Here is a 140,001-nt window from a genome sequence, read left to right on the forward strand (position 1 = left end):
ATTTTTTTAAAGTAATTTTTACTTTGTGTTTTGCTTGCAGGTGTTTTGCCGATATATGTGTCTAAGTGCATGTCTGATGCCCTCAGGGAGCAGAAGAGAGGTGGGTCCCCGGCAACTGGAGTTACAGATGATTGTGAGCCACCATGTGGGCTATCAATGGACTGCAGGTCCTCTGAACGAGCAACAAGTGCTCTTGACCACTGAACCACCATCTCTCCAGCCCCAATACAGAAGTTTCTAAAATGGTACAAAAAGAGAGGAGTTCCAAGGCCACAGATTCTAGAAATTGTTGACTACATTTTGACAGATTGACACCAATAGAAAAATGGGGAGTGACCTAGGTAGTGGAGAAAGATGAAACCTACCGCCCTTTAGAAATAGCAGCCTGATTTGTGCACACACTGAAAAGAGTTTCAGTTGGCACTGTCAGAGCTGCTGGCCTGAGCTATCAATAGGACATATTGTTCCAGTCTTTTCTTATTGTTTATATTTTGTTATGTGGCCTCTGACTTAGCTTCTCCTGTCCTAGAGACTAGAAATCCTCCTGTCATAGTCTGAGTTCTGGGAGGACAGGCATGGACCACCAGACTCAACTTCCATGTCTGTATAAGGAGCACATTGCTCTTTCCCAACCTATAAAACCAGGAAAATGGGCCTTGAAGTCATGGTAGGCAATGGACATGTATCTCTATGGATGAATCTACAGATAGGTGTGAGCCTTAAAGCTAGCAGGCATGCAGGGATCTAGAAGGAGAGCCCTTAATGAAATAAGGGACTAAAAATCAAAATCTGAATGAATGGCAAGAATAGTCCCTAATTATCCAGTCCCTAATTATCTTCTAGAAAGCTGTTTGCCTAAGGTCTAATCATCTCTATGAAAGAACTGGAGGACTTGTATAGAGGGAAGCTCATAAATTAAAGCCAAAAGGTACCCACCCACTGCTACCCACTGGGCCACACCTTAAGGACTGCAGGAACAATCTGGCTGACAAGTCTGATAGGCCCATCTTGCCTTTATCTTAAACAAAATTGACAGCCAAAAACTACTAGATATTTGATAAAAGATCCTGAAATAATCTAAAGCAATGCAACAATGTAACATTGATGGAAATGGAGGTCTAAAGATGAGTTTAAATTGTAGCAACAAGTTTTAAATTTTTCTTGGGGAGAAGAAAAGTAATACTTCCTTCAAACAAGAATAATATGCTATTAGAAAAAGGGGGATTCACAGGGTTAAGTGTTGACCCATTCCAACATTCACCCCATCTGTGACCTGCTGGAGCACAGTTAGGGTAGGATAGTTCTACAGACCCAGGGCTACAGGATCTCCACAACACAGGGCAGTAATGGGATGTCCAGGAAGAGTCCCAGTGAGGGCCCAATGTCAATAGTGCAGCAGAGACCAGGGTCCTCTAATGAAAGCAATCATTCTTTGCAATGACTGCATGCCTGTAAAGATGTGTGGATAAAGGGGTTTACTGTATGACTCACTGTGTCACACTGCAACTTCCACAATGAGATTTTCCCTTTCTTCCCCCTTTCTCCACTATTTTCCTTTTTTATCTTAAATTTTATTTTGTTTTATTGGGGAGTAGTTCAGGGCAGAGGGCAGATACAAGGGGATGGCAGATGGGTGGGATAGGGATGTATGATGTGAAAGATACAAAGAATAATTTTTAAAAAGTTATTTTTAAAAAGGAAGAAAAGGGGGGTTCAGAGAGTACAGAGATCTTGGAACTTAAAAACATAAATGCAGAAGCCTTAAAAATTGATGGACCTGAAAAATGGAAATCTACAAAAAAAAATAAAATAAAAATCAGGATAAGTATATGGAAGAGAAAATGATCGTTTAAACTGAAGATCAATTCAAAATGGCTGATGTTTCACACAAAATTTTAAGACAGAATGGGTGTACTGTGGTGATATATTGTGTCCCCCAATATATTATGTACCCAAATAAAAAGCTTATCTGAAGATCAGAGGGAAAAGCCAGCCACTATATTAAACATAGAAGTCAGACACTGGTAGCAAATGCCTTTATCCTAGCATTTGGGAGGCAGAGATCCATCCGGATCTCTGTGAGTTCAAGGCCACACTGGGAACAGAGCCAGGCATGGTGGCACACATTTTTAATCCCAGCACTAACCATAGAGGTCTGGAGGTCTATACAGACAGACAGGAAGTGATGTAGCTGGGCAGAGAGAAGAAGTGAGAAGGCAGGGACAGAAAGGCATATAGGCATGGGTATACAGGAAATAGGTCTCTTTGGAGGCTGAGGATTGGTCAGGTGAGGTTGGCTGTGGTTTGTCCTATTCCTCTGATCTCTAAGTTTTAACCGCAATATCTGGCTCTGGGTTTTTTTTTTTTATTAATAAGACCATTTAGCAATTCATCTTACATCTGGCGCCCTAATGTTTGTGGCACGAATTCACTAAAAAGCTGCTTGCCTGGCACTCAGACCCAAGCTGCACACAGCTGGATGAAAAAGCTGCCTGTGGCCTTACAGGGCCCTTGGCACAGGCCAGAGCTGCAGGTGGCCAGAGTCTCCACCCCACATGGGCTGGAGTCTCTTTGGCTTCTCTCTTGGTGGGTGGTGGGCTCTCTCTCTCTCTTTAGATCCCCATCTCGATTGCTACCACACCAGGTAAGCTGCCTTGAAACTCCCTTGGACTTCTACTGTTCTATGCAGTTGGCAGACTTGGTGAATCAACTAAGATAACTTAAAGGAAGGAATTAGTTAAAAGAGAATTTTTTTCTCACATTAAAAAATGGGAAACATTTTTACAATAGAGGATATTTGGTCTCTGTTTAATAACACATTAGGCAGTCTGAAAATGGAACAATTAAATGAGAGGATAATTAATGTTGATGGGATTTACATAACATCAATTATGAATATTATTTGTTTTATTGTTTTTATTTTAGCATTAAAAAGGTTGGTTAATTTGAGTGCCAAGATAAAAGTTTTAGAAAAACTTGTTACAACAAATTATAGAGAAATTCAGACCCCGACAGAAGAATTTAAAGGTGAACCTATCTCAGCATTAAATTATACGGTTACAGAGAAACAGCCTGTTTTCAAACAACGAACCTTAATCTATCTGATAACATTATAAGAACTGTCAAATGTTCAAGGCTGTGGGCAACCTAACTGGACTCCAGTGGAAATGTTATATTTGAGGAGATTTAAAGAAGCTGTAGTCTCATATGGTATGTGTTTTCCATTTGTAAAGCAGATGTTAAACTTGTGGTCAACTTGTGATAGAATTATCCCTCAGGATTGAAAAGATTTGGTTATAGCAGTCCTAGAAGCTGGGCCACAGTTACAATGGAGAACCTGGTGGAAAGAGGTGGCTAAGACTATAGAACAACAATGTAGGCCTAGAGGTATGAAAATTTCCAAGGACAAACTTCTTGGAGAAGGCAATTACACTGATACACAATGACAATCTTTATATGATGACCACACCCTAATTCTATGCTGGATGGCAGCCATGAATACATGGGACATAATTGAAGAAGCAAGGAAGAAAATTGAGTCATTTACAGAAGTTATACAGGGCCCAAAAGAAACCTTTATGGATTTCTTACAAAGGCTATCTTTAGCAGTAAATAGATGATATCAAATTCAGAAGCTAGACAGATAATAATTGAATCTCTGGCTTTTGAGAATGCCAATGCAGCATGCAAATGGGTAATTAGGCCATTAAGGCAAGATCAGCGCCCTTGGAGTAATGGATCTGAGATACAATTAATATTGAATCTCATGACCATGATGATATGTGGATAGGAGAGGTGATTTCAAGAGGTTTGAAGAAAAATAGTAATGTCAGATGCTTTCATTGCAGTAAACAAGACCACCTAAAAGGGGACTATAAACAGAGCATTCCTAGAAACAATGTTTCTTCAAGGAACAATTATAACAGAACACCCCTCCCTTCTGGATTATGCAGAAGGTATGGTAAAGGCAAACATTGGACTAACGAATGAAGATCAACAAGGGACAGACAATGTAATCCTTTGCCTTTGCTGTTGGGAAACTCCCTGAAGGGCCTCTCATAGGCACCCATGGCAAATTCAGTTCAGTCTTTCCCTGCCATTATAGAACCCCATCTCAGAGCAATTAAATAACCTAATGCCTATTGTAAAAATCCAGGGTGATAGAACAGCTATAGCAGAGAGAACAAAAAATTCAGGAAAAAACATAAAGCAAAATTTTGGCCAAAATTCTATAAATGAACAAAGACCAAAATTAAAAATATGGATAAATGTCGTTCTCATGGAGGGTCTTGTAGACATAAGTGCGGATGTAACAAAAATTGCACCAGAATCTTTGCATCCAAATTGGCTTCTTCAGGAGGTAAATGTTCAGCTTTTAGGGATTGGAACATTCTCTCAAGTGAAACAGAGTGCAAGATGGGTCAAATGTATAGGGCTAGAAGGACAGAGAGGAAAATTAAAGCCATATGTGGCTAATATAGCCATGAATTTATGGGGCCATGATCTATTACAACAATGGAATATCCAGATTAACATTCCTCCAACCTCAGAAACAAACCATAAACTAACACATGTTTCTGAGAGAAATATTTGAAGGTATTATTCTAATAAGTGGTCACCAGCCATCCAGATTGTACAAGAACAGGACACAACAGCTGCTGATCTTTCAAAGACACCAACAGCTCTACCTTTAAAATGGTTAACAGACAAGCCTGTATGGGTTCATCAATGACCTTTAACAACAGAGAAACTCCAGGCTTTAGAAGAGCTGGTAGAAGAAAAGTTAAATGCTCAGTATATTGAAGAATCAACCAGCCCTTGGAATTCTCTTGTATTTGTTATTAAAAAGAAATCTGGTAAGTGGAGAATGGTAACAGACCTAAGAGCAATTAACAAGGTAATTCAGGCAATGAGTTCTCTACACTCCGGAATTCCTTTGCTTACTCTGTTACCTAAAGGATGGCCTCTTATAGTTATCAATTTAAAAGACTGTTTCTCCTCAATACCCTTACAAGAAAAAGACAGAGAAAGATTCGCCTTCATTGTGCCTACTTATTATAATTCTCAGCCTGTTAAGAGATAATGATGGAAGATTCTCACACAGGGAATGTTAAATAACCCAATCCTGTGCTAATATTTTGTACGACAGACATTGGAAGTAATACATAAACAATTTCCTCAATCTATAGTTTACCATTACATGGATGACATTTTAATAGCTGATTCAAATGTGGATACTTTAGAAATAATGTTTGAAGAAGTAAAGAAAATTTTGCCTTGTTGGAGATTACAAATTGCTCCTGAAAAGATACAAAGAGGATATTTTATTAATTATTTAGGATATAAAATAAATCTACAAAAAATTAGACCCCAAAAAGTGCAAATTAAGAGAGATCAATTATGGACTCTTAATGACTTTCAAAGATTATTCAGAGACATTTCCTGTCTATGGACTGTTGTTGGGGTAAAAAATAATGAACTGAGTAATTTGTTCAAAACGTTAGAAGGTGACAAGGACTTAAATAGTTCAAGAGATTATCAGCTGAAGCTGAGAGAGAATTGGCCTTGGTAGAAAAGAAAATACAGGATGCACATGTGGATAGTGTGGCTCCAAAGATTGATTGCATTTTGGTTATTTTGCCCTCTAAGCATTCTCCTACTGCAATTTTAAAGCACAGAGAAGATATTTTATTGGAATGGATATTTCTACCAAATAAACAGAGTAAAAAATTGAAAACTTATGTGGAAAAGATCTCTGAGTTGATTTTAAAAGGAAAATTGAGACTTTGTCAATTAGCAGGAATAGACCCAGCAGAAATTGTCGTACCTTTAACTAAGGAGGACATTGAAAAATTATGGGCAAAAAGTGAACCTTGGCAAAGAGCTTGTACTAATTTTTTGGGAGAGATTAACAGCAAATATCCCAAAAGTAATAGAATGAAACTTATAAAGAGAGCTGATTGGATTTTGCCTCATATTGTACAGGAAACACCTATATCTGGAGCTTGTACATTTTATACAGATGAAAAAAACAAGGAAAGGCAGGTTAAAAATCAGAAAATTTAAATAAAGTGGTTCAAAGTCCTTACAATTCAGTTCAAAAATCAGAACTGTATGCTATGCTGTTGGTATTAATGGATTTTTCGGGACCTCTCAACATAATTACTGACTCTCAGTATTCTGAAAGAGTGGTATTATATATTGAGACTGCAGAATTTTCCCTGATGCATCAGAATTAACTTCACCAATTATTCAGTTACAAGATATAATCAGAAATAGGAAGCATTTCTTATATGTAACTCACATCTGATCCCATATGGGTCTGTCAGGCCCTCTAGCATGAGGTAATGTTGAGATTGATAAATTATTGATAGGAAATGTGCTGGAAGCCTCAGAATTTCATAAAAAACATGTCAATAGTAAAAGTTTAAAAAAGTGTTTTTCCATTACCTGGCAACAAGCCAAGGAAATGTCCTACTTGTTCCTTTTACAATCAGATGCCATTACCAGCAGGATGTAACCAAAGGGTACTCAGAGGAATGAAATCTGGCAGATGGGTATGTTTCACTTTGCAGAATTTAGAAATTCAAAATATGTACACCATACCATTGATACTTATTTAGGATTTCAATGGGCAACTGCTTTGAGTACTGAAAAAGCTGATTCTGTAATCACACATTTACTAGACGTTATGGCCATCATGGGTATACCTGCACAAATTAAAACTGACAATGCCAGCATATGTCTCTGTTAAAATGAAACAGTTTTTTGCTTATTACAATATAAAGCATTTTACAGGTATACCACATACTCCTACAGGCCAAGCAGTTATAGAAAGATCAAACAGAACTCTAAAGGATATGCTAAATAAACAGAAAAGGGTAACAACCCCCCCAGAAATAGATTACATAATGCTCTAATAACTTTGAATTTTCTCAATGCTAATGAGAAAGGAACAACAGCTGCGGAGAGTCATTGGATAATAGAAAAAAATTACAGAATTAAATCAGCGTATATACTTTAAGGATGTGCTGACCTCAGAATGGAAACCAGGATATGTGTTACGTTGGGGACAAGGTTCTGCTTTTGTTTCTACAGGAGAAGATAAGCTTTTTGGATATCATCAAAATTGATAAAGGTTCAATTTGAACAAGAGCACTCTTAATTAGAAGAGGTGATAGTTCATCAACCAGCATGACCATCCAATTTAACAAATGCTTTTCATTTAATCAGATATAACTTGCCAAAAGGGAACTTCCCCAAAGTTAGGATTAGGTAAAGGGTTTTTGTTTTTGTCTTTCAGGAGAATGAAGGCTTCGGAATCTGAAGAACACTGGACAAATGAGACATCTGAAGAAAAAGGACAAATCATCCAGAAAAAAAAACATGTCCCAAGAAAAAAGAGTAAATTGGCCTATTGGTATATCACATATAAAAGTTCATAAGTCTTCCTGAATATTTGTTTCTTCCCTTCTCTACAGACACTTAACACAAATGGTTTTTATGTAGTCCCAGTTCAATTAAAAATTAAAGCTGGCTTTGGAGTTGGAGAATGGCTCTCTCCTTCTCTAAACCAAAGCATGCTCATTAAAAGGAAATCCAAAATATCTGTATCATGTCAGAAGAGCCACCTGATATAGGACAGAAGAAAAAACAAAATTAAGGGACTATTCTATTGCCACTAATCTCATAATTCTTTGGTTCTATTTTGATTCTTTAAAACTTTTATTAAGATATGAATTTTATATCAAAATTTGTAAGATTAATATATATTTAAAACTTTTGTCATGATATTAATGGTCATATAGAGTACTAAATAATTCTAGAAAAAAGGCTCCATCTAGCTGCCTGTACATGGTTTAATGTTTAAGTCTCTATCATTTTTCTGCAGAGAACCATGACCACACCTAACAGCAACTTTGAAGTCTCCAAAGAGATGATGGGGCCCCACAATGACTTATTCTTTTACACTCTGATTAATACTGTGCTATACTCCTGCACATATAAACATATAGACATAAACAAACACACATATACACATACATATATACACAAAGATACACATATACACCTACATACACAATCATGGGCATACATACATGCATATACATAGACACACATAAGTACACATACACAAGCACACGTACATATACACATACGCACATACACATAAAAATACAAGCACACACACAGAGACACATACACAGACAGAAGCAAAACATATACATACCTGTACACAAATACAGACACAAGCATACACATGTATATACATCCATATGCATATGCATACACACACACACACACACTGTCATCTACACAAGGTGTCTGTAGTTTGGTTCAAGTTAATAATAAAAACTAACCATTATAATAGTTTATCAGGATGCTCTACAAATAAAGAAAATCTAACTCAAATAGGCTAAAATATTAATTAAAAGAAACTCATTGGCTCTGTCCAGTTAAAGATAGCATTCCAGCATTTCAGCAAGGCTTGATCAGCCCTCTGCCTCTGCTTCTCCATCACAAATGTGCGACAAGACTGTCACTCTCTACTGAAATTATTCCAGTGCATTGCCAGTTACTACAGTCTCTAAGGCAGATGCTATGCCAAGGATGGCACACCTTATTTATCATGTCCTATTGGTGCACGTGTTCATTTTTCCAGGGAAAATTGTGCATGAAATGTTAGCATTCCTGGAAACCTGTTCAACCATCACTTTCCAGTAATTTCACATTTTTTAACATAATTCTTTATTGATTCTTTGGTAATGTCACAACATGCACCACTATCCCACTCACCTCCCAATCCCTCTATATCCACCTTTCACCCCTGCAGTGTTGCCCCCCAAAAGAAATCTCCACAAAAATTTAAAAACAAAACAAAAAACCCATCTCACTCTCCCATCTTCCTGCCTCTCCAACACCTCTTCATTTGTTCTAGTGGCTTCGGGACCTGTGGTGTGGCACACACTATACCCTTTTGTTCAATCAGCCCCATTGGCAAATGTTCATTGCAATGAGTCATTTGTCTGGACCAATTAAAGTAATCTTTTTTTTTATTGCCACTACAGTGCAGCAGCTAGAGAAACATGACCACCACTCTGGAGACCTTGTTTTCTCTAGTTATGGTTAGAAAATACTTACAGCCTGGTTACATTGTCTGTTCTATTAAAAAATACTATGTATTTCAATCTTTGGGTTGGGAAACATCACTGTAATTATTCTAAAAGTGGGAAAGACCTCCATTCTCTGCTTTTGATGATATATTCATTTATTTATTTAGTTTGCTTGAATTTTTTTGAGAATTTCATACATGAGTACTATGTTTACATCACTTACACCCTTCTCTCTCTTCCTTTGAATTCCTTCTGTATCCCCCTTCAACCTCCTCTCAATTTTATGAACTCTTCTTCTATAATTAGTGGTGTATGTGATGTGATGTGATGTGATGTGATGTGATGTGATGTGATGTGTGTGTGTGTGTGTGTGTGTGTGTGTGTGTGTGTGTAAACTGAATAGTTTACTGTTGCTCATATGTACATATGTTTAGGGTTGGCCACTTGAGGTTGTATAACCTATCAAGGCTCATCATGGAGAAGACTTTTTCTCTCTCTCTCTCTCTCTCAGCACCCATTGATTACTTATAATTCTTCATCTAAAGGTGAAGCCTTGACTGATTTACCCATCCACAATTGCACGTCACCTGGTATCCTTATTGCTCAGGTGTTGGTTGGACAGCCATATTGTTAAGATTTCACAGATGCAGCTTCCCTGTCATATATAGAAAACACTACCTCACAAAAGACACCTTTGTCCTCTAACTTTTACCAATTTTCTGCCGCTGGTTTCCACAATGTTGCTTGAGACTTGGATGTAGGGGTTGCATTGCAGATGCAGCAATTGGGGTTGGGCACTCAGTAGTCATTTGTTGTAGTACAAATAATGTAGAAGATAGAGCGAAGTTATAAACTCTCTAGATGTTGACTGACAGCTGGGAGATTTCAGTAATGTTGGATAACTTCTTTCAGGGAAGGTAGCACATGTCAGTATGTGATGAGAGAGAGAGAGAGAGAGAGAGAGAGAGAGAGAGAGAGAGAGAGAGAGAGAGAGACTCAATAGCCCAGGACAGAAAAAGAATGAGATCATTACAGGGTCCAAAGGGAGAGAAAGACACACCCTAATACCAGCACATCTTCTTTGTAATTTAATCTTTTTATTCATCTGTGAAGCACCAGAGCACCAAGCACGGTAGCACACACTTTTAACCCCAGGCCTCAGCAGACAGAAGCAGGTGGATCTCTGTGAGTTCAAATCCAGCCTGGTCTACATACTGAGTTCCTGGCCAGTCAAGGCTACATAGTGTGACCTTATCTAAAAAAAAAAAAAAAGAAAGAAAGAAAATAGAAAAAGAAAGAAAGAAGGTCAAGAAATATCATAAAGCCATGATAAACCCTGCCTTAGCTTTTTTAATAATGGGAATGTATTTTTTATATGTATATAGTTTGTACCTCTTTTTTAATCTTACTTTCCACGAGTCAATCCTTATGTGACTATAACTTTTCCTCTAAGGAAATGCTTTGTAGGGTTTCAAAGAGACCAATGATTTCAAACTTCTTTTGGGATGTGTCAGCAGACTCTGTGGAGAATGATGACTGAGGAACTCAAACATGGAAGCTATTTCCTGGCATCGAACATAATTGCTATTCTTATTATTTCTGCTAAGTGGTTTCTGTTTGCTTTAAAACACAGGCTATTCCAGGCCCAGGGGCATAGTCTGAAGTATGTTAATTTTCTCTTGAGTATAGAAAGAATAAGATATCTAATTCTTTTTTTTTTTTGTTTTGTTTTGTTTTTTGTTTGTTTGTTTTTCGAGACAGGGTTTCTCTGTGTAGCTTAGTGCCTTTCCTGGATATCACTCTGTAAACCAGGCTGGCCTTGAACTCCCAAAATTCTGCCTGCCTCTGCCTCCCAAGTGCTGAGATTAAAGGCGTGCGCCAGCGCCATCGCTTCTCAGCCTTTTGGCTAGCATCAAGTGTATGTAGTATCTGTTCTTATAAATTTAATATCTAATTCTTTTAATCATAAATATAGATTTGGGTCACACAAAAGGGTACGTTTTACATGTGATTATATGCATACATTTTTCATGATTAAAATATATAGCCGGATGGTGGTTGATAGACCCACCACACACCCCACGGTTGTGCGTGTCCAGCAGACCTAGACACTTCGGCCTAGCCAGTTCCGGGTCAAAATAGCCATTTCCGGGCCAAGGCATGACCAGGACCCCATGGCTTTGCATGGTTGCCTAAGAGCGTGCAACACAACCATGTGATCTGTGCATTCGCGGAGTAGCCACATCGACCTGTTTACGCATGCGCCACCCAGCCTTTATAAGCTGGCGCCATATTCCTGGCTTCCTTCTTCTTCTTCTCCACACGTGTCTTTTCCGCAGACCTGAGCACTCGTCTGTCTCTCTCATCTTAATGAAACTCTTGTTAGTGGATTCTGTTGTGTTTCATGACATGTCCTCGCTCTGTAAGAGCGCCACTAATAACTAACAGTGGTGGCGCATGCTGTTAATCCCAGCACTTTAATCCCAAAGAAAAACAAATATACATATATATAGCTAAGGCAAGAATACATATTCTTAGAGATTTATTTTCACTTATATGTATGTGTTTATACCTGTGTATATATATTCAAGTACACGCAGATGCCTGTAGAGTTGGAAGATGGTGTCAGATACCCTGGAACTGGATTTACAGGTGGTTGGTTTTGAGTTGCCTAATGTAAGTGCTGGAAATTGAACTCTGGTCCTCTGGAAGAACAGCAAGAAGTCCACTGAGCCATCTCCCTAGCCCCAGGAATGTGTATTTATTTAACATTTCCTGTTTATATATTTTTACTTACGCAGATGACAGAGAAATTGAAAAAGATTTTATATTAGGCCACTAAACACAATAGCATAGTTGTGCTCTGCACATGGAACCCAAAATGAATTATTTCTTCTGTTTCTGTCACTCAAGAAATTGTATAATGATAATTTATTTTAAAAGTCTCTGAGGATAACACTGCAAAGTAAAATTAAATAAAGCTGAACTCAAAACTGTCCACTTAAAAACCCTTGATAAGAAAAGAGTCAAGCTGAATCCTGGAGCTTACTTAGCCTAAACCTGAAAGACGTGTGGGGTTATTACAGTGAACATTTACTTAAGCATCCAGAGGCAAATAAAGCCGCACTACCAGAAAGCATTGAAATGTATTTCTTTCTTTGAGAATATGCACTTTATGCTTTGCTCACTGAACTCATGAGTTTACTGTGACCAAGCAAAGGGTGAAGCCAAAGTAGGGCTAAATGTCTACAAAAAACAAAATGATCCACTTGAGATACTTGGAAGAACTGAAAATTTTGCCTTGTGATAACAACACCCCTAGGCACAGTTTATGTATAACTTTCAATATGATGCCAAACATGACACCTATAATATATATATATATACACACACACATATATAAACTTGCCTCAGCTGGGGCTCCACCCAGACTTCTTGAATGATTCCTCTATTTTAACAGACCTCTGACTATGGTGAAGTGTCTCAACCCCTTTTGTTCCCTCATCCTCATTACCAGGTACACAGTTCACTGCAATGTATAAATGTGTATACAGTGATATGGGAGGAAACACAACTTACAAGAGCATAACAATTTAATCTATTGTGCAGTCATATTTTAAGCCATCCCCCTGTGTAAGATTAGCTGACATTTCTAAACCTTAGTACAGTGAAATTTCCTTTGTGTTCAAGTGAGAGATTTTCAAGCAATCAACTTGTCTGTAGCAGAAATTTAGTAATTAGTTTGACATTGCAAACACATTGCCCACAAGAGAGATTCTACACTTTTAGTTGTAAATTTAATTTTAACAGATACTAACAGAGAAAAGTGTAAGAAAGGAAGAAAGAAAAGAAAAAAAGAAACAGTAGTGTAAATTACATAATTAAGGGTTACGATTGTTTTTAATGTGTTAACATATCCTTCCACCAGAGGGCAACATTTGCAAGGCAGTTAAATAATCCTTCCAAGTATTTCCTCACGTAAACAAATGTAAACCTGCCTCATTGCTGTGGGTAATCCCTTATGTAAATATCAAGGTATCCATGCATACAGTTATTTGAACAATCACATATGAATTGCCTATCGAGTCACAGACAAGCAGCAAATCTATATAAGAAAACAGAATTTTCAAAAAGAAACCTGCTTTTAAGGACTTTTTTTTTTTTTTGCTACCCTCTCCTTATTTTATTATTAACATTAAACTTAAATATTGAAACACCTTAGTACAGGGGGAAATAAAAGAATTCCCATCAATGAAAAAATAGAAACTATGTGATTTTTGGAAAAGGAAGACATGCTAGAGATAACCTACTGTAAACCTTTCTTTGTACCAATGAGGAAATGGAAATTTATTATGTAAAGTCATTGAGCCTCTTATGGCAGCAATACAATTTAAGCCAACCCCAAACCAGCTGCACCCTCCAGGCTGCCTGTGTTCAAAGTGTGATCTGGAGAGAGATGTGTCCTGGAAAGTTGGTAAACTTGTCTCATCTGGGGCTCCACCCAGACTTCTTGAATGGTTTCTCTATTTTAACAGACCTCTGACTATGGTGAAGTGTCTCAACCCCTTCTGTTCCCTCATCCTCATTACCAGGTACACAGTTCACTGCAATGTGTAGACATCATTCTTCTCCTCTAGAAAATGGAAATAGAAACCATCTCAGTTCAGAGAAATGCCAGGGATGAATGAGGTCACCTGAGTGTGAATCATTCATAAACTGTAATCTGTTATGCACATGAGTTATGTGAATGAAACCCTGTAGGGAAAGGGTGCTTGCTCTCAGAAGGAAAGCTGATGGTGGAATAGAGGAGATGGTTAAAGTTAGATAGACTATTTATTTACAGGGAAAAGGAGAGTGCCCACAGAAATGAAGGCTTTTAAAACTATATATAAGTCATATTCATAAGTATTACCATATATTTGCCCAATGAATCTAATGAATTCACTAGGGCCCAAGGAGTTCATGGTCATTGTTTGGGGTTTTGGAGCACATAAAGAGGCTGAAGAAAATCTGTTGGGTTGGTACCTAGGTGTGCTATGGTGGGACCAGCTACTCATGTGAGCAGAGCCTGAGGACGCCACTACAGTCTCTGGAGACGGAGAAGCAATTCTCATAAATTTTTGTGTTCTGTACTTCCTCTTATTCACGACTATGTTTTGTCTTGCTACTGATGGGAATCTTTTCCAAGTATCACCAGTTCTCTTTGTACAACCTCACTGGTGACTGGGCTGTCATCATTTTCTAGGTTTAAATTTCCTCTAAACTTTAAAGACAGACAAGGGTGCCTTGCCTCCTGAAATGCTTCCTGTATATCTTTACACAGAGATTGAGCTTTTTTATTGTGTCTAATTTTATCTTTAATTATTTCTAAGGACATTTATGTGTATCTGCCATGTGGCTTGTGAAATCTTTCAAGGGATGTTTCCAGGCATAGTGCAATTCTCAGCTTTCAACAAATGTTTTTAGAATGAGTAAATCAATATTAGCTCTTATTTCAATTCAGACACTCAGACTGTTGCTGGGAAAAAGAGGAAAAACTAGGTAGTATTTCTCAATGCCAATGAATGCAGTTATTTATTCTAGAAGCAGTATCTTCATGCCAGAGTACTATTGCTTAGAATAAATATGAATGATGCAGCCATCTTGACTTTTGGTGGTTTTGACTTCTAGTCAACTGGGATGAAACTTAAGAAATGCTGAGGAGAATCATATTTGTGTCATCACTATCTCATCCTCACAGGTATTTAATGTGACTTCAGTTTTTACAGAAACTTCCACAATGAAAAAATCATGGATATTCCTAAATTCAGTAGCTAAAGATTTGTGAAACCTGTATTCTGAAAGATGACTGTGTGATATAAGTCCTGAGGGGCATGAAATTTTGTTTGTGATGAGACAATTTGATAGGTTTTTTTCTTTATATCCATTTTTTAAGATGAATGACTTCACAGTTCTTAAAATATATATTTAATATAACATATAATACATTTACATAATGCATATGTACCAAAATAACAGAAATATGCTGCTGGTATCCTTTTTCAACCATACTTCCTAGTGCAATATAATTTTACCAGCATTGGATTTAACAACTGCATAAGTGTTTTAGCTATTTGTGATTTTTTTCCATCTCTATCTTTGGGAAATACATTTTCCACATATCATTTGAAATAGTTAGAAAATAGTCGTATGTGATTCTGCATGTACAACTATACCTCTGGGATGCAATCCAATTGTCCCTATATAAAACCCGACACCCCTGTTGGTTTAAATAGCATCCAAGGTTTGACCTTGGGGATGTAGCTCAAGGCCAGTCTGTTTCATAAGCACTTGCCTGAACTGCATCTAGGAGGACTATAACCCATGTGAACAGCATGAATAATTCACATTTATTCATCACTATTTAATTGTTTTTGCTTAATGAAATAAGCTTACTGATGATATACATATGCAACCAAGATGGAAAACCTTGTGTGACCATCTCCCAAAACAAACAAACAGCAATAGCAAAAAAAAAAAAAACCAAAAAACTTCCCCTTGGTGTCATAAAGCAGAAAAAAATAAGATTTCAATGGGGTGTAAGCATAGTGAAGTAAATTTTAAAACATTATCAATTACTGTTTGCTGACAAGTATAGGCATAAACTTTACCTGTATGGAGATAATTCAGTAGTGTGCTGTGTGTTAGTTAATTTAAAACTGCTTAGAATTCTGAAGAGTTCATATTAAACTGCCTGTCTTTGACTGAACAGAGTGCTCTAAGATTACAGCTGTCATTTTCCTTCTGCTTAAACTCCTCCTCTCTCTCACCTCTTCTTGGTCTCTGTCCATTCCTTTCTCTCTACATCCTTCCTTGTTTGCCTTAGGGGTTGAATCAAACACACAAACAATATTATTATGCAACCTATAAACATATGCTTTATATCCGAGGGAGACCAGGTGTTCACCTGGATACCACACACCTAAGTAGAAGATTCTGCAGTGTTGTGTCCCCACCATGCTGTCAGAGTTGGTGTGGACAAGCTGGCCAAGCAGAGTAGCTTGTCAGTGCTTAATAAAGCCCTCCTCCTCTCTTGCATAGCCAAACGCAGCCTTCCTCCTGAGAACTCTGCAGACGGTGACATCTCCCCACTTGGTTTCCATAGCATCCGTTCCTGAAGAGCCCTAGAAAGGCCCTCGGTCAGGGCAATCCGCCCAGCTCCCCTAGGAAGTTGGCGAGCAGGCTAGCCAAAAGCAGCAGTCTGGGTTCCTGAACTTCCTCTGTCCGTGGTGCTGAAATGCTCAGCGGCGACACGCGCACCGACGGGCGCGGTCAGCTTTTTTGGAAAGTCTCCCCTGATGCTGCCTAAATCACAGCTGTGTGTCTGTTATTCACTCGCGTTCGCAAAAAGCAGCTAACCTCAGTCTTAATTCGACTCTGCCACTCTGCCGCAGAGCACAGTTACGCCGGCGCGATGGGAGGAGACGACGCTGAGGCAGGAAGCTAACAGCAGCATCGCTCACCTGAGGCCTGGGAAGCTCCCAGGGGTTCTGAGAGCTATGAGCTCTGATCAGCAAAGTCACCATTTTAGACAGTAGGATTCTTTTGCTTTTTCCCTAGTACAAGGGTTCGATGACGTTTCTGGTCCCTCTGATTAAAAGCCAGCGGATTCGATTGCAATAAGCCTTCAAAACCGGGAATTTACGTTGTTTTTCGGTGAGTTGACTTCCAGAACAGGGACTCATCAGCACCCGCCCAAATACCACGGCACTGCGCGCGCCCTCGGCCACCGGATCCTCCCCTTCCAATGAGACTTTGTGACTCTGTGTACCAATTCTCCTATTAGGAAACCCGTGGGCTGCATGCAGATCTTCTGTTGTACTCCTCTCTCTCTCTTGCTCTCTCTCCTCTCTCCAACTCACAGCCTTGCTGGAAAGCACACCTCTGTTTGCTGAGAAGAAAAAGCCCTACCTTAACCGACTAAGACTATGCGCAGAACTCGCCTTTCATAGCCATCACAGTGTAAATCTGGCAAGATTGGACACCAGTCTTTACAAGAATGGAGTCGGTAAAACAAAGGATTTTGGCCCCGGGAAAAGAGGGGATAAAGAATTTTGCTGGAAAATCCCTCGGCCAGATCTACAGGTAAGAGAAAGCAACCCCATGCTCACCTGGGGCTCACTATGACAGAATCTGCAAGGCCATTTCTGTAAAGCTTGGTTATTTAGCGAGACTGTAACATGGTGGGAAATTCTTTTTGTTGCTCATTGCTGAATCAAGGCTCCACTGGAAACCTGCTTATGAATGCAGGAATGTGCCACTAAATGAACCTGCCCTGTGTGTGTGTGTGTGTGTGTGTGTGTGTGTGTGTGAGAGAGAGAGAGAGAGAGAGAGAGAGAGAGAGAGAGAGAGAGAGAGATTTTGTTTCATTACCTGGAGAGTCTCATGTCTTCCAATCCAGCTCTTAATCTTCCTTTACAATCCTGAAATGTTCATTCAGCACCTGTTCAGAATGCCTGTCATTTTTGCTTATAAATTTCCCAAATTAAATTCTTTTGACCCAGACAAGTGAATAACAAAAGCCAAACTCCTTTAAAAAAATAAATGTCAAGGACTAATGACAAAAAAAAAAAAAGAATCTAGATCTCAGCTGCAAAAACATAGTGAAGACTTTCTCATGGGAAATTCTGTGCTGAATGAAACAGGATCAAAATATATCAATAGTTGATCATTGATTGATGTTTCTGTCTTGTATCTAAAATGCTGTGTATGCAATTTTATTTGTTTGCTATATATTTTTAGGAATCTATCTCTTGTGTGTGAAATGTCATAGTAATTTAAGAACAAACAGAATCGTAAACTGCAAAATTATTTTGAAAGTAATAGAAAAATGTTTAAATGCCATCCTTTATGTAATCACTACACTAAGCATACTGTAGTTTACATGAATTCAGGTCCTTCCAAATGTGTTATATCTTCTATGAATACTATTTTTGTTAATGATATAAGCAAATAAACAAGACAGCAGACACAGTAGAAAAATAGATTTTGAGAAGCATTTATTTTCACATTTGGAAACTGAAGCCTTGGTCAACCATGAGAGTTGTAACCAAGATAACCAATGTACATCTCTATTTGTCAAGTGGCTTGGTTCCGGTGGGCTTCGGTAGACACCATCACGCACCTCTGCGGCAGTAGATGCCGCAAGCACCCTGCAGTCCTGCAGCTGTTCAGAGACCATTGTGAGGTGGGAAATTCAAGTGCAGAGCTCAACTTTGCAAATGCTGGTGTAATAAGCCAAGGCCAAAATGACCAAATCCCTTAAATGTCTTCCTTGCAGAAAGAAATTCAGTGTTTCTGGTACTTGGGTTGCACGTCTTTGATAAACACCCACAAAGGCTAGCCACAGATACCTTAATGACCTATTCTGAAGTGGAATTTGAAAAAATTTGCAAGATAACTTCAAATTTCTTGGCAGCCATATTCCAAGCTATACATGCCAGGAATGAATTGATGTTAATGTTAAAATTCCATAGGCTTCACGTGTGTGTGTGTGTGTGTGTGTGTGTGTGTGTGTGTGTGTGTGTGTGTGTGTAGGTAATGGTGTGCCATTTAATGGTGGATACAGGATTAAAAGTAACTACAAATGAATTGAGAAAATGTTTGCCAATTGTAAGTGTTTAAATATCAAAAACACCAATCTCAGTGAGAAATAGCTATTCCTTTCTACCCTGCTCTTTTATAAAGACAGAAATTTTATGGATGTGGTAAGTCTGAGAACAGCACCACCCCCCCATCCCCACCCCACCCTTCCCACCTCCCCTGTCCTAGCCTTCCAGTTCTCTTCCTTCCCCACTCCTTCAAGGATCAGAATTGATTGAGAAGAGTCAAATCCTGTGAAATAAAATAAGATTCCCTCTTAGTGGTACAGAAGGTGGTGTGGGCGCCCCTTGGTAAATCCGGGAATCTCATTTTCTGCATCTGGAAATGGGCCCGTGATATTTTTCAGTGTGTTGTAACTGAGATAGTAATGACGCAAGATTGTGAATGATTAATTATTCATGTTGTAGGAAGGAAGCTGAGGTGTCGGGCATATGCTGCAGAGGCCTTTGTTTCTAACTGGAGTAAAGAGAGGAGAGAGGGAGGACAGAGAGAGAGAGACAGAGAGGGGGGAGAGAGGGAGAGAGGGAGAGAGGGAGAGAGAGAGAGAGAGAGAGAGAGAGAGAGAGAGTAAAGGGGAGGGAGTGGTGAAATGGTAACCAGGGTAGAAGATTGGGAAGTGTTTGACAGGGTACTAGCATTGTACCCTGGGTTGGTCCAGTGAGGGAAACATTGAGGAGGTGGGTGAGAAGGTGGTCCTCAAGCAGCTGCACCTGAATAGAATTGCCTCTGGTCCTATCAAGCCCCTGAGTTGTTGGAAAGGACCCACAGTGGCCTGGATTAAAGCACCTAGGAGCCCCGATAGCATCCTGCGGAAGGCATTCCTTTCCCAACCCTCTCCCTTTCACCCTGATGACCTCCAAAGTTAGGTCCAGGGGGGCTGTATGTGAATGGAGACACAGAAAGGTGACAGACCTGGGGTTCACTGAGTTGGGCCTGAGAGTATTAAGGTGTAGATGTTGTTGCCCAGGGAGGAGGGCGGAAGAGGGCGTAGAATTTCACAGAACTGAAGAGATCCGAGGCTCTGTACTGCCCGCATTCTAACTCGTCAGCAGGGAAGAGGTCAGAGCCCAACTCCCCAGCTTCTGAGGGTTGAGGAAATCGAATGCGGGAGCTTAGGACATCTTTGTCCCCTACACTATCTGGGGGAGGTGCCTAACCATAGGCCTCCTTGCTTCTTAATCTGACGTGCAGGGTGCTGGAGAAGAAGCAAGACACCCGGGAGACCATCGAGCTGACAGAAGATGGCAAGCCCCTGGAGGTGCCTGAGAAGAAGGCTCCTCTGTGCGACTGCACCTGCTTCGGCCTGCCGCGCCGCTACATCATAGCCATCATGAGTGGCCTCGGCTTCTGCATCTCCTTTGGCATCCGCTGCAACCTGGGTGTGGCCATCGTGGACATGGTCAACAACAGCACCATCCACCGCGGAGGCAAAGTTATTAAGGAGGTGGGCATTGCCCAAGCCCCAGAGGGGGCTCCCTCCGCTGGCCACTCACCTGTCTAAGATTGTTTTCCCCACCGAAAGCGGAAGGTTTGCATACTGTCTAAACCTTCCCTCTGTCCCGCCATTCTAGAAAGGACCACTAGAGTGATATTATCTCCCTTTTCCGCTCGGATCCCGGCCTTTCCTCCCTTACTTGCAAGGCGTAAAATAGTGTCTAGCTCACTGGATTTTGTGTAAAGAACGACCAGCTGAGAGCTAGTAATGTCTGCTAAATTTAAAAAGAAACATTTTTCTTTTACTGGAAAGTGTAACACTATACGGCATTCCCCTGGCGTCATTCAGATGACCCTCCTCCCTGGAAAAGCAAGCAAACAAACAAAAAACAAAAAAAACCGTACTTAGTTATCAAACTAAAACAGTAAGTCCTGCAGTCAAATCAGCATTTGTATATCAGGTTTGACTAACAGGCCTTTGGGAAGGCACAGGATTCCCACTGAGAGAGAAGCTGCTGGGTCCCGGAACCTCGCTTTCACTAGAGTGCACGCTGCGGTAATCTTAAAGTGTGTATTCCACAGCGATATCTGAGGGCGAGGATGAGCTGAAGGTCACAGAAATCTTTCTGGGGAAAGCAGTATAAAGCTGCTTGGTTTGGTCGCAGAACTTGGAAACACTCTGAGGAGCCGAATTAGAGTCCTTGGGCCCCCTGGAACCCAGGATACCCAGAAAATTTCCATTGCAACAAAGGAAAATGGCATTCCCAGTTTTCCGGGCAAGGCAAAAGCTTGGACTTTTACAGTAACTTGCGGATATTTGGCTCCAGTTTCTTGAGAGGCTCATCTTGTGCTATGGACCAGTGTGGTCTGGGCGGAGTCAGGACTTGACATTCACACTGCTCTGAAACAGAACCTTAAACAGTGCCCTCACCGCCACCACATAACTTCTCCAAATTCCCTGGGAGACTGTCCCCAAACCTTTTTGTCCTGCTCACCCAGATGTGGTGGGCGGGGGAACCTTTCCAACCCCTTCTAGCCTTCTTTCCCTGGCGTGCGTTGCGGGTTGTATTACCTTCTGGGAGTCAGTCCACTACTGCATTCTTACTGGCTGGCAACAGCCTAAAGGACCTTAACCAATATTTTTTTGGGAGAGTCTGACTGCCTTAGGGCTTCTAAGATTCCTCCACCAACTGAGGAGGTCCCAGGTTCACTGACAGCAGTCCAGTCCGCAAGGAAGCCTGGTAGCCCGTACTTCATTGTGAGTCACAACACCTTTTTAAAAGGAGTCCCTCTTGTCAGAAGCAATTTTGTTACAAAACGAAAATTAAGCCCCTGACCTAAGTATCGCAGAAAATGCCCTACATGTTTAAAGGTTCATGGCACACAAACCACCGGAAGGGAATTATGTGCACTGACTCTGCCTTGCCCCCCCCCTGACCTGTTGTTTCTTTGTGGTTCTCCTCTGTTCCTACAGAAAGCCAAATTCAACTGGGACCCTGAAACCGTGGGGATGATTCATGGCTCGTTCTTCTGGGGGTACATCATCACCCAGATTCCGGGTGGATATATCGCATCGCGGCTGGCTGCCAACCGGTAATGCTATGAGACTCTTTGGTTGGGTCTCCCCGCTCGTGTTAGCGCCGGTTCTAGACCTCTCTAGGGAATTTGAAAACTCCCCGGGGGCGTCCCCTAGTCTCTGGACACGCCTTCTAGGCCGTAGCGCTGGAGGCTGCGCCCTCCAGAGCTGAAAGGGCTCAGGTTCTTCGTGACCTTCGCACCAGAGTAGGCCACTGTAGGCCACTCCAAACAGGTTTGTTAGAGAAGCAGCCCCAGTGTCTTAGAGTAGGGTGCACGCGTGGAGGTGGGGAGGGTTGGGGGTGGTGTGGTGTCTGTGTTGGATACTGCAAAAATGAGGCAATGCTCTAAGGAGCACAGGTGGGAGAGAAGGGGAGTGCCCAGATAGCTGACCCGGTGGTGCAGACCTCCCGCAGGGCGCATGAAAGGCTAGCCCCTGACCCAACCCATATGGTAGTGTGATCCGGAAGGATTTGTTTCTATGGAGGCAGGCGGGATCCAGGGCTCTCTGGGTACGATTCCACCTGTTAATGAGCTTTGTGCTTAGGGGCGGGAGTGAGCTGAGCGGCTCAGCTGTGTCCCGTGGCCTCCGGCCTTCAAGCTTGCAGCGGTGGCAGGAGCCGAGGTCCTAGTGCCAGCTTTCAGGGAGCACCCCTCCCCCAAGATCTACCTCCAGAGACGTCGGCTGCATAAAGACATGTGGGTGGCGATACCAAGGAGCAGGGGGCATGACTACCGGAGGACGAGAGATATTTCTGCTTGCTTTACCGAGTGTATTTTAATGAAAAATAAAACCAACAAAACTAAACCTCCCTCTTTGGGTCTGAACCCAGGCTAAGCACTGTTTCCTCCTGGGCTCTGCAGCTTGTTGATCCCAAATAAAGATTTGGGGCCTTTCTTCAGAGCTCTGGCGTGTAACATCTCCCCTCCTCCCCCACCCCAGTAAATGTTTGGGAACTGGAAAGTGACGGGCACTTGCAAGTCCGTTCCTAGGGTTCTTTCCATCCTGTCTTCTCCCCAGCACTCCCCTGCATCCCCAGGCCCCATTCCCGTGCTTAGCCTCCAGTCCAGCCGGAAGAGGCTGACAAGTCTCCAGGCCTCTAGTAGAATTCTTGGAATTTTATTTTAGGCGTTTAGATCGTAAAGTGAAGATCTCAGGGCGGCTTATTAAAATGCCAAAGGGAGAGCGCGATAGATTAGTTAGAATGTCTTTTGAACATCTTCTACAAGGGGTGAGGACACCCAGCACTCCGACCCAGAAAGTGGCTTTCTTTCGGTAAAATGAAACAAGATTAAAAGATTAGCTATGTAAAAAGCCCAGTTTTATGCACTTGATAAGGAAAAATTTAGTATTAGGAAGAAAATTTTAAAGAAAATATTAAGTTCGTTGACGCTTAGTGGTTAAGAACACCTAGCAACATTCCGGGTTTCCCCAAATCTCTAATAAATGGTTTCTTAATTTCCCCCCCCAAATTATTGCTTAAAAAGATATATTTTCCCGAAAGATACTCTAAATATGTACATATGAAATATTTTTAAACCAGGAAAAAATCAACAGGGAATTCACCAACAAATGAATAAACAAATAATTCCAATTGATATCGAAAATCTCAACTCGATGTCATAATTACGATAGCCTTGCCTGTAAGAGTTGTGATGGTCTGAGTTCCCCGCTTGCCAAAAGCGAAGGGCTGACATGTTCCTGCCAGGAAGGAACACCAAGGATTCCAGTCTTCCCCCTTTGTGAGAGCGGAAAGACAGGTTTTCCTGATTTCTTTTTCTTTTTCTTTTTCTTTTTTTAAAAGCATACTTATTGCTTAAAATGACGAGCCGCTGACTAGGTAGCTGTGATGCTTTCCTCAAAGGAAAACCTTAGAAGCTTTAGAAGTCTAATTTGGGTCGAATTCTTGTTACCTTTAGATGTATTTTCAAAAGAGAGAGACTCAATACCTCCAAACATGATATTTTAACCCTTCCAGCCTGAAAAAAATTGATAAATGTAGTAAAGTAACATGGAGACACAGATTTCAAGAGACCCGCTGAGTTTCGACACACTCACTTCAGTTTTATAGAGTAACAAACCTAAGCCTGGGTAAGCTTCCTGTGAAAATGGTCAAAGTGCGTGGACATTTTTTTTCTGCTGATAAAAGCTTCATTTGCTCAATAAGAGAAAGCAAAAAACCTATCTTAAGAGAAGATGACCAAAATCATAAATAATGCAGCCACCTAGATGCGGCTGTTTTAAATATGTTTAGAGTGTTCAGCTGGCGTTAGAAATTGTAAGTAGGATTTTTGTCCCAGAAGGCTTTCTACACAAGAATACATGAGACTCTTGTAGAATTGATTGGGAAAAAATGAGTATCTCCTGTTATTTTCTCTTTCCAGAAATAGCAAAACACCACGGGGCAGGTCTCCGCGCCTAGAGACTTGCCAGCCTGTTCATTCACGCGGCTCCTCCTAGTAGGCTGAGATTCCCCTGGGGCTCCCCAGCGGCTTCTTTTCCCTTTCTCTGCAAAGAGGCTCTTTGGAATGTGTTTGCTGTTGCTGTTAGGGGGGAAGGAGGTGTGTAGAGACAGCTCCTGGAGGTGGGAGGGTGTGGGGAGGTGGAGAAGGACTCCTAACTATGCTCTCTGCTCATTTCTCAACGGAAAATAAACAGCCCATTGGCCTTCTCCATTTTGTCGATAAGTGACAAGCTTTGCTCTTGGTCGGGATTCAGATGCTGGGTCATTTTGTTGATCAAATTCTAAGTATTTTTCTTTCCTGTTGATTAAGAGGAGTTGCTGAGGGAGTCAGGAGGGAAGGCATTCGGTTCAATGGAGTACTTCTTACACTTCTCTCTCTGTTTTTCCTTGAGTCACCACCATGGAAGACTTTAGTTACCTCCATGGAGGGCCTTAATGTTGAATTTCAATAGATTCCTTTTAAAAATCTGCAACGTTTTAAGATGAGAACATAATTAAAACAGGGATAAAAATGTTGGGGCAAATTGATTTTCTTCTAAATAGTACAGGACACGTGAGACTCAGCGTTATTTAGATGCTTACATATATGGCACTGCCCAGGACTGTATTTGTCCTGTATCTAGGGACAAATACAGGGACATAACGGGTTTTTGTTTGTTTGGCTGGTTGGGTTTTTTTTTTTGGGGGGGGGGGAGGGGGAGTGATTGTTTTTCTGTTTGTTTTGCAAGACATAACTAAAGAAGACCAAAGAAATTTGGTGGATATGTTTCAATGTGTAACAATGTAATTGTACCTGTCAATATTATTGAAACACTTTTTTAAAGTTTCCCTACCTGTTCTATCTTTTCTATCTCTCACCACACTATACCCACCAGCAGGAGCACAGGCTATCTATCTTCTTTTTCTCTTTTTCCCCAATAGGTGTTAGCTACATCTTTGCAGAGTCTTATCTGTGCTTCCTTTTTGTTTGTCTTTTATGCTGACCTTGCTACCATCTTGAAGGTTACATGACCATCGTGCATATTTGGCTAGAGAAATCCATCAAGATTCATTCTCCAAAGCCAAACCTTATGACTTCAAAATCCTGAACATGTTACTTAATAACTTTGGGACACAAAAGTCTTCCCTCTTTTGTCTTGAGAGGGTGCAACAGTATGTAATTGTTGGCTGCTGCCATTTGTTACTGACACAACCCTAAATTAAAAAAAAAAAAAATGAAGGAAGGAAATGCTCTCTGATCATTGATCTTATAGGTCTCAAAATTCACTTTGGCTATTTCTACTGTGGTAGCAACATCCATATTCATGTGTTGCGTTTCTGCTTTAAGAATCCATTCTCCCAAACTGATTATTTAGAATTAAATGATTGTTCACTAAAATTATACAAATTTCATTTGAAAGATTAAAAATAGCTATTTTTTAAAATGGAAGTTTTAGTCAAACATGTAGAGAGTGCTGGGAACTCTGTGCATTTTGTCTTTGAGTTCTAGTCTGGTATACACACATCTAGAGAAAGTCATTGAAGTTGGAGGTCAGACTTCTGCTTGGAAAACTGAAGTCATTTCCCTCTTCTGTCCTCGAAGAAAGATCACTCCACAGTGCATCATTTTGTCTTTGGCAGGCATTTCTTGTCTTTATAACTTGACTTTTGCTGCAGAAAAAAGTTTTAATTTTTAAAATGTTCATTTGGCTAAGCGACAGTGAGCTATACTTCCTTGCAGCATGGTCTTCTGATGGGAGATCCTGTTAAAGCTGGACAGAGTTCATCAGGCCCAGCTCTCCCATCTTACAGAATTGAGCATGAAATACAAAGTCAGCAAGGTGGTGATTTTTTTCTAGGTTGCAAAGGAACCCCATCTAGAGCTCAGGCTCCTGCAGTGCAGCACTACAAGCTAATTCTAAGGGGAGTGTAGTATCTCTGCTTACCAGGGAGTGTAGTATCTCTGCTTACCACGGTGTGCTCCATTGTGAAGTTCCCTTGCAGCAGCAGGCTGAGCCATCTGCTCCTTGAATGAAGGACTCCAATCTGTCATGCCTCAAATCCAGGGGATAAATTCATGAATTAGGGATCACAAGCCCAAGAGATGCTTAGATTTGTCTTTTGTTGTTGTTGTTATTTTTGTTTTTGTTTTTGTTTGTTTTCTTTTTGAGTAGAAGAAGCACACACACTGTGGTGTATGTGTGGTGTGTGTATTTCTCTCTGTATATATGTGTCTGTGTCTTTCTCTGTGTCTCTAGTGTGGCTCTGTGTGTGTGTGTGTGTGTGTGTGTGTGTGTGTGTGTGTGTGTGTGGTGTCTGTCTGTCTGTCTGTCTCTGTGTGTGTGTGTGTGTGTCTGTGTGTGTGTGTGCTGTGTCTCTCTATGTGTCTCTAGTCTCTCTCTCTCTCTCTCTCTCTCTCTCTCTCTCTCTCTCTCTCTCTCTCTCTCGTGTGTGTGTGTGTGTGTGTGTGTGTGTGTGTGTGTGTGGTGTCTGTGTGTGTGTGTGTGTGTGTGTGTGTGTATGTGTGCGTGTCTGGGTATCTTGGTGTCTAAACTCCTTTGCCACAGTGTGAATCTGTTCTTTTCTCTGAAGAGCTGGACTTGACAACGGCTCAGAGGAGTGGTTGAAGTTCTACCGAAGCACAGAGGCATTTTGTTCTTTTGCTCTCCACTTACTTATCCCTTTGCCCAGCTGGGCTCCTGGAAAATTGCAGCATGGCTGGAAGAAATTTAAACTCTTTATATGCAAAAAAGAAAAGATCCTCCCTTGGGATGATGACTAATATAACTCCATTCATTTTCTTAATATAAAAGAGACAGGAATATATAGCAAAAAGATGAAAATACCAAATGCATGCTTTAGAATTCTTTACCAATGTGCATTTTCTTTTATAAAAATAAAATACTTTAGGTAGATTTTTCCGGCTTCCCTGATTCTAAAAAAATGTTTTGTTAGTTTGATTTTTAGAAAGAGAATAATGACATTTTTAGCATTAACAACTTCACATTGCCTCGGATCTAGATTTTTGCTAGTTCTTTCTCCTAAGAAATCAAGCATCAAAGGTGCATTCAACTAATAAATATATCAGAATGAGCTCTGGGAATGAGTTCCTACAATCTGACATCAAACATACATAGTCACTCTAACCCATATCTCTATCTATGTATGCATCTACTGGTATCTGCTTTCTTTTTTATCATCTATTTCTATCTTTCATTCATCTATCTATTACCTGCCATCTATATCTAACATTGGTCTGTCTCTCTCTTCCTGTATGTCTACTTACCCTTTTATTGTAATGTCAACCTCCAGATGCGGTTTCTTAGCCCTCCATGAGAAATATTTTCAATCTCTTCTGCATGAGAAAATCGTTCAGGCTTCAAGTGTAAAGCTTGCTGCAGGGGTCCACCATCCTCAGTGGTGGAAGTGGTTTCTAGGTACCCAGTCTTTTGGGGCCAAAGGTTAGCTTTTCTGTCTCACTCACCTAGTAGCCTATCACATGCCTAGCTGCTTTGCCATTGTGGGCCCAATAGGTTAGGTACCTGGGGTAATGGAACCTTTTATTATTTTTTTCTAACAAAAGAAAATACCCTTTACCACGAGATGAATGATGAAAAAGATAGGCTGGAGGGGGAGGAGTCTCCAAGGACTTGCACATGCTTTGCTGACAGAGGCTTTTCTTTCTCTCCATTCTGCAAAGCCCTCCCCCCTCCCAGCTCTGGCTTCTACATTGCACCATTCTGCGCTGCACTGCAGCTCCTGGGGGGGGGGGTAGCGGGGAGGGTTTTATAGGAAAGTCAGGTAGGCAGCTGGTAGCATAATTCTCCCGCTGCCTTATGCCACCATTGGGCGGTCTAATTTCTCTGTCGTGAGTGATGAAGTCATTTTTACAACTTAATGATGTACCAAGGGACCCAGAGGGCTGCCTCCAGCCTGTGCAATCCTTTTTTTTTTTTTTTAATATGGAGACAGGCGTCAGATGTGACAAAGGGAGGTGCCCAGGCCCTGATTTGATTAGATTAAATAGATTAAAACTGCCTGAATCCGTCTATTCTTGCAAACTCTGCAGGAGGGAATTAGTCCCACACCTGGGGTGAGAACAGGAGTCTCCTCTTAAGTGACAAGCCTTACCCAATTGGCAACGAGTTGATTGACTTAGGGAAGATGGATGTCCTCTGCATGGGTGACAAGCCACCAGCTTTCCTGTCTGCAGGGCAAATCTTTCTGGGGTGCAAGTGATTCTCCAGGGTGTTGGGGGCAGGAGATCACAGAAATGTGTACAACTGAGAAATTTACATCTCCCTCCTGGCAGCCGTGGTGCATGTCAATCACGCATGGGTCATCTATGATATAGGTATTATTTGCATCTCCAAAGTTTCCATTCTCCTGAGGGGCACAGAGTCTCCTCTCATTACTCATAAGTGAGTCCTGCACATGACTGTAGAATGTGTGACCATTTCATGCATAAGAAAAAAATGGAATGTGGAGGAGGGGCTGGGAGGAGTTGGGGAAGGGAAGGAATATGATCAAAATGTTTTGGATAAAATTCTCAAAATTTTAACAAGTTTTATAGAAAAGAGAAAAAACAATAGTGTGTCTGTATGCCTGTGTGTATGTGTGCCTGTGCCTGTGTGTGTGCCTGTGTGTGTGTGTGCCTGTGTGTGTGTTCCTGTGTGTGCCTGTGTGTGTGTTCCTGTGTGTGCCTGTGTGTGTGCCTGTGCCTGTGCCTGTGTGTATGTGTGCCTGTGTGTGTGCCTGTGTGTGTGTGCCTGTGCCTGTGTGTGTGTGTGCCTGTGTGTGTGCCTGTGCCTGTGTGTGTGTGCCTGTGTGTGTGTGTGCCTGTGTGTGTGCCTGTGTGTGTGTGTGCCTGTGTGTGTGTGCCTGTGTGTGTGTGTGCCTGTGTGTGTGCCTGTGTGTGTGTGTGCCTGTGTGTGTGCGTGCCTGTGTGTGTGTGCCTTTGCCTGTGTGTGTGTGTGCCTGGGTGTTCACATGTGTGATATGGAAGTGAAACCCAATAGAAATTAGCCCTGCACTTGAAAGGACTCAAAGAATTCATTTCCTCCGCGTTATTTGAGCTAAAGAAACAATAAGAAAACCAAATTTAAGTTGTTTTTATATAATTTATCATTTTGAAAAACAACTTCAATAAGCAAATACCCTTGTTTATGTCATAGATTCTCATACTGTTCTTTGAAAAATTAAGAGCACCCATAAGTTTCTAATGCTTTTGTAGAGCAGTAAAAATAATAGATTACACATTAGTTGATAAATTTCATTCCATTTTGTTCCAATTCAATTTCTAACAGCCATTATCTGACTCACAACCACACCATGTGTGGGTTCCTGTCTTAGGAGTTGGCTGTGGGCTATCAAAAAGAAGTTGAGACAACACAAAATGTCTGTCTACTTTAGATCCATCTCGCTACTTCCTATTTCAGAAATTTATTTAGTAAAGAAAGTGCTTTGGTTCATTGTTGAAATGTGTACTTTATTGGAAGCTTTTATTTACAGTTTAGAGATTCCAGTATATATTTAAATATGTGATAGTAACATAACACATTTTTACATGCTATGGAGAAATGACCTTTACAATTCAAAAACTAAAAATGAACCAAATTGACAAGCATTCATTTCAGATAAATTTTCTTATTTTAGAAAATACTTTTAATATGAAGTTGAATATTTCTTTTTCTGCTCATTCTTCACCCTCACATAGAGAAAAAATAGTCAACCTTAAGTTAATTTCTTTATTAAAAAGGACTACTAAGCAAACAAGAAGGAGTACTAAACCCTTGAATATATATCCAAATTCAAAGATTAATTTATAAATATGCAATTGGTGAGTCATATTACCTTAAAATTCTTCTGTGACACAAATTCATTAAAATGTTCTTAGATAACTATCTTGTTTCACGTTGTGAAATGCATTCGGTCTATGGAAAAACACTGAAAGCACACCTTAGAAGAACTTAGAAACACCAGGATTGTGAAAGTCAGTCGGCAAGCACTAAAAACCTGCACATGGGTCTGAGGAGGCCTGACAGTGACGTCACTTAATGTAAACAACGAAGAAGGAAAGAGACTTCACAGCTGAATCAAATAGAACAAGAGTCTAGCTTTTCAGGAGCTGGAGAGGTAGATGGCTCGGAAGTATGAGCACCTCTGTTCCTGCAAAGCACATGGGTTCGGCTCCCAGCATCAACACTTAGCACATCAAGATGGTCAGTAATTCCAGCTTCCGGTCATCTGCCTGCCTCTAAGGGCTTCTGCACTTATGCCCTGCACAGAAACTCCTGTAGGCACACACACTTAAAAACAGTCCCTAAATTCCTCTTTTAAAAGAATCTAGCTTTTAGACAAAAGCAAGGAAAAGGGACGTCAGCCCCTCTGAGTTGAAGCACAGGAGCTCTGGCAAGCAGAAGAGAGTGAGTGTGGCCCAGGAACTTTCCAGGCCTGTGACTGGTTACTTAGCAGCAGGATTTACCTCCTTCTACACAGTGTGAAAGACTTTAGGAGGATAGGAAGGGAAAGGAATTTGGTTTACAAACCATGTTCCTAGTTGTTATGCCCCCCCCCCCCAGAGGAACACATGGACTTAGAGGCAAACACAACTGTCCACATCACTTTGTGTTCTTGTCTTCCTTCCTCACAATGGCCCTGTCTGATGAGAATCTGGACACTTCATTTGCTCATGAAGGAAACAAGCATAGAGTTAGCTGAGTTACTTTCCACAACACCACCAAAGAGTAAGAGAAGGAGCAAGTGTGACCCTAGGAGGTCTGATTTCAAAATGATGCTTTTTGCTAAGCATACTGCTCCGATTAACTTAATTGTGTGGTCTGTTTTTGCTGTTGTGATTGTTTTGAAACAGAGTCTCAGTATGTAGATCAGGCTGGCCTTGAACTCACAGTGGTCCTTCTGCTTCTGCTGCCTGAGTGTGGGATTAAGGGCTTGTGTCACCATTCCCAGTTTATATAGACTTCTTTGAAATGTATGTCCTGTGTGTGTGCGTGTGCGTGTGCGTGTGCGTGTGCGTGTGCGTGTGCGTGTGTGTGTGTGTGTGTGTGTGTGTGTGTGTGTGTGTGCGCGTGTTCTTGAGTGAAGATGCATATATACCGCAGTGTGGGCATCATCAGAGGACAGCCTTGGGAGTCAGTCCTCACACTCTACATCATTTGGAATAGGATCTCTTGGTTGTTACGTCTGTTCATTAGCTATGAGGCATTCTCTTGTCTCAACTTCTTGACTCACAACAGGCAAGATGACATTTCTGAGTCCCACTGCTTGGTTTTCCGGGTTCAGGAGATTGGAACTCAGGCATTCATGTTTGCACTTTAACTCAGCAACTACACCAAGCAAAGTCTTTTTTCACCAGGAATACCCTAGATTCCAATCCAGGCCTGGCAACCTGAAGTCACCTAGGGAAAGTAGTTCAGCCTCCTAGAATTGACAGGACATTAGAACAACAGCCTGCTACTTTAAAAGTTAAAAAATAGGCCGGGCAGTGGTGATGCACGCCTTTAATCCCAACACTTGGGAGGCAGAGCCGGGCGGATCTCTGTGAGTTCAAGACCAGCCTGGTCTACAGAGTGAAACCCAGAACAAGCACCAAAACTACACAGAGAAACCCTGTCTTGAAAAACCAAAAAAAAAAAAAAAAGAGTTAAACAGAAAAATAAACAACAGGTTAGAAGGCCTTGAGGCAGAGAAGACTCAAAGAGCAAAGATTTGTTATTGCTTACACACCAGGTCATTGGTACATGTTTGTTAGGGTCTTTGCACAAATGTATTAATTGCTCATTTCATAAAAACATATCCTCTATCCAAAACATTCTACTGTACCACACACATAGCTTGAACAAGCACATACCCTGGCTGCATTCTCCCAGACACAAATGTGGGAGGGGATGGAGATAAAAAGAACTGATTGGTTAAGTCTTATATAAAAAAAAAAAAAATGTTGTTAAGCACTTTAGGAACATCTGTCAAAGAAGACCAACTCGAAATCAAAGTGTGTGTGTGTGTGTGTGTGTGAGCGTGTGTGTGTGTGTGTGTGTGTGTGTGTGTGTGTGAGCATGTGTGTGTGTGTGTGTGTGTGTGTGTGAAAGAGAGAGAGAGAGAGAATTAAAGAATAAATGAATTAAGACAGTAAGACAGGTGGAGGGTTACAGAGCACTATCCACTTTCAAATATCATTATTTATTTCCTGTCATGTATGTTTGAGGGACTGTTGGGCATAGATTAAGAGACTAATGGATCTCAATCAATGCAGTGTTACTTAATGGGAAATAGTATTCCCACTACATTTGTCCCATGCACTTAAGCATCTAGAACTTCAGTATGACATGAAATCACTGTGCATTTTGCAGTCATTGAAAATAACATTACCCAATTAGGGTAAAGTTGTTATGGAAAGAACAGGTTGAGGAATGATAATTTTCTGAACAGCATTGTCCTCTTCTGTAACATGGTCATTTAATCTTCATGGTACTCCCTGGCCTGGAACGTTAATGTTTGCATTTACAGGTACAAAAAGTGAGGCCTAGAAATGTCAGTGATGACCACCCACCCAAGGGCGTCCTCTGTAGGAAACTAGTTTGCATTTGAATTCCTTCACTGTAACTACTGAATTGATGTTCTTCTAAAAAAGATTTATTTATCTCTGTTTATTTACCTACGTGGGCTAGAAATGGTGTCAGATCCCCTGAAACCGGAGTTACCGTGTTTGTCAGCACCAACGTGGATGCTGGGTACTGAACTCAGACGCTCTGGAAGAACAGCAAGTGCTCTTGTGTTCTCCACTGACTTGTGTCTCCAGCTCCATATTTAATTGGCACAATGTCAGGTCGTATAAATGTCTCAAGCAAAGCATGCTTGCTGTTTGGCCATTCTGACTAGCAGCATAGGCAAAATCAGGCTGAAAATTTTGGTTCTTGGTTCTCTTTTACTCTAGGTTAGTTTTGTATCTTGAAGACTGCTCAGTCAGTAAAGAGCTTGCTGCTTGCAACAGGACCTGTGTTTGATCCCCAGAACCCATGTAAAAATGCTAGGTGTGGTGGTAGGCTCTTGTAAACCCAGCACCGGAGAGGCAGAGACAGGTGGATTCCTAAAGCCTGCTTGTTGGCCATCTGGCTAGCCTACACAATGAGTTCTAGGCTGTTGCTGTCTCATGAAACAGGGATAGCTCCTGCAGAATGACACCCCAGGTTGTTCTCTGGCTTCATATCAATGTACATCTGCATGCACAGGCACTCACAGGCACACAAACACACACAGACATGACATCTTTCATTCCAGCGTGTGTTTCTGTTTTCCCTTGTTTCTGCCCTCTGTGAAGAAAGAAAGGCCCATACTGTGGGCCTTCCTTCCATACATGGACCCCCCTTTTGTGGTGACTGGGGTTACTCAATACTGTTAAACCAGTGACTCTCAGGGCAGGACTAGCAAGATCACTGGGATTCTGAGAAATGCAGTTCTCAGGTCCAAACATTCCCACGGCACCTGAAACTGAGCCTCAGAATTTACTTTAGCAAGTCCTTCCCCCATCATCACGCTGGCCAGCGTGTAGACGCCACCGTGCTAAACTGTTCTTGGCATGGAACTTCTTTTCCCAGTCAGCTCTACACCTGCCATTTCTTTACAGAAATCTAGACTTTCTTTACAAAAATCAGTCAACTGCATTCATAATGATCTGCTCTGACTGATAGTGACGTCAAGATGTCCTTAGAACTTCATCAGGGACAGCTCTGTATGCGTGTGTGTGGTGGTGGTGGTGGTGGTGGTGGGAATATGCTAGACTTCGATTCTCACTCCCCTCTGCTGCTACCACCTACCTCTCAATAAGGCTGTTGTTTGTCAAAGGCTTTGTTAACTTCTTCTCTGCTTCTGGCACTTGGGGTATTAGCACATCACTGCTGCTCTGATGATAGAATTGAGTTTAGTGACAGGATGTCTGGATTCTACAAACAGACCCAGCAAGTATAAGTCATCATTCTCAGCTTTCTGTCATTATGACCTGGGGAGCTGCTAAGGCTCTCTGTGTGCTAGCTGTACCGTTTGTGCCAGAGGGCCAGCAGTAGCAGCTTCCTTTTAAAAAAAAAAAATCCTGTTTATTTGCGGAGGAGTGTGCCACGGTGCACATGTGAAAATCAGAGCACAACTTGGGGAAGTTAGTTCTCTCTTCCTAACATGTGAGTCTCAGGAGTCAAAAGACAGGTCATCAGTCTTGGCAGCAAGTGCCTTTACCCTCTGACCTGTCTCTATGGCCCCAGGAGTAGCTTTTGAATGCCACTGTCAATGGGTTAAAGTGAGAATCGAGAGCTGATTCACATATTTCTTTCCATAATTGACTGGCTCACGTTGGTGGATACATTTTTGTGCGCCAGACACCTGACGTTCATTTTGAACAACCTTACATCAGCACACGTAGTTCCATGCTTGCCTTCTACAAGCTAATACTCCTCAAGTGCTTAGGATGCACTCAATACCCTTCTGTGTGCACTGCGTATAGTCACAAATCTACAGCACTGAGCCTGTTAACACTCATGTTTTGAAGACAGTGAATGAATCACAGAACCTTGCACAAGCTGCTTTAGGTCTCTCTCTTGCTGACAATGCAAAGGTGACTTTTGAACCCAGACCCTGTTGGGTTGTTAACCATGGCACGGTGCTGATCTTTTTATTTTAATCACCAAATGGTTCCTTTTTATCTATTAACCTGTGATTGTTGAGTACATATTAATTTCATATACACATGGTTATTGCTATGAATCTCCACACAAGCATCCAATGTGCTTTGATGATCTTCGGAGTGCCTTTTACCTCTGCCTTCCGCTGCTCTTCCTCCTCACAGTTCTTGTTATACTACTGACTCTTCTGTACCTTTTATTTGGTCATAGTTGTTTGAGGATTTTGTACAGTGTACTTTGATCATATTGTCCTCTTCCCCTAACTTCTTCCCAGATCCATTTTCTCTTCCACACCTAAAGACACACCAGAAGAGAACCAGCTTTGTGTTCTTTTTCTCCCAAACCATCAAGTCTAACTTGTACTGCCCATACACTCATAGGTATTTCCTTCCACCGGGAGTGTGGTCAACCCAGCAGGGGATCCATCTTTAAAGAAAACTGACTCTCCCTGTCCAGCAGCTACTAAGTGCCAATAGTTCCTCAGTTAAGGGTGGGACTTCACGCCCAACCCTACCTCCCATACTAGGATTTTGTCTGTCTTGAGCTTGCAAAGGTTTTGTGCATGTTGTCCCAATGGCTATGTGCAACTACCCTGTTGTTTTTTGTTTTTGAAAAACATGGTTTCCTTGTAGTCATCCACTATAACAAATCTTCTAAAATTTTGTTTCCACATAGTTGAAAACCTGTAGAAGTTGCTTGCTTCTCCATGTCTGCCTTATTTCTCTTAATGTCTTCTATTTTCATCCAATTTCCTACAAGTGAGATGATTTTGCTTTTCCTAGGGCTGAGTCACAGTCCATTGTGCACATACCGTCTTTTCTTTGACCTTGCTTTTGTCAGTGGGCATGTGGACTAATTCTGAAGCTCGGCTATCTTGCATAGTTATGATAAACACATAAATAAGTGTTTGCAGGTGTAGCTTAAGTTTTCCTGCCTGGCCCACATTCAGGACAAATCTCTCTCACCTGCCACTCCCACAGCTGCTCAGACCCGACCAAGTAAACACAGAGACATATTGCTTACAAACTGTATGGCCATGGTAGGCTTCTTTCTAACTGTTCTTACAGCTTAAATTAATCCATTTCTATTAATCTATACCTTGCCACATAGCTCGTGGCTTACCAGCATCTTCACATGCTGTTTCTCATCATGGCAGCTGGCAGTGTCTCTCTGACTCAGCCTTTCACTTCCAAGCTTTATTCTCCTCCTTGCCCCGCCTATACTTCCTGCCTAGCCAACGGCCAATCAGTGTTTTATTGATTAATTAGCAACACATTTGCCATACATCCCACAGCACTTCCCCCCCCCTTTTTTTTTTTTTCCAAAAAGGAATGTTTTAACCTTAACAAAGTAAAATTACATATCATTTGGGAATTTGGGTGTAGCTTCTCTTACTACTTCCTGCTGGAGGGGGGCGCTGTATCTTATGGGGATACAAAGAAAATTTTAGAATTATGGAATAGTCCATGAGGCTGTATCTTCTGAGCCAGATGCCTTCAAACCATTCTGGATGTTGGATCATCTGGGCCATGGTGTCATCGGAGATCTTTCAGGGGGTCTTGGCTGGTCAAACCTGATGTATCTTAATCTTGAACAAATCCATAGCCTCTGGCTTTCTGTGGAAACAAAAGAGACTCTTTTCCAAAGCAACATATCCTTACATCCAAATTTTGAAGTCAAGGTATCTTTAAAATATACATTTTGCCATAACTCAACAGCTTTTACAATCAAATGTTTTTCTGCAGTTAAAAATCCCAAAGACAACACAATCCAGATTCTCTGTGTAATATTCATTTTTACGTGGCTTATTTTCTATATTAATTTTACTGTCTCTTTAAAGACGTTATTTTTTAAAACTATGTATTTGTTTCTATAACTGTATATATCACCTTTTTCGTCTCTTTTAAGCCTACATATATTTTACACACACTGTAAACTATTACATCTGAATCTGTCCTATTGTGAATCTATTGCTTTAAACTGCAGCAGCTGTGGCTGCTGGCTCTGCCCACCTCAGCTTCCCAACATGGCCATGGTATTCCACCAGCTCTGGGAGCTATCGTGGGTCTATGCTTTTATCCAAGCAGCGTGTAGCCCAGAAACCTCTTTTTCTGTTTTGTACTAGCAAAGGCTAAATCTACCACGCAGCTTAATGTGCCATTTGCAGAGGCCTCATTCCCGCCATACTGCAGGTTGAGCGCACACACTAGGAACTCACAAGTAGCTCAAACTGGCAGCTGCCGCTCATTTGAGAGAGACAATTAGGAAGCTGGTTTTAGCTCCGTTTTAGAATCTTTTTTCTGAGTTTTTAGGTGGAAACTCTTGCCAACACGTTGGACGCCATTTGTAGCTTAAGTTTTCCTGCCTGGCCCACATTCAGGACAAATCTCTCTCACCTGCCACTCCCACAGCTGCTCAGACCCGACCAAGTAAACACAGAGACATATTGCTTACAAACTTTATGGCCATGGTAGGCTTCTTTCTAACTGTTCTTACAGCTTAAATTAATCCATTTCTATTAATCTATACCTTGCCACATAGCTCGTGGCTTACCAGCATCTTCACATGCTGTTTCTCATCATGGCAGCTGGCAGTGTCTCTCTGACTCAGCCTTTCACTTCCAAGCTTTATTCTCCTCCTTGCCCCGCCTATACTTCCTGCCTAGCCAACGGCCAATCAGTGTTTTATTGATTAATTAGCAACACATTTGCCATACATCCCACAGCACGCAGGAGTCACCTTTGCATGCTGCCATCATTTCCTTCACGTCTATGGCCAGGAGTGGCATAAGGTTCAATTCTAGTGATAGGCAATGAATCAGAAGCTGGAGAGGTTATCAGCTTGCCTGTCATACGGTTATTAAGTGACAAAGACAGCATATTGCAAACATTTATTTGCTTTATGTATGCCAGCCTTAATCTCCTACCCCCACTATCCGTGGATTTGGCCATTTGCTTCTGTGATATGAAAATACGATCATTTTGACCTTCTGGGACATAGATCTCCAACCCTTCAATTTTAGTAAGCTGTACACTCATTTCACCTTAGGGTCTTAGTCACTCATCCGGTATGATCATTACAAACTCTGTCACTTGTATGATGTGACAGCCTTGGCCACACCTCCAGCCTCCTGTCCTATCCATGCTCTTCAATCCTCTTCACTCATCATCTCCTCTGTTTTTCTTGGTTCCCTAATACCCTGTACCACATGTTCAGCCATCTTCAACAATGCCATGTTTTCTGGTCCAGCCATGTGTCCTATAGTGACATTTCAGTCAAAGATGGACTACCTACTGTTTGATTATATTGCTAGAGCTGTGGCCATTCTTCATCTGTGTAGATGTGTTCTCTGTACAATGATAACGCCAATTCATGCAATTCTTAGATGGCATCTGTTAAGCCAGGTAGGTACTTTATAGTACATATACAATACATAATACCATATTGCGGTTGTCCATAATACAACCACTTCCAGTTTTGAGCCCTTATGCTTCATGCCTTTCTTTCGTAATTTCTTTCTTCTTTGTTGTATTCATCTCCAAGACTCAGCAAGAAGACTTTTCTGTGAAAGCTTAGCTTCCTGGTCACCCTCAATAGAGTATGTTTTCCTCTTGTGTTTGTTAGACTTTGACAATTACTGCTTCTGGATTTTTTGTTTTTCTCCTTCCCTCTCCTGGTGCACTATGGTCTTCACTCATGCTCCTTAAATATCAGTAATATCCTTAACAAAAGAGCAAGGGCCTCCGTTCAAATTTCAGCTCCACTACTTGCTGTCTTCTTGACCAGTCTTTCTGAGGCACTTTCCTTATTTGTAAAATGAGATGAAAAGGAAATCTAACTCAGGCAGTTAGTTCCTCAGAAGATTAGCTGAGTTCATAGAGTTGGAGGCAGTATAGCCAGTGCTCTGAAAATCTTCCTTCCCTATCTGAGCACAATACACTGCTCTATATCCAGCCAAAGGGTTTGAAGCAGTGTATACAGGTGAACTGTGAGTAGAAAAGCCTCATCAGTCTTGGTAGAATGAAAGCATAAAAACTTTCCACACAGGGTAAGAATCCTGCTGCTTCAAAATTGAATTACTTTGATACTCATTTGCATAGCAATTATCTAAAATTAAATAAGATCCTAATCTCATTTACCTTCAAAAAGTTTGATACACTTTATCCTAATCAGTCAGAATGAAGTTGACATACTTTCCGAAGCAACGGCAATGATTAGAACAACAGTTGGGGGATGTATAACTTAGACGCATTCGGAGAATGTCATGTGGTTAGAGAATTAGAAACCCTAGAGGCTGAAGGTGGACCCTGCAGTGAAGGACATGTGCAAGGACTGTGTTTCTAGGTATAATATGGGTGAATTAATACCTGTGCTGACCAGACCGTTAGTGGTTGTGGAATTACAGCCTGTGAGTTCTTACCATGGTTTCCCTCAAATAAGCTTTTATTAAATTTATCTCTGATTGTGGTTGGCATTCAGCAAACAGTTCATAACTGATTCCACTTTGGGGCTGATTTTGTCCCCTAAGTGACGTTTGGTAATTGCTGCCAACATTTTCTGTTGGGGTTGGTTGGGAGGGAGTATGCCATTGGTATCTGTTGGGTGAAGTTCAAGGATGTAACCAAACATCACTTCCTGCATAAGCCAGCATCTTACAACTGAGGATTATCCTTATAGAATGCCAGTAGTTCAGAAGCTGAAACCCAAAACTAGTGAAAGGTATAAAATTTCACCTCTTTCCCACTAATTTAATGACAGCGCCATTTTAAAACTCTTCCCAACAGAAAGAAGGTCGTGGCAGGAAGTTATTTTCATAGAAAGTAAATTTAATCCAAATTATCCCCAAAATAGCTACAAGAAGACAAATGCGCTAGACAAACCAAAATAAAATTGTCTACCCCTCCCCAGTCTTAGCATGCCATATCATCTTTGACTCCACATGGAGCATGGAGCAGCCGTGGCAGAGCAAAGAGGGCACAGAGTGTTTGCATGAGGTGGGACAACAAATCTTCAGTTGCGGGGAGGGGGAGATGTGGCTGCAGATTTTCAAGAACATTATCTGCCCCGGTCGTTGACTGACAGTAAGAGAGCGGCTCTTCTGCAGGCTTTTGTGAACTCATTTATCAAATTTCAGTAGCAGGTTAATAATCATCACAGCTCCTTCAGAAGTTCAGGTTGTTAAGTGTTATACTAAACACATCTTCGGAAAAATGTAACACCTATGAGGCAGCCAATCCAGACTGAACTGAAAGGTCAAAGTGTGACTTGGTTAACACTTGGGGTTAGGGCCTGGGGAAGAATGTGTTCCTCAAAATTCTCTGCAAGTGACCAGTTCTGACATTCTCACTGAGAATGTGTTTTTATTCTTCAGTATGAGAATTATGAAAGCTTTCAAAAATGGCTAAATTAAATGAGAATTTTACTTGCAAAAATGAAAAAATAACTTGAACATTTTTACTTCTAATTCTTTCTTAAGTTGTTGTGGATAAATAGTCCTGTCAGTGTACCTGAGACAGAATCTGTTCACCTCTGTGTCCCACAATAAAGAAAAAGGAGAAAAACAAAAAAAGAGACTTGACATTGGTATATTAAGATAAACACCTGCTGTGAGATCTAACCTTGACATGTCTGGAGTATTAAACCATAATTGGCTTTGGCCCATTCTTGTGTTTCATGCACATCAAATAATGTATAACTTTCAGGTGATTCAAGGATCCATCTATGACAGCAAGGCGATCTATATAAGAATTATTTTATCCTTTTAGGAGAACATCTACTTTAAAACTGGTTGTAGTGTTTCTTAAGCGCTTAAGTTAACCTGGGGAGTTTCAAGCTGTCTGAGTCATGCTCAGTCACACTTGTTCCCATCTCTGTCTTCCAGGGTCTTTGGGGCTGCAATACTGCTCACCTCTACCCTCAACATGCTAATCCCGTCAGCAGCCAGAGTGCATTATGGATGTGTCATCTTCGTTAGGATATTGCAGGGGCTTGTGGAGGTAGGAACTACAGGGCAGCACCATTTCAGCTCTGGAAGAAGCTGAAAGCTGCAAGTTTATCTTTGTCTTCATAGATAAATAGATATTAACTGAACTGCATAGTGTTAAAATAAAAATGGAAGTGTTGGGAATGTTAGGTGATCAGATCTGGTGCTCAAGCCCAGAGCTCCATGCATGTATGCTAAACAGACAAGTGTTCCCCTACCACGGAGCTACATCCCTAGGACTTGAAAGTACTTTTGAAAGACTAATTTTTCAATTATTTTTTGTTATGTGTAGGTAGGTGTGCATGTCTGCATGTGGGTATGAACACCTGAAGGCAGGTACCAGCGGAGGCCAGAGGCACTGGATTCCCTGGAGCTGGAGTCATATAGTCTGTTGTGGATAGAGGCAGGGAACCAAACTCAGTTCAACTTGACTGCTGAGCCATCTCTCCAGCCCCCTCGAGAATTTTATCCTAAATCTCTGCTTTCATTTAATATGCTGAAGTGTTTTGTTTAGCATATTCTTAGTCATGTAACTATACAATTGCTTCTTGATGTAGTATACTGAAGACTCCGAAGGAATGTCATTTAAAAACCCAAGTTTGACCAATGACCTGTCCCTTCTCTACATGGAGTGTGATGGAAATAGACAAATAAGATAAATATAAAAACACCAAGAGGATTCTTCTTTCTTCCAAAATGGAAAAAATAAGATAGAATCAAAATTATAGAAAGGTAGTTATTGTTAATGTTAATTTCTAGAAGGCTAAACTCCTATTTACGGTCCTTATATTTGGGGATCAGTCAATGTAGTGCCTCACAAAAGGTGTCCAAATTTCACAAAGTGTTTAGAATCTCAGGAAAACCAATTGGTAGACAGTCTTATCTTCTGCTCTAATAAGAAGAAAGCTAGGGTGAGAGAAAAGCCTGATGGATGGGGGCATCTGAAGAGGCTGTGTGCGGTCATGCCTGGGTAAAATGTCTCAAATGGAATTTCATGAGTTTGGTAAGAGTCTGTTGGTACCGGCTCCTCCCCCACCCCCAACCCGTACCATTTGATTAGAATCAGGCTGGGGGCGGGGGATGTGCTAATTTCCAAGTGGCCTTGCATCCTAAGTGCCGGTGTTTGTTTTCCCACCACAGGGTGTCACCTATCCAGCCTGTCACGGGATATGGAGCAAGTGGGCCCCTCCTTTGGAGAGGAGTAGGTTGGCTACCACCTCCTTTTGTGGTGAGCATTATGTAGCTGTGGTGGGTTAGCAGGAAAAATGTGGATAATGATTCAAAATTTGATAAACCCATTTACAAAAGTATTTGGGTTTTGACCACTAGCTTGATTCTGTAATTCTCATTGGCATCTTTAAACCAGCTTTTCCTTGTGCTTTGTATTATTTCAGAAGTTGGACCATTTTCAAATATATTAATTTGTAGTTTTATTCTTATTTGTTTACTTTTTTATTTTTAAGATAGCTATACAGCAGTGGCTGGCTTGAAACTCCCTATGTAGACCAGGCTGGCCTTGAACTCACGGAAATCTGTCTTCCTTTGCCTCTTGAGTGCTGAGATGAAAGGCGTGTACCACCATACATGGCCACCTTTAAAAAAATTCTTTTAGAACCAGATAGGCCGGAAAAGTTTCATTTCTAAATCAGACCAAGAGACAATAAAAATTCACTTTAAACTTCAAAGCTACTATAAATAATGCACCAAATATCAAATTATCAGCAATATTATTACCTATAGATACTGAATTTGTAAACGTTAAGGCTTATATCATAGACTTTAAATATTGCAGTTTTGTCTTTGAGATACTATTTTCACAATCATTTTTGACAAGTTTTTTTATTTATTTAAATTTTTTTCATTTTACATGCCAACCACAGTTCCCCGTCCCTCCCCTTCTCCCGTTCCCCTCCCACCTCTCCTCCACCCCACCCCTCATCCACTCCTCATAGAGGTTAAGGCCTCCCTTAGGGAGTCAACACAGGCTGGCATACCAAGTTGGGGCAGGTCCAAGCCCTCCCCCGCAGACAATTTTGATAAGTTTTTAAATGAAAGTAGAAAACGCCATGTGAAGATAAAACTACATGGCTGTGTACAAGATAACAAACACATGCTTTTCTAAAACAATTTATTTGTCTTTATCTGATCTGTTGGAGTGTTTGTCTGCATGAACCTAAGTGTGCCGTCTGTGTGCTGAGTGCCCTCGGAGGGCAGAAAGGAGCACCGCATCCCCTAGAGTCGGAGTTATGGATAGTTGTGAGTCACTGTGTGGGTTCTGGGAACAGAACACAGGTCCTCTGCAAGAGCAATAAGTGCTCATAATCATCTCTCCAGTCCACACCCTGGTTACAGTTCTTTAAGTCGGTTATGTCCTGTCTACCCAGGTGGGATCCAAGATGTGGTCCTGTGGTTTCGTGTGAGGATGCAGGGTGGATATGTTTTGGTGAGGTGGAGTGCATGCGCGTGCGTGCGTGCATGCGTGCATGCGTGCGTGCGTGTGTGTGTAGCTGTTGTGTGTGTTTGTGTGAGCCAATCCTGGTACACATGAAGAGAAAACTTGTATTACTCTCACTTACCCTCCTCTTCCGTCCCTTTCCACTCTAGGTTCCTATGCTGGGGCGGTCATTGCGATGCCTTTAGCCGGTATCCTCGTGCAGTACACTGGATGGTCGTCGGTATTTTATGTGTATGGTATGTTGCGTTTGTTTAGAGTAGAGTTAAGTAGAGGCTAAGGTGAACATGGTAGCCTACAATGAACAACCATGTTGCTTACTGAGACCCTGATGTTGTATGAAGTGATTACGCTTCTGATTGTGGGGAGGATAAGAGACTCCTGTTTAAAGGCTGCTTAAGGCTAAGGAGCTAGCCCCACCTCACCTCTCTGCTGTTGGTTCTTGGCCATTTTCCTGATTCTGCCTCCTCAAGCTGAAGGACTGTGGGAGGCAGGAGGATGGTGCTAATTCATCAATCACTTTTGATACAGCATCAGTACTAAACCAGTCACAGAAGGAGAAACGAAAGCCCACTGAGTCTGGCTGCCTCTGAATTTGGCCACATCCATTTGTTCTTGTGCTGAAATAGTCTCAAAATGGTAAATGCATCTTCCTAGAGAATGTTGACAAGTAAGGGCTCTTTGGGTAGTGAAGAGCCCATTGGCAGATTTTTGTATTTGTGAATGCGCTGCAACGTAAGACATATGTGTTTGCCCCCCCCCCCGTGCGTGTGTGTGTGTGTGTGTGTGTGTGTGTGTGTGTGTGTGTGTGTGTATGATGTGCATCATGTGCATGCCATGGCATGTGTATGGAGGTCAGAGGAACACTTGTAGGAGTCAGTTCTCTCCTTCCACCCCGTGGATTATGGGAATGGAACTCAGATGTGATACAAAGTGCCCTCACTTCCTGGACCATCTCTCTGGGCCCCTAGAGAGAACTTTTCCATTAGGTTTTCACAAGTGTCTGTGATTCAATACACTTTGTACTTTGTATGGCTACTTGCTGCCCTGAATTGGCTTAGTTTATGGCTTACTTGAAGATATGATGGGGCTCTAAAGTCAGAGACACATCTCAGATGTTAGCTGTTTCTTTACATTGAAAAGGAAGTTTTCTACAGAGAGAAAGAAAGGGGATGGGATTGGGTGGGTGGGAAGGTGGCAAAGATCTGGGAGGAGTTGGGGGAGTGGAAACTACGATCAGAAAATTATTTTCAATAAAAATATATTTTAAAAAGAAAAGAAATGCTAATTTAAGTAAGCCATTATGTCTCCTTGAATCTCATTTCATATTTATCATTGAAGATGAATCAAGGGATAAGCATTAGATATTTGAAAAATCATACCAAGCAAGCTTGCTTGCTGTCTGTGACAAAAACTGGATCATGAATAACACATTCCATTTTTGTTTGAAGTTAATGTGCTAAAACTTGGACAGTGGAGTAAGTGGGAAATGTAATAGCTACACAGCACCAAGTGGCACAGGACACAGGACATGAATCTGGTTCATGATAGTGACGAACAGAGTGGCATACAGGACATGTTTGATGAGTCTAGCTAGCTAGAACGATGAGCAGTAAGAGGCATGCTCGACCATACATCAGAAGAACTCAGTGCTAACCTTCATCAGATTGTAGAACTCTCAGTTATTCAATGCTCACTGTGTGACTGACACCCACTGCTCTAGAGATGTAAACAGCATCTCTCTCTCTCTCTCTCTCTCTCTCTCTCTCTAATATATATATATATATATATATATATATATATATATATATATATATAGTCACACATAGTCACAGATTGTTTTGTCTGAACACTGCTAACACAATCAACAATGGTTCTCTGACATCAGCAGCTTCATTGCCCCAGAATCTGTGGCCAGGGAGTTCTCACAGAGAGCACCAAAAAAAAAATACTCCAGAGAGAGAACTAAAAAAGGAAGAGAGAATACCGAGTATCAGTATTTTATATATATATATATATATATATATATATATATATATATATATATGCATATATATATGCATATATATCAGTATTATATATATAGGCATATATATCAGTATTTTATATATATATATATATATATATATATATATATATATACATATATATTGGCCGAAAACTTATAGGTGTTACTTTCCACTGGGCCTTGTAGTACACACTGAAATCCCAGCACTTAGGAGGCTGAGGCAGGAGGATTCTGATTTAGAGGTGAGGCTACAGCATAAAGCAGGACCCTGACTAAGAAAACTAAAGCCTTTTCCATTTTGTAGTGGAGGTCTGGAGTGACTCTGTTGTTCATTGAATCATACAATCAATGAATGACACAGTTAGCATTTAAGTCTAGGAAAATCCTGCAAAAACAATTCCGTATATAAGAGATTCATACAACATCCGGCCTCAAATCACATTTGCTCCAGTGTTCAGTAATTAAAGAAAAGAGAGCACACCAGAGGCTGTATACAGTGTTAAGGAAGATGTGTTGGAGACTACGAAGACAAACGTGAAGTATTAGTGAGATCAGGAGCATTTAGATTGTTACCCAAGGGATGAAGAGAAGAGACTGAAAGAAAAATGCAGTGGCCAGCAGTGGAGAAAGCTGGATAAACCAGTCGGACTTCCTCCTCCTGTTAATGCTTGCAGATTTATAATGTACAGCAAGAAAACGTGTTCATAGTGAGGGTGATAAATAAAGAAGAGGATTGGAAGGGAGGGAAAACAGTTTATGGCCTTGGAATGAAACTTCTCTCAGTAAAAAAAAAAAAAAATCAACAAAGTCTGTGCTAGGATACACAATATGTAGTCACATCATGTGAAGTGCTTCCGAATTAATTGTGGAGGCCTGTGTTCATCTAATATGGTTATTTAGGCTAGAAACTCTTCTTTATTTTACTTCAAAGTTGTTTATGACCTTTAGACGTACTAGGTGGAGAGGGGAACAGACATTTCTCCCTCTCTGGAAATTTAAGCCACTTTTATGTATTGAAGATCAGCAAATAAGAAAAAGGTTCACTCCTCACTCCATGGAGTCCTCCAAACTGATTAATTTGATTTGGTCTTGCTCATATTCTTCTGCTGTATGGCATTGTGTCCAGCCTGGAACAGCTCAGTAACTGAATATGATACGTCTAACTAAATTCCCACGTTCTATTATTTAATAGTTGCTTGTGAGATTTCTGTATATCAGTGCTGCTTAATTAAAGACACAGATATGAACCATGGCACCAGCTTTTGAGAAACCTGATGTCCAGAGGCAGAGGACAGGAGGCAGTAGCTAAAGTCAGCTGCCCACACCATATCAAATGGTTCTCACTGAGATTATTGTAGATCTTCAACCTTTAACTGTTAACTGTATTTCTGGTTATGATGCCTTTGATCTCCTCCTTGTCAACCTTTTTTTGCAGGAAGCTTTGGCATGGTCTGGTACATGTTCTGGCTTCTGGTGTCTTATGAGAGTCCTGCAAAGCATCCTACCATTACGGATGAAGAACGTAGGTACATAGAGGAGAGCATTGGGGAGAGCGCAAATCTGCTCGGCGCAATGGAAGTAAGCGGTTCATGATGGGGTCTACAGCTGTTTTTACTGCTCATCTCACCTTCCTGGATTAGCTGTGTACAGCAGTTCCTTACCAAATAAAAGTAGTCTGGCACCAATCTCTCTCTCTCTCTCTCTCTCTCTCTCTCTCTCTCTCTCTCTCTCTCTCTCTTTCTCTCTCTCTCATTCATGTTCTCTGACCTTCCTCAGGAACGATTGTGACCCCTTTGACAAACCTCAATCTCCAAAAATATTCATATTACAATTTATAACAGTAGCAAAATTACTATTATAAAATAGCAACAAAAATAATTTTATAGTTTTGTGGGTCACCACAGCATGAGGAACTGTATTAAAGGGTCACAACATTAGGAAGGTTGAGAACCAGTGGGTTAGAGGAATTGTGTAGTCTGGGTTTCCACTTTCTACATCCCATTGCCTTAAAGGCACTGCATCTTTCTTCTTACTAGGTTTCATATGTTCCTGTCACTTCCAAATAAATTTCAAAATAAGATCAAATGGAAGTAGAGCTTGTATTTCAAGTTCTTTTGAGCGTTTCTGGACCAAATTCTGCATACAAGAAAGCAGGCAGCATAGTCACAGATTGTTTTGTCTGAACACTGCTAATACAATCAACAATGGTTCTCTGACATCAGCAGCTTCATTGCCCCAGAAATCTGTGGCCAGGGAGTTCTCACAGAGAGCACCAAAAATACCCCAGAGAGAGAACTAAAAAAGGAAGAGAGAATACCGAGTATCAGGGATGGCAGCCCGGTGTGCTTCTTAAAGGAGCCAAGAGCCACACATGCTCAAGTGGGCAGGAGAACGTGATGTATTTTGACCACAGCAAGGGGATCAGCAGACAGGGAGTATGGGAAGGTTCAAGGAATGTGTCTCAGGGATGTGGCCCATTTCTTTCAGACTTTGGGAGCAATAGCCTGGCCTGAGAATGTTTAAGGTCTGGTCTTGAATTATAGCCTGCTAAAAAGGCTTGCAGTATAGGCCACAGATGAGGATTGTGTTCCTCAGGTCCTAGAAGGCTCGGAGATGGGTGCAACCATAGTTAACACCTTGTCCTGTTTACTTTTATTTTTCTGGACAGTTTTAAAGTGTGTCCCATGAATGTGCCTTATTCTCTTCTGTAGAGATCTACCAGAGCTAACCCAATCAGCAGTGACTCAGTGACACTGCCCAACTCATGGTCATATTCAAATTTCTGATACACAGTCCACCTAACACCTGTAAGAATCATCCTGCCTGAGTAGTCTTTTGTAGTCACTTGCTCTGGGCGTGGATCCAATGAAAGATCACAGGTTACAGACAACTGTATGACTTAAATTTTTTTATGTTGTTCTCCAAGGAATAATTTTGAGCATGATATAAATTCAGAAAAACATAGGGATCATAAGTGGACAAGTTGCTGTCATAACCACATACCCCAGGCAGCTGAATAAACAGCATGTTGTCAGAATGCTATACTTCTGCTTGTAGCTCCCGGTGATTTTTAAGGCACACAGTAAGATAGTTGGGGGCTGGAGAAATGACTGCGTGGTTAAGAAAGAATACTGGCTGTTCTTCCAGAGGACTAGAGTTCAATTCCCAGCACCCACAGGGCAGCTCACAGCCCTCTGTAATTCTAGTTCCAGAGGATCAGATGCCCTCTTCTGGCCTCGGTGGGCACCAGGCACACGTGTGGTACACAGACATTGAGGCAAAATATGCATATATATAAGATAAATCAGTCTTTTAAAAATTAATACTTTTCTCTTCCTGTTGGGAAAGTGCTTTACCATATGAAGAATATAATTTCAGGGAAGATCTTGCTATGAGCAAAAAAGTACCCTCCCAGCAGGAAGAAACAGTATTGACTCTTATTTATTCCACACACAAAGGTATCCCAATGCACACATTCCTGTCTTTGGCCATGTTTTTTTATCTGTGAAGTGTTTTCATCATTTATGACGTACAGGATTAAGAAAAATTACCTGTCCCTTGGAGCTTACCTAATCATGCTGTCACAAAACAAGTACTCACCAAAAGCCAAAGTGTTTATTATATATTATTGGTAAAGGTTGCCCTCTCTCTTTTTGGTATTACATATATTTCTGTTCATCACAACATGAGTTCTTATTATTCTACATTTAAAGTGATTTTTGAATATCTGAGCAAGATAGTTTAAAACTAACAATTATGGGGTTCGACACTCAGGAGTAATTACTAAATCAGTCAAGAAAGTCTGCTTCCTGTGTTGATCATTTTATCATGATAAGGACATGATAAAACACTGAATGAGGTTATTTTAGGAGATTATTTCTTTGGCAGCTAGCTATAGTTTTGGTTTTCAAGATAAGGTAATTGAGAAAGTATTTGTGACTATGAGAAATAGTTTGAAGTCTAAAATATTAAGTGCATGAAATTTAATTTTTAAAGGTACTATAAACACAGAAAATCACCTCTGGGTATTATGTTCTTATTTTAAAAAGACTCAAGTGTCATAATTAGCTGGTAATGATGCCCTGGGCTGTACCTGGTGAACCTCAACAACACGGGACTGCTTAAGGAACTTATACTATGGTGTCATAAACATGTATTGATCTCCACTAACTGTCAAGGGATTTACAGATAGATGATAGATTAGCCAACTTCAGAAGAGGTGGGCAATAATGCATTGTTATTTTTGCTTTCTTGTTCAAGTACATTCAGCTTTAAACATTTTAGATGTCATAAAATCACTTATTTGGCAATATTTTGCTGGGGGGAAAACTGCTTTAAAATCTTAGAAATTAGAACTCATGGTTTTGGAATTTATTTTCTAAATACATGAATTTTGCATACTTTAAAAACTAGACTATTTAATCAGAGGAATAGACTGGTGTTTCATTTTCTCTTTTAATGAGTATTCACACACCTAAGGTTAACTGGGAAGCTGCCATTACCATCTTATCTCATACTCGTGCTCCAGCCCACGCATGTGAAAACTGACAGCACTAGATTAAGACTGAAAATGCTAAAACAGAGTAACACTCTTTTTTGGACTTTCAGAAATTCAAGACCCCGTGGAGGAAGTTTTTCACGTCCATGCCCGTCTATGCGATAATCGTTGCAAATTTCTGTAGGAGTTGGACTTTTTATTTACTGCTCATCAGTCAACCAGCTTACTTTGAGGAAGTTTTTGGATTTGAAATCAGCAAGGTATGTACAAGTTCACCTTATTAAAATACTGGATGACATCTGTATTTAAGTGAATATTCCTTCCTTTAGCCAAAAATTTGTCTTCTTCTAACCTTCATGATTTACTTCCTGGAAAGTGTGGTGTGTGTGTGTGTGTGTGTGTGTGTGTGTGTGTGTGTGTGTGTCCTCTACTCTATTCTGTTGCCCGCTAGAAATATCTCTAGTTCTGGAGATCCAGGCAAAAAGAATCTCATCTCTGCCTTCCTGTAGCTCACATCTCAATGGTTCTGAGCAACAATACAGCCCTTTCCCCACACTTTCCCTACAACAAATACAAAAACCTTTAGTTGAAGGCAATTGAACTGCTAAAAAGAAAGGTAATCCATTCCAATGGAATTGTGTTTCGGTTACTACCAAGCTCCTCCCCTTCTGTGTTCTCAGAGATCTGTCCAACTGAAAGAGATACTTAGCAAGTCAAAAAGCTGAAAATGTCCTTGCAATTCGTTCATCCGATGTAATTTAACAAGCATTTGTTGAGTCTATTATAGGACACTTGGTGTTATTTAGAAATACAATACTGCTTCTCTCCCCTAAATATTTGCAACTTTGTAATATAGACAAAATCATGTGTTACTAATTCACACACAGACAGTTTTGTTTATAGATACAGAAATAAAACCATTTCCAGATTTTCTGTAAGGGAGAACTCAACTTTAGGTACTCCTTTTGTATAGGGATATGAAATTCTAGAAGTTTCTTTCATATTCATGAATAACCTCATCTGGTAGACCAGATGGATAGCTGTCATCATTTCTGTTTGACTGATGGTAAAACAGAACTGAGGATAATTATTGAAATCACCTAAAGGTATATTAACTAGTTACACACTTAGGACATAGATACTCTATTTCTGTTCCAATCCCCTTTACAGTGTCATACATCGGGTGACCTATGCATCTAGTCACACACTTAGCAGGTCAGTGTTGAGTGCCAGCTCTGAGCTCTGTGTGCAGCTCTCTGCTGAGTCCTGAATCCATTTATCTTTGCTGGCAATGATCATGCCGTTTCTCCTTGTGTTGTTACATAAGTCCAGCTGGGCTTGGGCTGTTCACATTGTGTCTCTACTTGAAAGGCTATCGGAGAGCTGGGTTAGAGAAAGCCTGAGTCTGGCAGTTGCTGGCCTAAGAGCTCTTTTGAAGCAGCTGTTTCTAAGGAAACAGTCCCCCTCTCCCTGAGAAGAATGGCTGCTGTAGATCAGCCTCTTCTCCCTGGAGCTGATCAAACATTGTAGGGCAGCCTTGGGACCTCTGAGAGTGTCACACCTCTCAACAAAGACTGCTGGAGGTGTGAGTCCATTTTCATAATCTAGGACAAATGTGACACTCACAGGCTATTAATAAAGCCAGGATTTGTGGGGGGCGGGGGGAGTTACCAACTGATTCCAGTGAAATGATCTTCCTGGGCTTGTGTCTCCAATTAACTGAAAACACTTGAATAAAATCAGGGGTAGTTTGCAAAAAATAAATAAACTTACATGTGGATTGATTAATTCACTTTTTTTAAAGCTAAAATGCAGTTACATTATTTATGCAGCGTGGACTGAAGATTTTTATTAAACTGGTAAAAAAAATAATTTAAATTCTCCAACTTGAAAAAAATTTAGAGGAGGTCATGGTGGGCCTAGGAAATCCAGGTGTGTCCAGGTCATGTGGCTTTGAACCTAAGCTTTACAATGAAGTGTTGACCTACAAGTCGGGGGCTGAGTTTTGAATAATTATCATTCTATTTTCAGAAGTGAGACAAATTTTATACAAAATAATATGCATGCACAGAAGGTGGCTTTCCGGAACCGCATTAGAGTGGATATCCTGTAGACAGAACCACACAGGGAACACCTTAATCTTCATTCCAAGTATGCTTGGTTAAGACAAAATGAGTTCATGTGCATACTCACATGCATGCATACACTGTGTACAGCATTACAGAGTTATATATAGGACCTAATGTATGCACACACATAAGTGAACTATATTAGTTAACTCTGTGTGTGTGTGTGTGTGTGGGTGTGTGTGTGTGTGCATGCATGCATGTGTGTGTATGTGCATTTCCCTGTGGTGGTATGGAAGTATCTTCAGCTCCTCTGAGAATGGCAAATCAAAGCAAAGTCCATTCTAAGATTTTAACGAGCACTGTGAAACCTCAGAATGCAGGGACCAATCGAATGAGAGGAGACATTTGTTTCCGTTGGGTTCCTCAGGTGGCGAGGCCGTGCTTCCGAGCTTGGTTCAGGTAGAGCTGACACAGAAGAGAGATGAGGAGTGTGTGAGGACCTAGGAGCACTAAGAACAGGTGATAGACGAGAAGCAGCCATCTTCCTCTGGTAAAACCTTAAAACAATGAGCGAACGAAAAACAATCCAAGAGGGACAGATCAGTCAGAATTCGTGAAGTAATTATTCATCATAAGTCACCAGAGCTGAGAAGACCTACACATAAATAACTTCCCGGAAATTTTGCCTAAGAAACTGGAAGATTCCATACTTCAAGAGCTAAAACGGGCACCAAAACTTACCTCTCAGCGGCCTCTAGCTGTTAGCTCCTTGCACTTTTATTCCTGACTCTGCTGAAAGAGGAATAAATGAATGTTTTTCTCTTTGCTCTTTGCTAATGCAAAGTGAAAAAAAAAATGTTCGTTGAAATGAACAGTACATAGCTGAGACTGCCCAGTGCAAAGCTTTCTTTGGACGTAAAACCTCTCATGTGGACAGGAAACGTCACTCTCAAGCAGAGAGCCTGCATTTGTAAAATGAAACATGACATGGGGTCCTGGGAAAACCTTACACATGTTTCAGGATGTGTCTCTTCAGCACCTTCCTGATTTACACTGAATTTTGATGCATACCTAGGGTGAGGAAGAATGAAGGACCATTGTACTTTTTCCAATATGTTGTTCTCAAAACCGAGAATATTTTCCATAGACTCAATTTACCTTACATTTTTATTTGTGTCACATTTACTGAACACCCACATGTAAGCAAATAAGCACACTTACACACAATATCGGATTTAAATTCCCCTTTCTTTCTCAGGTGGCATAGTTGCTGAACATATACACACTCAGAGTGCAGTCTTTGGACGTGGGTAGAACTATTTAAAAATTGCCCCTTTCCATCTCAGTTTCCTCATTCAATAATAAAATTATAAAAACTCCCACCCTAAGTAGAAGAGAGAATCAACAATTTAAACATTTAATCCATCTCGGAACACTTCCCTCTCTCAACTAGTCATGATCATAACAACATTCTATATGTCATTGTAAAATAAAAAATTTCAAACCTGCGTCTCACATCTCCAATAATCCACTGGAAGATATGCTTAAACACAAGCAATACATCCCAGCACTTCCCTTGTCAGAAGTTGTGCTTCAAAAATATACTCCAGTGAGGACATCCATTCATGTGGCAATAGCCCATTTAAGTGTGTTTTTTTTCATATGTTCTCTCCCTCAATTGTGGGGGTACCAGCCCCCACTTTTCTGACCAGGGTACTCTTGAGCAGGTAGAAGTGAGGAATATGTAGATAGAAATATAGAGGAGATAGGCAGACAGAAACACAGAATATCCTTGGGAGAGCCTGGGTCAAAACCCCTCAGCCCAGAATGTTCTTCAAAAGGACTTTATATAACAATGCCAAGGGGAGGGGCAAAAGATCTCCCCCTTGCTAGATACAGCCAAGTGTAGACCCTTCCAAACACCTGGTACTCAGGCCCATGGCCCAGTCATCCTCTTATGCACCCCTGCTGGGTAAAGCCAGTAGGAAACCTAGGTGGGCTCCAACACTCAATACCTAGGGAACTGTCTCTTGTTCATAGTTGATCGTTAAAAATGTGTGTTCAAGGCATACTAGATTTGGGATTGTCCTAATTTCTATGAAATCAGTTTAGAGGCTGCATACCACGGTGTAAGAATATGACTGGATTTGACAGCAAATGAGTCAAATTGAAGAACTCGTGTGAGGTTACCATAAATGAAATCTAGGCTATGAAATTTAGAAGAGGTGTCTTAAAATGTAAATGTGGAGTCTTTCACCTTTTGAATAAAATAGAAAATTTAAATACAGCGTTTTTGAGGGTCAAAGGCATCTTTTCCTCCCTAGGTCTCTTCCTCCGCCTTCTTCCTCTCATTAATGATGCATTTGTGCAAACACACTTAAGGATACGAAACGGATAAACAAGTGTGACTCACTCACTGACAAGATTCAGGAAGGTCGATTCATGAACTCAGAACACACTGAATCACAATGTAGCAATAAAATTTTTCTTTCTTTAAGAATACAGAAAAAGGATCAAAGTAAATTTACTTAGCTTTTACGATTTGCTCTGTGGACATTACTGCTTATTCTAAGAGAGTGAGTGTGCATTTGGAAATAATGCTTTGCCTTCCTTGGCTCATAAGGAGCAGATGAAGACAGATACAGAAAGCCAAGGTCACTCAATTGCCCACTTCCTTTATTCTCTCAAACATTTCTCCCCCTCTGGCTTTTGATAGGTTGGCATGCTGTCTGCGGTCCCACACCTCGTCATGACAATCATTGTGCCTATCGGGGGGCAAATTGCAGATTTCCTAAGAAGCAAGCAAATTCTTTCAACAACTACAGTGAGAAAGATCATGAATTGTGGTGGTAAGTGTGTGTGGAGTGGTAAGCATATGTTCCTGTCTGAAGGTCCTGTGATCTACATACATGAATATGATTTCCTGCATATGTTAGATTACTTCGTGGCAGTTAGACATGCATGTAGTGAATTTCAAATCATTTCCCATGGCCAAGTTTTTCAACACTTATTATAAGACACCACTGAACAAAGTCATTTTTATATATTGTAACTAAATCTCTAACTACTAAAACTTCAGATTAATTTGGGCTTAAAAAGCACATAATGAATGCCCCGATAATCTCTGGCATAAATTACTAGCATCATGTCTTTCTGAGGTAGATTGTCCAAATTGGTATGAATGAGAAATGTTAGTAGTCTTGGTTTACTTGTGAAAGTTATACTGTAATTTTATAATATAAAAAGTTACACTATAATTTTATACTGTAATTTTAAAAGTTATAGTAATTATGTTGGGTTTAGTCTGACTTAGTCTTGTACAGGTTTTATGCATACTGTCACAATGGCCGTGAGTTCATATGTGAAGCTGCCCCGCTGTGTCTAGAAGATACTGTTTCCTTGTGGTCATCCACTGCCTCTCTCTTACATTCTTTCTGTGCCCTCTTCCATAATGATCCCTGAGCATCTGAAGGTGCGTGTGTGTGTGTGTGTGTGTGTGTGTGTGTGTGTGTGTGTGTGTGTAGTACATATGTTCTGTTTGGTGCTGAGAATCCTGTGGTCTCATTCTCTACACCTTGCTCAGTTGTGGGTCTCTGTGCTGATGATGATTTACTGGAAGCAAAAGATTTCTCTGATGAGGGTTGAGAGATAAGTAAATATGTGGGTTTAAAGGTAAGTCATTAGGAGTTGGCCTAATAGTTTGTCGATTTAGCAGAGTAATAGCAGAAAATTCTCCCATAGGCCTATGACTTGTCTAACCTCAGGTTCCTGGCCAAAAATAGTGCCACATATGGGTTAATCTTGTGAAGTAGGATTTAAATTAAATCAGTGATTGTTAATCCAATAATGTTTATGGCACTTTTGCACTGAGAAGAGATGAGCACCATGTCCCACCCCTAGCTGAGGAGACATTGGTAATTGATAGTTGCTGGGAGAGGGAGAATCAATTTTCTCAGAGTGTAACTCCTAAAAAGTTGACCATAATCCAGTGGAAAGCCACATATCCAAGAATTTATGGGTACCACAAATTTGACTTGATAGGCTTAAAAAAAAAGGACACACAATTGGGTGGGTAAGGAATATTTGGGGAGGAGATGATTATGATCAAAATACATTGTAAAAAATTCTCAAAAAACTAACACTCTCCTGTGCTTGCCTCCAAAGGTTTTGGCATGGAAGCCACCCTGCTCCTGGTTGTGGGCTACTCTCATACTAGAGGGGTGGCCATCTCCTTCTTGGTGCTTGCAGTCGGATTCAGTGGATTTGCTATCTCTGGTAAGAGTCATCCTCTTTGTCTGTATACAACATTCTGATTTCACTAGTAATTATCTATGTGCTGAGCAACAGTTAGAACACTGAGAAACATCATTTAGGATTATTATTGTTCACCTTTCACCTTGCTGACTGTTTCTTTCTTTATTGTACTTGATCAATTTGCTAAGAGAATGTTTGCAGTGAGCCATAATAAGTACTGGAAAGGAAAATGCACATCCTTTCTTTCTCATCCTGTCCTTGAATGGAGTTACGAAAAGCACATGGTATGCACCCAGTGTCTTTTGGGAAGATGTGATCTGATCTTCTGTACCAGGTACTTGCTTCTTAGAAGTTTATACTGCCTTGAGCCAAAGTTTCTGTGTATATTTCAGGCTTCAATGTTAACCACTTGGATATTGCTCCAAGATACGCCAGTATCTTGATGGGCATCTCAAATGGCGTTGGCACACTGTCGGGGATGGTCTGCCCTATCATTGTTGGTGCAATGACAAAGAACAAGGTAAGAACGAGAGGGGTCCCATCGTAGAAGATTCTCTCCTGTGGTTGGGAAGGAGCTGTGGTGTTCTTGGAGTGCTCTGTCCACTTCTACGTAGGCAGGACAAATGAAGCCCAGAGAAACAGATCTCTGTAGCAGCTCTGAGAAGGTCCACCTCCCCAACTATCAGGCAAGGTGTTTCTCAAGCCCTTCCAACAGCCACAGGTTACCTATTTATTTGGAAGTGTTAAGTAGCCAAGCTAGGGCTTTATACAAAAAACAAATTGCCTATTTCTGATCTCCCCATTGTGACAAGAACATCACCCCCAAGCCCCCAAAACCTTTGCTCCTAGATTATAAAATAGACAAACAGTCTTCCCCAGCTTTATTCATTAACCTCAATTCAGATTCTAAGGCAGTTTTATGAGGAATGCTATTATTAGCTGTCCTCATATGTATATATAGGGCTTCAGATTTGAGGTTTTACAGATGGAAATGAAGAGAATGAATAAGAAAGACAAGCCAATGGAGAGCTGGCTGAGCTAGTGCATGCCTATCCCTTCAGCAGTGAGGGGAAAGAGTCAGAAGAATCCTCAGTTCAAGACCAGTCTCAGTTACAGAGTGAATGCCCCCAACCAAAAAAAGATAAAAAGCTAAAGAAGGATTAATAAATGTAAAGGAATATTCTTGAACTCAACAGACTAGAGATATATTTGAGATTTTATTTTCAAATCTTTATCTTAAAATTTAAATAATAAAACAGTTTTATTTCAAAGTGTTTGCTTGACATGGGTAACCCCAAAGGTAGCGCCTCCTCACAAAAAGCATGATGGCCGAGCATGCTCCCAGGGCGGCTCTCCAGTTATGGAGCTTTGCTCTCACAGTGCCCCCTTTTCTCACCACAGTCCCGTGAAGAGTGGCAGTATGTCTTCCTCATCGCTGCACTGGTCCACTACGGTGGAGTCGTATTTTATGCAATATTTGCCTCAGGAGAGAAACAACCTTGGGCAGACCCTGAGGAGACAAGTGAAGAAAAATGTGGTTTCATTCACGAAGATGAACTGGACGAAGAAACAGGGGACATCACGCAGAATTACATAAATTACGGTACCACCAAGTCTTACGGCGCCACCACCCAGGAGAACGGAGGCTGGCCTAACGGCTGGGAGAAGAAAGAAGAGTTTGTGCAGGAAGGAGCCCAAGATGCATACAGCTATAAGGACCAAGATGATTATTCATAACGAAGCTAGTTGCTCGATTCATTTTTAGTGTTGTGATCGAATTAATTGTGATTGCACAAAATCATTTTAAAAAATGTGGTGTGAACATGTTAACATATCAACCAAGCAAGTCTTGCCGTTTTAAAAAAAATATATGAATTCAAAACAGACCATGAGATTCCTATCAAGTGCAATCTGTGGAAGTTGTCACGTTATATCATTTCCAATGAGGTCGTTCATCCTTCCGTTTGTGATTTAAAGGTTTACTGTAGATATAAGTAGGTGTTCGTTGGATCCATCACCATGTTAGAGAGCACAACTAAAATCGTTGGCACGTGTCATCCTACAGAAGTTAGGAAGCCAAAGCTACTTGATCATGCAAACTGCACTTATTTATTTATTACACTGGACTGCAAAATATCCCAGGGAAATCCTGTCTACAGACATAGTGAGATTGGAAAGTTGGTTAGATCGGGTATTGACTATAATCATTATATGTATATCATGGATTGGCTCTATCTTTTCATTGAAGAACTATATTGTATACTAGCAGCTAGCAACTCGTACTGAATTGTTATTAGGAGTGCACAGTGTGTGATATTTTGTGATCTTCAAAAAGCTTATCTTGCAGTGTTTTGTGAAATGCTTGGGCACAAACACTTATTTTTTATGAAAGAGAACTTGTAAAGGGAGGAGTATGCTCCATGCTCTCCCATTCATTACCTGACAGTATCAAACCCCTCACATTTCAATAAAATTCAACTTTCATGTAACATATCACATAACTTTTTTTGCAAAAAACTATAAGAAGAAATAGACTTCAATGTATTTTTTATTACAACTTTGTACTGGTTGTAACTTACATTAGGAAAAATTGATTGATATATATATATAAAATCATAAAGAATCTAATAAAAATTTACTATGAAGCTGTAGCCCTTAAAATGCAATATTAACAACAAAATATATAGAAAATGATTTAGATAATCTTCCTTGATAGCTAGAGACTATATGAAACTCATGCCACAAAGCTATATATAACATGAAAAGATAAACAATAGAGATTCTATATGTAGACAATTTTATTATCTAATATCCCATTTAAGAGATATTTGTCTTGAGTATATAGGACAAAATATATTGAAATTATATCTATATCCCTGTATATCTTATACATATCCACTCACACAAACATAACAAATACTTTTCACACAGAACCAAAAATAGCATACACCTAATGTTGGGTTAGGGGACTGCAATTTCTACTTTCATAGAGTCATAGAATTTTAGATGGGAAAAAAAGGCATTTTGCTCGCCATTTCTTAATATATTTCAACAGGAACTGCAACATTTGTGTACCAAGCAATAAGTGCAAAGCTTAGAACCCCCTGTTTGTAAATTATCCCTGTGTTGCTTGTGGTAGCAATGATTTATTTCTTTTAAAGAAGTTAACATCCGAATTCTTTATAATGTTCTGCGGTGATAAGAATGCATATCCCAATTTAACGCAAAATGTCACCTGGTGTGTTTCCGTGTCTGCTCTGGGTATTTGATCTGTTCAGTGTCCTGTGCTCTTGACTGGAGGCCCTGCTACTGCGAATAGAACATGAAGTTTGTTTCTAAATGCAAACCACTCCTGACCTTAAGAACCTGAAACTCCTCTCTGCTTTGTGTCGCCAAGTACTGTCACGTGATCATCGCCTTTGCTGTGCTGAGTAAAGAGATGTGAACTGTCATTTTGTTGCTGCAAAACAAGTGTTAATAAAATGTTCTATTTACCCTTTTGTAAAATCAGTACATTCATTTCGGGTTGACTCGATGTGCAGCTTCAAGGCGTATGTAGCTTATGGATGTTCCACTGAAGCCAAATATAGGTTCCACAGTAATAGCCTTGTTGGTTAGTACCTTGGGATTCAGTACTCTTCCTTAGATGAGGAGACCTGATTATGTAGGGAGAGTTAAAGCTGAGAAATACATCTCTGAGTCAAACTCTATCTTTCAATGACTGTGTCATCACAGCCGCTGCTAAATTTAAAGCTAAGTTTGGAAATAAACTTCAGCTTGTCAGTTCAACACTGCCACCTCATTTTCATTGCCCACGTAGCCTGGACTAGATACTGCCAGTCATTTTTAGTGACTGTCACTGGTGTTATGTAAACCTACAGTCGCTCTCTAAAGCAGGCATTCATTTATTCCAAGTTTAGACATTTGTAAAAAGGAGCTTGGAAAGCCCAAGTTTGCCAAAATAAAATAAAGCAGTAACATTGGATGTGTTAGTCAAACTATTCAGCGGCGAGCGAGACTGCCCATGGAATGTGTGTGTCATGGGAAATGCAGTCAGAGCTCAGAGTCCACGTTTCACAGATGTGAAAACAAAAGCCTTGCTATGTTTCTCAATCTATATAGAATCTGGTGGAGGTGGGGTGGAGGTGAGGGAGATGGAGAGGTGGTTCAGTACCTAAGAATACATGCTGCTCTTCCAGAAGCCTGGAGTGCTGTTCCCAGCACCCATGTTGGATGGCTCACAACAGCCTGTAATTTGAGCTCCATCTAGGGGATGTGGCGACCTCTTCTGGAATTGGTAGGCACTGCACTCACATGTAAGAACACGTGTATACACACACACACACACACACACACACACACACACACACCAAATTTCAATGAAATATTTAGAATCTGTGTGTGAAACGAACATAGAATCAGACTTCTGATACAGTACTGCGTAAAGCCTTGTGTGACGTGTTATCTGACACTCCTTGTTTAATAGATGAGAGCACTGGAGTCTGGAAAGAAGATGGATCCTACTTGGTCAAGGCAGCATAGATATTGCCAGACGTTTTAAGCTTTGGAATAAATTATAGTTGAGTGTGCTATGGTTCTTAGCCAGTTTTTCATTGTGCATAGTGATTAAATAGGCATTTGTCAGTTCAAACACTAACTACACACCCATGAACTCTGATAGAGTTTATGGGATTTAGAAGTGGAGGGATATAGATGTCCCCCTGGCATCATCTTCGTGAGGAGACAGACACCAGACCCAGCCTATTGCTTATGGAGGCTCACACACCATCTCTTTATATCTTGAAGACAGCAATGTCTCAACTCTAGCAGCCTACACTCGCCCAATTCTATGGCACAAACTGTATATTTTCTCTAACAATATCGTTTCACAGCTGGCTCCAGAGCACCTTCGTTTTTCTCCTCTTGTTCAGGCAGCTCCCTCCCCACTTCCTTTCTCCTCTTCATCCATTCTTTTTCTGCATTTTACTCACCATCATGATGTGCATCCAGTATTTTGCATCTCTGACCTCATTTCCCTCTCATATGTACTTTCTAAAACTGAAAAGGCTGTTTCTGTTGTTAGTGTTTCTATTTTCTAAGTAAGAAATCACCCCTAAGATAGTACTTAAATTCCTGAAGATTCTGCAGACTAGAATCCAGACTGTGGCCACTGCAAGAACTTCCTTTTAATTTTAAAGTCCTTTTAATCCCAAATACTACAAATCCACTACCAGGCCAGAAGCTTTGTTATGTAAAAGTCATTGTTAAAAGCAAATTCTCAAGCCTGTAAACCCAGCTCTTGGGAGTCTGAGGCAGGAGGATTGCTTCAAATTTGAGGTGCTAGTTCTCTGAACTGAGTCAAGAAATAGGCTCCATCCTACTCAAGGAGCCCCACAACAGAAGGAGAGAACTGATTCCCTCAAGTTGATCTCTGATCTCCACAAACATGCCAATATGTAAGCCAAAAAATATAACTGGTGCTAAATAATAAATATTTATTAAACCATCATTCACAATGTACAGGAAGAAGACAAAGATGTGACTTGTAGATAGTCATAGTTGCATCTACAGAGAAGGGAGACAGGGCATAAATCAAATTTCATATTTGGCATTTTTACTGGAACTACAGTAAATATGACAGTGTCAGTATTTGTTCTGGAAATTCACATAAAGATTTTAATTATATTTTTCTTGACTAGTATTTTTATAAACAAGAATTATTAAGCTAGATATGACATTTCCCCTTCGTAAACAAGCCTTATTTCTCTCCAGTCTTTTTCCTTATTTAGTTTTATCTCTGAGTTGCCAATTGTTGGGGACCGATTCCGGACAGTGGTGTCCTTACTTTATCAAACCTTACAAAGGCAGGAAGTTCCTGGCCTAACCCGCGGGCTGTACAACTTCCTGGAGTACCTGCTAATCAGCCAGCTGCAGGGGCCTGGGACCAAAGTGACCTCACCCTCCCTTAGGAATTTTCCATCCTTCTCTCCGTGCTTCCCCTGTTCCCCCTCCCTGCCTGAAGCCCTGTTTATAAGCCTCAACACCCAGTCAATAAACGGAGACCTCGACGCAACTCAGAATGTCTCTGTCTTCCTTTACGTGCCTGGTCTCCTTTCTCTCTCGCCCCCATTGATCTTTCAGGAGGTGCCTCCTCGGGTCTCATCAAATAACCTGGCCCGCGGGACCGGGCAGCCAATGGAGACACAGTCATGTTCTTCAAGGACATTTGACGCTTTTATAAATCTACAAAATTTAGTGCAACGGCTCCTGGGAAATGCTCCTGGTTTATGAAGTCAAGGCAAAAGAGAGATTGCCCACACATTTCCAGAATTCTTTGGCACAAAGACAGCCAATGCATGCCTGAGTCAATGGCACTGGTGAGGGCTGTCTTTATGCAGACCTCATCCAGTCTGAGGATTGCTTTGCAAACACTTGAAAATAAAGGGACGATTATGATGATACTATGGAGCCCATGTCTATCCCCAGACCACAATGTACAAATTAGTATGTGGTGGCCTTTTATTCCAGCACCCAAGAAGCAAAAGTAGGCAGATATCTATGAGTTCCGGGCCAATAGGGGCTGCATAGTGAGACCTGTCTCATAATATAACAACAACAACAACAACAATCAAATTAGCCCATCAGCATCAATGCAAAAACACAATGGCTCTCAGCTCTAATTGTAATAGATTAACAGAGGAAATAAAAACAGTTTGGGGTTGAGCTAAAATATGATGTTTCTTGTTTCAAGTACTCCAGTATAAGCCATGTCTGGTTAGTTGGTCTTGAGTCCCCTAACCTGTACTATAAAAGAGTTGGATGGTCTTCATGGCATCTAAAAATGTTTACAAGATGGTTTGTAAACTCTTCTCATCTCCAAAGTTTTCTGATTTTATCCTTTCCTTTCTGGTAAATTACTGAGGTCCTCAAGTTGACTGTTACAATTATTCTCAGAATTCCATGAAAGATGGATGCTTATTTTCTATCTACATTCCTGTTACATTAAAAACATCAGCCACCTGTTTTTTGATCTCTGGAAGGGTGAGTATCACAGAGAAGGACTTTTTTTGTCCTGCTAGGTTTCTTTGTGTGGTTCTTATTTCTAATTCTGCGGAGGAAGTAGTATATTGTTCAACATCATTGCACTGTAGAGTTCATGAAGCCATTTGCTAATTGATGTTCTGCAGTGGGATGGAATGCACTCGTGACAAACCACAGGTGTACATTCTAATGACAAGTCACAGATAACTGTGAAAGGTAGAACATTCTAGCATCTTATCAAACTTAAATGGAACAGGAAACAGATGGAGCTTGAAGCCAGAAAAGGGAAGTGAACGCTTGAGAAGGTAAGTCACAGATGTGATGGGCAGCACTCAGGACAAAGTGAGCAAGTTAGCCTGGTGGAAAGGAAGTCAGGAGTGTTAGGCAGGTGCCGAAGACACAGGGCAGAAAGGATCAGTGTGCATTCTAACATTTTCAATGTTGAAACTACACAAATTGGGGGTGGGCATATTTAATCAGTAGAAAAGCAAACCTACTGAGCTTTAATGTAGAACGCTAACACGTATTTCCAAAACCATACTCTTTGTCTACTTGCTTCCTCCTTCTCCTGAAGCATCACTGTTTGTAGTTGCACTGGAAACGTGAAAGCTAAGGAGAATGAATGAAACCTGTTCTCAGCTCCTAAGAAGTCCAATATAGGAGAAGAAAGCAGACACAGTTAGGAATAGGATCTGCTAGAGCAAACAGAGTGAGCTTCACAAATTCAGAATCTTATACTTGGACAGCAAACTCTTCACATCTTGGATAAGTATACATATTTCTTAAACAACCATACTGTTAAACGCTTCCTACCTCTTCAATATTCTCTTTACAACAACTACCAATGAGCTACTTCTCCCACTGACATGTAAAAGACACAAGTTGTCAGTGGTACCAAATCTGAGACCTGATATAGATCAGGGGCTCAACAAATACTTAATGAATGGAAGGATGTATGGCCAGACTAATTTACACAGAATACACAGGGATAGCATGGTTATCCTGCACAGTGAATTCGTGTTCCTGGAGAGGCTTGAGGAAGATATAGAGAGACAGCATGGAGCTGAATTTGAAGGTGGAGCAAGTCCCTGAACACCTCAGAGATGGAGGGGAGGTAGAGAGCAAGGGGCCACAATAGGAACACATGATGTAAGTGTGGGAACTACAATGTGTTTGAAGAATAATCTCAGTCCAAGTACTCTGAAGAGCAGAGAAGAAGCTGGACAGAATGAGCCTGACAGACATTCTCTGAAGTGTAGAATTCATAATTAAAATAGTATTAAGTAGGGCTGAGATGGTCAGATCTGGTAAAGTGCTGTACACAGGTGTGGTGACAGACTACAAGGAAGTTTTGTTGTTGTTGTTGTTGATTTTTAAAAACAACTACGGAAACAAGAAGAGAACACATGGTGTCCCATGGGGGTCCTCCTAGGTTGCCATGCTTTCTTAGTTGATTACTTTCTTTCTTCTGGAGAGATCATGGCTCCTTATGATCAGGGTAGAAGCATCTGTGAAAGCTCCACACATCACAGAAAGCTCTGAAGCTCAACACCTCTCTCTCAGTCCTCTTGTTACACTTTTGAGAAATCTGTCCCATCTAGAACTAGAGCCCAAGGATAGTGTAAATGCAAATACATGGTTTGGGGTGAGTTTTACCAACATCAAATGAGCCCTAAGACAAATTGCAAGTATCTATGCTGACCAACAAAGTTGTAAAGAAAGAAATTACATCTATGTCTCATCTTACTTTTCCACCAAAAATTTTTCACAATGGGCAGGAATGGAGTAGTGTACAATCCAAAATCTATGACCCAGATGACCTTTTTGTGGGTTTCCTACAACTCTTAGTGCACCACAGACTAGATATCTCAGAACAGCAGAAAGCTGGCATGTAGTTGTGGACAGCAGGGTTTTGGAATGGAGGTCTCAGCAGGTTCAAGGGAATGGTCTGTTCTAGGCCTGGCTCCTAACTTCTGTTAGTTTCTTGGCTTGTAGTAGTGAACCTCCAACCCTTTGTTCACCTCTGTGTGTGTGTGTGTGTGTGTGTGTGTGTGTGTGTGTATGTTCATGTTTTTGCTTGTGTGTGCACCTCTGTGCACATGCATGTAAAGGCCTAAGGTTGATCTCAAGAGTCATCCTGGATCACCCGTCCACTTTACTCATTGAGGTAGGATCTCTCAATCAAACACAGAGCTCATCAATACAGCTGGCTGTTTGAGTCAGTTTGCTCTGAGGAATCCCCCGATTCTGCTGTCTGAGGCTAGAATTACAGTTGGACTGCAAAGCCCATCCAGTGTTTATGGGGCTTTCTGTGATCTGAACTTTGGTTCTTTTATTCTCATGGCAAATACTTTAACTACTAAGCCATCTACTCCACCCTACTGGTGCAGGATTCTTCCTGTGAGTGTTTCTGTCTCTACACATGACTTTCTTTTTATAGAGACACAAATCATATTTGATTATATTCTCTAACAACTCTACTGTGACCTCATATTAGCCAATTATTTTCTGCAATGATCACCATCTCCATTCTAAAGCAGTAATTCTTCAACATAAGAATTTCTGGAAGACATAGTTTAACACATTTAACTTGTAACAACTTCCCTCTGGTCTCAGAGATGGTCAGGTTTTCAGTTTTTAAATTATTATTATTATATGTTGTTTAATTTATGGCTACTCCTTTTTTAAAAACAGTTTTATTTTGTTTTGTTTTAAAATATGTGTATTTGTGTGGGTACATGTATGTGAGTCCAAGTGATCACAGAGGACAAAAAAGGGCACTGGATCCCATGGAGCTGGAGGTTGTAAGCCACCCGACATGAGTACAAGGAACTCTAGTCCTCTGAAATATTATTACCTACTGAGTCATCTCTCCAATCACAAAGCAACTACTCTTAATGTCAGTCTCTCACTTCCCCTTATTAAGGACAATGAGGTTCTTGGCCAACACAGTCAGACTTGGCTAAATATATGCATTGGTTTCCCAGCACTGTTTTCAAGGTGTGAAAGAATGTGACCATCTGACCTCCACCATCTAGACCAGGGCATGTGGAGCGCCAGTCAGCAGTGGCAAAGTGAACACAGATGCCACACAGAAAGGAAGACATCGCAGAGATGCTGAGCCGAGGTCCTGCTGACAAGAAGCCTGCCTGAAAAGGCATGCTGTTGACTCCCTCCAGGACCAGATGACAGAAATCCTGTATCAAAGGGCAAGCAAGAAGATGAGCATGGCAGACAAAGCAGAAAACAAATCTTGGAGGTATGACTTGAATCCCAAATCACCCAAGAGCCTGGTTTCCAGCATCCAGTGATTGTTACGACACTTAACATCTCTTAAAGAATCCAGGTAAGCCGTTCAGTGTGTCTAGCAACTTTGGTTTTTGCAGATGATGCAGCTGTTATTTGCAGTGTCATGTTTATTTGAGAAATAAGCAACCATATGTATACACCCTAGATGACATCAGCAAAATGTAGCAAACTGAAAATCAAGTAAAACTACAATTCTTCACTCTCTGTGCCTCTGCCCTGGTAGGTGCCAGAAAGCTGATCCACCCATGGACCACTGCCTGTGCCACTGTGAGAAGTCACAGCAGGTGCTCCTCCAATCTCCCATGATGCTCTGGACTTTGTTGTCTTCCCACCAACAATTTCTACCTATGACCAGTGGCCAGGGGATTACAAAGAGGTAGATGAGGTAGAACAAGGATACCTTTCTTTCCGGCTAAGACTGCTTTGTTCCAGGCCACACTGTTCAGCACATAGAGTTCTATATAGAGTTCAGCCTTCTTGATTTTTGCATAGTAACTTTCTTGATTACTTTGCACACAGATATGGGGAGATTTGTTATAATCTTCAGTTACGGCAGAGCTCAAGACAAGCTAAAGTTCTTACAAAAGTGTGCTGGCAAGTTTCATGTTAACTTGACACAATCTAGAGTTATCAGAAAGGAGCAAACTTCAGTTGAGAAATTGCCTTCATAATGTCGGGCTGTAGACAGCCTATAGGAGCTTTTTTTTTTTTTTTTTTTTTTTTTTTTTTTGGTTTTTTTCGAGACAGGATTTCTCTGTGTAGCTTTGCGCCTTTCCTGGAACTCACTTGGTAACCCAGGCTGGCCTCAAACTCACAGAGATCCGCCGGCCTCTGCCTCCCGAGTGCGCTGGGATTAAAGGCGTGTGCCACCACTGCCCGGCCTATAGGAGCATTTTTAAAATTAGTGATTGATGGGGGAGGGCCCAGCCCATTGTGAGTGGTGCCATCCTTGGGCTGGTGGTCCTAGGTTCTATAAGAAAGCAGGCTGAACAAACCATCAGCAATCTAGTGAGCAGTACCGTCCATGGCCTCTGCATCAGCTCCTGCCTCCAGCTCCTGTCCTACATGAGTCCCTGCCCTGCTTGAGTTCCTGTCCTCACTGCTTTTGATGGTGAACTGTTCTATGGAACTGTGAGTGAAACAAACCCTTTCCTCCCCAAGTTGCTTTTGGTCATGGTGTTTCATCACTAACTAAAACAAAAGACATTTACAGAAAGCATCCAGTTGTATAAGCAACTCCCAGCTTGTTACTATGGGGATTAGAAACTCGAAGGCTTACAAAAACCAAATGTACTACACAAAAGAAGCCTTGGTAGAGGGTGTAGTAATGAGGAAAACCCACACTCAGATGAAGCGGTATTCAGCAACTTGGTCCCACAGATCGTGGCCATGTGTGTATGATACTGGCTTTTAATTATTTCCCCCAGAGACCCCAAACTGAGTTACTTGTGTGACATTTGCCTTCTTTTTGGTATTGGCACACAATGGAAACTTAGCACAGGATGAGCTGAGTGCCCCAAGGACAAGCCTGTCCTCAGACCAGCACTTGGAAATCTCTTGGTTGGTTATTTTAAAGGCTCCATTGTTAGGCTTCCCTCAGGCATCTCTATAATGTCAGTGTGATTGTACGGTGAGATTCTGGGCTAACTCCCTGGGGCACACGTCACCTGATCCCCTTATTGGCTGCCTTATTAAAAATAAAATCTCCCCACTTCAGGAAACAGCTTTGAGAAAGCCAAGTCCAGAGAAAAGTCTTGGGCACTTCCTGTTGATCTAAACCTGCTCCCAGCTCTACCCTACTCTGTCTGTGGGCAAATGTAGGTGGAGGAAAGTCAAAAAGATAATTTCATAATTTCCTATTAGAACCAAAATGAAAGAAATTATAACATAAAAGTGGACAGAGGGCTAGGGATCCAGCTTAGGGCAAGTTTGCGAAGGAGCCTTCTGAAAAACAATCTTCTTAAAAATGTTTATTTATTTATTTATTATTTTATGTGTGAGTATTTTGCCTGTATGTGTGTAAGTATATCATCTGCATGCCTGGTACTGTTAAGCCTGAGAGTCATGAGGAGAAAAGACCAAATTCACTACTGTCCAATGAAAGCAAGCTGTATTTTGGGGTGCACCTGAGACTGTCTCACCCTAAGTCTGGATTTGAGAGAGCAGCCCGTGCTGGCCTTTTGAAGTCCCTTTTATAAGAGAGAAAAGGTGTTCCCAGGGGCTAGAGAGTTGGCTGTTATATACTGTTAGAAAGATACAATGAAAGGGAAGGAACAAGGTAAGGAGATGCATCGTGGGAATGGGGTTGCAAGTTTAGTGTAGGTTGAAAAACATGTTTTGCAGTTTACATCAGATCTAAGAAACAGAAACCTATTCTTAGTTACAAATAGAAATCTTAACTCGCAAGGACTTAACACAGGACAAATAGGAACTTCTTCATTTTTTTTAATCCAACATAATATTTTTTATTGATTATTTGGGAATTTCACATAATGCACCCTAATCACACTTGCTTCCCAGTCCTCCTGGGCCCACCCCACCACCATCCTTGAGACCTCCTCCCAGAAAAAAGAAGAAAGAAAAAAAAATACCAAGTCCATTTTGTGTTGCCCATATACTCAATGGAGCATGGTCAAACTCCCAGTAGGCAACCCATTAAAGAAAACCGAGTCCTTCCAGACCCCTCACCCCTGCCAGAAGCCATCAACTGTGAAGAGCTATGCCTCAGCATCTTTATCATCATTTTAAAGAGTTCTCTTCAATAGCTTTCCAATCTAGACTGTTTCTTTTGTGTGTGTTGGGGCAGTGGGGGGGAGGTCCACAGGAATCTTCAATGTCCCTCTTTCTCAATTATGAGTCTGCAGTCATCAATATCACTGACCATGCACTTGCCCATGGTTTCCAGCAACAGCACAGACCACGGACAACCACATGGTCTCTGGTGTCAGCACGTGCCACAGGCCTCAGCATGGTCTCCAGTGGTAGTATAGACAGTGGATATCATTAACACAGCCCTCAGCTGCATCATAGACCATGGACATCATCATGACGCTCAATGACCATACAGGTCGTAGACATCAACATGGCCTCCAGCAGCAACATGGGCTACAGAAACCAATGTGGCTCTTGACAGTGGCATGGCCCATGGACCCCAACATGGCATCAAAGAACAAGGACATCCACATGACCTTCAGAGGTAACAAAGATCATGGACATCAAGATGGCCTCCAGCAGGAGCACAGACCATGGACAACAACACAGTCAGCACAGACCATGGACACCAGCAGATCCTCCATTGTAGCACAGATCATGGATATCAATATGGCCTCCAGGGACAGCATGGACCATGGGGGGGGGTGGTTAAGGAGTCCCAATCCAGAAAATGAGCAGTTCTCCATTTCAGACATCCTGTCATTGCTCACAGCCAGGGTAATCATGAGGCTGGGCAAGTAGAAACCTTAACTTGCAAGGACTTAACATAGGACAAACAGGAACTTAATCTTGTCTTAACTGAAAACAGAACGCTTAACCTGCAAGGTATATTTGTCTTGTTTTGGTCTCACAGTACCAGGCTGGAAGTGAGCACCAAATCCTTCAGAATGGGAATTATAGAACATTGTGAGCCATCATGTGAGTGTTAGGAATCAAATCTGGGTCCTCTACAAGAGCAGCAGTGGTACTCTTAATCTCTGGGCCATCTCTCTACCCCTTGAAGAGTAATCTTCAAGTAGAACCCAAGGTGAGTTTTGAGTGAGCTAAGGACTGCTCTCCAGGAAAGTTAACAAGGAAAAATGAAGGCAAGTGGAGGCATTTGGTCCCTGATGCAGGTCCTTTCAGGCTGGTATCAACAGTAGCTCTAAAAAAGTGAATTGCACCATATAGTTCCACCTTGAAGCACGAGGGCCAGCCTTTCGTGGTTTCTTTCCAGTCTGTCATTGCAGGGAAAAGCATCACCTCTCAAGAAAGAGGCTGAGGCCAAGTTCTTGGAAAAGGCAGAGGCTGTGAGTGACGAGCCAGTGTGCCTAGCAGCTGGAGATAGGCAAACCCACCGAGCCAAGGGGATCTGGTTGGGACACAGACACTCCCACAAGACCGAGTGTCAACTAGACTGAGCTAGGCTCAGGGAGGACATGACTGCTCCTAGGCATGGTGGAGGGGGAAATTATTGTAGATATGAGAGACAGTATAGTCAGAGGCAGAGACATCCGGAAGAGCCCAGAGTAAACATGACCCTGAGCCAGGCCATGTGAGGAGAGAGGGAGAGGAGAGAAGGGAGGGCCAGAAGCCAAGAGGCCAGGATAGTAAAGAGTAAAAAGGGCAAAAAAGGAGCTGGGAGCAGGGAGGCATAGCAAAAATGGCTGGATTATGTAGAGAAGGAGAGGACAGCCCAGCCTCTGGACTGAAAATTTTAGGGTAGGGGGTGGGGTATGCCAGTCATACCCTGTAACAGGTAGAGACTGAGGTTTGCTGGGAAAACCTGGTGGCTAGTTCTACTCTGCTATGTTAAATAAGCACCTCAGTAGGCCGTTTGTCCCGGGTTTGAGACCTGACACCAGTGACAGTCTGCCGAGCTCCAAACTCCATCCTGAAGCTGTAGCGTCCGTCCCTCTTGCTCTGAGGCTCGAATCCTCTGAGCACGAAGAGCTGCTTGTTTCGTTTGTTTGTTTTGTTTTGTTTCCTGGCTTTCTAAGATATAGATGATTACTGTGAGACCCTGCAGGCTCTGACCATGTAATCCAATCATTTGTTCTCTGCCTCTAGAGAACCTGACTAATAGCATGGGTGACATTTCACAGAGCAAGTAGCAGCAGGGAGAATGTTTGGAGACTAAAAATCAGCTGAATTAATGAAACTGAGAGGGAATGTGAGTGTGGGATGAACCATCCCTGGAAAAGCATGGAGGAAGCCAAGGCCTGTTTGAATTTTTAAATTTTGTGGAAGACCATTACCAACATTTAAATAGACCAAATTGATAAATGACTTAAATTTTAGGGTGAAAAAATCATTTAAAGTTCTCCTGTAGAAGAGAATGCACACAAAGCAAGAATAGACACAGGAGACTATTTGCTTTAGTTTTTGGACCAAGAAAAGAGCCCCCCCCAAAAAAAAGAAAAAAAGAATCATGAACTACCAGCAGGTCATGTAATACTTTGAAGGAAATGCTGAGCAAGTCTCATGATGTATTTTTACTGTGAAGCAATGGAGGAAAAAGGAACCAAGGATAACTTCTTGGATTTTGGAACCTGTGGAAGTGACACTACTATTTAAATTTTTGGGTTAATAAAGAATACAGGGGCAGGGTCTCAAATGTGGGGATAATAACTTGTACTTACTAAGGGATATTTTCTTATTGGACATATAAGTGAATATGTTACTTAACAAGCTGGCTAAATGAGCCTGAATCGAGGTGGTGGGATCAAGGGCACAGAAATTATTTTGAGAATTATCTGCCAGTTGATAATGCTTAGGGTTCTGGGAGATAGGGAGCCATGCCAGGGTATTTATAGAAAAATGATGAAGATCTAGGACTTGGCACAGCTTAGAGAGAAGAATGTCATGGACAGGAGAAAACGGTGAATGGGTGATAGTGGTAGACCTGCTACCTGACTATGTATCTTGCTTTTTGCCCCCTTCTTCCCGCTCTAGGAGCTGAGGATGTGAATGGGGTCCTGCCATCTCCAGGAAGGACCCCAATTAGTGTGAATGTGTAGTTCCTGATTGTGAATAGTTGACTTTGTAGCCCCGGCTGACATGCTCTAATTCTCTAGCCTGAACTAATCAATGTCAAACTAGCAACTTACTTTTCTTTGACAAACAAAAGTTGCTTCTTACTGATTGTCAGAGAGTATCTTAGTTAGGGTTTCTAATGCTGCCACAAAACACCAGGACCAAAAAGCAAGCTGGGGAGGAAAGGGTTTATTAGGCTTACACTTCAGCATTTCTGTTCATCACTGAAGGAAGTCAGGACAGGGCAGTATCCTGGAGGTAGGAGCTGATCAGAGGCCATGGAGGAGAACTGTTTACTGACTTGCTTCTCATGGCTTGCTTAGCCCACCTTCTTATAGAACCCAGGACTAGTATTCGAGGGATGGCACCATCCACCATGGGCTGGTCCCTCCCCCATTGATCACTAACTGAGAAAATGCATTACAGCTGGATCTCATGGATGCATGTCCTCAACTGAGGCTCCTTCTTCTGATAACTCTAGCTTGGGTCAAGTTGACACACAAAACCTAGCAGTATAGAGAGGAAATAGCTTTTCCTAGAGGTGGTTATGGCTTCCTTGTAGCTATTACTAGCGCACTTTTGGAAGAAGCTCATTTGTAGATGGCAGACCCTATCAATGGGCATAGTATCCAGATCAAACACTGTCCCTGTCCAGCTTATGTGACTCCTCAACTTTCCACACCCTACTTATTTAAGCCACACTTCATAGTGTTCATAACTGACAGTGCATGACTTCCTATTAACGCAAAAGTAGGAGTTATTTAAGGAAAGAGACTGTGTACACTGTATCTGATGCTGTTGGAGATTGTTTGGAGGAAGGCAGAAGGCAATGTTTGGATTTTACAGTGTGTTTATATTGATGACCTAAAATCACTGTTTCTCTCATAAAAAAAAAGTAGCCCAGAAGAAGCTCACAGTGTCACACAAGACTATCAGTGTTTTAGAGGCGTAAGGCTTACCACTCTTTAGCTGAATGGGAAACATCCCCCATAGGCTCACATCTGAAATCTTGGTCCTAAGCTGGTCCTTCACTTTAGGAGACAGAGCCTTGTTGATGGCAGAAGTTCACAATTACAGTGGGCTTTGAACTTCAATAACCTGTCTTCACTTGCTGTTGCTTCCTGAGTACAGATGCAGTGTGATCAGCCAGCTCTGCACATTCACTGCTTTCTTTCCCAGTTATACTGGGCTCTCCCTCTGGAACTGTAAGTGCAGATAAAAGCATTCTCCCTTGAGGTTTTTTTTTTTTTTTTTTTTTTTTTTTTTTTTTTTTTTTTTTGCGGTGGGGGGGAGGGGGGAGAGGTGGTCAGGGTATTTTCTCACAGCAACAGAAAAGAAACCAACACAAGTCTAAATCCAAACTTGAGAATTAAAACTTTTCCAAAAGAAGCACTCTTCAAATATGCACTTCTACCCAACATCCACACAGATTCACATTAGCACATCAGAGTTTAGCACTTAACCTCTACAGCTTTTGTGACACTTCCATTTCTGATTTTAGTGTGTGAACCTGCAGGAGTAAATGACCCACTGTGTGGTTTTCCAAAAATCAAGAAAAGGTGTAGGGTTAATGAGATGGCTTGGCAGTAAACCATGCTTTTGTGCTGTGGAAAGACGTTCTATATGCTGTGAATATGTGTTGCTCTGATTGGTTGATAAATAAAACACTGACTGGCCAGTAGCCAGGCAGGAAGTATAGGCAGGATAAGCAGACAAGGAGAATTCTGGGAAAAGGAAGGCTGCGTCAGGAGTCACCAGCCAGACACAGAGGAAGCAAGATGACAAGGCAGAACTGAGAAAAGGTACCAAGCCATGTGGCTAAACATAAATAAGAATTATGGGTTAATTTAAGTGTAAGATCTAGTCAATAATAAGCCTGAGCTAATGGCCGAGCCATTATAATTAATATAAGCTTCTGAATGATTATTTTATAAGCAACTGAGGGACTGCACGGCTGGACAGGACACAGAAAAACTTCCGACTACACTTCTGGTCTCGTAGAGAACTGGAGTTCAGGTCCCAGCACTCACACTGGGTGACTCACAACTGCCTGAAATCCAGCCCTGTGGGCACTGACACATTCATACACATACATAAACAAATACGCATACATAAATGTAAAATAGACCCCTAAAATGAGAAATGGCTTACCATGAAAGGGTCACAAAATGACTGTGTACTCTGTAATAGAAGTTCTCTTGTAGAAGCCTATTGTTTTCTAATGAGAGACAGAAAGAGCATGGATCTGGAGGGGAGGTAGGGAATAGAGGGAGGGGAAAGTGTAATCAAGATACAATGTGTGAGAAAAGAATCTATTTTCAATAAAAGGAAAGAAAGAGAGAAAGAGGGGGGGAGAATGAGCATAGGGTACTTGATTCTGTACCCATCCAACATAACATGGACTTGGAAACAATAAATCCTGAACTTTGTAAAACTAAATGGGGCCCAAAAGCAGAGAGGCCCTAAAGACTGCAAGGAAGACATTCTTATTAGCCAGATCTAAGTGCATATCTGAGTGTTCTTAAGGAGAGAAAGTAGCAGTCTAACAAGATTTCAGACTAAATCCTTTAAGGCACTGTAATCATAGCATTGAATCTCAATACTTTTTCTTTTGAAAATGCCATGTTCCATGTACTTGCTAGGCAGGCATTCTACCACAAACTATATCCACAGTTCCTGAAAGTCACTCTTTAGAGGCACAGTTGAGGAATTATGAAACCAATCACAGTGTCTTGCTCTGCCAGTGGTATAGTCACATGCTTAACAGAGGCACAGAAGTATGGCTCTCCTTCTCCTGTGCTGGTGTCACTCACACAGGACACACCCTTCCCCATAGCCAGATCCTTCTTTCCAACATCATTTCTGTACTTTTGTTTTTTCCATGTAAACAAAAGGAGAACATGAGTCTGTCTACACCCCTGTCCACCTGTCTTCTTACATCTTCCTACATCAGAACCAGTGAAGCCTCACAGGCACAGATTACAAACAGCACATTCTACCTTTGCATCAGTAAAGGTGAGTTTACCTAAAGCAGAAAGCAAACTCTCCCCATTGGAGATAGCTGAAAATACGTTCACGGGCCCAGTTTCTTATGTCAAACTCTGTATCCAATTCTAAAGCTGACCTTGAACCCTCTACTACCCTCCTCCTTTTGATTTATTTATGGACTCAACAGTAGATAAGTACCTACTGGACATAGCCCATGCCAATCAATAGAATAAAATGCATGGAACCCAAGAAGTGGCCAAATCTCTTCCTATTTTCAAAACTTGCTAATTTGTGTGATGATTTTTTTCAAACCATTATCCAATCTGGGGAATCTTATTGTGAATATATATACACCATTGTTTACCATAAGCAGTATTATTCTGATGTATTGGTAGTGGCTAGTAACCAAAAGTAAGTAGTTCCACAATATATTTTGAATTCACTCCTAGTACCTACAAGAGAACTATTTAAACTGTAGCAGTAATTATGCACTTCATCAGGACCATTAAAAAAGAAACAACAATAAAGCATTGTAGACTTTGGGGGAGTACTTGTTCTGAGCATATATATTTAACTTTCCTAAAAATTTTCATATCACTAAATCTTTATGTCATTAGATATTCACATTAGTTTCATATCATAATGAAACTTCAAGTAAGTGTTCACTGATGACAATAAAAAAAGAAAAAAGTTACTTGTCCTGGAAAATTCATAAACTTCTACCAGTCCTGTCAATAGGTACATCATTAAGAGATTATGGGTTACTTTAGGTCCATCTAGAATTTGAGCAAGAAGAAAACTCAGGCAGGAGACATGATTCAGCAGTTAAGGATGCTGGATGCCCTTTTAGAGGACTGCATTTCAGTTCCCAGCACCCAAACGGCAGCTCACAGCCATCTGCAACTCCAGTTCTAGAGGATCCGATGCCCTCTTTGGACTTCTGAGGGGACCAGGCACACATGTGGTTCACATACATCCACACAAATAAAACATATCTAAAATTTTTTAAAGCTGCTAAGCACTGAAATAGCAAGGTAATATATTTTGCTTTACTAAATCATTTTTGTTTTGAGGGGTTGGGGTTGGGTGGGTAGAATGGATTTTTGTTTGTTTTTGTTTTGTTTTTTAACTTAGGAAAGCAAAGGAGGCCCAGTGTAGTGGCTCAAACAGTAAAGGCACTTGCTGCCACGCCTGTCTACCTAGTTTGGATCCCCACAGCTCACATGGAGAGAACTGACTCCCACAAGTTCTCCTCTGACTCCCACTTGTGTATAGTGGCATGCACATGTACGCAATTAATATGTAAATGTAAAAAATTAATCCAGGCAGTGGTGGCACACACCTTTAATCCTAGCAGTCGGAGGCAGAGGCAGGTAGATCACTGAGTTAAAAGCCAACCTGGTCTACAGAGCAAGTGTAGCATGAATCTTAAACGGTCTTATTAATAAGATCAAACTCGGAGCCAAATATTGGTGAATGGTGGAAGATCAGAGAAGCAGAACAAGTCACAGTCACCTCACCTCACCAATTCCTCAGCTGACCCTGTTTCCTCAGACTGGAAGCCTCTGTGTCCTCATCCAAATGGCTCTCAGCTGAACTGCTGCTCAATAGCCTAACCAGCCAAATGCTTCTAGTTTCTGGTCTTCACGCCTTATATATCTTTCTGCTTTCTGCCATCACTCCCTAGGATTAAAGGCTCACTTTCTGGGATTAAATGTGTGAGTCGCCATGCTTGGCTGTATCCTTGAACACACAGAGATCCAGGTAGATCTCTGCCTCTGGAATGCTAGGATTAAAGGCGTGTGCTACCACTGCCTAACCTCTGTGTTTAATATTGTGGCTGTTCTGTCTCTGACCCCAGATAAGTTTATTAGCGTGCACAGTATTTCAGGGAACACAATATCACCACAGTTGCAAGTTCCAGGACAGCCAAGGCTACCTAGAGAATCTTTATCTGGAAAAAAATTAAAAATTAAAAATAAAAAATGAAAGGGAAACTAATTTGACTTTGGTGTACTTTTACATCTTCACTATCAAATACTACAATGAATTAAAAAGCAAGTTACTTCAGAGGATTGCTATACCTCGTTAATGAGGGAGCCCTGCATGGAAATGTTGTCGATTAAATGTTCATAGAGCTCAGACTTCTTGCCAATTCTTTACTGATCAAGATATACACACAGGACTCAGCATTTATAAATCCATTTAATTTTTTAGTTTTCTTTCCCTTAAATGCTTTTTTAATTTATTTTCGACAATTTATTGCATGTATACAATGTACTGTCCACCTCTGCTCTCCTCTCTTGTCTCCCTCTTGCTCCTGTGAACCCTCTCTTGGGGAACATTTCCCAATCTGTCCCTGGAGAATCTCTGGGTTTTCTTGCCAACTTTATATCCCATTTCTGCTCAAGTTGAGCTAGATCATTCTGTATGTTTTCTTTCATTTTTAGCCCTCACCCGGATAAACCCGGCTCTCACAGGAATAGGTGTAGTGTGGCTTTGTTTGTCTGGCAGTTTAGGGTTTGCCCTTTCCATTGATGAAGTTTGCCCAGCTGTGCTTAAAGGATGCCACGGCAGATGTTCAATACTCATGGAATCGAGAACTAATTCTGCTTTGGGATTTCGTCCTGTCTACACTGGACCTATTTTGGTTCTTTACTCACTGTTTTACCACTTTCTTGGGTTACTTTTCCTACTTTTCCACTTTATGGGTTGTCTTGACAAACTTTTTTTTCCTTTTATCTTATTTTTGTTTTTGTTTTGTTTTTGTTTTTTGAGACGGGGTTTCTCTGTGTAGTTTTGGTGCCTGTCCTGGATCTCTCTTTGTAGACCAGGCTGGCCTCGAACTCACAGAGTTCTGGTTCTGCCTTCCGAGTGCTGGGATTAAAGACGTGTGCCACGCCACCAGGCTTTTCCTTTCACTTTTGATAACATGTTTGTCGGCTTTTGATAACATGTGACAAAATATCTGATGAAGACACTGTAACAGAGAAAAGCTGGATTTCCAGTCATGGTGTTAGAGGTTTCCGATGCCTCTCATTCCTACTCCAACTCTCCTGCCTGGTGAGAAGTTACCTGTAGACGAGGTATTGTCAGGCCAGACAAGAAGATCCAGGCTGCTATAGATGGGTCTCTCGGAAGTCTTCAGTTGGAGGGCTTGGGCACAGAATCTCCCTTTTCATTCCTATTAATATGGACATTTATACGAACTGGACTACTCTCCTATTCATCAGCCCCGACTCTCACTGAGAAATGCCTTCAGCACTGGGCCTGCTGTTTCCCTCAGGAATACGTGCTTACTCCTTTCTTATGTCGTTTTCTCCTCTCCCACATAGAATTCATCTCAGTGTGACCTTTTGATAAGCTTAGGACCTCAGTGATATGTTCTGTTTAAGTACAGAAGAGCCTGTGCTTAACGGTTTGATTAAGATGGATGGTTTAAAGTTCATCCATTTTCCAAGTCCACTTGATGTGAAAGGTATTCCCTGCAAAGTTACACTCAAGAGAGACCTTCCTACTAGTCCTTTATCTCATGAGGTGTCTGTCTTTTTTAAACAAACAAAGCTAAAATGAAAAGAAAAAAATCTAGACCCCACAGAAAGAGAATATTTTGTACCCTAGGGTTGTCCCTGACAGCTCATTAGAACAAAAGGGTAATTGCTGTTAGAATTTATGCACTAACTAAATACACTTTGCACACCCTCTAGTGACGACAAGTGTGCAATCCCCCATGTCGAATGTCTATGTTCCCTTACTAGGCCAGGTAGAAAGGGCACAGCTTGAGCAAAGAATCTTTTTGGTGTCAAAAAAAAAAAAAAAAAACCCCATATCAGGAATCTGGAGTACTAAAAGGCTCAGCATGGGAGTTGTGGGGATAAAGTGTAAAAGAGTGCATAAAAACCTAGTGCAGAGCCTGGCCTGCAGTGGCTTCTAAATAAATCAGGCCTGTTAGAATAAAATACTGTTATGTTTGGGGGATTCAGTGGCATCAAAATGGTTTCTTGGCTTTGAGGGTCTCGGGGGTCCAGGAAACAGGACACGAAGCCAAAGAGAAAGGGATTGAAAACATTGTTTCATAGGAATTTCAAAATTTGCCAGCTGAATCTGAATGAGAATAAGGGATCTGAAAGCAGGACTTGATAAAAGGTGATAGCATGGGAATCAAGGGAGTTTAATGGAGAAAACCTTGTCAAAACAACTGCTTTGAAGACCAAAGCCAAGTCTGAGTGGGACAGTGGTCCTCACTCTCCGAGTGTCTCATTGTCCCAGGATTCTCTTCCCAGTATTCCCAGTGAGAAATAGTGCCACTGACTAAGATCTCCTTTATGATCGTGGGAAAAATTTAAAGCAAGTGGAAGCTCCATCAATCAGATAACGTGTGTGTGGTGGCATGGGGAGAAAAAAAAAATCAAGAACCAGGCATTTTCAGTGCTTAGAACAGTGATGCTGATTAACCAAATTTCCACTTTGCGTTCTAGGAATTAATCCCTTAGATGTCAGAGTTAAGTACTGGGATGCTTACAAATTGACACTTGGCTATTCCAGACAGTATTCCTCCATGACTGACTAATTTTAGTTGATTCCCCACAATGTAGAAAAGCAAACTACATTTGCCTTTAATAAGCAAATGTGTTTAAAGTACATGTTTATATGTGGGTACGCAGAGCCAGGCTACTCAAATGAGAACAATGGAAGCGCAAAAATTCATTCTCAAGAACAAAGTCACAGAGAAATAGTGAGGCACTCTTGCGTTAGTAGCCCTACGGACAAGGGAAGTTGTCGCCATCACTGCGTCAGAGCAAAAAGAGGAAATACCTTCTAGGTGACCTGCAGACAGTAGCTTCCACTGAGGCTGTGGGAGGAGATCCAATTAGAAGGATCATCGTCTGACTGAAGCCTGGCTTTGGTGGAGAGATTCAGCTCTGTTACTCTGTAGCTGGGACAGGGGCAGGGAGGAGTCTTTACCCTGATGTTTCCTTCCCAACCTGTGTTCACTGTTCTCTCTTAATCTGACCAAACCCAACTACAAGTCATTGAAAAATAACTCCAAGGATGCTGTCCCTAGTCATCATGTCTTCTTGTTTAATTGTCATTTTGAAGATAGTAGCTTCAATTAGTTTTCCCTCTTGTGTTCTATTTTGAGATGTTAAATATGCTAATTTCTCTTTCTTTTGCCAAGGTCTGTGCACCCAAAGTACCCCCAACAGCATCACCTCACTTCTGCTTTCAGATATGTGTGTTCTTGTATCTTATTTAGTTGTTCTGATATTTTATATTGCTCTTAGTGGAGCAAAACCAGAAATCAAATGCTCTCTGTAATTACCAAATGAGGAATTTGTTCAAAATAACCAACTACAGCAAAGAAAAACTTCCCTGGAGCAGGAAGGGGAGTTCTGTATGTTCCTGGAAAGTCTGTGTAAGGACAATTCCACATTTGGCCTGAAACTCCCCATGACAAGAGTATTGATACCAGGCCCAATCTCTTTATCCCAGGAGAACTTGCGTAGGTAAATAAGGGTTAATCCCAAGGAGTCCTCAGCAGAAAAGAATTGCACAGTGGACTTCTGGGTGGCAGTGAGGCTAAACTAGTTACATGGAAGTGCTCTGTTCAGGCTGAATAAACTATTCCTATCATAATGACACATTCTATCTTAAGCTATTTTTATTTATTATTTCCTGGTTGCAGCTGTATGCCCAGGCTCTTCCTGCTTAGCTTTCTATTATACCCTCAGAAACAGCAAAACATAGCTGGAAACCAGGAGGTATTGACTGAGTGAATGATCCATCTGTCCATCTTCTGTAACTGCCTCACTTTTTGATTGATTCTGGTCACTCCCATTCCATAACCACCCAGTCTCTGGTCTGCTTGACTTTTATAGAATCCTATGGTAATGTGAACTTGCTACTCTTTGGTGGATCACACCCCATCCCATTTTTCACTTTCTTTGATCAATGTTTTGGTTTTTCTTTTATTTATTTATTTATTTATTATTGTATTCTTTTTTTAATTTTTTTATTTTTATTTTGCAATACAATTCAGTTCTACATATCAGCCACGGATTCCCTTGTTCTCCCCCCTCCCGCCCCCCTCATCTTACCCCCAGCCCGCCCCCCATTCCCACCTCCTCCAGGGCAAAGCCTCCCCCGCGGACTGAGATCAACCTGGTAGACTCAGTCCAGGTAGGTCCAGTCCCCTCCTCCCAGGCCGAGCCAAGCGACCCTGCATAGGCCCCAGGTTTCAAACAGCTGACTCATGCAATGAGCACAGGACCCGGTCCCACTGCCTGGATGCCTCCCAAACAGATCAAGCCGATCAACTGTCTCGCCCATTCAGAGGGCCTGATCCAGTTGGTGACCCTTCAGCCATTGGTTCATAGTTTATGTGTTTCCATTCGTTTGGCTATTGGTCCCTGTGCTTTATCCAACCTTGGTCTCAACAATTCTCGCTCATATAAACCCTCCTCATTCTCGCTAATTGGACTCCCAGAGATCCACCCGGGGCCTAGCCATGGATCTCTGCATCCAGATCCCTCAGTAGTTGGATGAGGTTTCTAGCACGACAATTAGGGTGTTTGGCCATCCCATCACCAGAGTAGGTCAGTTCGGGCTGTCTCTCGACCATTGCCAGCAGTCTGTTGTGGGGGTATCTTTGTGGATTTCTGTGGGCCTCTCTAGCACTTTGCTTCTTCCTATTCTCATGTGGTCTTCATTTACCGTGGTCTCCTATTCCTTGTTCTCCCTCTCTGTTGTTGATCCAGCTGGGATCTCCCACTCCCCCAAGTTCTCTGGGAATGCAAGCTTGTACAACCACTTTAGAAATCAATGTGGCGCTTTCTTAGAAAATTGGGAATCCATCTCCCCCAAGATCCAGCTATACCACTCTTGGGCATATACCCAAGGAATGCTCAACCACACCACAAGAGCACTTGTTCAGCTATGTTCATATCAGCATTGTTTGTAATAGCCAGAACATGGAAACAACCTAGATGCCCTTCAACTGAAGAATGGATAAACAAAATGTGGTACATATACACAATGGAATACTACTCAGCAGAGAAAAACAATGACATCATGAGGTTTGCAGACAAATGGATGGATCTAGAAAAAAATCATCCTGAGTGAGGCAACCCAGATTCAGAAAGACAAACATGGTATGTACTCACTCATAGGAGGATACTAGATGTGGAACAAGGATGACTGGACTGCCACTCACATCACCAGGGAGGCTACCTGGAAAACAGGACCCCAAGAAAGACACAGGGATCGCCCAATGACAGAGAAATGGAATGAGATCTACATGAACAGCCTGGACATGAGTGGGGGTAGTGAAGGGCGAAGGTCGAGGGAATGACCAATGTTTTTACAATGACCTTTCACCTTGGTCTGGTTCTGCAGCTCTTGACATTGACTTGTGTACAGTGATGCTGCAGGAGTCCTGCTCTTGGTATCACCTTTACTGGATGTGACCTCAACCACCCTAGAAAAAGAGGCCATGACTTTGCCTCTAAGTTTGAACTGTACGACCTTGCATACTTGGAGAGACTTAAGCAGCCAGAATGAATACACTGTGCTATGGGATAGCAGAAAAATAAGAGACTTACAGACTCTTTGTGTCTTCTACACACAAACAGAAAACAATACACAGAGATAATCCAATATCAAAGAGTACTTACTTGGTCTAAGTTAGAGAGAAAGGGTATGTGAAAGAGTATAGCCATATTGTGAGTATTAGATGCCGACAGCTTTTAAGCTCCATCACCACCCTTTCCTTTTTGGCTGCCCATCTTAGCAAGCTGACAACAAAGCCCAGGTTCCCATGCTGGGGACACTGGGAGGAAGTTCTGTCCAGGCAAGCTGAGAAAGAGAACATCACCTCAGCTCCACACAACCATGACAAACCCCAAACCACCCTTCTGCTTTTTCAAGCCATTCTGGAAATGCTAGAAGAGCCTGCCTTACCATTGAAAAGTCTTATTTTGTGACCTAATACTTTCATCATTTCTTGGTATGTGCCTAAAGTATTAGTCTGAACATCTGAACCAAAATTTGAATAGGAGGCCCATTCTTCTCTGGGTAGGGGGAGCTGAGCAACACAATTTTACACCTTTATATAACATTTCTTCACTGTAAAGAATACCTACACATCATATCATTTCTTTAAAAAATATTTTATTATTTACTTATGTATGTGTGTGTGTAACTTCAGAGGCTAGAGAGGGTTTGAACCCTTGGAGCTACAGATGGTTGTGAAGCACCAAGTAGATGCTGAGATCTGACCCTAAGTCCTCTGCAAGAGCACCAAGTGCTCTTAGCCACTGAGCTATCTCTCCAGCCCCATACAGCTCATTTCCTCCCCTGAGTACTTGTGAGATTGCATCTCTAGCCTTACTAAAACTGTTTCCATAGTGTTTAGTTCCCAACAGCAAAATGATGTCTAATTACAATACTCGGTGGTCACTTCTCTACCATGACCCAATGGACCCTGCAAAGTATTGATCACCTCAGATTTCTCACAGCTCATTATTGGTCTTTCCTGGTTCAGTTGTATTGAATTTTGGTACAGTTATATTTAAGTGATGACCTATTCTTGCAAAAAGAAACAGTGTGTAATTTAGGCTACCTCCCAACAGTAGCTACCCAGATTATAGACCAAGCTAAGTCAGAAAGAATATCTGAGTCATTCATTCCCAGAGTAAAGAGTATGATAAATGGGTGACTGTGCTGCTCAGATGGAAATGGTGGCCTTCCCCGCCCCAGGGAACGCAGTGCGGTAGAGTCATTCCTTTCAGCTGTCAGGCTTGCTGTTAATTTTGTCTGCATTGCCAGCCAAGGGCAGGAAGACACAGGAAGATGAATTATTGATTTCCACTTGCTGTTGATTGGGGAGCAGGTTTGCAGCTTATTTCCAAGTAACTCTTTTCATCTTCATGGTAATAAATACAAACATTCATTCAATTTATCCCTTGTAGTTAGCACCTTTGCGATAAATTGTGTTTTTAAAACAACTAACCATTTCCTTGCTAGACTCAGCCAATGAAAGGCTACACTTAAACAGATTCGTTGAATGCATCAAAGTTTAGAAATAGAAATTTTACTTTTAAGAAAGTAAGTGGACAGTGAATGGTGAATACAGCATGGGGAAGATTTCATATGTAAGTCCAGCAAGCTCGAGGATCTAAGAATCTTCCTATAGGAAATATAGCTGACTGCGACTGAGCAATAGGTTTCCTTGATCAAATTCAATTGCCAATCATCCAGCCTTGGTTTGGATATGCTAATTCTCTGGGCTTCTGTAGTTTCCCATTCTCTCAGCTCCCCGAGAGGAAAGGCAATCTTCCAGTATTCTCAAGCCATGCTGCACTGCCCTAAAAGCATTCTCCCTGAACACTTTGGTTTGCTGCGTCTGTGTGGTGCTGAAGAGCTCTTACGCTTTCCTTCCATTTGCCAAGGAGACAATGCTTTCAAAGAGCAACATGGGTAGCTGTTGGCCACAAAGTAGACCCCTCGCGGCTCAGCAGCTGTTTGAAAATTTCTGGTCCAAAACTGCACGATGATTTGATTTTTTCAGGATTTTTTTTTTTTAATGAGGACGGTGGCAGACTCACAGCTATAGAATAGTGTCCTGTCTGAAATTGGCACATTTTTTACCAGAAATCTTGTAATTCAGAAGCATGTCAGTATGGTCTTCAGACAAAAAGATATGTTCTCTTTTCTATCCAGCTGCGAGGTGAGGTGCACCAAATTAAACACATACATACAAAAGCCCTATATTTGCTAACTCATTTTTTAAATGCATAGATCCTAGAGATTGTACCTTTGCTAGAGGAATTTTCTAGGGAGAAAATCTAATTAGGCACAAACTATATTCATTAAAAATTAATTTTTTAAAGTAAAAGAACTCATGGGTAAAAGTAATTACATGTCAAATTCCCAATATTCCAGTGATGGGTTATATAAATCATTTATTTGTTTTATATGGATGACAAAAGACAAAATGCTTCAAAATGTTAAAAGCTATTTTAATTGCTTATCAGTATACAGGACAGGTATCTATAAATAACAAAAATCAAAAGCATGAAAGAGAAACAACAAAGTGGAGACCAAATTTTGCATTTTGTGATGTGGTCATAGTCGAGGTATCTTTGGATTACACAGAATGACACCACAGTATTATGGTGATATTTTATTTGTGCTGAAATGTGATTTTATTTGTATGTTAATAAATAAAGTTGCCTGGGGGTCAGAGCTAAAAGCAAGCCATTTAGAAGTCCAGCGGTGGTGGCATACACCCTTAATCCCGATCACATGGCAGGCAGAGTCTCTGTGTGTTCAAGGACACAGCCAAGCGGTGACCCAGACCTTTAATCTCAGTACGAACCATAGAGACCTGGAGGTCTGTATAGACAGGCAGTGATGAGGAAATCATGTGGTTCGGTTTAAAGCCAATGAGAAGGTAGAACAGGAAGGCAATAAAAAGACAGGTCACACAAGAGAAGGCCTCTCTCAGGGGAAGGGTGGCAGCAACTGGTAAGCTAAAGGCTTCCCTAGTGTTCTGAACTTTTGGGCTTTTAACTCTGCATTTGGCTCTGTGTTTCTTATTTAATAAGACCACTTAGAATTTCATCTACACAGTATCATGTTTTATATAAGCCTGTAGAAGAGCAAAAGCTATCAAAGATACACAAAAGAAGGTAAGGAATCAAGGCACATCCCTAGAGAAAACATGTCATCCAAAGATAGGCCTGAGAGGATGAAAAGCAGAAAGCATCTATAAACAAGTCAAAAGCAATTAATAAATCAGTGGTGGTAAGTCATCATCCATCAAAAATTGCTTCACATGCAAATGGATTCAATCTTTAATAAAAGAAACCCATAAGGTGATAAATGTATTAAGAGGCAGCCCCCAGTATGTTGCCTATAAGAAACATCCTACGCCTCTAGACAGAAGCTAGTGAAAGTGAAAGGATGGAAAAGATTTTCCACACAAGTGGAAATAAAAAGAGAATGAAGGCTCACAGAACAAATAGACTGTACACTAATATCAATAAATGGAGATGAAGAAGACCATTCTGTAATAAGGAGGGCCATCTTTCCTCAAGATGGAACTATTATAAATATGTGTGCACAATATTGGAATGCCTAAAATATAAAACAAATGAGAGACAGAGGAGTAGTCCCTCACTATCCTGTTTTTATCAATGGACAAATCACCCAGACAAGAAAATCAATAAGGAAACATTGGCCTTAACATACCCTTCAGACCAGAGACCAACAGGCACACATGTATGACACCATTCAACAGCAGCAGAACACACACACTTCTACACAGCATACCAACCATTTTCCAAGATAGATCACGTGTAAGAACACAAACACTATAGTTAGAAAGAGGGAAATGATCTCATCTCTCCCTGGCTACAAGTAGAGGGAACAAGAAATCAGGAACATAAGTTAAGAAGATCTGTGATTATATGGACACAGAGAAGAAGCACCTAGACAATAAGTTAAAGGGGAAATACAAGAGGAGACTAAGAAAATCTTAAAACAGAATGGATACATACTATGTTAAAATGCCACACCTGGAGCAGTTCTGAGAGGGGTGTTTATGACAACGAATGCCGTCATCCCAGACAAGTAAACTTCCAAATAAACAACTTATCACTAGAGTTCAAAGACCAGAAAAAGGAGGAAAACTAAGTCAAAAGACAGAAATAGTAAAGAGGATGCAGAAATAAATAAAATAAAGGCTAGGAAAACAACAGAAAAGGTTAATAAAACTAAGAATTATGGTATGAAAAGATAAACCAACAAGTTTAGACATTCCAACAAAGAAAAAAATTAAATTTAAAAGACTCAAAAAAATCAAAAAGAAAAAGAAAACACTGAAAAATGCAATCCAAAGAACAATGAGAAAATATTATAAAGAACTTCTTGCTAAATGTATAACCTAGAATAAATACACAAATGGCTATACACAGCCTATTGTGATCTATTAAGAGTAAACAAAAAATGAACAGATCAATAATAACTGAAGAGATTGAATCAGTTGTGTAAGAAGTACTCCATCCAGAAAAGGCAAGTGTCAGATGGTTTCTGTGCTATGAGACACCAAATATTTAAAGAAGTAAGATACACCCTTCTTAACCTCTTCCAAAGATTTGAAGAGATAATACCGATAAAGACATTACTTGAGGCTGATATTACCCTTATATAAAAGCTGAATAAGGAAATACAAAACAGTCAATACCTCTGATGAACATATATGTTAAAAAATTGGCAAGAAGATACAAGCAAACCGAGGTCAACATCACACAAGGGGGATCATTTATCATGGTCAAATAGACTTTAGCATTGGGATGCAAAGATGGCCCCAAACTTTCAAAATCACAGGAAGAAAACTAACAATTGTTTATATCAATAGATACGAAAGGCATATGAAAAAACTCAACATTTGTTCATGAGAAAAAGAAAAATGTACGCTAGGTAAATTGGGTATAGAAAGAAATAGCAATAAAATTTGGCTACTGTTAGGTCATGTTTAGTATCAAATTCAAAGTTGAAAATAGAAAGCACTCCGAGATCAGCAACGTAACACAGATGCTCGTTGTCTTCACTTCTACTAAACAGAGTGAAGAAGCAAAAAACTGTCTAGACAGCCAGGGGAAGAACCTGAACCATTTGTTTACAGGTGACATAGCTTTATGTAGAAACCCCAATAGCTCCATGCAAAGGTAATATCAAAGCTGATAAATTCAGGAAAATTGCAAAATTCAGTGTCCACATACAAAAGTTAGCATTTTCTGAATACAATACAAAACTATCCATGAAAGGAATCAATAAAATAATCCTACTCATCCTAGAGTTTTCCTGCCTGGCCCACGGTCAGGGCAAATCTCTCTTACCTGCCAGTCCCACAGCCGCTCAGATCCGACCAAGTAAACACAGAGACTTATATTGGTTACAAACTGTATGGCCGTGGCAGGCTTCTTGCTAATTGTTCTTACAGCTTAAATTAATCCATTTCTATAAATCTATACCTTGCCAAGTAGCTCGTGGCTTACCGGCATCTTCACATGCTGTTTCTCATCATGGCAGCTGGCAGTGTCTCTCTGACTCAGCCTTCCACTTCCCAGCTTTATTCTCCTCCTTGTCCCGCCTATACTTCCTGCCTAGCCAATGGCCAGTGTTTTATTGACCAATCAGCAACACATTTGCCATACAGAACATCCCACAGCACTTCCCCTATTTTTTTTTTTTAAAAAGGAAGGTTTTAACCTTAACAAAGTAAAATTACATATAATTTGGGAATTTGGGCATAGCTTCTCTTACTACTTCCTGCTGGAGGGGGGCGCTGTATCTTGTGGGGACACAAAGAAAATTTTAGGATTATGGAATAGTCCATGATGGTGTATCGTCTGAGCCAGTTGCCTTCAAACCATTCTGGATGTTGGATCATCTGGGCCATGGTGTCATCAGAGACCTTTCTGAGGGTCTTGGCTGGTCAAACCTGATGTATCTTAATCTGGAACAAATCCATAGCCTCTGGCTTTCTGTGGGAACAAAAGCAGAGTCTCCTTTCCAAAGCAACACATCCTTACATCCAAATTTTGAAGTCAAGATATCTTTAAAATATACATATTGGCATAACTCAACAGCTTTTACAATCAAATGTTTTTCTGCAGTTAAAAATCCCAAAGACAACACAATCCAGATTCTCTGTGTAATATTCGTCACTATGCAGCTTATTTTTTATATTAATTTTACTGTCTCTTTAAAGACTTTATTTTTTAAAACTATGTATTTGTTTATATAACTGTATATATCATCTTTTTTGTCTCTTTCAAGCCTATGTATATTTTACACAAATTGTAAACTATTACATCTGAATCTGTCTTATTGTGAATCTATTGCTTTAAACTGCAGCAGCTGTGGCTGCTGGCTCCGCCCACCTCAGCTTCCCAACATGGCGGTGGTAGCTTACCGCCAGCCCTGGGAGCTATCATGGGTCTATGCTTTTATCCAAGCAGCATGTAGCCCAGAAACCTCTTTTTTTGTTTTGTACTAGCAAAGGCTAAATCCACAATGCAGCTTAATGTGCCACTTGCAGAGGCCTCATTCCCGCCATACAACAGGTCGAGTGCGCATGCACGCTAGGAACCCTCCAGGAGCTCAAACTGGCAGCTGCCACTCATTTGAGAGAAACAATTAGGAAGCTGTTTTTAGCTCTGTTTTAGAATGTTTTCTCAGGTTTTAGGTGGAAACTCTTGCCACCACGTTGGACGCCATTTGTAGCTAGAGTTTTCCTGCCTGGCCAATGGTCAGGGCAAATCTCTCTCACCTGCCAGTCCCATAGCCACTCAGATCTGACCAAGTAAACACAGAGACTTATACTGGTTACAAACTGTATGGCCGTGGCAGGCTTCTTGCTAATTGTTCTTACAGCTTAAATTAATCCATTTCTATAAATCTATACCTTGCCAAGTAGCTCGTGGCTTACCGGCATCTTCACATGCTGTTTCTCATCATGGCAGCTGGCAGTGTCTCTCTGACTCAGCCTTCCACTTCCCAGCTTTATTCTCCTCCTTGTCCCGCCTATACTTCCTGCCTAGCCAACTGCCAATCAGTGTTTTATTGACCAATCAGCAACACATTTGCCATACAGAACATCCCACAGCACTCATCATGGTTAACAAATACTTAGAAAAACTGAAGAACTCTGTGCTGATAGTAAATTTGTAATGAAATAAGTTGAAGAAGACACATAGGAATGAAAAGATACATCTCCTGTTCCGGGATTAGAAGTAACACTATGGACACATCAACACCATGCAAAGCAACCTACAGATTTAATGCAAGTAATATCAATGCAAGTAATTTCAAATGTAATATGAAAATAATTTATCACAGAAATAGAAAGATACCAATTTCTAAATTGTATATGGAGCTATAAAAGATCCTGAATAGTCAAGGCCACACAATCAAGCGGTCTTACTACTGGGTGTATGTCCAGGTGAAATTTAAACAGTATGTCAAAGAGATATCTGCACTGTTTTTTTTTACTCCAGCACTGTCCACCACAGCCAATGGAACTGCCTTAGCTCTCCAGCAATGTATCAATAGATAAAATCAGTAGTGTTGGCAGACACAGGACACAGGTCTGTGTGTACATCTATATATACTTAGCTTATACTTAGCTTCAAGAAAAGAAAAATATCCTATCATTCATGATATCACAGATCTTACTTCAGGATGTTATGTATACTTTGTTACATGAAGTAAGTTGGACTCAGTAAATCAAATGCCACATGAGCTTACTTGCATGTTAATCCCATAGTGCTACAAGGCAAACCAGCAGCCTGCATGTTCATGAAGGAACAAGGCAGTACTGATCAGTAGAAACAATATTTTAATGATGTACTAGGTATATATGCTCAAGAAAACTACTATCCATCATGGTGATTATAGTTACCAAAATTTGTTGTTAAAAATCAAAAAGAAAATAAAATATTTTTTTGTAAATTAATATGTAAGTCAATGGATATATGCATTAGTTTGTATTATAAACCGTGTAAGTTTTTAAACTTCCCATTGTCAAAAAATTCATGTAATTTGGGGTCTGGAAAAATGGCTCAGTGATTAAGAGAACTTGTTTGTCTTGAAGAAGATTCAGCTCAGTTCCCAGCACCCATAGGGTGGCTTACAACCATCCATAAGTTCAGTTCCTCTTCTGTGTGCACACATGTTGTACACAAACATACATGCAACAAATATCCATCCATATAAAATAGGATAGACACATCTTTTAAAAGGCATGCAATTTTACATATTTCAAAATGAAGTTGTCAAAATGTATCTTATTAAATATTATGGTTCCTATTTTCTTTCCAATTCATTTAATTTTGAAGAACCTTAATAATATTGTCATTATTTTAGATTAAAATTATTTCATTTAAAATATACATACTCTCACATGCATAGCCCTTTGTGTATATGTTTCTTGGGTGTAAAGAATGAAATACAAAAACTAGAAAATTTTTAGGTTCTGAGGTAAAGCAATAAAAATAATAGCCCTTATTCCTGGTGAGTTCAAGGACAGGCTGACTGAATTGAGAGGCAGGATTTTGATGAAAGTCATTATTTCCCACACAGCAGAGCAGGCATGTAATTCCCCAGTGTCTAAACTGTTTCTAGTTCACTTGTTCTTTTCCATCTCACTCCTAAGTTAGGACGGAGTGACTACTGCTGGGAGCTTGGAGGAGACTAGGCTGAGAGATAAAGAATGGTGTGTTTCATTCTGTCACTATAGGACAGGACCACTGAGTTTAAGAAAGGCAAATTGCATATAAACCTGTTATGAGGATGGGTGGCTCACTCTGTTGTGTCATTTGGGGGACGTGGAATACTCCCACCCTTTCCTCTTCCAAATATATCTTTTGCTCATTTAATTAAGATTATATGTGTCATTGCATATATGCATGGCTTGCATTTAGCTACAGGCTGTGTCTGGTGTGAACTCCTTCTGCCTTTAGATAGTTTATAAGCCAGTGGTGCACTTAAAAAAAAAGATTCTTAGCCGGGTGGTGGTGGTGGTGGTGGTGGTGGTGGCGGCGGCGGCGGCGGCGGCGGCGGCGGCAGCGGCGGCGGCGCACGCCTTTAATCCCAGCACTCGGGAGGCAGAGGCAGGCGGATCTCTGTGAGTTCGAGGCCAGCCTGGTCTCCAAAGCGAGTTCCAGGAAAGGCGCAAAGCTACACAGAGAAACCCTGTCTCGAAAAACCAAAAAAAAAAAAAAAAAAAAAAAAAAAATTCTTGGTTTACAAAGGAAAGAAAGACAGATGCTCTGAAAAGTGGAAAAGGGACATTTTCCTAGGCCTTGGAGTCAAGGAAAGTGTCCTGACACTTGCTTGGTTACAGGCTGACCTAAAAGGTTCCATGGAAGTTAGTTAGCTGAAAGGAGAGAAGAGGAGATAGAAAAAGCAAGATGTTGGGTTGAAGGGAGATGTCAAGTGCGGCAATCACACCCCATCCTGGTTCCCATGTTTGTCAATGGTTTGACCTGGGGGAGCCACTGGTCATGTTTGAATGTCAGTTTCACTGCTGGAAAGTGGGGGTGACTGGTCATTGCTGAAAAAGGAGAAACCATGTGGCCAGTGACACTGGAATTATGAAGTAACAGGAACCCCAAGCCCACCAGTCTCAGTGTAACTGGTCATGTATTGGGAGGTTAATGACAAACAATGTAGAATGTAAAGGCCTAAGAAATTCAGGGGTGTGGCTAAGTCTGCACCAAAGGAAAGCAGACATCCAAATACAATCTGAACACCGCTGCTTCTCATGTTTACATCCATGTGGAAGTAGACATCATCCTCTTTTCCCATGGAACACTGGCTTTATACTCCCAGGATAAGATGACTCTATTCCCTTAAGAGGTGGCTTCTGTGTTTTGCATCTTTGACTAGAATTTACTCAAAGAGAGTTTTCCTTCTTCAGCTCTAGTCCCAAAGTCTCAGAAGGGGACCAGTCAAGTGTCCATCCTTGATACCACCAGCTATGATCGGAGAGTGAGATCATATCATACCCACACAAGAGCCCTGTCAAGACTGGTGGAGGTAGTTTCCAGAAGAGGTGCACAAGGCAAAAGGATTCCAGTTTATGGTTCTTTTTAATACTGGGGCTGCTCTACAGCACACACAAAAGCTTCGTATACAATATCCAGTTGGTTTGCAGTGAGAAAGTTACTACAATTTCTGTATCACAGATGAAGAAAAGGCATCCTTTACACACACAGCACACAGCTAGCAAATGAGAAGCCAGGAAATCAAACCAAGCTTGCCTGCTTAGAGCTTGAGCTTTTGATTCTTAATGACATTTAATTTGGTTAATGTCTTTTTTCCCACTAGACTTCCATGGATGCCAGAATCCTAAACCCCAGAGAGGTGGATAGGACCCATACCTGTCTCCCTGTAGAGCTTAGGGCAGACAGAAGTTGCAAGCAATTCTGCCTTGAACACGAAGCCAGAGCTAAACTCAAAGAGAGAGAGATTCTTTAGATGTTGTAGGTCACATACTTTGATGTAGTTCTATTTCCCACACCTATATTATCCTCTTCTTTCCCACAGAGTATAAAACATCACACCTTTCATGTTAAAAAAGTAGTTTCACAAGTGCATGCTGATTTTTTCATAACCCTTGGTGGTCATTCTATCTAAGCCTATAGATCTCAGCAGAAATTAAAGAGAAGTGGTTCTATGGTGCTAAAAATGGATGTGGGGAGATTCTGACAGCATATTTTATCTTCCAGATACCATGTCTTCATTGCCTACAAGGTAATTCCAGACAAAGAAATGTACCAAGTCTGAGCAGATTCACTACTCATACATTCACCAATAATCCATTGCTTCGCCCAATATGTCCTCTGAATATCTGAGAGGATTAAAATATCCACTTTACCTTTCTCAACAAATATGCAGAATGTGTGTAATTGCTGCTGTTTTAGTAGTGCAAAGGATAGAAGGACTTGTGACTTATTCAAGAAGGAAGAGAGGAGATGGCAGACACATGTGCGATCACATCTGTATTCATTCAGGAGCTCGTTCAGTCATCCCTGTATAGTGGAGTAATTATTACGGCATAGATAATTTCAACTAAGGAGAGGAGGATACAATGGTAGCTTAGTTTCTGTGTACGATATTTTATTTTAAAAATTTGAAATAAACAAAGAAAACCATCAAACTTTAAAGCTCATTGTGAGTACAATGGTTTTACAAAGCCAAATATCTGGAAGATGAGGTAGGATATTTGCTTGGTAATGAAACTAGAGAAAAAGAAATCTACTGCCCAAAGTACCAAAAATGCTCCATTTTGCTTCTGTTTTTTGTGTCTGTTTTTTGGTTTAAGTGTGTGTGTGTTTAAGTGCAAATATGTGCATGCACGTGGAAGCCAGATAAAAACCAACCTTGGCTGCTGTTCCTCAGGAGCCGTCCATGTTGTTTTTTGAGACAAGATCTCTCATTGGCCTGGAACTCACCAAGTAGGCTAAACTACCTAGCCGGTAAGCCCCAGGGACCTACCGGTCTCTGGCTCTCCAGTGTTGGCATCACAAGAGTGTGCCACTGTGACTGTCTTTCCTATTTTATGTAAGCTCGGGGAAAACAGCTCAGGTATGTGTGCCTGTAAAGCAGGTGCTTTCCTGACTGAATATCTCCCAGGCACCATTTCTTTTTGAATGCTCATTACCATGTGGTTGATATAGACTTCCCTCATCAGTACTATGATGAATGTGTCCTGATGAACAGGGTCTTAGTACAATGTTCTCTGTGCTGATTCTCTATGTTCTGTTCTTGGTCAGAGTGAGCAACGGTCATGGTTTAGCAGGAACTTAAAAAGGCATGTCTACCTGAAATCACATTAAACCAAATCTAGAAGCTTCCCACGTGAAAAGTTACTTCATATACTTCCGCAAAGTGCCTTAATCCTCTGCCATGGATTGTAATTTATCCTAGAACTTATCTACTAAACCCTGTGCCAGAAACAGAAGATAAGTCACCCTGCTGAGAAGAGGAAAACACTGTCCACCGACAAGTGGTTAGTTAGTTGCATGCAGTAGTGAAGGAACTGGTTCCATTGCCTCCTTTGCAAATTCCTCCCACAGTCTGCATCTGATTCTGTGTTACTGTGTCACATCCATTTTCTTAGGAAGCTCCCCATAGTTACCTTCAAGACTGATGGACCCTGGATCTGATGCTAGTTACAATTAAATGATGTATTAAATAGATATAAATTCCAAAGTATCTGATAAAGAATAGAGAGGTAGAGATTGAGATTTTAAGTGCTCACTGGGTTGGGAAGCTCAGTATATTCAAAGCCTGTAAGGTAGAGCAAAAGGCTGAAGACTCAAGAAAGCTTTGACATTGCAGATTTATAAACATCAGATACACTTAGAGTCTAGTGCATGCTGTATTTACACGTACTGTAAAATGATTGTGAATATTCAAGAAGTGTACGCTCCAGCTCCCTCACAAAGGCACTTTTGGGAAATGTGTTTGTATATTTGTGCAATATAAGCACCCAAAACCTACTACCTTAGCAAATATTCAATTTATATTACAAAACTATTAACTATAGTCATCATAGTGTTCCCGGGATCCCAAGACTGACTCTTAATCATAATCAAATTTGTACTTTTGACCCATATCTTCCCAGGATTCCCTATGGCCTGTGGTGACCATTGTTCTACTCTTTATTTCTTTTTTGCCAACATAATATTTTCATTGATTATTTGGGAATTTTATACAATGCACTCTGATCACAGTTGATTTCCATTCCTCCCAGGTCCACCCACCCACCCTTGTGCCCCACCCCTAAAAAAAATAGACAAAGTCCAATTTGTGCTGCCACTGAAGCATGATCAAACTACCAATGGCCAGCTTTTTAAAGATAACTCAGTCCTTTCCCATCCCCTTCCCTACCTGCCAGAAGCCATCGACTGTGAAGAGCTACCCTTGCTGAAGGGGTATCTTTATCACAATTTTTAAGGACTCTCTTCAATGGTTTCCTGTCTAGACTGTTTCTTTGTGTGTATGTGTGTGTGTGGGGGGGGTGTTACAGAAGCCTTCAGTGTCTCTCGTTCTCAGTTATGAGTCTGCAGTCATAGACACCACTGCAACGGAAGCTTCTTGCCCTTAACAGCCAGTGGCAGCACAGATCATGGACTTGCACATGGTTTACTGTGGCAGCAAGGATCATGGACATCAGTGTGGCCTCTGTTTTTAACTTCTGTTTATTCAACTTTGAAAAATATTTAGCATGGAAGATAGTTCTTAGTGTTTCCTTATTTTCTTTGTTTGGTTTATTGCATTTAATAATAGCTTGCAGTTTCATCCATGTCACCACAAATGTCAGGATCTCTTCTTAAAATGTTAAATAATAGTTGTACACACACACACACACACACACACACACACTATATATATATATATATATATATATATATACACATATATATATGATAGTTTACGATCAATTGGCATGTATTAGTCTGAATACTTTAATGAATGTCTCTATGTGACTACAAATCTTTACTTCATTTTCTTTGGATATATACACAGAAAAGGGACTGCTCAGTCATACAGAAGTTCTATATTCTTCTCTTTTTCTTTTTATATAACCTCTACACTGGTATTCATAATGAATTTACATTCTTACAAACTGCAAACATTTCCCTTTCTCCATGCCTTCAGTAACACTTGCTGTTTCTCTTCAGTAAAAGTCATTGGACCATGTGTGTGATGATATCTAACAGTGGTTTAGGTTTATTTCTCTGACTTTCAACAATGCTGAGATCCTACTTACTATGGAATCACAAAAGACACTTGGATGCCCAACTTGATCTGAGAGAACTAGGTTGGAGGCCCCATGATTCCTGACTTCATGTTATGTTACCAAACTGTATTGGACTCAGATTGTACTCAGGGTAGAACAACAGAGCAGTGTAGCAGAGAACATGCAAACAAACTAAAGCATAAACATGGAACAAATCTTTGACAAATATGCTAAGAGCACACAAGGAAGAGGAAGAGTCATGGTGTAGCTTAAGTTTTCCTGCCTGGCCCACAGTCAGGGCAAATCTCTTTCACCTGCCAGTCCCACAGCCTCTCAGACCTGACCAAGTAAACACAGAGACTTATGTTGCTTTCAAACTGTATGGCTGTGGCAGGCTTCTTGCTAACTGTTCTTATAGCTTAAATTAATCCATTTCCTTTAATCTATACCTTGCCACATGGCTCGTGGCTTACCGGCATCTTCACAAGCTGTTTCTCATCGTGGCGGCTGGCAGTGTCTCTCTGACTCAGCCTTCCACTTCCCAGCTTTATTCTTCTCCTTGCCCCGCCTATACTTCCTGCCTAGCCAACGGCCAATCAGTGTTTTATTGATTAATTAGCAACACATTTGCCATACATCCCACAGCACTTCCCCTATTTTTTTTTTTCAAAAAGGAAGGTTTTAACCTTAACAAAGTAAAATTACATATAATTTGGGAATTTGGGCGTAGCTTCTCTTACTACTTCCTGCTGGAAGGGGGCGCTGTATCTTATGGGGAAACAAAGAAAATTTTAGAATTATGGAATAGTCCATGAGGCTGTATCGTCTGAGCCAGATGCCTTCAAACCATTCTGGATGTTGGATCATCTGGGCCATGGTGTCATCGGAGACCTTCAGGGGGTCTTGGCTGGTCAAACCTGATGTATCTTAATCTGGAACAAATCCATAGCCTCTGGCTTTCTGTGGGAACAAAAGCAGAGTCTCCTTTCCAAAGCAACACATCCTTATATCCAAATTTGGAAGTTAAGGTATCTTTAAAATATACATTTTGGCATAATTCAACAGCTTTTACAATCAAATGTTTTTCTGCAGTTAAAAATCCCAAGGACAACACAATCCAGATTCTCTTTGTAATATCCATTTTTACGTGGCTTATTTTTATACTACCTTTACTGTCTCTTTAAAGACTTTATTTTTAAAAACTATTTATTTCTTTATATAACTGTATATATTCCTTTTTTGTCTCTCTCAAGCCTACGTATCTTTTACACACATTGTAAACTATTACACCTGAATCTGTCTTATTGTGAATCTATTGCTTTAACCTGCAGCAGCTGTGGCTGCTGGCTCTGCCCACAGCTTCTCAACATGGCTACGTTTACCACCAGCTCTGGGAGCTATCATGGGTCTATGCTTTTATCCAAGCAGCATGTAGTCCAGAAACTTCTTTTTTTGTTTTATACTAGCAATGTCTAAATCCACCATGCAGCTTAATGTGCCACTTGCAGAGGCCTCATTCCTGCCATACGGTAGGTTGAGTGCACACACTAGGAAACCACAAGTAGCTCAAACCAGCAGCTGCCACTCATTTGAGAGGGACAATTAGGAAGCTGTTTTTAGCTCTGTTTTAGAATATTTTTTTTTCAGGTTTTAGGTGGAAACTCTTGCCACCACGTTGGACGCCATTTGTAGCTTAAGTTTTCCTGCCTGGCCCACAGTCAGGGCAAATCTCTTTCACCTGCCAGTCCCACAGCCTCTCAGACCCGACCAAGTAAACAGAGACTTATGTTGCTTTCAAACTGTATGGCCGTGGCAGGCTTCTTGCTAACTGTTCTTATAGCTTAAATTAATCCATTTCCTTTAATCTATACCTTGCCACATGTCTCGTGGCTTACCGGCATCTTCACAAGCTGTTTCTCATCGTGGCGGCTGGCAGTGTCTCTCTGACTCAGCCTTCCACTTCCCAGCTTTATTCTTCTCCTTGCCCCGCCTATACTTCCTGCCTAGCCAACGGCCAATCAGTGTTTTATTGATTAATTAGCAACACATTTGCCATACATCCCACAGCATCATGGTGTTGGGAGAACTGAATGTCTGTGTTAAACAAAACTGGACTCTACCCAAGATGTCAACTCTGCCCAACATCAGCTCTGATGTCATTAGTCTTTAGAAGAAAACACATGGAAGGTGTTTCTGAACATAAGTGTTTTGGATCTCACACCAAACACTCAGACAACAAGTGAAAATAAGGAACAAGAACTACATAAGACAGAAAACCATCTTCGACTCAAAGGGAAAAAAAGACAGAATTGAAACAGTATGAGGCATTATAGAAAATATTTGTAACCAATATATGTGACAAAGATTTAATATCTGAAATAGATAACAGATAAAACTGAATAGCCAAAGACAAATAACTAAATTTTAAAAAATGGGTAAATGACCTGAATAGACATCTTTGCAAATAAAATACAAAGTGTCTGTAAGTTCAGTGGAAGCTGTTTTAGTCTTTCATGTGAAGACTCTAGGTTAGGCTCCAGGTGCAGAGTGCAGAGTGCAGAGTGCAGGTGCGGGTGGGTGGGGACTTTATTCCACAGTCCTCCTTCAGTAAGCTTTGGAGGGTGTGAGGAAAACCTCCTTGATTTAGAGTCATTTGACTATAAACATTAACTAACATAACAAGAGGCCTTTATGACGACATCCACAAGACTGTTAAACCAAGTAACTGAGCTCTCCAGCCATGGAGACACAAAACTATTCCCAGATGCATGTGGAGGCCAGAGATTAATCTTGTGTTCCTATTGACGTCAAACATGTTTGTGTTTAGTTTTATTTTGATACAGGATCTTTGTCTGAGACTTGGGGCTTGTCTGTTCAGCTAGTACCAGTGATCCTCCTGTCTCTACTGCCTCGGTGCTGGGATTACAAGCACCCCAACCTCCTCAATACTCAGGTATTTTTGTTGTTGTTGTTTTAATGTAGATGCTGAGGCTCAAACAAATGCTTTGGGGACAGGGTTTTATAGATTGAGCTGTCTCCCCAGCCCCTCGTGGAAATAGGTATGGTACAAAGTACACAAATGAATGAAAGAATGAAGCGGTCATCACGGGTAATCATGTTTCAGTAGACAACAACAGACAGGTGAACTCTATGAAATGGCTAGCTTACTTAAGCACAGTGAATTTGGCCAGATGGCAGATCAGCCAATATGGAATGGAGTCTTGTATACATCTTTAGTTCTCATCTTGGGCCAATGCTTTAATAGCACGATCATAAAATATGCTGACAGCTCTTGAATGAACAGTTACTGCCATAGTTTCTGTATGATCATTTTCTTACTCAGAGCAGAAGCATCAGTATGATGGCCAGTATTTACATCCTTTTAAAACTTTCTTTTTATTTATTCTTTGTGTCTTTCACATCACAAATCTGTCTCCCAATCCTACCTATCTCCTTCCCTTCCCAAATAAAACAAAATAAAATTCAAGAGAAAAAGGAAAAAAAGAAAAAAGAAAGAAAATAGAAAAGGGAAAATCTCGTCATGGAAGCTGCAGTGTGACACAGTGAGTTGTGTAGGAAACCCCTTTATGCATACATTTTTACATGCAGGTGTTCATCACAAGGAATCATCGGTCTGGTTCAAAACCCCTGGTCTCGTCTTCATTAAAGTTGCTCGATGATGTTGAAATGAGCAGATTTAACTTAAAGTCTCTAACCAAAGCACTTCTAATCTGGATCATCCATGCAGTAAGACAGCATTGATCACATTCTTGTCTTTATCTTTCTTGTTTTGAACATTTTAAGAAATCGGGACATTTCACATTTCTTTCTCTCTCACACTCTCCTGAGTGGTCATTCTTCATTATAGGATCACAGGGTGTGGAAGGGGAGGCAGAAAAATTATGTCCTGAAATTCAATAACACTTTATTTTGCATGTGGAAAACCTGTGGGCTCACCTGAATGGGACAAAAATGAATGAAAACCACCCCACATTATCTTTCTTCCAAGATCCAGTCTTCCAAGTTCTTTGCCAGCACCAAGAGTCAAGCTTCCCTATAGGGCAGTGGTTCTCAACATGTAGGTCACGACCCCTTTGGGGTAAAAAACGACCCTTTCACAGGCGTCACCTAAGACCAATGGAAAACACAGATATTTACATCATGAGTCATAAAAGTTACAAAGTAGTTACAAACAAAAATAATTTTACAAGTGGAGGATACAACAACACGAGGAATTGTATTAAAGGATCTCTGCATTAAGAAGGTTCAGAATCACTGCTATAGGCCAAAAGGGAAAGTGGCTTATGGTTGTACCTGAGTGACAATGTCAACTTGGTCACCTGATTCACAACACTACCCCTGGGAACACGTGTCCTTATCAAAATGCCAAATATATCTGCTTTTTCCACACTACCAGTCAAGACACCGTAACCCCATTCTTTCAGGTATTTTGAATATTTGGCATGAAATTTGCAATGATCAGATGTTGGCTCAACCTGTACCCCTGGAGTGTGAAGTCTCCCTGGTCACAACTACAGCAAACTCTTCTTCGCCTCCTCTGCTCCAGTCTCCGTTCCCTGTATACTTTGAAATATGATGGGACATGACTCGGTTACATAAATAGTAAGTAGATATTACAGAGTAACATGTATGCTGTCTGATATCTGTGAAATTTTACCCTCTCACTTATAAATGAAATAACATACATGTGTGTGCCATTGCATGTTTCCAAAACACTGACTCATGTGGTATTTATTGGTATTAGGAAATTATATAGGTATGTATATACCTTATATACATACCTCATATATACGCCTGGCACATGCTATCAAGGGCATAGAGATAATCAGGCTTCTGTCTACAGAACAGACACTAATTAAAAAAGTCAAGAATTGCAATTATATAAGCAAAAGTTACATTAAGTTCTATCAGGGAAAATGCATAGAAATTTGTATGGAGTAAGGGAACCCATTTTATTATAGTGAAAGGAAGCTGAGGCCTCAGCAAGGGCAGGTCTGGAAGACTCAGTAGGGGTGATTAAAGAGGAGCCCCTGTGCCTTTCTTTCCTTACAGGTCATGACAAAATCTTCCCCCACCCTGAGACTGAATCAGCCTCCAAATTCAGAGATGGGGTTTAACTTTGAGTAGAAAACAGATGTGGCCATTGCTAAGAAATTTTCTGGTTTTCACATTCATGAGGATTGTTTATTCCACTGTTCAGAAAGAAAAGATGGCTCATGGTCACATATTGAAAAAAGATCTGATGGCCAAATGCATTTTGAGAATCTCCCCAATCTCTTTTCAATATGTTCAATTCAGATACTTGACATGAACTACGTTCTCCTGGGATTTTCACTGTATCTTTTAATCAAAATCCCAAGTATAAACCACACAAGAACTCCAGGCTTCGCTCTTGATTTGCACAGAGGGACGACGAAGTTATTTCCTCTCATATACAATCATTTCTTTGAAAGAAAGTGTGCTTTAAATTAGGCATCAGTTTAATGAGTGAGCAATGAGCCCAGCCCTTGAATACTCTGTTAACATTCAAAAGTCCGTTCAAAGTGAAGGAACAGGCACGTTTGGCATTCACATCTGTCCTTGAATTGACTGGTTTTGGAAAAACTCGTGCCTCACTTTTCCTCCGAGTTAAACCATCATTTCAGCTTCATGCTCATTTTTGGGCAAACGATGAGCATTAATAGTTGTTTTAGAAGCTGCTTATGGGATGTGGGCACAGGCATTCTGAGACATTGCAGTATTCAGACTGTGATGTTTTTGAACAGGGCTGGACCAAGCTTTCCAAAAGGGAAATAATAGTTCAACTCCTAAAATTTCTTCCATATATTTCTTGATATTTGATACTTTCTACAGCTTGTCATATAAAAGAAAGTACTACAGATCAGCCAGCCATGTGGGAAAACTGAGGAAGAGAAATTCACACTTGACTCCCTAACCTCACAACACCCACACAGGTGATTTCACGGAAGACATACAATAGCTATGTTTTCTGCTAAGATATACCTGGTTCACATAGTGCAATTCCTCACATGAATATATTATGGCATTATACAGGCACAGAACATTCTAAACTTTTCCAGCTGTTTCTTCAAGTAAATCCAGATGAAAACCATTCTTTCAGCTCACAAAGATCTTTTAAATTCTATTATAATTCCTCTCAAATATAAGTTAACATGTACACATATATATCTACTTTTTCAGGAGATAGTATTTCCCCTAACAAATTTTATAGATATTCCTTCCCTTTTTCACTTTGTTGTTTATTCATTCAGGTTTTGCTGTTTTTAATTTTTTTGGAGACAAAGATGAAACTCCTACTGGCCTCTAATTCTTGGTCCTCCTGTGTCAGCCTCCAGAGAACTGAGATTTCAGGTGTGAGCCAGCATCACAGCCTAATGATACTGTTTAAAGACACAGAACCTATCTACCAGACCTGTCCAATCACAAACATCCAAGGCAATTACTGGGATTCGGAAAATTCTGGGGCCACCTTTTCTTCCCACACAGTTTACTAGTAATTACTTGTCATTCAAAGTTGGCCAGAACTCAACTGACTACTACAAAAAATTATACACACACACACACACACACAGACACACACACACAAACACACACATACAAACACACACACACACACTCACATACACACATACATATATATACATACATACATACATACATACACACATACATACATACATATTAAAAATCATTGAAGCCTTTCCTGTCTTATCCTTTCACCTTATATTTTCTGAAGAATGTTCTGGAATAATCCAGGCAAAGGGGAGCCCACTGGGATCTGAGAGTGTTAAACTACTGGTAATAATGATGGAGACTGCCAAAAGATAGGGTGGGGAGGAACCCAAAGGCCTTTCCTCATTACTGACCTCCTAACTTCCAAGACATAATCTAAGAGGTTCTAAAATATGAGAAGGTGAAATGTGAGATAAAGCTGGGCTATGAAACCCAAACCTGGGGATTTTTTAAATGTAATATACCCAGGAAATCTTTGGCTGGAGCCATCTCCGGACCTGAGCTGTTAACCTGAACACTCTCACTACTGGTGACATGCTTGTAAGCTCAGGGCAGCATCAGAAGGTAGATAACAGGATATAGTATCAGAAGATGAAGCTGTCCAAGAAATTCCTGAGCAAAATAAGATTTTTTTCTAGTTTTGAAAACAACGTTAGATCAAAATTTAGACTAATAGGAGCAACCACTACTTAATAGGAGCTTGGCATTGGACACCCTCCCAAGAGCTCTTTATTGAATGACTCTAAAGCATACATATGAAAGCTGTTGAGGTCCTAGAATGTTCCACAACATTTTAATAGCCAAAATTATCTCATTTTGAAGACATCATACTGTGTTTTGTGTTTTCACACATTTCATGGTATTTTGGCTTGCTGATAACAACATTGATGTATTATCTTACATAGATTATTGGCTCAACAAGAACATACAATTAGAAGTCAAGTTCCTGGACTTTAGGTATAAATAAACAAACAAGCATTATCTTTCCAACTACTGTGTCATTTTGTTTAGGTTGTCAATAAACATTTTTGGTGTGGTTAGTATATTACAGGCACCATACAGAGACTGAAGTTTAGACAGTTTTTACAGATTTTTCCTCGAGTGGCAGAAAAAGACAAGCCACCTAGATAATGTAGGCTGGTGAGTATAGCATTGGAGGGAACATGTGCACACTAGGAATCTCTAGGGCTTATGGAGTTTGGTTCTGTCCATCCTCAGGGCTCATGGGAGAAAGCTGGACCAAGTACATTTTCATGGAAATGATTAAGCAAAGAAAGGCATGTGATGGAGAAAACTTGAGTAGAAAGAAGAGCATTTGTCTACACAAGGAAACAGCAATAGCTTACGGCATGTGAAACTATGATTTCTGGGTTCACATCCAAATGCTTATTAACTGTAGGATTAATGTCCTTGCCTCATTTTATTTCTCTATAAAAACAGAATGTCAGAGTAACACTTAACTGTATCAGTGGGTCAAGCAGGCATCACAACCTCCAGCATATACTAAGATCCTGTCTGCAGGCACAGCTGTGGTGGCATGGTGGGCAACCACGGAGATGAGGAAGCAGAGCTGGGCATCACAGCACCTGAGAGTTAGGAAGGTTTGGCAGTGAATGTCACACAGAGGTGTGATGAAAGCCTTTGCCATCTACTCTGAGAGGATAATCCTTGTGTATTTGCAGTTACAGGATCATGTGAACAACTATTTCACCATTTATAAATGAGGTATTTGTGGAAACTCAGACCTCCATTCCAAGCACACAGACACTCTCAGGTGAATTCTGTGTGTTCTGAAAATCTGGTTGGGAAGAAACATGAGGTTCAAGAACTTCAGTACAAATGTGGAGTAGATGAGATGTCTCGGGTCGTCTGTCATTCATTATCACTGGCACTAACAAGATGCATGCTTTAAGTGATTTCACGGGTGGAGAAATGACCCAGGATTTAAGAGTGCTTACTGCTCTTCCTGGAGACCTACCTGAGTTCAGTTCCCATCAACAGCATGGCAGCTCATAATCATCTGTGTCTCTAGTTCCAAGGGAATCTGATGCCCTCTTATGGCCTCCATAGGCACCAGGCACGCACATGAAGCACAGACATGTATTTTGACACTTATCTATACACATAAAATCAAATAAACCTTAAAAAATAGAAAAAGAAAATGATTCAAGTTAGGTACAAAACACATGCCTCAAAACTGATCACAGCATGGAGAACCTTGACCTAGATACTGACTAAATATATTTCCATTATAGATGCCTTATTAATAATTGTCTCATAATTACTGGACTTACAGAGTAGTTAAAAGAAAAAATAACCCACAAGCTGTAATTCTGGATTGTAAATTTTCAGTTGTGTGTGTAATGTATTAAATATTGCATGCAATAAAACTTATTTTTACAAAAACTGGGTCATACTTCCCATCTATTTTTACACATCGCTCATGTGAACACTCCCCTTCTGCTGGAGCATTGCACATCTTCAGTTTTAACAGCTGCAGCATTTTTTTTATCAGCCAGCTGCAACATAATTTCTCTAGCTCTTGGACATTTACAAGTATTCCTCATTTTACTGCTGCAAAATAATGTGAAAACCTACAATTGTTTTGTAGCCAGTCTGCACCTAGCTCTATTGTTTTGCTCATCCCCATAGGGTAATCAACAGCAAGGTCTCAAGCATTTACAAGCACTGTTGGATTTAATCAAAGCCACTGGTCAGGCATGGCTCAACCTGACCCTTCCTCGGGAACAGGGACTTCCTACTCTATTCTGAGTAAGTTATGGAAGTAACCAACTCCTTTCTTTTGATTTGAGACCCAATCCATGGGAGGCAATTAATTCGAAGTACAGAAACCTTGTCAAAAGCCCACAGCTGGGGAAGTCACAGGTTCTAGAGGGGAACCTTATACTATTGTTTTGCTAAATGGTCATGTTATCAAACTGTCTAAATATTTATGTTCTATGCATGTCTATAGATAAGTGTTGCCCTCAACCTTGGTCAGGTATTCTTCTTCTGGGCATCTCAGTTAATGAGCAGCAGTTAATGCAAAGGCTCCTAACTGGTCAAAGTGCTGAGACTAGATGGCTGCTTTCAGTCTTAAATGAGACTTCTGTATCACTCCTTTACCACAACAAACACAAGGCTCAGGCCACATTCCGAAAAAGGAGTGGAAAGAATGGAGGCACTGGCAGGTAGGAAGGGGTGCTGTGAGATGCTGTCTTCTCCACATGACTTGGCCATCGTGCCCGTGAACTCACTGCAGGTATGGTCTCCTGCACAAGATAAAGCCATTAAATATAGGTTAACATGCCAGCAGACAGCACTAATTGGACTCAATGGGTTACAGAGAAGAGGGGGAGGAAGGACAGAAAGGTGGTAAGTGGGAGATGGGGTATGTTAAGAGTTGGGGGGGGGGTGACCTGAGTGAGATAGGAAAGTAGTTGAGGTGGATATGATCATCATATATATGCATGAGATTGTCAAAGAATAAATCAAAGTTTACAGACAGATCTTATTATCTCACTGCACAGGTTTCTTTTTTGTTCATTGAGACAGGACCTCACCCTGTGACCAGGTCTGTCTAAACCTCACTGTGATGCCCCTGCTGGCTTGGAACTTATGGTAATCCTTCTGCCTCAGTTTCTTGTAGATTGAGACTACAGGCCTGAGTCACCATGTCTGGGGTTCCTGAAACTGATTTTTCTAAGTACACCACTGTTTTTGCGTTTAATTTGGTGCCAAACAAACACACACTCTGAACAATGGCGCTGTGAGAATATCCACAAATGCGTTTTAGTTAAACCTGTAATCATCTCTTTAAAATCTCACCTCCTAGAAAATTGCACCAGGTTTCTCATATCTGACATTTATGAGCAAGATGCTGGCGGCTGTGTTAGTGGATTACGGCATGGAGGTGTGCCAGTGCTGTCTATAAACAAGAGCGGCAGTCAGGCTTTGCCTCCTTTCAGTTTGTTCTGCGGCACATGGTTGGAGGAAGAGAATAGGATGCCTTGACATTTGCCCTAGGAGTAGAGGGGAGATCTCTTAAGACTGTTTTCTTTTGTTTTGTCTGTTTTTAAGCTGCAGAAATAGTCTGCAGCTCAAAGAACACTAGTTAGGAAAGCAAGCTGAGTACCCCATTAACTCCTACAGTAACAAGTTCGGGGCAGTGCCCTCAGCTGTTCAATAAAGACCTCCTGAAGATGGAGGTTGCCATGGTGATAAGAGCCGCACACAAGGAATAGGGCTGAGGCAAGCTTCTGCAGAGATGCAGGGGCAATGTGAAAGTCACCTGGCCTTGCCCATGGGAAGCTCGGAGCAAATTGGGGTGGTTCAATCTCCAGCTGTGGCCTACCAGGCTCTGCTCCCCCTGCAGTGCCCTGGGGAGCTAGCCTGAAGAAGGGAGCATATCTTGGCTCCCTGAGGCCTCGGGCGCACCAGGACAGGAGATGGAGATGAGAGTCACAGGAAGTATGCAGGTTGAGACAGTGAAGCCCTTTGCTGCCATATTCCATTTACATTTTGTCCCAGTTGTTGGGCAAGCAAAGCACAGGCATCTTCGTCTGGTGGCTCTGACTTGTAATCCTTGCATTCTGGAGGCTGAGGCAGGGAGATTGTCCTGAGTTCAAGGTCAGCCTGGGCTATGGAGGAAGGCCCTCTCACAAAAATCAAAGCCCACCAACACTACCAAACAAACAAACAAATAAATAAAACCGTGACAATTCACATAGTCACTCACACTAATCTAACCTTCAGTGTCTGCGTGGACCGTAAATCACCTCGGTGTCTTCACTCTGGGCTGCAGGGCGGTGCCCAGCAGGCCTGGTAATGTGCACTTTATTAAATTCTGTCTCCTCGCTGCTTTGGGCGCTTTGGTTTCTACCTGATGGATGGGCGACCCTCCACGCCTTTTGTTAGCTTGTGTTTGTGTGTCTGCCATTAAGCCAAGATGTTTATTCCAGAACAGGAACTGCTCTGACCTTTGGACTATTGAAAACAGTGGCATCGTAACTATAGTGACGTCATTGACTGTTAGATCTCGGGGGGAGGTACTTAGACAGAAATGACCATTAAAATTGTGGTGCGCGGTGTTAGTGACACAAAAATGAGACAGGCATTTCTTTAAAACATTTCTTTTATTTTTCTGTGATTATACTACAGTTATATCATTGCCCCTTCTCAGCATCTCCCTCCAACCATCCCATATAATTCCTCTTGCCCTCTTTCCCCACTAATTGTTGCTATATGTAGTATGTACATATATGTGTGTGTGTATATATATATATATATATATATATATATATATATATTTCTAAAAATATAAGTATGACCTACTCAGTCTTACTGTCTTCACACTGGGAGCAAAGGTCATTTATAATTCTTGTAGCTCTAGAATCTGAGAGCTAAAAACAGATGACACTGGGACCAAGCAGTTTAGCACTGACTTATACAGGTAAAGAAGTCAATAATTTATTCCTCAAAACTTCAAAAACCATGAGGACACAGACCTGCTCTCTCTCTCTCTCTCTCTCTCTCTCTCTCTCTCTCTCTCTCTGAAGACCTGGTAAAACACCAGAAAGTGTCCCACAACTCTCAGGGTGTGGTGGCAGATGCTCTATTTCCTAACAGAATCTTAACTTCAAGCCCATCAGGGGCCCCCAGAAGCCTCATTTGTAATGTCTCTACTGTAAATACTCCCAACATGGATGGCAATCAATGCTTGTGGGAGTTTAGTAGCAACAATGGTTTCTACTCTCTTTCTACCAAACAAATATGAGAGATCCAACCAACTCAAAAACATGGGAGACATCAAAATGTAGGAAGGCAAGAAGGGATAGGTTTTGAGTTTTGTTACTTTTATTTTAAGTATGACATGTATAATTGTAAGTTTTAAAACTTAACCTTTAATAATAGGTGTATTTAACAGCTGGGCCACAAAATCTTAAAATATCAAGGATTGGTCCGTGTGACATAATGGCATTCCCTCAACACACCACTACCTCCAAGGATCACCTGACATCACTTGAGAACAGCTTTGATGTTCTTATCAAATGAGAATGAGTTTGTGGACCTTCTTAATACCTGAAAGAAACCCTAGATAGTGTGGAAAATGAGTGCTTCCTATACTAAGTGCCTATGGTAAAATGTATCAATTAAGTATTGTAAGCTATTAAAAATAACTAGTGCAATAAAATACTCTGGTTATAGTTATATGGCTAGTCTCTCTCTCTCTCTCTCTCTCTCCCTCTTCCTCCATTCCCCTCCATATTTCACACTTCTTGCTGTGGTAATGTGAGGTGATATATAGCAAGAGGAGATGAGAATAGAGTAGGCGTATGATGTTAGTATCCTGACATAGTGTTTCCTGTTAGTTAACACTAGCCCTATTAATCACAGCAGTTGGTCATGACTGAGAAGGTACAGAGCAATGAGTATGTGTTATCTGCAGCGTGGGGACCCTGAGCAGGGTATGATTCACATCCTGGGCAGGATGGAGCAACAGCAGGAGCGTATACAGTGCTGCTAAGAAGGGTGGATGGTTTTGCACCGATGTTTATGTCTGGAATTTTCCACCGAGTATTTTCAGACAGCAAAGCAACGAATTACATCAAGTCAACAAAAAAATGCAAAGCACTTAGACTGTGCTGGTATCCAGATGTTAGTTGGTTTAAAACTTGTATATTAAAGGATTACTGTCAAGCGTAGGAAAAAGAGTTTGCAGATGTCATTCAGGATTCTATAACCAAATATACACCAAATGACTGACATGCAGGCATTTATTTCTCACAGTACTTTAAATGAAAGACCAGGTACAGACAGGCCAGCCGATTCACTGTCTCTGAGAGCTGCTTCTGGGCCCTTATTGTACAAATGTGGCTGGGCAGGCAGCTTTCTGGGCATGTCTTTTTAAGTACAATAGGATTCTGCCCTGGTGAACTGGTTGTTCTCCACTGGCTCTGCCTCCTGATGCCGTACTGGTGATTGTGGTTACCATATTAACAGGGGATAGGAACACACATTCAGGTCACAACACTTAGGATAGCTTTAAACTTCCATTTTTTAACTCAGTAACTTTGAATTTAGGATCTAGGTTCTTTACGTCTCTCCTTTACAATGCCCCAGGGATAATTTTCAAAGTGCTAATATTTTATAGTTTACAGTAAGGCTATAAACTAAATAAATATTTTTCATGTGAAAGCTGTGATCTAGATTTAAGCCTGTCTATGGATAATAAATAATCTTCTCAACAGAAGTACCCAGACCTCTATGATTTATGAAGTTAAGCTCATCTGCCGCAGACAGCAGGATTTGCTTGGTTGTTAGTATTTCCAGATTAGAGGAACCATGGTGAGTTGCCTGACATACGTACAGGTCTGTGAAAAATTAGTCATTTAATGATTATGTATTGATCATCTGCTGTGTGCCAGAAGCTGGGGAGCTTATATCCCTAAGAAGCCACTCAGTACTTAAGGCCAACATTGATCAATGCTATTTCTCTGAGCATTGGAACCAATGTGGGGCGGGGAGCTGGCATTTTTCTGAACTTTTTTGTGGCAAAGTGCAGGAGGTGTAGGGTCACTCTATTCTAGTCTTCAGTTCTTTGGCTATAATATCTGTGAATGCAACACATGAATATACTTCTTACCATGAATCAAGTCACTGCTTTGGATCTCCCCCTGCAGTGTTTAGAATGATTTAGTAGTTATTTTACTTTGGTGGTTAAGTGTCAAATGTAAAGAAGGTAAATTGCCAGAGAAATTTGACATGGGTTATTCCAAAGGTCCCTAATCTCTCATTGTTTGTATATTCTGACCATCTCTGCCAACCATTAAAGTGACCAGAGTGTGTTTCAAGTTCTGCAGACTGCAGTTTGTCAGGGATTCTTCTGTGCACCTGGATGTCAGTCATCAGGTACCACCCTTAATCAACATGTAGGCTAGACATTAGTGATGGAAAAGTAGACCTACTGTGGCTAGATGTCAAACCCTTTAACTTAGCATGATGGAATGCCTCTCCTTCATATCTTTCCTTGTCATCTCTCATCTTATAAAAGTAGTCTGGGGCAGATTGGGGATTTAGCTCAGTGGTAGAGCGCTTGCCTAGCAAGCACAAGGCCCTGGGTTCGATCCTCAGCTCTAAAAAAAAAAAAAAAAAAAAAAAAAAAAGTAGTCTGGGGCGAAGCAGAAGAAATGAAAATCGTTTTAAGTGATGCTCACAGTATTGGCTTCACACACATTGCCCAGATAGAAGTGATGGAAGTCCCAGCAGGAGTCAGTAACTTGGCTTTGTGAATGATCAACTCTATGACCATAGAGGCAAGCTTCAAAGAAGTTGAATCTGCATATCCTTTATGGTTCTCTGTACTTCTAAAATGATTTCATCTCAAGTACAGAGTATCTTATAGGTTCTGGAAGGCAAAGACTCTTGATATTAAAACTGAATATCGTTTTGACTAGCAATTTGCCCTTCCAAATTCTTGTCTCAGAGACAACTTTCTAGAAGGATTAAACTTTGAAATTGGCTGGTGCTGAATTTGAATCTTGTCTGACCTACTGAAAGCTATGTTACCTTGGGCATGGGAACACCATACAACTTGGTTTCACTATCCTTAATGGAGAGATTTATCCACGTACTCAAGTATTTATTGAACATCTAGTATATGCTGCTCCCTATTTTATGTAGAGGAATCTAGACCCTCTTTTTCTGTGGCTAATGATACAACAAATGGAGATAAACTCTAAACAATTAAAATATGTAAATAGATATTTAAACTTGTAATAGATGCTATCGTGCATGAGTCCCTAGCTTGTTGTGGTATTCTTTAACAATAATATATCATAGAATAACTTAAGTTTAGTTACATGCACTATATCTATTGATGGTATCACATGAAGAAGTAACAGACAAAACTCATTGTTACTTTATCTAAAAGTAATATTCATTGTATCAAGGCATGTTAATATTGGAAATATTGTATTAAAATAACTACAGTTTTAAGCATAAAAATAAATTGAAGAATATCTTCATTGTGCATTTTTACTAATTTCTTTAGTGTATGAGTGAATGAGCATGGTTGTACTCTCTATTTGTCTTCTCATTCAACTCGTTGTAATGTTCTTCGGTATGAATAATAACTTCACAAGGTGAGTACACTGAGTCCTTTGTAGCCAAGAGTTCTGAGTCTATAGTTTCAACCAAGTCTACAGCAGAAGTTTTTTTTTGTTGTTGTTTGTTTTGTTATTTGAGACAGGGTTTCTCTGTGTAGCTTTTTGCCTTTCCTGGAACTCGCTTTGGAGACCAGGCTGGCCTCGAACTCACAGAGATTCGCCTGCCTCTGCCTCCCAAGTGCTGGGATTAAAAGTGTGCACCACCACTGCCCCGCAACAGCAGAAGTTTTACAAAGTGTGTGTCTGCTTTGAATATGCCACACAGGCATGCGTTCCATTCCCCATTACTCTCTGAACAATAGAGTTCACCACTTAACATTTACATGGCATTAGGAATTATTAATCCAAGTAATCTTGGAATGAGTTAAACTACTGGGAAGATGTGCATGGCTTGTATATAAATACTCTACCACTTCATAGCAGGGGACTTGAGTATCAGTGGGTTTCTTATCTGTGGAGGAGTGTGTTGTAGAACCATTCTTCTACAGATACTGAAGGATGACTGAAGATAGAAAGGAAGGCTATGCACAGAGCCTTTTCAGATGATCGTGGTTGTTGATACTATATGAAATACTTACCAGGTGGCAGTTTCTCAGTCGTTACTTGTGGTGTATAATTTAAAATCATATGAATGAACTTCATAGTCCTTTAATTCAGAAGCCAACAATCTGTTCTGCAGCATGAATGGGTCTTCCAATGAGTCATGATTTTGTAACAACATGCATTAGTCATCCAGAAACTACTATTTTCCTTAGTTCATGCATCCTCCATATATTGAAGTATTTAGTTATATAACATCAAAACACACAAATGTGTCCATAGATCTCTCAAGAACACCTCAGGTATTAGGAGCTACTGGTAACATACACATTTTTTTTTCAAAATTCTAATTTTGTTGATAATCTTAAATTTTGTCATTGGAAAGAAGTATCATCAGTTATTTTACTTAATGTGATAGTCCTGTTATGTTTAATTAAAAAATGCCTCCTAAATAGATGTGCCAATTGTTCCTTTAAATAAACTGCCATTCCACTTTTAAATGGCTGAGTCTATTCTCCACTCAGCCACATGGAGGCTTTTCTTCCAGATGTTCTTCCCTTGTGTAGGTGTACAGCAGACATGCTTTTGTGAGTGTTCTGGTCGACTCATCACGTAGAAACGTTGAAGACTTAAATGCCCAAGCTTGAATACTTCATAAAATTAACACATTTTACTGTTTCACCCAGAATCTTCTTACATGGCAGTTTTGTGGTTATTTCAGTTTTGATTTGTATCCTGTTTCTGCCAGGTGGTGAATTCAGGGACCCTGACTTTAGTGTTGATGCTTTCATTCATTCTCAGACACCCATGATCTTTCCAAGACTTTGCATTGCTAGCACAAATGTCAACACAGTGGGGAAAGCAAACGAAATTTTAGTGTTATTATGAAAGTCTCCTTGTTGTTATGGACTCCCCTATGCTTTCAGGCAGCAGCACAGAACCTCTGAGAATCATGACTGTATTAAAGCCAAATCAAGGGGAAGGAGTACAGGGGCAGACCAGAAAGGGCAGGCAGTGACTCAACTCCTGTGCCAGAAAAGTATCTACATAAAGGCAAAACTTAAAGGGAGACCAAAATGACAGAAGAAACCAGTGAAAGGGAAAAGATGGAAGGGAAAAAATGAATTCAGAGTTAGCTAGTTTTCAAACTCAGAAATAGGGAATTCAGAGAGATGATCAGGGTTGTGTAGTTGTGAAAAAGTTAGTAACGGGAGACTTCATCAGGATGAGCCTGGCCCATGAAAAGCAGTACTGTATTCTATTCACAGCTTTGGCACACAAATCAGATGTGTATGAGGGGTTGGCTTCCCGTGTTAGCTGGCCTTAGCATCCAGATCCAGTTCATATGGCTGTATTCTTCCTTACAAAGTGAAATCTGTGTGTTTTATCAGCTTTAAGGTGGGTTTTTCTTTAGTGCTAAGTCAAGCCATAAATGACAGAGGACATTATCTTTTTTTTTAAGAAAGCTGTGTAATTTGTTGTACCCTAATATTAACCTCAGCAAACTTTAACTTAAGCAATGGATCTAGGAAATACTGTCATTTCCTATAAAACAAAAAAAAAAATGAAATATTTTAACACATAACTCTAAAAGTTGACAAGCAGAAAGCATAGCTTAATGAATGTAAAGGCATTTGAGATGAAAAAAAAAACTTGAAAGCAATAAAGAAAGTAAGAGACATTTAAGAAGACAGACAGCTGTTCTGTTCCCACTAATTAGGTCACTGTTTTCTATAAGATAATGAGTTCTTCACCAGTGTCTCCACACATCATGTGTTAACCAGTGTGATGGCTGTTCTTGGTTGTCAACTTGACTATATCTGGGATGAACTACAATCCAGAAATGGAGGGCACATTTGTGATCTGGATCTTGAGGTAGAAAGACAATGTACCTTTGATCTGGATTTTGAATCTAGAAGACATAGACTTTTGATCCAGACCTTGAGTTGGGAAGACACACCTTTAATCTGGGCCACACCTTCTGTTGGAAGGCTATGGAAGGACAGTGGATGAAAGAAGGGTTTTTTCATTCTTTGTTTGCTTATCAGCACATTCATTATTTCACTGGCGTTAGAGCCCACTTCTTTGGGATTCCAGCATATGCAGAAGACACTCTGAGACACCTAGTCTCATGGGACTGAGCAATTACTAGATTCTTGGACTTTCCACTTACAGCCAGCCATTGTTGGACAGCAGTTTGTAAGGCATTCCAATATATGTGTGTGTGTGTGTGTGTGTGTGTGTGTGTGTGTGTGTGTGTGTGTGTGTGTGTAAATGGAGAGAGGGGGGAGAGATCATTCACTCCATTGGCTCTGACTCTAGAGAACCCTCACTAATACAAGCAGCTACTAGCACATGCTTGGCATCGCAGTACCGTGATATCTAGACCTGATCTAGGACTTACTCAATCATTCATGCACCACCATTAATTTAATCCATTAGAGACTAAAGATTGTTCTAGAAGCTAAGCTACATATATTTAAGGTAAATTTGCCCATTAAGAAACTCTTACTATGGGAGATGAGTTAAACAAAAAAAAAAGGAAGCATATTTTGCCTGAACCACATCAAAGTAGGAATTTGGAAGAAGGTAGCAAAGATACTAAAACTTCTTTGGAGATGGTGTGTGTGGTAGTTTGAATGTTGCCCCCCCCATAAGCTCATAGAGAATGGCAGACTTTGAGGTCTCATATATGCTCAAGCCATGCTCAGTAACTCAGACCACTTCCTGTTGCCTGCAGGTAAAGATGTACAGTACTCAGCCCCTTCTCCAGCACCATGTCTGCCTGCATGCCACCAGGCTTCCTGCCATGATGTCAATGGACTAAACCTCTGAAACTGTAAGCTGCTACCTCAATTAAATGTTGTCCTTTTTAAGAGTTACCCTGTCTCTTCACAGCAATAGAAACCCTAGACAGTGAGTGTGTAAGATGACTGAAACAAATTCACACTGTCAAATCACAAACTACACTGAAAAAAATTGGAACTGACAAAGAAAATTCCATTTGGGAATTCTGCAACAACTGAAAGAGACCAGAAATGAGTCTACTCTCAACTCCACTGGGTTAAAGAGAGGGGAAGGTTCTGAGTGTGAGGCCAGCTAGTGTGAAATGGCAGGGTTTGGAGGTAAGTCAAAGGTCACCTGCATTTGGTTAATGATTTTGCCCAAAGGCAAGAAATGAACAACCACATATCTCCCCTCTGTATGAAAGAACATGGCTGTACAACTCAAAGTGGGCTTCTCCTGTCCTGCAGAGATGCAGAACCTAAGCTGCTTCTCCTGTGATTAAATCTTAAAGGGGTAGCTTCCAGGCCTTTGAGAACATCAGTGGGTTGAAAAATGGGCAAGACATTGAGGAAACATATATACTTCAAAGAAGCAGAGAGAAATCGTTTAAGGCAAATGCTCTCAGAAAAGAAAGGGCGGGGCTCCTCTACAGCAGTGGGGGTGAGTGGGTGGAGCCCTAACTCAGAGACACACAGGAAGCCAACAGTATCTGGCTGGCCCAAAGTTGAGGAGATGAGAGTCTAATGCTATTCCCTTGAGGTCTACAAGTTATTTTTTCTCTAATATCACTATTCTTCAAATATGCTTATTCAGCAACAAGAATATCTTTTAGAATAATAATGCTGAAAATAAAAGTGAGCTTATCTATGTTTTCAGATTCCTGACATGTTGCTCTTTGAGATCCAGTGACAATAAACCAGTATTCCATCCAGGAATTCTCAGAAATTTCAAAATTATGATTATTTTAAACATACATACAAAAATCTTCACAGTGTTATTTGGAAAGCTAAAATTCACATTTAAAGACCCAAACACACTGGGTTTAGTAGAACTTGCAGAGAACTATAGCCTACAGATAGCCAAGCAATGAAAAGCGTAAACTTAAATTCCAATCTCCAAGCAAGGTAGTGGTTCCTCGTAAAATCATGTGTGGACACTGCCCATTTAAGGACTTACTTGGTCCAGAAAATTTTTAAACCTTGAGAGACTATCCAAAGCATCCAAATTTACAGAAAGTTTGTTATAGACGTGAACACACCAGTGGGAATTTTGTCTTTCTTAACTCACCCTTTCTTTCTAATTGTTATACTATACCACGGGTGCATTTCTTTCCTCATTTACATGTTTACGTGGTGGGCTTAGATCCCCAGATGAGAGAGAACATGCTTAGCTTTTGTTTGTTTGTTTTTCTCTAAGATTAGGTGACCTGTTTTATTATACTTTCTAAGTTCACCCCTTTTCCTGTAAATCTCATTATTTTATTTTTTTAAGAGCTAAATAATGTATGTACCTTATTTTCATTATCCATTCATCTGTTGAGATAAACTTTGAAAATACTCCCTTGTAACACAACTACTTAAAACTAGTCTTCTCCCATTTTTTTATTTTTATTATTTACTTATTTTTTATTTTTATTTTTTGATGTCTGTGGTGTCTGCCACTTGTCAGAGTCTTGTCTTGAGAAATCTCTAGAATGTGGTGGCCCACACCTTTAATCCTAGCACTGGGGAGGCAGATGTGAATGGATCCCTGTGAGTTTAAGGCCAGCCTGGTCTACATAGTGAGAGACCTTGTCTATGGGGACATATCGAGGAGAACTTTTTTTTTCCACAGCAAGGTTAGTTGTCAATTACACATAATTTGTGTGTAACACAGTCCTGTCTTCTATGGAGAAATCACCCAGCATGAATCTGTCACAGACTTGAAGCTAAGACAGCAAAATGTTTCTGAAAAAGTGTTAACTCCAATACCTTTTCTTTTAGGATACAAAGTCCCTGTACCTCCACCCTGTGGGCCCATGTGCACTACATTTGGCACACATTTGCAGGACACATTTTTTGTTTGTTTGTTTTACATTCAAGTTGGCCTATCTTCTTTGTCAGTTCAGCAATTAAGTCTATTAGTTTCATCACATTTTGGAATTGTCTTTTCTTTTCTTCCCTTTTTTTTAGTGTTTTGCTGGATGCATGTATGTATGTGCACTACATGTGTGCCTGATGCCTGTGGAGGCCAGAAGGTTTTAGATCTCTTAAGATTGGAGAAACAAACACTTGTGAGCCCCCAGGTGAGAAGTGGAATCAAGCCCGGGTCCTGTAGAAGAGCAGCCAGTGCTCTTAACCACTGAGCCATCACTCCAGCCCTAGGTTTTATTTTCTTAAATAAAATATTTTAATGACTGAACAAGTGAGCATTGCATCCATTCTTGTTTCTGCATAAGCCAATTCCATCCAATATCTGTCAGAAAAATTATCAAAACAAGTGCCCAAGGTCTCACCACTCCACCATTATACACTGCCAATAACATCAACATTCCCTCACTGTTAGAATGATCACTGCCACACCACTGGAGCACTTAGAATGCATGCCTGACAGAAGATTCATTGTCTCTGTGTGTGTGCAAAATGTAAAATGAGTTCTGCTTGAACTCTCTTGATCAGGTTTACAGGGTCCTCTCTGCCTTCGCTGCTCCATCCTAGTTACAGGACTAGGTTCCCTTTGAGGGGCTGGCTATTTTTGCTCATTGTGAATACAGCAAATCTTCATGATACCACCATATTCAGCGGGAGATCTCATTAGTAATGTTAGTCCTGCTCGGTTTTGCTGAAACAGTCTCCCTGTCTCATCAGTGGTGCATGCTGCTCACCAGGCATTTTTATTTTTTAAGATATGTCAACGAGAACATGATCTGAAAGGAGAAAAAAAATCGCATGTTTCTCACACTAAATAAGAATTCAGGGCTTAGCAACTTCTTAATTAAGTTGAAAAGGACAGGAAATTCTCTGTTCCTCTCTGCGCCTTCTTTGGTCCTTAATGAGCAGTTTGGAGATGGAATGTTCCACCATTTGGAAATCAATATGCTACCATCAAAGGGCGTGACTGTGGGTGAGTGATGGACTATACATCCTTATTCCTGGAGTTAATGGATGGAAGCTTTTGTTTAAACTATTCAAAACTTTGATTTCATATAAATAATTGAGCAATTTTTATGAGACAGAGAATTGGAACAGTGCAGTCTAGCCAGTGAGCACCTAGTTTCTACAGCGATAAACATCACATAGCCTGGGAGAGGTGGTTATCACTTCATTCATCTGGGTTTTGTTGAACAGACAGTGCAAACCCCTCTGCATCTTTCTGGTTCTTTTGCTATCCCGAGTTCATGCTTTATCTTATATTTATCAAGAGTTTCTCTAAGTGTTGTTCATCTATATCAAGATAGTGTCATGAAAGTTCACTGCAAGGGCAAATGTAAACCATTTATACACTCACAGATGAAATGAAATGGTCGTTTGGCATGTTCGTTTATTTGTTGATTAACTATTTACCCAATACCCGCAGTATTCCAGATGCTCTTTTTCAGAGACTTATATTAATCTCTTCAGTGCATATCTAACACAGAAAGAAATACACATGGTTGGTCATCACCTCTTAGCTTTTTGATGTAGAACTTTTCTCAGAAAATTAACTACATTCACACAGTAAAGACCTGCATGTCTGAGTGTATTTATATGTGCTTTGTGAGATGTCAATAATAGTTAAGAACTTGGCTGAAAATTTTTGGTTATGGGTCAATAATTTAGGAAAGGGGTTTAGAACAGAAGATACAGCCTTAACAATGACAGACAGACAGTGGAGAACATGGCCTATTTGAGCAAGGTCTAGAAGATTAATCTAGCTGAAGTTTAAGCTCCACTGAAAAAAGAATATGAGGCTTGTACCATCATGACTATCCCGTAAGCCACGTAAAGCAATGCATAGACCATCAGAGAACTTTAAACAAGGGAACATTCTGATGTTATCATCAGGATGGCCATCATCATCATCATCATGCTCAATTTCATCATCATTGTCATCATCATCATCGTCATTCTCATTGTGATCATCTTAATTTTCACCATTATCATCCTCATCACCATAACTCTCATCACTATCATCATCACCACCCTCATCATCATGATCAACACCACCTTCATCATCATCATCATCATCATCATCATCATCATCTTATCATCATCACCTCCTATCACTCCCGCCTGAAACCTGAACTACCATTCATATCTTACGTACTAATCTATGCTACTTTTGAAGTAGCCCATGTACCTATGCTTACTATGCACAATAGCCGATGCTTTCTGAATGTGAATATTAGGTTATTCCACTCCTCGCTTCGAAGCTGACAATGATTACTATATTGATTTTTCATAACCTTTTTCTAAATTCATGTCTGTTTAGAATCTCAGAATTCAATCCTATTGGAAAATCATGTCTTTAGTTGTCATTGTGAAGAAGAGTTCAGAACCCAGTTGATGTCCATTATTAGAGGAAAAAACAGATCCAGGAGGAAGATGGCCACAAGAAGTGGGAAGCAGAATTTTAACAGTCCAAGGAACGCTGAGAATTTAGGAATTACTACCTAGAAAATAAAAAAAGAAAATTATTCTCTAGAAACTTCAGAGACATCATGGCTTCACTTGTATCTTGACTGTGCAATTTTAGCCACTGGAGCTTAACTCTAGAATCCTAGTCTTGGAGTCATGAAAGAAATAGTCTCATTACTTGTAACTATGTAGTTTGTAATAATGTGTTATAACAAATGTAGAAAATGAATTCAGTTGCTGATGGGTTTCCTCAAACTCCCAAACACAGTGTGTAGTGCAGTCTTACTCACTAGTCAAATTCTATCTCTCTGGTTAGGTGTTTTTCCATCACCCAGGCTGTTATTCAGTCCAGTGTGTCTATACTTCCTATTTCCTCTGTGAATGAAACTCCATCTTTCCTTCCAGGCTCTCCTCAGTACTGCATCCTCCTGGTCAGTTATTCGTTCACCAATCTGTCTTCTTTAGAAGGTTGGGATCATTTCTGTCTTGTCTTTCTGCTCTATGTTGCATTGTTTAAACGCCTATTTCTTTTACCAAACTGCAAGTTTCCTTAAATGGGGATCTGTGTCCTTGAGGTTCTTCATCTCTGTGCTGGTAGTGAGCACACAGTTCAGCATCACCAGACTCCAAGCCATGTTTATAAAGTAAACTATTTAATGAAAGGCACAATGAAATTGGTCCATACTTTCAGCTCTCAGCTTGGTGAGCAAGCAGATGTTTCTTTTTCTACAAAACAATGACAGGGAATGCAGAAAGCCCACCTTTCGTGATGTTATCAAAGTTCTCTCTCTTTTTTTTTTTTTTCTTAATAAATTGCAGCTCTGGGAATAAAATTTTAAAAGGCTGTCAAAACTAGACCATTTTCCTGAGAATGTACTTACTAGATCAGAGTCATGAAAGAACTGGGTCATGAGGAAGAAAAGGAGGTGGGGAACTTTAAAATGAATATATTTGCAAGGTGTGGGCACGACTGGGAAGCCAGTCAAATGAAGAAGGTATTTGATTCATTGGAGCTGGAGTTACAGGCTGTTGTGAGTCACTGACATGGGTTCTGGGAACCGAACTCTGGTCCTCAGAGACAGTAGCACATGCTCCTAACTACTGAGTCATCTCCTCAGGCCCCAGTCAGATGTTTTAAAATCCTGTTTTCATGTGAGATGCAGACCACAATTCCATACCGCCACCTACTCTCTTCCGTTTGACAGATAGATCTTCAAAGTGCAGAAATTCTGTTTGTTGCGGGAGGGAGGTGTCTGGGAAAAGGAATGCTCTTGAAGAGAGCTAGTGGGTTTCAAGGTTCAAGCGTCTACTTCCTTCCAAGTCCTAGTTGGAGCTTCTATCACATACCCGTGTTCCCCCAGGGAAGCCCTTGGTTACAGCAGCCATACTTCAAGTTCATCCTTGTTCCCGTTCCTGTTTAGCCCAATGCCCTGGCTTTTTCTGTGGGGAGCTGCTCTCTGCCTGGCCCCTCGATGCTACGTGTCTGCGGAGGCAGAGGGCGCTCTGCTAGGCTGGGCAGCACATCCTCTTGTATCAATCTGCTCTGCAGACTGAAGGGGAGCAGCAGCGGGCTTTAGGGCTTTAGGAGGGGGATTTTCAGCTGAGAAGAAACGAGGTTTGTCTGCTCCAGCCATTATATCTGATGCCCTCAAGGCAATAGTTAGCATTTTGTTCTCCCCACCTGTGCCTGCCTACCAGCCTGCTCCCTGGTGCACGACACGAAATTATTCACGCGCCAGTGTTCAGCCCAATACCCAGATCTTTTAAATTATTTATGCTTTAATCACATTTCATTACTTCTTAACTAAAAATCTCATTTTACTAGGGTAAAGAACCCAATGCAATCTGAGTACTTCCTAGAGCCCTGGAAAAGCTTCATTCAGCAGCCATATTTTAAGGAAGCTACAGAATTAGGGGACCTGTCCGCAATTTACGTGACAAGGTGTCATCTGGTGATTTATGCCACAATGAAGCCCAGAAGTCAAATTGAGGGCTGACACAAAAGGTAACCTTAAGAAACACATTTGGAAAGTTCTCTCAATCAAGAAATACATGGTGCTCTCCAGCTGTTTGTGTGTTTACAGAAAAAGGAGCCTTTGTTCCTCTCCTCTGATATCATGCTTAAATCCAAAGGCTGGGTGATGACTCCCCCCTATGGCAGAGGCGTCACTCTGCCCTGTGATTTTGTGAAGGAGACGGGGTTCTGGCAGCGCACCGCATCTTCACAGTAAATCCTTCCAAACCTGTCTTCCATAGCTTAAGAGGAGGGAGGACGGGGGAATCCGTGGCTGATATGTGAAAGTAAGTTAATTATAAAATAAAAATACTATAACCTCCTCCCCCCCCCTCAAAAAAAAAGAGTAAGCATGGCAACCAAGTGATTTTCCTTTTATCAGGCTGGAATCAATCTCTCTCCCCCAGCCCTACTCTCTCCCAAACATTTCTCCAAGGAAAGCAAATTCAATACATCTTTGGAATTCTTCCTGAAGGTATTTAGCAAGGAAATGGAATCGGCTATAGAGACCCCAGGAGCTATGATCCCAAAGATATCTCTGAGAGATTTTTTTTTTTGTTTGCTTGTTTTTCTCATTGAAAACAACAACAAAAAAAAGACACTGAATCCAGCTTTTTTTCTTGGAATTTGTGTGTGTGTGTGTGTGTGTGTGTGTGTGTGTGTGTGTGTGATTTCTTTATATTAATTCTCTGTGAGCAAAGTAGTTGGGTTTTTAATCTTGTTTGTTTCTTATTTGCTTATTTTTTTCCCTTTTATTAGGCCTTTTATTATTATCCATCTGCCTCTCTATCTATCAAGTTAATGTGTGTGTGTCTTACCTCTGGTGCACTAGCTATAATTCAAAAATATTTTTATTTTATGTATGAGTGTGAGTGGATGTATGTGCACAGCCATATGGGTGCTAGGGACTGAATCCACATTCTTTGCAAGGTATGCTTAACCACAGAGTCATCCTTACACCTCCTATGCTTTTAATTTAATTTAACTTGGTGGACAGGGTCTCTCACTAGCTTAGAACTCACTATTTTAGACTAGGCTCCCTGCTCAGCAAGTCCCATTAATCTGCCTCTTTCTGCCTCTCCAGAACTGGGATGACAAACACACATTGTCAAACCTTGCTTTTAGACTTGGGTCTTCATGCTATGGAGCAAACACTTCCTCGGCCCCTTCACTGGCTCCTTTGAAAACTTATGTAAGAGGCGTGGTAAAGAGCAAATATTAGAAGCATTTGTGAAGGTTCTTTATCTTGCCAAAGCCAAGAGACCTTCCATGCCTGCTGCTAACTGCCTGCCCCACTGAATACGACCTTTTAGTAGACCTCTGTTCTTTGACCTTTATATAACTGTTTTGTAAACTGCAGAAATAGGAATAAAACCCACTTATTTCCCTAATTGCTTTTGGAATTATGTAGTCTTCAACATCCTGGTAAGTATTCTATAAATAGATATGAGGAAAAGCTTCCCATAAGATTCCTCTCTTGAATATTTCTGTTTCTTATGAGCATTTCAAAGCCTTGAAAGTTTCCCTAGCATAGAAATCTGTGTCTATCTGTAGTCTTTAAACTGAACTAACTTTCAAACAGGTCTGTGCTAGATCATGTGGCAACAATAATTACATCCAAACCCCTCTTCTCCATGTCTTCTTCATGTTTATTGTGGTCTCATGAGAGTAAAGAGGACATTTGCTTCACAGCCATTCAGGAATAATGTGCTGACAGAGTACACATCATCATGAAAACTGCAGGTAATTTTTCTAGAAAGAAAGGGATATGTATAATCCATGGTGGTTTTCATTTTGACTCTGAGCTCCCTGATCAGAATTAGTCCAAAGAGCCCAGCAGAAGTGGCCTGTAAAACAGGAGCCAGGAAGCACCCAGAGAAAGGCTAACAGCACTCCACAGAACTGACTGCCAGGATTCTTTTTTTTAAAAAAACATTTATTGTTATAAAATTTCTTTTTTTAATTTTATTTTATTTAACTCACATTTTTTCCATTTATTTTACATACCAACCAGTTTCCTCTCCCTCCTCTCCTCCCATTTCCCCCCACCCACGACTCCCATCCATCCTCCCTCCCCATCCACTCTTCCTCCATATCCATTCAGAAAGGGGCAGGCTTCCCATGGGCTTGAACAAAGCTAGGCATATCAAGTTGAGGTAGGACCCAGCTCCTCCCCCTGCATAAAGGCTGGGCGAGGTAATCCAGCATTCCCAAAAGCCAGCTAAGCACCAGGGACAGGGCCTGATTTTACTTCTAGGGGCCCCACCAAACAGACCAATGCTACACAACTGTCACACACATGCAGAGGGCCTAGGTAGGTCCCATGCAGGCTCCCTAACTGTTGGGTTCTTGAACCTCTCTTACAGAGTCCTCCACTGGCCATTCTAAGAAATCTTCCAGCACTGAAAGCTTTCAAGTCTATGCTCTAAGTATAGGAAACATCTCCTTATGTTCATGTAAATAAAGCAAACACATTGTTGTTATTGTTCATATTCTTGTTTTAGATTACGGGGAGTCTATATATGTAACATAAATGATAACATCTCATTTTATAAGCCTAGAGCTTGACCAGATGAACCCTACAAATGGCTGCAGGACCTTTCAGGTGAACTGGTTTCTAACCAAACTTACCTTGACACCTATCATTAAACAGATCATGTGGTTTTTGAGTCCAGATCAAGAGGGAGGAAAGGGACATTTTCTTGCAACTAAAGCCTGTTGAAAATCAGGGTGCATTTAGGGAAAACCTGTGCACCAGTGTCCTGTCACCTCCTTTCTAGAGCAGTGGCTCTCAACCTTCCTAATACTGAGACCCTTTAATACAGTTCCTCATGTTGTGGTGACCCCCCCCACCATAAAATGATCTTGTCACTACTTCACAATTATAATTTGACTGCTGCTATGAATCATAATGTAAATATCTGATATGCAGGATATATGACATGCAACCCCCCAAAGGGGTCATGACCATAGGTTGAGAATGCTGTTCCAGTGTCTGACAGGTTTCCACAGCTGCAGAGAAAGGACTCACTCAAGAGAAGTAAAATAGATGTGTGTTCTTACGCAAACTGACGTTCTCTCCATTTTGTATTGTTAATTAATCTGAAGCCCATCCTTCATGAAAATGAAAACTGTCTCAGGTGCTGGGCCTACAGACACAGTGCTCTCCCAGGGTCTCTCATCCCCACCATCTATTGCTATGACCTTTATGATTCACCATAAAGTCTGTGCCTTATGAAAATCTTAAGCGACAGTCTTGTAGAAATGAGAGGCTAGTCTTTAGTGTGGTGTAATTTTCTGCCTTGTTCAGAGCTACAATATATAATATTTGGGCCAGCTGCTGAGTTGCCTTCAATAAGAGAAGTTTCAATCTGTCTGCAGCTCACTCTGACCAATTGCCTGGGAAGGACCTCAGTGGCCGGGGTGATATTTAATTTGTCACAGAACAGCCTGAGGCTGTGATAAATTCATAACCTTCTACCTACCTCCCCTTAATACACATGTGACTTGCTGATGTGTTTATAAAGCATTACGGGAACAGAGGCCGGTGTATAAATATTGTGTAATGCAGAGTGGAGCGGAGCAGAGCAGTAGGCATAGGCATGGTGCCTGTATGGCTAATGGGCCACGAATCTGACTTAAATACACATTACACCCTGAGACATTAATCAGTTCCTGGAGCTGGGTGAACACAAGGCTTGTCCTTCAGGGATACAGATGCATATTTTAAAGAAAAGAATTATAATAAGGGGCACATAGCTCTTATGGACCTTGGTGCTCTTAACAGCAGCGAGCCTTTTGTCTCAGGGTTGAATGAAAAGCATTCACAAGAAGATACAAAAGATTCTGCCTGATTTCCTTTTTAAAGAGTGAATACAGTGGTTTTTCATCCTCACGAAACATCAAATTGTTTGACAACTTATTGATTCCCAGATATTCTGCCCTTGAACTCATCATGAAACCCCCTCTTGTATATAAAATCTCTCCGAGGCTGAGTACATCATGAAAAATTAATGAATGTGGAAGTGGAAAAAGACAGAATCCTTTTTTCCCTCTTCTCTTGGTGCGTGCCTGTCACATCAAACACCAATGTTTTCTCTTTCTTTACTTAGAGCTGCGAGAGACGGTTGTTTTATTTTCCATTTTGATTAAAACTCATCTGAAGTCCTTCAAGATCCCAAGCCCGTGTGCCTAGCACCATCAACGTGCTTTGACCTCTGTTTTTCCTCGGTGTGCTCAACCTCTCGAGGGAAAGCACCCTCTGCAGTTTACAGATGTGATATCGAATGCGGCTTTAGATTTCTAGTCCATTCAGCTAAAAGGTGGCTGAATTGGAATGGAAAAATGAAACTTCCATTTGTAAGTCAGGGATTTCAGGGATTGTGACAGCTGCTCTAAATGTCTCCAAGTTACCTAACTAAAACCAAGAATCATTTGCCTATGAAGTGATTGCTTAGGGTTTAGTAATCTAACAAACTGTGGAAAAACTGTCTCAGTAGGTAAAAATACATCACTAAAACAAGGTTCTAAAGTAGAACATACCACATGACAGCTACAGAGTTCAGATCTTCAGAACTGCACTGTGGAGTCCCTGGGCCCAGGTCCAATTTAATGTTGGGGGGAGTCCTGGTGTAGACTTGGGGCTTCCTTGAGAGCTAGAGGCTTGCTCAACGAGAGAGAGGAGCTCACTTAGAAACTTCTTGGTATCATCTTTCCAACTCTAGGCAGGGAATGCGTGGGTAGCTAAACAGTTCTCTTGCACAGGCTAGGGCTCACGCATGCTCAGCTGAGCTGTTGCTGTCTTTATTGTTGTTCTTTCCTTCTTTCAGTCTGGGATGGAATCCAGAGCCTCGTGATGCCAGACAAGCTACTCTGACAACCGAACCCAAGCCCCAGCCCCAGCCCCAGCCCCAGCCCCAGCCCCAGCCCCAGACCCAGACCCAGACCCAGCCCCAGGCCCAGACCCAGACCCAGACCCAGACCCAGACCCAGACCCAGACCCAGACCCAGACCCAGACCCAGACCCAGACCCACGCCCAGGCCCAGACCCACACCCAGACCCAGACCCACACCCACACCCAGACCCAGGCCCACACCCAGACCCAGGCCCACACCCAGACCCAGACCCACACCCAGACCCACACCCAGACCCAGGCCCAGACCCAGACCCACACCCAGCCCCAGACCCAGACCCAGCCCCAGACCCACACCCAGACCAAGCCCCAGACCCAGACCCAGACCCAGACCCAGACCCAGACCCAGACCCAGGCCCACACCCAGACCCAGACCCAGACCCAGACCCAGGCCCAGCCCCAGCCCTGAGCCTTTCAAGCAGTCTCTCTTCTCTGTCCTCTCGGAGCACTCTCAGAGAGCTAGTGCTGTCCCTATGAAAACCTTTTTCAGTTCAGTATGGGCATGATTGAACGGCTACAGCTGCCCTGTCCTCCAATGCAGACGTTAGTTATCCTGGCTCAATTTTTGTCAGTTAAATGTAATGCTGCCAATCCCTGATTTTATATTTTGTTTAGATCTGAAAGTGATCACAAAGGTATCATTTATTAAGCACACTTTAAGATCTCAATACCATGATCCAGCACTTGCACATTTGTTCATCACTTAAGCTCTATATTAATCTTCAATTTTAGTATGTTTATTGGGATAAGGGGTCAACAATATAGTTAAAAATAATAGTAATTGTGTTGGCACTGGTAGTATGCTAAGAGCTTGGCTTGATTTATCTCAGTTAATCTGAATTGCAGTGGTCTGATGAGCATGTGCATTGTCTTTAGCCCTCAGATGCACAGATGGAATTCGAGTTTAGTACCTTTGAAGTAGAATACGTTCCCGTGTCAACAAATGAACACAAATAATCTACTGTCCACAGCAGCAAAGGATGATGGGATGACAAAGTTCTGAGCTCTACTTCCAATGTGTTCTTTCCCTTCCAAAGATTTCTTTCTGAGTCTCCTGCAGACTTAGCTGGTAGCCCTCCTGGTAATGACAACACCAGTGGATAGGAGTCCAGCTATTCTTGCTCTGATATGAGGAGCAATTCCAAGCTGTTGGACACAGTTGACTCCATTATTCTCCCCAACACAAAGAGCATTTCACCTCTATTATTCTTCACCCTTTTAATTTTCCAGTCCAGCCACAAACCATTAATTGCTGTAAGAAGATGCATGAGGTTGGTTAATTTATTATAATAATAATTTATTTGTTTTTCACATTTCTAGAGTCTGGGCATTGCCAAGCTCAAACTGCTGTGATGTTCAGATTCAGATGCAGGTTCAGGTTCTTTGCTGTGAAAATGATGCCCAGGAACATATCACCCAGACAGAGTGAACTCAATGTCCTCACTTGGCAGGAGTAGAAGAACATGAATCCCCTACCTGAAGCCCTTTTTATAAGGATTCCACCCTTAGGACTTCATCACCTTTGAATCCCTACCTTTAGTACTGTTACCACGTTGGCCACTTCATTTCATCCCATAAATCTGGGGGTACACACTGGGATACGGCAGGCTCGCCTCTCTGTCTTCAGATATCCCTCTCCTGCTCTCCCTCTCTCCGGTCACATCATCCTCCCTGTCTCCACTCTTTTCCACCCGTTCCCCTCTTCCTCTGTTTAACTGACATCTTTCTAATGTTTCACTTGTCTGTTACTGAAGCCTTGCAGGCGTCATCATCCTTTACCTCCCGTTTCTTGGCTGCTTCAACAACTGCAGTTTTATCCCCTTTGTAAATCAACTCAAGCCATTGCTGACAGAAGAGACAGTGTGACTTAACCACCTATGGAACTCCCACACTCTCCATACAATCAGGGGAAAACTGGAAACAAATCTTAGGGTACAAATAATAGTAGGGTGAAAAAGATACCAAGATGCTGTCACATCAGACTCCTAGAATCTCCTAGAATCTTCAACTACATTGGTTAAGTGGCTATGCTTCATCATTATTTCCCATCTTCTAAGACTTATTCCTCTAAGATTTATATTGTTTGATAATAAAACTATAACATATACAGCAAAATATTACAGAATTGGATTACCTTGTTTCCAATGATCCTAACTCATACGCAGTAAATTAATTATTATAATAACATAATTATATAATGTGTATTATAAGATATAAATATTTATAAAATAACTATTATAAAATAATATAAAAATAAAACAATTATAAAAATAGAACAATAAATTCTTATTATTTCACTTTTTCAAAATTTGTATTTTCAACATAATATACATTTCAACTAACCAGATAATTGCTAAATGTTGTAAGAATAGATTATCAATTTCAATGAAAAATTTAAAGAGCTGTATAAAGAAAATAATGTTTTATTTTAATGATTCAAAATATCTTGTCCTTAATTTCAGCCTAGCTGCCTTGAAATCACATACACTATGGGAGGTGCTTTAACTTTCTGACCTTAGCTTTCTCATCTAGTAAATGGACATATAGTTATTCTTGACCTTACCCAGTTATGACTCAAATTAAACAGGAGTAGTTCTCATCTTATTTTCAAGATAGAATAAGTGTTGTGGTTTAAAATTGGTCCACAATTTCAGATGTGATGCTTCTTTCCTGAAGATGCAGGTCTCTGCTCTCTGGTCTCTGTGAGTTCAATCTGAACGCATGGATCAGAGAGGCTGTGTGTCTAGCAGCCTCTCTAGAAAAAGCCATCTGCATGTTGCTAGTTCCTAAGGCACTTACACTAGGTAAGGACTGGAAGTGTGCAATGAACTCCAATCCTCCTGTCAACAACCGCACCAGTGAGCTGGGAAAGGGTCCTCCAGACACCAGATGGCTGAAGTGGCTAATGTGATGCATGTGGCTTTGTGAGAACTGAGTCAGAGCTACTAAGATGGATGCTTTTAGACTCCTAACACTCAGTAACTGAGATAAGAACCTATTGTTTTAAGTGTGGGCTTCACTGGTTATGAAGTAGATGGTAGCTGATACCATTATCTCCAGTCTTAATGGTCATCACTGCCCCTAACAATCTGGTTACAGAAATGTTTTAGGCACTTGGGCATATTTGTTTTACAATCAAGGCTAGCTAATTTGTGTTAATACATAACTGAATTTTGAAATAATTTCTAAGTTCAAAACCAATTATATAGTCTGACTTTATCTAAGAATAGTTTGGTAACTTTATATTCCAGTGAAGAAAGATTATTTTTATGAGATAGAATTGGAGAGTTCATTGAATATATTTTAATAGAGGCTTAAACAAGATGACCTGGAGAAAAAGTGGTTTCCAGAAGAATGTAAGATAGCCAAGTATCAGCTGCTCAGGGGAGACACAACAGAACAGCTGAGGAGATATGGGGATAGTGCTCCTTGGTCTTCACTGATGTTCACAGAGAAAGAGCGGGCACGTGTGCTCCCCATCATCCCAGTGCTCTCCATCATCCCAGCGCTCTCCATCATCCCAGCGGGCACGTGTGCTCCCCATCATCCCAGTGCTCTCCATCATCCCAGCGCTCTCCATCATCCCAGCGCTCTCATGGCACCATCAGCCCATTCACTCCCTTTGATAAGATGGGAACATCCAGGCTCAGCGTGCAAATGGTTCCCTAGGATGGTGTGGGATTGAGAAAGTAGAATGTACTGTATGTTTCCCACCAAAGAAAACACATGATCAATGTCGTGGTTAAATGCACCAAAATCTTTTGTTTGTCATAGAGATGGGTAGTTCTATTTGTACCTCTGTGTATGTACATACCATATAGCACATGACATACATCATACAAACACACACACACACACAGCACAACACACTATGTAGCACACCCCCATACAGATACCACACACATACACACTCACACCACACACATATCACACATACACATCATACATATATTACACACACTCACATCACACACATACATCACATACTTCATAGCACATACCACACACACACACACACACACACACACACACACACACACACACCCCACAAACTACATAGCACACACAGAATCACGGCTCAAGACCACGTATCAGATCACAGGGACATCCTTCCGAAAGATATGTAAAAGGTGTTGGCAGAACAGGAAAGGCTGGTAAGCCTGTGTGTGAGCCAGCACAGCTTGGGATAATGGCAGACAAAGGCATCAGCATTCATTAAACCTAATTCAGACTTATTGCATGGTATCATCAATAAAGTAACATTTTCCAATGACTTGGGCGTAAATGGACAGATCTGTCTGGTATGTTTGTATTTAGTGGCTCCACACCTTTCCAGTAGCACAGACATTTTTGTTTACTTTCCATACTAAGGTATTCAAATTATCCCTTTCCTCCTCTGGCATAAGCCTTGACATCCCTGCTTTAATGAACAGTCATTCCAGCCACAAGTCACTTAAACAAAGAGGATAATATGAAAATATTATTTCTTTGCAAATTGATTCTTGATTATCGTGCCATTCCAACTCTTGCCCCTCACTGCAGGTGGGGTGTGTGGGCTTTGGAATGGGGCCAAGAGAACAAACTCAGGCTGACGAGGTCCTGGTAAGGGGATTCCCAAACCACTAGCTAGTAACATTGTCAAGTTCATCTTAGCTACCTGCAGGAATGGAAGGCCATCTCTCAAATGACTCTGGGCCACCTGTTAGTCAGACTGACCATGAAATGCTTTGTTTTAGCAGTAGCTGACAGAAAACTTCCAGGGCTGGCTGCAGACTCCTAACCCTGTTGGGCATTGCAGAAAGGGCAGTTGTAACAGTTGAAGGTACATGTGTTAGCAAAGACAGACCACTTGGGGGATGATCTCCTGTACAGGAGTTCCTGAGGCTTCAGAGACAGACCTGCTCTTGAGAGGAGGACTAACTTGCTACTTTCCAGACCTTAGAAAAGCCATTTGCCTCTCAGTGTCTTCAAAACCTGCTCTTAAAATCAGTTAAGGTGATTTAACATCTGCCTAGGATGTCACAGGAACTTGTTGAAATGAATATATATATATATCCCAATGTGCCATGATAATTCTGAAAATACAAGCAATTAATAATATGCTAGTAAATCAACAACTATAGCTATTGTAGTGGGTAGCCATTCCAACCTTGAGCTGGAAGTTCCAACCCCCACTGAGACTTCTGTAACTGTCACGCCTACAAGGCAGGGCCAAGAGAGGACCCTGAAGACCTGAGATCCAGATGTGCCGTCTCTCGGTTCCCGGACCCTGGACGCTGGAGGTAGACTGAGCAGAGTTCTCCGGAGAACACCGTTCTCCGAAGAACGTCCTTCCCAGACCCTGCAACCTACCTATCCCTTCATTTGTAAGTTACACCACTAAATAAACCTCCATTTTAACTACTGGAGTGGCCTTAATAATTTTGCCAATAATTGTCCAAGCAAAGCTCACCCCATCCTCATTTGTGATAGCAAATCTTGCATGATAGGCAAGATACTACTGATTTGCTATCTCCCCAGGCCCCTTTAACTTTAAAATTTGTTTATTTATTTGTGTGTGTGTGTGTGTGTGTGTGTGTGTGTGTGTGTGCATGTGTGTGATTTTGGAGTTATATGCACCACATGTGTGTGGAGCCTCAGAAGCCAGAAGAGAGTGTCAGAGCCTCCAGAACTGGAGTTCCAGGTTATTATACTGAGAACTGAACATTCTCTGCAAGAACTGTAAGTGCTCCTTTTTTTTTTTTATTTTGTATATCAACCACAGATCCCCTCTCATCCCTCCTCCTGCTCCCTCCTCACCTTTCCCTCCCCATCCCTCATCCCCTCCTCCAAAAGGGTAAGTTCTCCCATTGGGGAGAGAGCTAACCCTGGTACATTCAGCTGAGGCAGGACCAAGCCCCTCCCCGCTTTATCAGGGGTGAGCAAGGTGTCCGACCACAGATAATGGGATCTAGAAAGCCAGCTCATGAACCAGGGATAGAACCTGACCACACTGCCAGGGGCCCCTCAAACAGACCCGGTCACACAACTGTCTGCTGTATGCAAGGGTCTAGTCCTGTCCCATGTAGATCCCACAGCTGTCGATCTAAAGTTCCTGAGTTCCTTTGAGCTTGGTTCAGTTGTCTCTGTAGATTTCCCCATCATGATCTTGAACCCCCATTCCCCCTTGTGTGGTATTGTATTCACCCAAATATTGTGCATGCTAATAAACTTATCTGGGGTCAGAGACAGAGCAGCCACAATATTAAACATAAAGGATAGGCAGTGATGGTACACACCTTTAATCCTAGCTTTCCAGAGGCAGAAATCCATGTGTTCAAGGATACAGACAGGCATGGTGACTCATCACGCCTTTAATCCCAGAAAGCAAGCCTTTAATCCCAGGGAGTGGTGGTAGAAAGCAGAAAGGTATATAAGGTGTGAGGCCCAGAAACTAGAGGCTTTTGGCTGGTTAAGCTTTTAGCTGCTTAAGCTTCAGCCTTTCGAGCAGCAGTTCAGCTGAGAGCCATTGGGATGAGAACTCAGAGGCTTCCAGTCTGAGGAAACAGGACCAGCAGAACAGCTGTGGCTTGTTCTGTCTCTCTGATCTTCCAGCATTCAACCCAACAACTGGCCTCAGGTTTGATTTTATTAATAAGACTCTTTAACATTCATGCTACACCCTTGCTCATATAATACCTCTTCCCTCTCTTCAACTGGACTCCCAGAGCTAGGCCTGGTGCTTGGATGTAGATCTCTGCATCTGCTTCCATCAGTTACTGGATGAAGGCTCTATGATGACAGTTGGGGTATTCACCAATCTGATTACCAGGGTAGGCCAGTTCAGGCACCCTCACTACTATTGCTAGTAGTCTGGGACCATCCTTGTGGATTCCTGGGAATTTCCCTAGCACTAGGTTCCTCCCTTACCCCATAACATCTCCCTCTATCAAGGTATCTCTTTCTTTGCTCTTCCACTCTGTCTCTCCCCCGGCTCTACCATCCCATTCCCTCATCTTCTCATCCCCCATCCCCTACCCTCTATGATCCACCCCACCCCCCCCACCCCCGCATCCCCAGTTTACTCATCAGGATCTCCTCTGTTTCCCCTTCCCAAGGTGATCTGCACATCCCTCTTAGGGTCCTCCTTATTTCCTAGCTTCTCTAGAGCTGTGAGTTTTAGTCTGCTTATCCTTTGCTTTACATCTAGTATCAACTTATGAGTGAGTACATACCATGTTTGTCCTTCTGAGTCTGAGTTACCTCACTTGGGATGATACTTTCTAATTCCATCCATTTGGCTACAAATTTGATGATGTCATTGTTTTTTACTGCTGAGTAGTACTCCATTGTGTAAATGTGCCACATTTTCATAATCCATTCTTCAGTTGAGGGGCATCTAGGTTGTTTCGAGGTTCTGGCTATTACAAATAATGTTGCTATGAACATAGTTGAGCAAGTGAGTGTCCTTGTGGTATACTTGAGCATATATGTCCAAGAGTGGTATCATTGGGTCTTGAGGTAGATTGAGTCACAATTTTCTGAGAAACCACCATACTGATTTCCAAAGTGGCTATACAAGTTTGCACTCCCACCAACAGTGGAGGAGTGTTCCCTTGTTCCATATCCTCTCCAACATAAGCTGTCATCAGTGGTTTTGATCTTAGCCATTCTGACAGGTGTAAGATGGTATCTCAGAGTCATTTTGATTTGCATTTCCCTGATAACTAAGGATGATGAGCAATTCCTTAAATGTCTTTTGGCCATTTGAGATTCTTCTGTTGAGAATTCTCTGTTTAGCTCTGTAGCCCAGTTTTTAACTGGATTGTTCGGTATTTTGCTGTCTAGTTTCTTGAGTTCTTTATATATTTTGGAGATCAGCCCTCTGCCAGATGTGGTGTTTGTGAAGATATTTTCCCATTCTGTAGGTTGTTGTTTTGTCTTATTTACTGTGTCCTTTGCCTTACAGAACTTTCTCATTTTCAGAAGGTCCATTTATTAATTATTGCTCTCAGTGTCTGTTCTACTGGTGTTATATTTAGGAAGTGGTCTCCTGTGCCAGTGCTTTATACGCTACTTTCTACTTTCTCCTCTGTAAGGTTCAGGGTAGATGGATTTATGCTGAGGTCTTTGATTCACTTGAATTTGAGTTTTGTGCATGGTGATAGATATGGATCTATTTGCAGCCTTCCACATGTTGACACCCAGTTATGCCAACACCATTTGTTGAAGATGCTTTCTTTTTTTCATTGTACAGTTTTGGCTTCTTTGTAAAAAATCAGGTGTTTATTGGTGTGTGGATTAATGTCAGGATCTTCAATTCAATTCCATTGGTCCACATGTCAGTTTTTATGCCAATACCAAGCTGTTTCTATTACTGTAACTCTAAAGTAGAGCCTGAAGTCAGGGATAGTGTTGGCTCCAGAAGTTGCTTTATTGTAAAGAATTGTTTTAGATATCCTAGGTTTTCTGTTTTCCATATGAAGTTGAGTATCATTCTTTCAAGGTCTGTGAAGAATTGTGTTGGGATTTTTGGGGGGATTGCTTTGAATCTGTAGATTGCTTTTGGTAAGATCACCATTTTTTTATTATGTAGGTTCTACCTATCCATGAGCATGGGAGATCTTTCCATTTTCTGATATCTTCTTCAATTTCTTTCTTCAATGACTTAAAGTTCTTGTCATATAGGTCTTTTGTTTGTTTAGTTGGAGTTACCCAAGGTATTTTATATTATTTGTGGCTATTGTAAAGGGTGATGTTTCTCTGATTTCTTTCTTGGCCCCTTAATCATTTGTATATAGGAGAGCCACTGATTTCTTTTAGTTAATATTGTATCCTGCCACATTACTGAAGATGTTCATCAGCTGTAGGAGTTCCTTAGTAGAATTTTTTGGGTCACTTTTGAAGAATATCATTATCATCTGAAAATAGTGAAAGTGTGACTTCTTCCTTTCCAATTTGTATCCCCTTGATCTCCTTATGTTATCTTATTGCTCTGGCTAGAACTTCAAATACTATACTGAATAAATATGTGGAGAGTGGACAGCCTTGTCTTCTTCCTGATTTTAGTGGAATCGCTTTGAGTTTCTCTCCATTTACTTTGATGTTGGCTGTTGGCTTGCTTTAAATTGCCTTTATTATGTTTAGGTATGTTCCCTGTATTCCTGATCTCTCAAAGACCTTTATCACAAAGGGGTGTTGGATTTTGGCAAAGGCTTTTTCAGCATCTAATGAGATGATCATGTGGGTTTTTTCTTTTAGTTTGTTTATATGGTGTATTACACTGACAGATTTTTATATGTTGAACCATCCCTGCATCTCTGGGATGAAGCCTACTTGATCATGATGGATGATTTTTTTTGATGTGTTCTTGGATTCGGTTTGCCAGTATTTTATTATTTTGCACCAATGTTCACGAGAGAGATTGGTCTGTAATTCTCTTTCTTTGTTGAATCTTTGTGTGGTTTGGGTATCAGGGTAACTGTAGCCTCATAAAAAGAGTTTGGCAATATTCCTTCTGTTTCTATTGTGTGGAACAATTTGAAGAGTATGGGTATTAGCTCTTCTTTGAAATTCTGGTAGATTCCTGCACTGAAACCATCTGGCCCTGGGCTTTTTTGGGGGAGACTATTAATGATTGCTTCTATTTCCATAGGCGTTATATGTCTATTTAAATTGTTTATCTGGTCTTGATTTAATTTGGGTATATGGTACCTATCCAGAAAATTGTGCATTTCTTTTAGATTTTCCAATTTCATGGAATACAAGTTTTTGAAGTATGAACTGATGATTCTCTGAATTTCCTCATTGTCAGTTGTTATGTCTCCCTTTTTGTTTTTGATTTTATTAATTTGGATATTCTCTCTCTGCCTTGTAGTTAGTTTGGATAAGGGTTTGTCTATCTTGCTAATTTTCTCAAAGAACCAACTCTTTGTTTCATTGATTCTTTGTACCATTCTCTTTGTTTCTATTTTATTGATTTCAGCCCTCAATTTGATTATTTCCTGGCATCTACTCCTCCTGGGTGAATTTGCTTCTTTTTCTTCTAGAGCTTTCAAGCGTGATCTTAAGTCGTTAGTGTGAGATTTCTCCAACTTCTTTATGTAGACAATTAGTGCTATGAACTTTCCTCTTAGTACTGCTTTCATGGTGTCCCATAAGTTTGGGTATATAGTAAATTCATTTTCATTGAATTCTAGGAAGTCTTTAATTTCTTTATTTCTTCCTTGAACCAGTGGTGATTCAGTTGAGCATTATTCAGTTTCCATGAGATTTTAGACTTTCTGTAATTTGTGGTGTTGTTGAATTCTAACTTTAAAACATGGTGGTCCAATAAAATACAGTAGGTTATTCCAATTTTTTTTTTGCATCTGTTGAGATTTGCTTTGTAACTGAGTATGTGGTCAATTTTAGAGAAGTTTCCATGGGGTGCTGAGAAGGTATACTCTCTTGTATTTGGGTGGAATGTTCTGTAGATATCTATTAAGTCCTTTTGAGTCATAATATCTGTTAGTTCCCTTATTTCTCTGTTAAGTTTCTGTCTGGTAGACCTGTCCATTGGTAAGAGTAGGGTGTTGAAGTGTCCCACTACTAGTGTATGGGGTTTGATGTGCAATTCAAGCTTCAGTAATGTTTCTTTTACATATGTGGGTGCCCTTGCATTGGGGGCATAAATGTTCAGAACTGAGACTTCATCTTGATGGATTTTTCCTTTAATGAGTATGTAATGTCCTTCTAGATCTCTTTTGATTAATTTTAGTTTGAAGTCTATTTCGTTAGATATTAGGATATCTACACCAGCTTGCTTCTTAAGTCCATTTGACTGGATAGACTTTTCCCAGCCCTTTACTCTGAGGTAGTGTCTGTCTTTGAAGTTGAGGTATGTTTCTTGTATGCAGCAGAAGGATGGATTCTGTTTTCGTATCTATTCTGTTAGCCTGTGTCTTTTTATAGGTAGATTGAGCTCATTGATATTAAGAGATATTAATGACCAGTGATTGTTAATCCCTGTTATTTTTTGGTGGTAGTGCTGTATGTTTCCTTTCTTTGGAGGTGTGGGATTATCTATTGCCTGTGTTTTTCTGGGTGCATCTAACTTCCTTGAGTTGGATTTTTTCCTTCTAAGTGCTTTCTGTAGGTCTGAATTTGTGGATAGGTGTTGTTGAAATATGGTTTTATTATGGAATATTTTGTTTACTCTGTCTGTGGTGATTGAGAGTTTTTCTGAGTATAATAGTCTGGACTGACATCCATGGTCTCTTAGTGTCTGCATAACATTTGTCCAGGACCTTCTGGCTTTCAGAGTCTCCATTGAGAAGTCAGGTGTTATTCTTATGGGTCTGCCTTTATATGTTACTTGGCCTTTTTTCTTTGCATCTCTTATTATTTTTTCTTTATTCTGTATGTTTAGTGGTTTGATTATTATGTGGTAAGGGAACTTTTTTTTGGATCCAGTCTATTTGGTGTCCTGTAAGCTTCTTGTATCTTCATAGGCATTTCCTTCTTTAGGTTGGGAAAATTTTCTTTTATGATTTTGTTGAATATATTTTCTGTGCCTTTGAGTTGATATTTTTCTCCTTCTTCTATTCCTATTATTCTTAGGGTTGGCTTTTTATGGTGTCCCAGATTTCCTGGACATTTTGTGTTGTGACTTTTTGGCTTTATTATTTTCTTTGACTGATAAATCTATTTCCTCTGTTGTATCCTCCATGCCAGAGATTCTCTCTTCCATCTCTTGTATTCTGTTGGTTATACTTGCATCTGTAGTTCCTGTTCATTTACTCAGATTTTCTATTTCCAGCATTCCCTTGATTTGTGTCTTCTTTATTGTTTCTATTTCAGTTTTCATATCTTGAACTGTTTCCTTCACCTGTTTAATTGCTTTTTCTTGGTATTTCTTTAAGGGATTCATTGATTTCTTTCAATTTTTGTTTGTCTTTTTCTTTAAGGGAATTTTTAATTTCCTCTTTAAAGGCCTCTATCATCTTCTTAAAGTCATTTTAAGGTCGTTTTCTTCTGCTTCTTCTACGTTGGGATGTTCAGGTCTTGCTGATGTAGAACCACTAAGTTCTGGTGGTGCCATATTGCTCTTTATGTTGTTGAATGTTATCTTACACTGGCATCTACCCATCTCTCCTCCAGTTGGTGCAAACAGTGTCTGTGTCTCAGGGAGCAACTCTTGGTCCAATCAGAGCTCTTGGTCCAATCGGAGCTGGTAGAATCTGTCTCAGGGAGCAGCTGATGTCTCAGTGGATGAGTGGGCTTGGGGGGTGGATTGGGGCTTGTAGGTTACAGGGTCCAGGGGGGATGTTGGTGGTCAGTTCTGCCTGCAGGAGTCCTGCCTGCTGGCCTGCAACTAGGACTGCAATGGATAGGGTATGTGGTCACTGGTTGTGCCCCTGGGCCTAAAGCCCAGAAGCTGGGGTGATCAGCTAGAAGAATGAAGACTCACCTCTTGGTCCAATCAGAGCTGGCTACTGTAAGTGCTCTTAACTGCTGAATGATCTCTCACCCCACCCCCTAGAATACTTTTAAGGTTATCAGGGTGAATGCAATTCTTTGAATTCATGTGACAACTTAGCATGCTTCTCTGTGTGGTGGTGACGGTATGTGTATAGTTGTGGTGTGTGCTGTAGGGGTAGTTGTGGTGGTGTGTAGCAGGGAAAGTAGCAGTGCTTGAGGTGGTGATAGTGATGTGTGTAGAAGGAGTATTGTCATTGTTGGTATGTGTGCATGGGTAGTGATGGTGTGTGCAGAAGTAGTAGTGTATATAGGCATGGTGGTAGTGTGTGTATGGGTGGTGGCTTGTGTAGGAGTAGTGGTGATGGTGGTATGTATAGGGGTGATAATGTATGTAAGGATGGTGGTGGTATGTGTAGAGGTGGTGGTAGCATGTGTAGGGGTATGT

At 40.9% G+C, this 140,001-nt stretch overlaps 1 protein-coding gene and 1 pseudogene across 2 annotated transcripts; both read left to right on the top strand.

The window, feature by feature from the left end:
• The first annotated feature begins 10,999 nt into the window (after nucleotides 1–10,999).
• LOC131903248 (U2 spliceosomal RNA) lies at nucleotides 11,000–11,116 on the top strand (annotated as a pseudogene).
• A 6,035-nt stretch (nucleotides 11,117–17,151) lies between these two features.
• On the top strand, nucleotides 17,152–57,897 carry Slc17a6 (solute carrier family 17 member 6). Of its 2 annotated transcripts, XM_059253366.1 has the most exons (13): nucleotides 17,152–17,237; nucleotides 19,024–19,026; nucleotides 19,947–20,199; nucleotides 21,664–21,782; nucleotides 40,778–40,892; nucleotides 42,020–42,107; nucleotides 43,484–43,570; nucleotides 46,775–46,917; nucleotides 49,948–50,097; nucleotides 54,623–54,755; nucleotides 56,071–56,181; nucleotides 56,553–56,680; nucleotides 57,562–57,897. In XM_059253366.1, exons 1-13 carry the CDS (start codon nucleotides 17,152–17,154, stop codon nucleotides 57,895–57,897), a joined length of 1,752 nt encoding a protein of 583 aa, XP_059109349.1. The 2 variants fall into 2 exon arrangements, with proteins under 2 accessions (XP_059109349.1, XP_059109351.1); XM_059253368.1 differs by lacking the exon at nucleotides 19,024–19,026.
• Nucleotides 57,898–140,001: the final 82,104 nt, after the last annotated feature.

The sequence above is a fragment of the Peromyscus eremicus genome, chromosome 1, assembly GCF_949786415.1.
Source record: "Peromyscus eremicus chromosome 1, PerEre_H2_v1, whole genome shotgun sequence".
Lineage (NCBI taxonomy): Eukaryota > Metazoa > Chordata > Mammalia > Rodentia > Cricetidae > Peromyscus > Peromyscus eremicus.

Bases quoted from the DNA above. Each gene is read 5' to 3' on its own strand.
- Slc17a6 (XM_059253366.1), top strand. From the start codon at position 17,152: ATGGAGTCGGTAAAACAAAGGATTTTGGCCCCGGGAAAAGAGGGGATA. The intron at 46,918-49,947 runs GTAAGCGGTTCA...TTGGACTTTCAG, and splicing joins ATCTGCTCGGCGCAATGGAA to AAATTCAAGACCCCGTGGAG. The intron at 56,681-57,561 runs GTAAGAACGAGA...TTCTCACCACAG, and splicing joins GTGCAATGACAAAGAACAAG to TCCCGTGAAGAGTGGCAGTA.